At 42.5% G+C, this 137,776-nt stretch overlaps 15 protein-coding genes across 25 annotated transcripts in view; 10 read left to right on the top strand and 5 right to left on the bottom strand.

The window, feature by feature from the left end:
- The window catches only part of slc43a3b (solute carrier family 43 member 3b), an 18,266-nt gene extending 8,813 nt beyond the window's left edge, over nt 1–9,453 (bottom strand). The window contains exons 1-3 of one of the 2 annotated variants that reach the window (XM_075481481.1): nt 9,329–9,453; nt 3,192–3,433; nt 2,878–3,007 (exon numbers count right to left, since the gene is read on the bottom strand). In XM_075481481.1, the coding sequence (XP_075337596.1) occupies nt 2,878–3,007; nt 3,192–3,378 (317 nt within the window). In that variant the 5' untranslated portion in view covers nt 3,379–3,433; nt 9,329–9,453. Of the gene's footprint in view, nt 1–2,877; nt 3,008–3,191; nt 3,434–3,853; nt 3,907–9,328 lie in introns of those variants that run through there. The other variant, XM_075481482.1, reaches the window with a different exon arrangement.
- Nucleotides 9,454–26,152: 16,699 nt separating this feature from the next.
- On the top strand, nt 26,153–30,049 carry smtnl1 (smoothelin-like 1). Its single transcript, XM_075480659.1, has 5 exons — nt 26,153–26,461; nt 27,619–28,247; nt 28,346–28,460; nt 28,860–29,011; nt 29,423–30,049. The coding sequence occupies exons 1-5, from the start codon at nt 26,393–26,395 to the stop codon at nt 29,781–29,783; spliced, it is 1,326 nt and encodes a 441-aa protein (XP_075336774.1). The 5' UTR covers nt 26,153–26,392; the 3' UTR covers nt 29,784–30,049.
- Nucleotides 30,050–30,981: 932 nt separating this feature from the next.
- LOC142397777 (uncharacterized) lies at nt 30,982–34,508 on the top strand. 2 transcript variants are annotated; one of them, XM_075481473.1, is made up of 4 exons: nt 30,982–31,367; nt 32,414–32,508; nt 32,580–32,655; nt 33,102–34,508. In XM_075481473.1, the coding sequence occupies exons 1-4, from the start codon at nt 31,073–31,075 to the stop codon at nt 33,902–33,904; spliced, it is 1,269 nt and encodes a 422-aa protein (XP_075337588.1). In that variant the 5' UTR covers nt 30,982–31,072; the 3' UTR covers nt 33,905–34,508. The 2 variants fall into 2 exon arrangements, with proteins under 2 accessions (XP_075337588.1, XP_075337587.1); XM_075481472.1 differs by having other exon boundaries at nt 32,580–32,712.
- Nucleotides 34,509–35,845: 1,337 nt separating this feature from the next.
- On the top strand, nt 35,846–54,690 carry LOC142397772 (catenin delta-1-like). 6 transcript variants are annotated; one of them, XM_075481458.1, is made up of 22 exons: nt 35,846–36,138; nt 40,930–41,047; nt 42,451–42,614; nt 45,609–45,677; nt 45,766–45,885; nt 45,992–46,242; nt 46,798–47,079; nt 47,174–47,414; nt 47,518–47,740; nt 47,831–48,026; nt 48,129–48,246; nt 48,367–48,520; nt 48,766–48,783; nt 49,120–49,188; nt 49,649–49,776; nt 49,959–50,109; nt 50,202–50,394; nt 50,565–50,764; nt 50,879–50,920; nt 51,045–51,112; nt 51,303–51,405; nt 52,860–54,690. In XM_075481458.1, exons 3-21 carry the CDS (start codon nt 42,456–42,458, stop codon nt 51,360–51,362), a joined length of 2,742 nt encoding a protein of 913 aa, XP_075337573.1. In that variant the 5' UTR covers nt 35,846–36,138; nt 40,930–41,047; nt 42,451–42,455; the 3' UTR covers nt 51,363–51,405; nt 52,860–54,690. The 6 variants fall into 6 exon arrangements, with proteins under 6 accessions (XP_075337573.1, XP_075337574.1, XP_075337575.1 ...); XM_075481459.1 differs by lacking the exon at nt 48,766–48,783; XM_075481460.1 differs by lacking the exon at nt 51,303–51,405 and having other exon boundaries at nt 35,847–36,138.
- Nucleotides 54,691–61,098: 6,408 nt separating this feature from the next.
- Nucleotides 61,099–66,145, top strand: LOC142397157 (uncharacterized). Its single transcript, XM_075480501.1, has 4 exons — nt 61,099–61,890; nt 62,653–63,618; nt 64,215–64,349; nt 64,705–66,145. Exons 1-4 carry the CDS (start codon nt 61,099–61,101, stop codon nt 65,452–65,454), a joined length of 2,643 nt encoding a protein of 880 aa, XP_075336616.1. The 3' UTR covers nt 65,455–66,145.
- Nucleotides 66,146–67,591: 1,446 nt separating this feature from the next.
- LOC142397781 (beta-crystallin A1-like) lies at nt 67,592–68,839 on the bottom strand. The gene is made up of 5 exons (XM_075481478.1): nt 68,765–68,839; nt 68,516–68,634; nt 68,109–68,250; nt 67,878–68,020; nt 67,592–67,739 (listed from the first exon to the last, which is right to left on the bottom strand). The coding sequence occupies exons 1-5, from the start codon at nt 68,837–68,839 to the stop codon at nt 67,592–67,594; spliced, it is 627 nt and encodes a 208-aa protein (XP_075337593.1).
- Nucleotides 68,840–70,625: 1,786 nt separating this feature from the next.
- Nucleotides 70,626–71,968, top strand: crybb1l1 (crystallin, beta B1, like 1). The gene is made up of 5 exons (XM_075481477.1): nt 70,626–70,718; nt 70,830–70,948; nt 71,037–71,169; nt 71,272–71,414; nt 71,497–71,968. The coding sequence occupies exons 1-5, from the start codon at nt 70,626–70,628 to the stop codon at nt 71,666–71,668; spliced, it is 660 nt and encodes a 219-aa protein (XP_075337592.1). The 3' UTR covers nt 71,669–71,968.
- A 1,031-nt stretch (nt 71,969–72,999) lies between these two features.
- Nucleotides 73,000–90,294, bottom strand: cabp2b (calcium binding protein 2b). 2 transcript variants are annotated; one of them, XM_075481475.1, is made up of 7 exons: nt 90,211–90,294; nt 89,318–89,611; nt 75,467–75,497; nt 75,234–75,368; nt 74,930–75,039; nt 73,515–73,662; nt 73,000–73,432 (listed from the first exon to the last, which is right to left on the bottom strand). In XM_075481475.1, exons 1-7 carry the CDS (start codon nt 90,292–90,294, stop codon nt 73,407–73,409), a joined length of 828 nt encoding a protein of 275 aa, XP_075337590.1. In that variant the 3' UTR covers nt 73,000–73,406. The 2 variants fall into 2 exon arrangements, with proteins under 2 accessions (XP_075337590.1, XP_075337591.1); XM_075481476.1 differs by lacking the exons at nt 89,318–89,611; nt 90,211–90,294 and adding an exon at nt 79,117–79,329.
- A 2,504-nt stretch (nt 90,295–92,798) lies between these two features.
- LOC142397776 (zinc-binding protein A33-like) lies at nt 92,799–102,839 on the bottom strand. 2 transcript variants are annotated; one of them, XM_075481469.1, is made up of 6 exons: nt 102,202–102,839; nt 101,444–101,539; nt 97,397–97,630; nt 97,166–97,188; nt 96,499–96,614; nt 92,799–95,982 (listed from the first exon to the last, which is right to left on the bottom strand). In XM_075481469.1, exons 1-6 carry the CDS (start codon nt 102,718–102,720, stop codon nt 95,417–95,419), a joined length of 1,554 nt encoding a protein of 517 aa, XP_075337584.1. In that variant the 5' UTR covers nt 102,721–102,839; the 3' UTR covers nt 92,799–95,416. The 2 variants fall into 2 exon arrangements, with proteins under 2 accessions (XP_075337584.1, XP_075337585.1); XM_075481470.1 differs by having other exon boundaries at nt 92,799–95,979.
- A 2,441-nt stretch (nt 102,840–105,280) lies between these two features.
- Nucleotides 105,281–107,266, top strand: LOC142397778 (endonuclease domain-containing 1 protein-like). The gene is made up of 2 exons (XM_075481474.1): nt 105,281–105,696; nt 106,466–107,266. Exons 1-2 carry the CDS (start codon nt 105,391–105,393, stop codon nt 107,072–107,074), a joined length of 915 nt encoding a protein of 304 aa, XP_075337589.1. The 5' UTR covers nt 105,281–105,390; the 3' UTR covers nt 107,075–107,266.
- Nucleotides 107,267–111,815: 4,549 nt separating this feature from the next.
- Nucleotides 111,816–113,211, top strand: LOC142397156 (endonuclease domain-containing 1 protein-like). The gene is made up of 3 exons (XM_075480500.1): nt 111,816–111,897; nt 112,004–112,300; nt 112,666–113,211. Exons 2-3 carry the CDS (start codon nt 112,010–112,012, stop codon nt 113,209–113,211), a joined length of 837 nt encoding a protein of 278 aa, XP_075336615.1. The 5' UTR covers nt 111,816–111,897; nt 112,004–112,009.
- Nucleotides 113,212–113,340: 129 nt separating this feature from the next.
- Nucleotides 113,341–118,878, bottom strand: LOC142397774 (uncharacterized). Of its 2 annotated transcripts, none has more exons than XM_075481467.1 (5): nt 118,694–118,878; nt 117,938–118,253; nt 116,726–116,997; nt 115,167–115,278; nt 113,341–115,040 (listed from the first exon to the last, which is right to left on the bottom strand). In XM_075481467.1, the coding sequence occupies exons 2-5, from the start codon at nt 118,230–118,232 to the stop codon at nt 114,004–114,006; spliced, it is 1,716 nt and encodes a 571-aa protein (XP_075337582.1). In that variant the 5' UTR covers nt 118,233–118,253; nt 118,694–118,878; the 3' UTR covers nt 113,341–114,003. The 2 variants fall into 2 exon arrangements, with proteins under 2 accessions (XP_075337582.1, XP_075337581.1); XM_075481466.1 differs by having other exon boundaries at nt 113,343–115,043.
- Nucleotides 118,879–120,011: 1,133 nt separating this feature from the next.
- mif (macrophage migration inhibitory factor) lies at nt 120,012–121,386 on the top strand. Its single transcript, XM_075481480.1, has 3 exons — nt 120,012–120,222; nt 120,839–121,011; nt 121,109–121,386. The coding sequence occupies exons 1-3, from the start codon at nt 120,115–120,117 to the stop codon at nt 121,173–121,175; spliced, it is 348 nt and encodes a 115-aa protein (XP_075337595.1). The 5' UTR covers nt 120,012–120,114; the 3' UTR covers nt 121,176–121,386.
- Nucleotides 121,387–124,553: 3,167 nt separating this feature from the next.
- Nucleotides 124,554–130,158, top strand: LOC142397773 (uncharacterized). The gene is made up of 5 exons (XM_075481465.1): nt 124,554–125,136; nt 126,202–126,589; nt 126,688–126,815; nt 128,489–128,546; nt 128,809–130,158. The coding sequence occupies exons 2-5, from the start codon at nt 126,277–126,279 to the stop codon at nt 130,029–130,031; spliced, it is 1,722 nt and encodes a 573-aa protein (XP_075337580.1). The 5' UTR covers nt 124,554–125,136; nt 126,202–126,276; the 3' UTR covers nt 130,032–130,158.
- A 1,431-nt stretch (nt 130,159–131,589) lies between these two features.
- Nucleotides 131,590–134,927, top strand: LOC142397775 (uncharacterized). Its single transcript, XM_075481468.1, has 4 exons — nt 131,590–132,551; nt 132,744–132,826; nt 132,999–133,116; nt 133,270–134,927. The coding sequence occupies exons 1-4, from the start codon at nt 132,152–132,154 to the stop codon at nt 134,253–134,255; spliced, it is 1,587 nt and encodes a 528-aa protein (XP_075337583.1). The 5' UTR covers nt 131,590–132,151; the 3' UTR covers nt 134,256–134,927.
- Nucleotides 134,928–137,776: the final 2,849 nt, after the last annotated feature.

Here is a 137,776-nt window from a genome sequence, read left to right as displayed (position 1 = left end):
CAGCTAATTTGGAGACTTTTCTTTCCTCATGTGCTCCTTCCTTTCTCACTCTGCCAGCTGTTTAGTCCATTCTTTCACAGGAGCATGAGCTGTATATTAATCCACACTCACAACAACAGTTCACATGAATAGAAACCTTAACATTACAATTCCCTCGCCTATCTGTAACCACTTCTGTATCTTCTCTGACTCCACCCTTTGAGAAAAACAGCCATTATTTGAAGCAAACAGATTTGGGAATCCCTCAGAGGAAAATACTAGAGACACACAATGAAATCAGAGCAAAGTGTGAGCATTAGCTCAGCCGCCACAGGCACACAGAATCATAATAATGCAAGAACGTTTGAGGTGCACAAAAGGCTGTGTAGCTACAGTGGAAATATTTTAGATTCCTAAAATATTAGGGCTCTTTGATTGTAGATTTATTGCGGCACAACTGTAGCCTCAGCATCATGTTACATAACCAAATTCAAGTTCAAGAGTTACGCAACCCCACCTATTTTTTTTTGTATTAAAACATCCAGATGGAAAAAATACGAGGTAAGCACAGTTTAAGTGTGTAAAATACAACATTCCATATTCAAAGTGAACTCACAGGCTGTTCATGTTCATGTACCCACCGTGACTTCTACCAATCATGGACTATCATCTTGCGCTTTGGATTTGGAATTTGGCTGTTACCCTTTTGTTTTTTTGGAGTCAGAAGTTACCATATTTCTACATGGGAGTAGTATTCTGTCAAAGGAGCAGAGAAGGGTTTTATAGGACAAGACTGTCCTAGAGCTGACGTTGTGTAAAAGCAGGTTTGGCCACACACATTCCAGTCGCTGGTTCTCTGACGCACCCATTCAGCCTCCACTGATCATCTGAAAAGATGTCTGACAAGTCACTGCTTTACAAATGACTGTGGTATTGCACTCCTTGTGGCGATGTAACGTGGCTGTTGGTGTTGAATTTACAGCATTTGCATAAGCAGCTATAACCTCACAGTCTGTGAGTCAGCTATACCAACTGGTAAAGTACAAATCAACTAAATATATGGAATTTGTGTTTAAGTGCTTTTTGTCCTTGAACCAATAAATCCTGACCACTATTTGAACTGTGTAAGGATCCTGGCTGAACTTCTTTGCACAGCTAAATGAGTAAAAAGTGTCTAGGAAAAATAAATGCTATACCTCAATCTAATTATTAATGAATCTGAGCGATATCTGAATGTAAGTAAAGTAAGTAAGTAGAATTGTATTCATATGGCACCTTTCAAGATAAAAATCCCAAAGTGCTTCACAATGAAATACATGAAATATGAAAAAATATAAAAACATAACAAAAGCTAATCAAAAGCAAGTTTAAAAAGATGGGTTTTCAGGTGCTTTTTAAAAGAGATCACAGAGTGTACAGATCTCAGGCTCAGAGGAAGGGAGTTCCAGAGAGTGGGAGTCACTGTTAAAACCAAAATTTTGAAATGTACTCCATTGTGCATGGGTAGCCAGTGCAGCTGACTTAGCAACAGAGTGACATGAGAATATTTGGCCTAGCAGCAGCATTCTGTACAACCTTAAGACGTTCCACTGATTTTTTTACTCAAACAAGAATACAAAAATCTAGACGTGATGAAATAAAAGCATGTATGATCATTTCCATCTCAGAGCGTGACACAATGGGACTTAACTTGACAGTATTTTTTAAATGATAAAAACAAGAGTGAACCAGTGAATTAACATGAGTATCCAGACACCAGGAAAGAGTAAAGTAGTGAGCACACACACACACGTAGTGAGCACACACACACACCAATGAACTGAAATACATCTTTGAACAAGGATGTAGGTAAAATATCAAGAGAACAGAATGATGCTTTCATTGAGCCAAACTAATCTGACCAGCTCACAAAAAGGAACAGGTAAAACACTGGACTGAATGGGAAGATCAAGAAGATGCATCTAGCCATCACATCTACAGTCCCTGCACATAAACTGCATTCACAGTGGAAAACTAGTGGTTGCACCTTGCACTTGATGTTCAAAAGCCAAACTAACTGAACAACCTTTTTTGGTTGTTCTTTACAAGTCAATGTTTATCGTCTCATTTCTCTTAACACAATGACTGGTGGGATTTTTAAGGAGCCCCCTGGTGACATCGATGGGAAAGTTGTGGCCTTGAGTCAGCAAAATATGGGAACGTGGTATCTGTTGTTGACTGACAACAACATGAAATTTCCATAATGCTATAAAATAGCATTAATCATAAAGAAAGTAGAAATCATTAAAGATGAAACCCAATGCCGACACTGGGCAAAATGTACAATCAAGCGAAACATCGAAAGTTTGACATATCAAAACATTATTCAACAAAAACATCTGGTCCTGAAACAAGCTCAGATGAACAACAACACAACAGATTACATTGTGTCATTATTCATTGAACAAAAACTAAGCCAGTTGTACTTATTGTACTGCCACGGGCATTAAAGATGCTAACTGAGGCCTGTAGAGTCTGAGGTGTAGCTGTTGGGTTTTGTGCAGTTTCCTTGAGCAATGCACCGTGTGTCATTCATAATGATAAGGACCAAATGATTTTCTATCATGTCCTGATATGTGACACTTTAGAATTGAACAAAGGTGTATTTTCTTTTTCACATGACCCTTTGAGAGTGCAAGCCTACAGTTGAATGCATTTTAAACTCCTAAGCCATGTCAACATTCTTTGCCATTTCCAACTAAATGGACAGCCTACTCATGCCTATGCTGTCTGAGCTTATGATAAAAGACACAGTAATAATGAATGAAGCTCTGATGAATAACATTTTCTATGAGAAGCGACATAAAACAAATTGATGATTTATGAGTTATTGAGCATGAACTAGGGTGTTGTACTCACATTCCAAAGAGCCGAGTGACTGTAGTACCAAAGTGGTCAAAGAGGAAACCGTTGGGGAGCGTGAGGAAATTGTTCATGAAGGAGGCGATGGTGAAAATAAGTGAGAACTGTTCATCCTGTGCACCGCAATCTGTAGGCACACGCATAAAAAAACATAAAGAAAGAGAGCCGAAGAAAAGAATGAGCAGATAAGCAAATGAACAGGTGACAGCTAAGGTCAGAGAGGATCAATTAAAACACATCTCAACATAAATCAATATTTGCATATTTCCATTTGGAATTCCAAGTAGTAAACATGAAGACATCAAACTTACCTAAAGTCTGTGTGCCGTTGACTCCTGTGGCATTGACACAAAGAGAGCTGAAGTATCCGTCCTCCTTAAGGACAAAGACCAGGGAAGCCCATCCAAACACAGCTCCAGCAAAACACAGACACTCCACCAGGCCGGTTGCAAAGGTGAGGCAGCGTCTCCCAGAAAACTTGTTCTCAGACCCTGACATGGTCGCTCAACACATCCCCTCACGAGCAGAAAATTCACAAACACTGCGTCTTCACCTGCATGAAAGTACACACAAGCTCATTCACACAAGCTGCTTTTTGGAAAATTAAGACATTTTTGGTTTGCTTATGTTTTTAGAGAGGTCTAAGTCTTGAACAAGTCAATAAAACTGTTACTCTAACCCTCTTGCATCTGACACATCAGATGGAAAATCTTCCCGCTGCATTAGCGATGTCTAAAAACATCTGAACACGGAAAATCCTCCATCATTCCAAAACATTAAGTTCCTCCTCCTCCAAAAAGAGACGGAGGTTGGATAAATTCCCATTTTACCCAACAAATGGAAACAATTCAAACACAAAATATGGACTGAAGTAACCTGTTTCTGCAATCAAAGCATGAAAATATCTTGCAAATACAAAATGCACTCTGGTTACGCTGCAATACTCAGTTGCTTTCTGCTGTGTAGTACTCACAGCTCAGTCTCTGCTGGTCTTCCCAAAAGCTCTCAGAAACTATTTTGTTCCAGCCCCACTGTCTTGCTTTATATAGACTGGCTCTTGCTCACTCTGCAGCCTAACCCTCCCTTCCTTCCCTCCCCAGTGTTTCTCTCTGTCTCAATCCCTATCTGCTCTGCAGAAGAGAAAACCGTTGACCTCAAGATACCAGTGGCTGCAGAAAATAAACACTCCTGCATTCCCAGCAAGTTCCACAACATATCCCCAGAGGATATGAGACATGATCCAGATGTGGATGCTGTGGGGGCTGGCAAGGCTGGTTAAGCCAAGAGATCACGTGACTCAAGAAAAGAACTCAGTGAGTGCTGCTAATAGTCCTCCGTGTCTTACAACTGGGTCCATATGAATGAAACGTTGATGGGCTGCAACCGCCGACAAAGCAAAATGAAGCATAAACGTCTCGAGCCATTAACGCAAGTGCAAGACGCAAGCGCAAGGGCAGTTAAAAGAGGTATAAATCAGCCTTTACTGTCCCTTGACAGGCTGCAAAAAGGATGCTGCAGTAATGAATGACTACCCACAATGCTACAGGCTTCACTATAGAAGAAATTTACAATTAGCTATTATCTTCTGAGACCTGAACCATCGTTTTAAGGTTAAGAAAGTTGGAAACATATGACTTCTCAGTTATGTTTGAATCTACTGTAAGCCTGCATATACAATTAGTTCTTATTTTGTGTGCTTACCAAAATTAATTCAAGTTACAGTTATATAATAAACTCTATTATATCTTTATTGAAAAGAGGATTTAAGAATTACAGCTCTTTAACAGGCAGAACAAAGAGGTTAAAAAATTGTTGACTCAAAAGCTCTTCCATAGACAGGTATGGGGAATCTCTTCCATACTTCTTCATCCATTAGGCAGGTGAAACATCTGGAGTTGATTCCAGTTGTGCCATTTGGATTTGCATGATTTAAAAAAGCTGAAACAGGTAAAAAAGGAGGCTGTAAAAGCATGACAAATCAATCAGAGAGATAGCAGAAACTTCCGCGGGCCAAATGAGTGATTCGTTTTAGAGAAAAAAAACTAACTGGGGAGCTCTGTAACATAAAAAAAAGGCCTGCAGTCTTATAAAAGACAACATTGGTTGACGATGGTAAGATGCTTTCCACAGTAGAAAGAAAATCACCATCACAACATGTGAGGAACATTCTCAAAGAGGTGGACATTTAATCAAACTTAATGAGGAGACTTCACCTTCTTCCAACAACATCACCTGTAAAACAATGTGTAGGCAGTGTGTAGGCAGCTTCCAATGACAATGTCACTGGGGATAGGAACATATATTCAATTCTGATTATTCTTATCAGTTCCAGCCCTAATTGATTCCTCATTTTGAGCTCAAAACGGCATAGAAACAAAAAGTCTAAAGAAGATTAGGGTTATTCTTAACATTCAAGCTCAAAATGTTAGTTTTTGCATCAACAGGAAACCCCCTCATATAAGTTATTAACTATTTACATTCATGCACAGCCTCAACACACAAGCAGGTCCAATGCAATCATGTGCAGAGGTTCTGACAGAGAGGCATTGAGTGAGAGATTCCCAAACCTACATAACTGTCTTCCAGGACCTGTCCATGGATGTGCTCAGGCAATGATAAGAAGGCACCTGTAGGTACCTGGTACAAGGTATATCTAACTGATTCCTATTATGATTAGAGTTTTGATTCTCAACCAAATGGGTCACTATTGTTTATTGAAAATGTGATAGAAGACAGAAGGAGTCTGATGGATTCTGAAACACAGAAGGATATTATGTCAGCTCAGTTTGAGCCAAGTAACGAAAAGTTCATTTGCTGGTGTTTCACAGAACTGGAGGAGAATAATCTGAAACATACTGGGAAAGGAACAGCAGGTTTTGATGGTAGAGAAGGGGGAATATTTTGCATTGGCTCCTGATCTCCATCTGATCTAGCTGCACTTCACTTGATGAAGACAAAACTAAAACCAGGGTAAAAACTAATGTCAGAAAGACTCGTGAGGCTCAAGAAGGAGGAAACTCCTTCTCAGCACGACAACCGCGTTGCTTATAGCTACTATATACAGAATTCAGGTTATTGTGAAAGCCTGTGGAAACAAATTAGGGGAAATGAAGTCATCACAGTGCAATCACCATGTGATATGATGTTCTTACTGTGAGTAAGAATATGTTAAAGTCTGTACATGAGCCTGACACACAGCAATAAAAGCATTATAACAAGCAAATAACATTGAGTATTTGTTAGGGGTTGTAAGGAAGCCAAGCGCCGATTTGAATTTTTGTGGGTTGTTGGTATGTCTCTGTTTCTATGGCAGTTTAGCGATCGGGACGCTCAGATGCTTTGCTTAAAGTTCCTGTTCATTGACTTTGCTGTTGTTTTTTTTCTGTCAAAGGATTATGGAAGTTGAGGAGGAGCTTGAATGTGGCTGAGGGCAGAGGGCTATACAATTACTTATACAACTGCAGATTGCATGGTCAACCCCTATGATCACCTTATCACAAGACACAACTTCCCTGGCATGCAAACAAGATTGGGCCACACTTCCTGAAACCAAGTGTTGACACTATCAACACACTCCCTGCATGTCCTCGAGTGTGCATGCGTAGTTGTAGCCTCAAGATACAAAACCAAAGAGGAGTTAAGGCCTTAAAACACATGACTTTTCTCCAGCCACAATCCAGAGCAACTATAGGTTCAATAATAACAGCAGCTATGCTTCTATTTTTGAAGGAAGCCACTGTCCCATAAAGCTTTTTTCCTCTTTGGGACAGACCACAGATTCTTAATGAAATAACAGGTACAATCTCATTTTGTTGCGCAGGGTTGCCCTGTTGCACATAATGTTGAACAAAACCATCAAGAACAACAAGTCCCAGCAATGCCCAGAATAATCTGGAGCGTTCTGGTGTCTCACCCAACAGCGTTTTGTCATAATCTGAACCAGCAATTATCGAATAAAGTTATCAATATTGCTCTATCTCATCAAAAATATGCTGTGCATCCCGACATACACACAGATTGGGTATTTTTAGTTCAAGGTCTGAGCTAACCCCCCTTACTTAAGACACATCCCATCTAATCTGTCTCTACAGTAAAAAGGTTAAATACCTGAAATGTCACCTTGCTTCTTGTCAGTTAATATCCTGCTATACACAAGTGAAGCTGAGGCTTTTAGGTGCTGAAAGGGGGGGATTCAGATAGTTTGGTAAGTGATTCTGCTGTAGACAGAAGCCCCTTTTCATGTTGCAATGACAACAAACAGGAGGAGGGACTGGGTAATGTATTATGTCAGATGTGTTGACTATTGTTGGGAAATAAATCTGATCCGTACAGGATAACTGTGGTATTCTAACTTATAAATTTAGTGATGACTGGGTTTGAGTTTAGGTTGAAGATTCATTTTCTGCTTAATCTAAATCCATACTATGTTCCCTGAAGTGATGGAATCACATGATTCTCTGAGTTTGCGTAACCAGTGGTTAAAGACCGTCCAATGTGCCAACATGAAAAGTGCCATGATCAGCAGCTTCTTGAACAGCAAATGGCCTGATGTTGACATCTTTACGCGTAAAATGAAGCCAGAATAGAGCCATACCATGGGACTCTCACTCTCCATGACACCCATGAGTTCTGCTTTCTAAAAAAAAAAATGCTGGGGTGAAAGAGAAATTTAAAGATGAAGCACTGCATATGACTCGTGATATTATTTGGTAACAACTTTTTTTTTTAGAACTCAACAATGGCAAGCATTTTGGGAAGGTTGAATCAACACTGTACGATTATGATCTTTGGACTGTGTTGACGTTTGTTTGGTTGATCCGTTTGTTTTTCCCTAATATGAAAAGTTTTAAGCCAAAGTGGACTGAACCAGGCTGGACTTCCTTTGACTGGAGTGAACTGAATGTGGAAGTGCAAAACATGAGGAAACATGTTGACATTAGGCAGGGTTAAACACACAGCTGCTTAATGTTTAAAAGTTCCCAAGCAGTACGTAAAAACCTACTAAAGCCTTTTCTGTGAGTGGCATTTCAATGATAACACAGGCCATACACTATCCAAAACAAGAGTAGTAATCCCAATATACAGTATAATGGGTGTTTTGACTGTAAAGTTAAAGTGCTTGTTAACAGTTTTCCATTATTTGAAGGTGTACATCTTTCTTGATGAAATGGGATGTAAACTCTAAGGTTGTGTAACAAACCAGAGGGACAGCAATTCTGAACACAAAGAATAATGGCTGAATGTAGGCTGATCAACTTCAACTGAGAGGCTTTAAAATGGAAGCCTAGACATAATAACTGTTACCCTGCAAAGCACTGATGTATAGGAAGAGCATTAATAGGTAAAAAGTGCTGCTAGTGCTTTGATAGATGACAACCAGTGTGCTGCAGTCATATTTATAGAGTGATGATCAAACGCATCTTTCTCACCGTATTAAGATCTAGAAGGGGTGTGAAGGTCAGACACCTTCTGTTGTGACTTTGGAAATCAGTTTTAAACTTTTCAACTTTGGAGGTTATTGACTTGATGTGCCTATCACTGAGCACTGATACCTCTCATTATTTTCAGATGAACATTGGAATGAACCGATAAACACAGAGCTAGGGCTCTGGATTCAGACCCCAATCACTGATATGAGGCCTGATTGGGCTAGAGATGCCAAGGGGCAGTACAGATCAATAAAAAAAAAAGGTCATGCTAGCAAACAAACCATGGACTTTTTACTGATTATTAGTAAGACTTAAAAGAGTATATCTTTTAAAGACATGCTAACCATGTTTCAAGTATAGTTGAGAAGTTTTCTAAAAGTGGAAAGACAGCTTAAACCTGTAATTTGTTCATTTGTTTAAATCTTTATTTAACAGTCACGTGTGCAACGGAAATTTTATTCAGTGTGTTCACCAACCTACTTAGTTGAAGTTGAAAATTCAAACGAATCTAGAATTTCATGCCATCATACAAGTAGTATGTTTAAAATCAGCATATCAATTGGTTTTAGATGAGGGTGAGACGATTTGGTATAAAACTAGCATCCATCAAACGCTTAGAGTTACTTACGCAGAGGTATCCATCTGTGTCGCTCTCAGCTCCATCAGAAGAATTTACTTTGCACTTGTTTCTTTTATTCAAATGTTCAAACACATGAACAAATTGCAGATATAAGTTTTTGTTGCGTTTTAGAGAGCATCTAAACTCTTCTGGAAATTGTATCTCAATAAATAACTGTATAAAAGTATACTGTATGATGATCAACGGTCAGACTTATTAGTGTCAGGGCTCTGCTGTTACAGACAGCAATATCCTATGTAGCTGGTAGGCCTGAGTTGATGCTCTGTGGTGCAGTGACAACCGCAGACACATCACTGAGTCGCCTTTAACAGATGGGTGATTTTATTTCCTATTTCCAGTCTATAGCTTCGTGGTGTCGTTGCAGGGGAGGAACACTTACGTGATGTTGTGATCTCCTACCGCGAACCCATTGTCCATCAAATCCGCGTATTGTTCGTCTTTAGATGAAAGGTAGAAGACCAACAGGACCCGCTGACAGCAGGCGGGGCACAGACCCTTTCCTGCCCAAATACAAGAGTGCTCGACTGCTCCAACATCCGATCTCCTGCTGTGCTTCCTCCAGGTCCAAAAGCCCTTCGTAAAAAAACAAACAAAAAAACTAAACAAAAAAAAAAAAAAAGAAAAGAAAAAGGTACAATTTCTGTCGCTTCCAAACAAATAAAAAAACTAAATCAAATTCCGTTAATATCTTTGATGGATTCAATAACGGGGGAAAATAGCTTTTCCTATTATTATCTGACCATTTTTTGTGTAGAAACAAGTAATATCTTATCACAAGCACATTTAGGGGAAATTACAATAGAACATCTTAATATTATTTATTTATTTGCTTTTTTATCAATTCATTATTCATTCATTTCGTCTTTTAGGGTTATTATCCATGAATTTAGGATTAAAAAACAGAAACCATTGAGAAGATCTTTAGTCTAATGGCGCCACCTAGTGACGATAACATAGATTACATGTTGCAATGCACACGGCCCAGCAGCTGTGAAAATAGTCATCCATCTATTTTCTATATTAATCCAATTTAGGGTCGCAGGAGCTTTTCCCAGCTGTCATTGGCTGAGAGGCATTGTACACCCTGGACAGGTTGGCAGTCCAGCACTCACACTTACTCCAAAGGACAGTTTAGAGTCACCAATTAACCTAACATGCATGTTTTTGGACAGTAGGAGGAAGCCGGAGTACCCGGGGAGAACCCACGCATAGGCCTACACAGGGAGAACATGCAAACTCCACACAGAAAGGCCCTGGCTGGCATTTGAACCTAGAACCCTCTTGTTATGAGGTGATGGCTCTAACCAGCACACCAACGTACAGCCAACGTTCCCTTTTTATTTATTGGGGGTCCTAGCAGCGAAGCTGCAGGAACCCATTGTGTTAGTAGCTTTTCCTATTATTATTGATCAATTTCTGCTGCAATGTAAGTCTATGGCAGCCCCATGAACGCTATGGTAAAAAGTTGTGAAATTTGGCACAAGTAATCAGCCAAGTGCCAAATTAAAACTCAAGAATTTTCATGCCCCAAAAACCTTAAAAAAACATTTCAGGTCACGATTGTCCAATTTTCACGAAACTTGGCACATAGACTCTTAAGACCAAGCCGCACAAAAGTTATCGTGTGGAATTTTTAATTAGGCTTTCGACTTTCCATAAAAGCCAATCAAACTCGAGGTTAACGCCAAACCGGAAGTGAGGCCATATCTTGGCAACCATTTGATGATATGACGTCAGACTTCTAACACAGACTGAGGACCATGGCGGAAAGAGGCCAACCAAGATGTTTGGCCAATAGGTGGCGCTATATGTAGCAAAAATGCATTTTTGCTCATATCTTTGGACCCCTTGGTCCAAATTTCACAAATAAGGTACCGTTGCAGCTATATTTGAATTATAAAACTACCCATTCGTTCACTTAATGCCTGCAGCTGTAAATACTATAAGCATCTGTTTGGTACATAAATGGAAAAAGTCCAGACTTCTTTGATTTCTTGGACAAAAGAAAGAAGTTATATATCTGAACTCTAAAGTTTGAAATTGCTGTCTGTTTAAAAATTCTTGACCACTCTGGTTGAGTGCTTCAGATAGCTACATATGGATATCCAGTGCCTCTTAAGATCCACTTTCTTTTTAGACTGCCTGATGCTTTCTTACATAAAACCGAGATAATATCTGTTTAGAGGATCTTCCAAGGCCAACCTGATGGAACAAACTGTCCAGCAGACACTGTAGAAGGCTGCACTCCATGGACTCCTCGTCACAAAAGCACTTTGGCAATTTATTCATACAATCTGTGCGGAGTGCATGAAAATAGCAAATCCAGATTATATTGTTCTACTACCCCCTTCCTCGCTGAAAGGGGGTAGTAGAAGTATCTGGGGCTATCTCCCCAAAGGTGAAAATATCAACAACCATAAGTAATGCACTGCTTGTAATCTGCTTCTCAGGCAGTTTAGACCAAGGTCAAATTTAAACTAACTACTTAGCGGTTATGCTCTGCTAGTTTATGACATTAGGACATATCAAAACCAACTTGACTCCACTGTAAAACTGCATTCTTAGATGTATTAAATTTAGCTTCATTTTCATTTAATATGTGAAAATTAGCCCACACTTTATCTCATCATCAATGACTGATGATAAGAGAATGTAAATGTGCGGTTTCACGGCTCAAATGTAATCACTATGCCAACATCCTCAACTGGATGAGGAATTTGAGTTTAAAAATGACACATAAATATCCGTAGTGGCACCATTTATCTTGGAACTTCTTGTTTTCTTGTGCTTTTTTTTTTTCTTTTTGTGCTTTTAGTGGTCTGGAACCAGTAACAGTTTAGCACTGGTTCTCAATTTCCAGCCGTGTACACACAGCCAATCTGGGACACAACTGAAGGAGAAGCCTCAAAGTCGCCTGATGTCTGTTTCCTTCCACAAATAAGTCAATTCAACTGTGAAAATTATAGTTTAATCAGTAAAGAAAATTGTTGAGTTTTGTAAAAGCTTTGCTCGAGACTTATTTGCATTAACATACATGTGCAGCCAGCCCAGCTGTATTACACAAAAAGAAATACCAATAAAACATACGAAAGCCTGCGTGCTCTGAGTCAAAGGCCCCTGATATCTGTTGCCCCAGGGGTCAGGACTGTAATAGACTAAGAGTCGAAAACACAATGACCAAAAAAGTGAGTAAAGGAAACCTATAAAAAGCAATAGCGAAACCAAGGCAAATTATATAAGGAGAGCTGAATGTCTAATTTGTCCCTTTGTTTCAATCAATGGTTGTCTTGTCTTGGTTGATACTCAACAGCAGCTGCCTGTTGTTAGCCCATCAAGCTCTGATTGGTCAGAGCTGGTGTCTGTTAACATTATTAACCTGTTTCTTTCTCACTTTCTTTGCTCCAAGCTTTCAATATGATGACTGTACAGGTCTTTCTTAGGTATGTTCTGGGCTTGTTTTTAAAATGCGCTATCAGGCTATTAGTAGAAATGTGTGTTGACATATGTATATATATTTTTTAATGTCTCAGGGTTTCCCTCTTTGCTTTGCTGATTGTGGATACATGTGGCTTTCCCTCGAAAGGTAGGTGCTGATCTACTCTTGCAAAAGAAATATTTCAGTCTGCATCTATTGAACTCCTGCTCTTTTTTCCCCCAGTCACAAAATCCAAAGACCAGACCAGTAGTCCTTCAAAAGCTGCTGTTGACTTTGCCTCTGACCAAGGAGCAGCTATCAGAGGCTTCACAGCTGTGCCATACAGAGCTCAAAGTGATTCCTCAATACTTGTGCAAGCTCCCAGTCTCAACCAGGCAGGTCCAGGAATCGGCAGTTCTGGTTCTTATGTGCTGTCCCCGGTTGGTCAATCTTCTGGTGTCGCTCCATTTGTCCAAATGGATCCAGCATCTGGCAGTTTAAGTTCTACTGTACCTTTGGCAGGATATTCTGTTGCCTCTGGTTATATGCCCGCTCAGGCAGGGTATGATGCTATATCTACACAACCTGAGGATGCTCCATCTGGTGTACAAGGTAATGCTTTGGATGCATATTTTAGTTGGCTCACATGTCACACTGAAAGCCAATGGGCATCTAATGACCACTATCAAATCTTGCCGTGAGCTAAGAGTTGCGCTAAAACCTTGGGTCTCAAGACTAAATGCTCTTGGTGCAGGGCAGCTGAACAGGTGTATAGTGGACTACCTTCCACTTGGAGGGAAGGTCCTGCTCTTGAGCATACTGGTTTATTGGTGCAATGAAATAACTTTGTCAATGAGCCATTACATTTACGGTCTTGCGCTGTCAAATCAAAATTTCTGCTGTGAAGACGTTTGACTATGAAATTTCTCCTACCAGAAACGGAGTGGGTTATTCCGCCTATGCTCTTCTCTGAAGATGACTTGACCAACACCCAGGCCCTCAGCCTTGCTGATGTCCTGCCTCCAGCCCCTCTACCCCCACCTGAACCTGTCCTCCAATCAGGAGAGACTTCCAGTGTCATGAAGGAAGCTGAACTTGGGAATTACCAGCAGCTGACAGAAGAATTTGGCTACCCGGCTGACCCTGTAGTGCCTGGACAAAGATTCACAAGTGTACCTGCATCACCCTTTGGGGTGGGTGTCTTCAAAGGTTACCCTTATCCTAACTTTGACTACAGGCTCCTGTATGGCATGTACCCTCCTGGAACCTACAGCACCTTCAGCCAGCAGCATGAGAAGGGCAAAGACCACTTTCAGGACGTACACTACTTGACGGAGCATATTACTGATGGCCATGATACTGGGCAGCAGAAAAAGTTCTTCCCAAGTGTCCCCCAGAGCTCAGTATTTGCCACAAGTCCTTGAATAAAATCTTGTCAAATAATCTTGACTCAGGGTTTTCTTGATTCCAGACTTGTAATGTCTGAATTAAAACTTGTTTGCCTCTTTGCAATTAAAATGTGGCGCAAACATTGGTGTCTTGACTTCAACATCTTATTGCTGTGGCTTTTTTTTCTCATGCATCTATAATTGATCTGAAAGGATCCTTGATCTTTATTTCCAGTGGAAATGACCTGAAGAGGAAATTAACTTTAAACAATTGCTGTACTTCAGCATTATTGAACATTTGCAACCCACAAATGCCTTTTTGTTTATTAGAAATTTCAAAAGGAGGAACTTCATCTCTTGGGTGAAAGACTTATCACTCTGCTCTTCCCTCCAGATTGCTTGAACTTTTATAGCTGAACTCTAACGTTTGAAATTCTTGGTTGTGTGCTTCAGATCACTACATGGATGTCAGTGCCTCAGTTTTTGTAAGATTTGCCTAATGCTTTGTTACATGAAACAAATTTAAGAGGATCTTCCAAGGCCAACCTGTAGAAGGCTACATTCTATGGACTTGTCGACGCAGGCAAACTGGTCAAATTGTGATAACATGCATCATTTAGATCAAGTGAAAACTGTTTGCAAAAGGCAAAGCCCAAGAGTCCTCTACTCAAATTAACCCACAAAAGTCCAATTCTTGAATGGATTTGCTTTCCCAGCCTAGTTTTGCGCTTATATTGGGATGAATGTGACTGAGCAGTGCATGTACTCCCATCTGGGGTGGCTGACTGCATGTCAAGGAACATCTTGTCAATTTTTAATCACTGGTTTTGTGAGAAGATCCAATCCACTTTATAAAGCAGTTTAAAGGTTTCCAAAGTGATGTACAATGAGACTGCCCACCCCAAATAAAGTATATAAATCAACAGCCTACGTGGTATTAAAAGCCAAGGAAAAGAGGTGCATTTTAAAATTAGACAGTGAGGAGGCCTGTCTAATGTGCAGTGGCAGTTCATAATTTGGAACTGAATCTGCAACCGAAAATGCTCAGACCCCTCCGAGCTTCACCCTAGTTTTGGGAACCCTCAGGAGCAGCTGACCTGAGGGATTGGCCTGGTGTGTAGGGGTGCATAAGTTCAGAGAGGTACACTGGGGTAGGACCATTTAGGGATTTAAAAGCAAATAAAATTCTAAAATGGACAGGTAGCCAGTTGAGTGAAGCTTAAAAAAAAAAAAAAAAAAAAAGAGAGAAATGTGCTCAAAATATGCTCATTTCTCTTCAGATTTATTTTTTTTTTTTTTTAAACATCCCAAATGTGGTTTATTGGGATCAAGGCAGAGAAAGGTTAGGTTGTACAAATGTACAAAGACAGAGTTCCCCCCAAATGATCCTTTCCAATGTGAAAATTTGGATAAGCTGCCTTGAAAGACATGCGCAAGAAATTGTTAGGCTATGATATTCCCAGATGCTGTTCAAAGTCATGCCGACAATCTTTCCTGTAGATTTAGTCAAACTGGAAATATGCCCAAGGTAGGTTGAACAGAGCAAATTCAGGATGTGATGCACAAGATTAATGTTTTCACTGTTGACTGAGGCTCCCTTATGACTGACATAATTTACTGGTGATATGGATTGCATTTCCACCACTCAAAAGATGGGAAGAGTCCATCTGTGGTCAGCTGCCATTACTGAAACCCAGTCAAGATATGACCCTTACTCTGCCACCAATGGGAACAATTCAGCAATAAGATTTCTTCTCATATCAGGTAACAGGTCAAGGATTTGTCATTACTTTAGGTTATGACCCATTGCTTAAATACCTACAGGATAGGAGCAGTTATTTCAATGGTTTAAAAAAAACAAGCATATTAAATTGTTGCCGTTGAGCTGCAATTGGTGTAGTTTGCATTTAAGTCCAGATATTGTAGGCTACAATAATGAATCTGAAGCAAGATTAGCTTTCAATATTTTATTCAAAGACCAAAAACCTGCCATAATCATCCATAAATCCTGAAAGAGAAAACCTCATTAGCATAAGCTTCCAAGCTTTGAAGTCACTTGCATACAATTACTTCAACCTACCCTTTGCACATTACGAGCTCTGGGGGGCACTTGGGAAGAACTTTTTCTGCTGCCCAGTATCATGGCCATCAGTAATGTGCTCCGTCAAGTAGTGGACGTCCTGAAAGTGGTCTTTGCCTTTCTCATGCTGCTGGCTGAAGGTGCTGTAGGTTCCAGGAGGGTACATGCCATACAGGAGCCTGTAGTCAAAGTTAGGATAAGGGTAACCTTTGAAGACACCCACCCAAAGGGTAGCATAGGTACACTTGTGAATCCTTGTCCAGGTACTACAGGGTCAGCTGGGTAGCCAAATTCTTCTGTCAGCTTCTGGTAATTCCCAAGTTCAGCTTCCTTCATGACACTGGAAGTCTCTCCTGATTGGAGGACAGGTTCAGGTGGGGGTAGAGGGGCTGGAGGTAGGACATCAGCAAGGCTGAGGGCCTGGGTGTTGGTCAAGTCATCTTCAGAAAAGAGCATAGGCGGAATAACCCACTCCGTTTCTGGTGGGAGAAATGTCATAGTCAAAAGCAATAGTGGGACCAAGGGAAATTATATAAGGAGAGCTGAATGATTAATATGTCCCTTTGTTTCAATCAATGGTTGAAGCTGTTTGTACTTGTCTTGGTTGATACTCAATAGCAGCTGCCTGTTGTTAGCCCATCAAGCTCTGATTGGTCAGAGCTGGTGTCTGTTAACATTATTAACCCGTTTCTTTCTCACTTTCTTTGCTCCAAGCTTTCAATATGATGACTGTACAAGTCTTTCTTAGGTATGTTCTGGGCTTGTTTTTAAAATGCACTATCAGGCTATTAGTAGAAATGTGTGTTGACATATGTATATATATATTTTTTAATGTCTCAGGGTTTCCCTCTTTGCTTTGCTGATTGTGGATACATGTGGCTTTCCCTCGAAAGGTAGGTGCTGATCTACTCTTGCAAAAGAAATACTTCAGTCTACATCTATTGAACTCCTGCTCTTTTTTCCCCCAGTCACAAAATCCAAAGACCAGACCAGTAGTCCTTCAAAAGCTGCTGTTGACTTTGCCTCTGACCAAGGAGCAGCTATCAGAGGCTTCACAGCTGTGCCATACAGAGCTCAAAGTGATTCCTCAATACTTGTGCAAGCTCCCAGTCTCAACCAGGCAGGTCCAGGAATCGGCAGTTCTGGTTCTTATGTGCTGTCCCCGGTTGGTCAATCTTCTGGTGTCGCTCCATTTGTCCAAATGGATCCAGCATCTGGCAGTTTAAGTTCTACTGTACCTTTGGCAGGATATTCTGTTGCCTCTGGTTATATGCCCGCTCAGGCAGGGTATGATGCTATATCTACACAACCTGAGGATGCTCCATCTGGTGTACAAGGTAATGCTTTGGATGCATATTTTAGTTGGCTCACATGTCACACTGAAAGCCAATGGGCATCTAATGACCACTATCAAATCTTGCCGTGAGCTAAGAGTTGCGCTAAAACATTGGGTCTCAAGACTAAACGCTCTTGGTGCAGGGCAGCTGAACAGGTGTATAGTGGACTACCTTCCACTTGGAGGGAAGGTCCTGCTCTTGAGCATACTGGTTTATTGGCGCAATTAAATAACTTTGTCAATGAGCCATTACATTTACGGTCTTGCACTGTCAAATCAAAATTTCTGCTGTGAAGACGTTTGACTATGACATTTCTCCCACCAGAAACGGAGTGGGTTATTCCGCCTATGCTCTTCTCTGAAGATGACTTGACCAACACCCAGGCCCTCAGCCTTGCTGATGTCCTGCCTCCAGCCCCTCTACCCCCACCTGAACCTGTCCTCCAATCAGGAGAGACTTCCAGTGTCATGAAGGAAGCTGAACTTGGGAATTACCAGCAGCTGACAGAAGAATTTGGCTACCCGGCTGACCCTGTAGTACCTGGACAAAGATTCACAAGTTTACATATGCTACCCTTTGACGTGGGTGTCTTCAAAGGTTACCCTTATCCTAACTTTGACTACAGGCTCCTGTATGGCATGTACCCTCCTGGAACCTACAGCACCTTCAGCCAGCAGCATGAGAAGGGCAAAGACTACTTTCAGGACGTCCACTACTTGACGGAGCATATTACTGATGGCCATGATGCTGGGCAGGAGAAAAAGTTCTTCCCAAGTGCCCCCCAGAGCTTGTAATGTGCAAAGGGTAGGTTGAAGTAATTGTATGCAAGTGACTTCAAAGCTTGGAAGCTTATGCTAATGAGGTTTTCTCTTTCAGGATTTATGGATGATTATGGCAGGTTTTTGGTCTTTGAATAAAATATTGAAAGCTAATCTTGCTTCAGATTCATTATTGTAGCCTACAATATCTGGACTTAAATGCAAACTACACCAATTGCAGCTCAACTGCAACAATTTAATATGCTTGTTTTTTTTTAAACCATTGAAATAACTGCTCCTATCCTGTAGGTATTTAAGCAATGGGTCATAACCTAAAGTAATGACAAATCCTTGACCTGTTACCTGATATGAGGAGAAATCTTATTGCTGAATTGTTCCCATTGGGGCAGAGTAAGGGTCATATCTTGACTGGGTTTCAGTAATGGCAGCTGACCACAGATGGACTCTTCCCATCTTTTGAGTGGTGGAAATGCAATCCATATCACCAGTAAATTATGTCAGTCATAAGGGAGCCTCAGTCAACAGTGAAAACATTAATCTTGTGCATCACATCCTGAATTTGCTCTGTTCAACCTACCTTGGGCATATTTCCAGTTTGACTAAATCTACAGGAAAGATTGTCGGCATGACTTTGAACAGCATCTGGGAATATCATAGCCTAACAATTTCTTGCGCATGTCTTTCAAGGCAGCTTATCCAAATTTTCACATTGGAAAGGATCATTTGGGGGGAACTCTGTCTTTGTACATTTGTACAACCTAACCTTTCTCTGCCTTGATCCCAATAAAATCACATTTGGGATGTTTAAAAAAAAAAAAAAATCTGAGAAATTAGCATATTTTGAGCACATTTCTCTTTTTTTTTTTTTTTTTTAAGCTTCACTCAACTGGCTACCTGTCCATTTTAGAATTTTATTTGCTTTTAAATCCCTAAATGGTCTTACCCCAGTGTACCTCTCTGAACTTATGCACCCCTACACACCAGGCCAATCCCTCAGGTCAGCTGCTCCTGAGGGTTCCCAAAACTAGGGTGAAGCTCGGAGGGGTCTGAGCATTTTCGGTTGCAGATTCGGTTCCAAATTATGAACTGCCACTGCACATTACAGGCCTCCTCACTGTCTAATTTTAAAATGCACCTCTTTTCCTTGGCTTTTAATACCACGTAGGCTGTTGATTTATATACTTTATTTGGGGTGGGCAGTCTCATTGTACATCACTTTGGAAACCTTTAAACTGCTTTATAAAGTGGATTGGATCTTCTCACAAAACCAGTGATTAAAAATTGACAAGATGTTCCTTGACATGCAGTCAGCCACCCCAGATGGGAGTACATGCACTGCTCAGTCACATTCATCCCAATATAAGCGCAAAACTAGGCTGGGAAAGCAAATCCATTCAAGAATTGGACTTTTGTGGGTTAATTTGAGTAGAGGACTCTTGGGCTTTGCCTTTTGCAAACAGTTTTCACTTGATCTAAATGATGCATGTTATCACAATTTGACCAGTTTGCCTGCGTCGACAAGTCCATAGAATGTAGCCTTCTACAGGTTGGCCTTGGAAGATCCTCTTAAATTTGTTTCATGTAACAAAGCATTAGGCAAATCTTACAAAAACTGAGGCACTGACATCCATGTAGTGATCTGAAGCACACAACCAAGAATTTCAAACGTTAGAGTTCAGCTATAAAAGTTCAAGCAATCTGGAGGGAAGAGCAGAGTGATAAGTCTTTCACCCAAGAGATGAAGTTCCTCCTTTTGAAATTTCTAATAAACAAAAAGGCATTTGTGGGTTGCAAATGTTCAATAATGCTGAAGTACAGCAATTGTTTAAAGTTAATTTCCTCTTCAGGTCATTTCCACTGGAAATAAAGATCAAGGATCCTTTCAGATCAATTATAGATGCATGAGAAAAAAAAAGCCACAGCAAAAAGATGAAGTCAAGACACCAATGTTTGCACCACATTTTAATTGCAAAGATGCAAACAAGTTTTAATTCAGACATTACAAGTCTGGAATCAAGAAAACCCTGAGTCAAGATTATTTGACAAGATTTTATTCAAGGACTTGTGGCAAATACTGAGCTCTGGGGGGCACTTGGGAAGAACTTTTTCTGCTGCCCAGTATCATGGCCATCAGTAATATGCTCCGTCAAGTAGTGGACGTCCTGAAAGTGGTCTTTGCCCTTCTCATGCTGCTGGCTGAAGGTGCTGTAGGTTCCAGGAGGGTACATGCCATACAGGAGCCTGTAGTCAAAGTTAGGATAAGGGTAACCTTTGAAGACACCCACCCCAAAGGGTGATGCAGGTACACTTGTGAATCTTTGTCCAGGCACTACAGGGTCAGCCGGGTAGCCAAATTCTTCTGTCAGCTGCTGGTAATTCCCAAGTTCAGCTTCCTTCATGACACTGGAAGTCTCTCCTGATTGGAGGACAGGTTCAGGTGGGGGTAGAGGGGCTGGAGGCAGGACATCAGCAAGGCTGAGGGCCTGGGTGTTGGTCAAGTCATCTTCAGAGAAGAGCATAGGCGGAATAACCCACTCCGTTTCTGGTGGGAGAAATTTCATAGTCAAACGTCTTCACAGCAGAAATTTTGATTTGACAGCTAAAGACCGTAAATGTAATGGCTCATTGACAAAGTTATTTCATTGCACCAATAAACCAGTATGCTCAAGAGCAGGACCTTCCCTCCAAGTGGAAGGTAGTCCACTATACACCTGTTCAGCTGCCCTGCACCAAGAGCATTTAGTCTTGAGACCCAATGTTTTAGCACAACTCTTAGCTCACGGCAAGATTTGATAGTGGTCATTAGATGCCCATTGGCTTTCAGTGTGACATGTGAGCCAACTAAAATATGCATCCAAAGCATTACCTTGTACACCAGATGGAGCATCCTCAGGTTGTGTAGATATAGCATCATACCCTGCCTGAGCGGGCATATAACCAGAGGCAACAGAATATCCTGCCAAAGGTACAGTAGAACTTAAACTGCCAGATGCTGGATCCATTTGGACAAATGGCACGACACCAGAAGATTGACCAACCGGGGACAGCACATAAGAACCAGAACTGCCGATTCCTGGACCTGCCTGGTTGAGACTGGGAGCTTGCACAAGTATTGAGGAATCACTTTGAGCTCTGTATGGCACAGCTGTGAAGCCTCTGATAGCTGCTCCTTGGTCAGAGGCAAAGTCAACAGCAGCTTTTGAAGGACTACTGGTCTGGTCTTTGGATTTTGTGACTGGGGGCAAAAAGAGCAGGAGTTCAATAGATGCAGACTGAAATATTTCTTTTGCAAGAGTAGATCAGCACCTACCTTTCGAGGGAAAGCCACATGTATCCACAATCAGCAAAGCAAAGAGGGAAACCCTGAGACATTAAAAAATATATATATACATATGTCAACACACATTTCTACTAATAGCCTGATAGTGCATTTAAAAAAAAAAAAAACAAGCACAGAACATACCTAAGAAAGACCTGTACAGTCATCATATTGAAAGCTTGGAGCAAAGAAAGTGAGAAAGAAACGGGTTAATAATGTTAACAGACACCAGCTCTGACCAATCAGAGCTTGATGGGCTAACAACAGGCAGCTGCTGTTGAGTATCAACCAAGACAAGACAAACAGCCTCAACCATTGATTGAAACAAAGGGACATATTAATCATTCAGCTCTCCTTATATAATTTCCCTTGGTCCCACTATTGCTTTTTATAGGTTTCCTTTACTCACTTTTTTGGTCATTGTGTTTTCGACTCTCAGTCTATTACAGTCCTGACCTCTGTGGCAACGGATATCAGGGGCCTTTGTCTTCTTTGCCAATCATTTGTCTTTGTGGAAGATCCTTTAGCTTTCTCTCAGCCCTCCTGTGCATGTAGGGTGTGGTATTGACAACCAGTGTTACAACTGTTACTGGTTCCAGAACAAATGATGCCACCATTGTTTTTAATGAATTTTTATGAAACAAAAAATGTCTCATTCCATATTGATGACAAAACTGTCGACAAAATGGCAGTTAATGCACCTGAGCTGCATAATAGCACAATTACACTCCTTTCTCATCAGTCCTGACTGTTGGCATAAAGCACTCTAAAGTTGGGGCTTAGTTTCTTATATGAAAATATTTTTGATTTAACAAAGAATACAGTTGCATGCAAAGGCATTGACAAGAGCAACTTCACGAGAGAGAAATACAACATTTGATAAACGTGACTGTGTGCAACTGTTTCAGCAAGTCAGACATGTTATCACAGCCTCCTGGTTCTTTTGATGATGGGATCTGCGAAACTAAAAAAGCAACCGTTTCAGCCTTGTCACTTGAAGTTGACACTATGTATTATTGAATACATAATAATAATAATAATAATAATAATAATAATAATAATAATAATAATAATAATAATAATAATAAGTGGGAAGGTGTTAACTCAGTCAAAACATCGTAGACTACCATGCTGATGTTTATCCTGAAATAATCCCACAGATGTCAGTTAGTTTGACTACAGAGCTTCACCAGCAGATATTAGGAGTCAAACACTGTGAAAATTCACAACAGAGTGTTTGCTTGAACTGCTTTGAAACCTTTTTTGTTACGAGTTGTTCTGGATGGTGAAAAACACAAGTTTCCAGGAGGCACACAGGAGCACATTGACGGCTGTCCACAACAGATAAAGTACTGACTATTCTTAAGTACTTCATCACCTGGGCGTATATTTATCAATACTTTCTGCTGGTCATAGAGAAGTAAATACTTTTGATATATAAAACATAATAGCATTCACATTATTCTCAAATAGTGAATGGCCAAATATGTTTCAGAGAGCCGCTTTTATTTATTTTCAGCATGAAAATATTTCAACGGGTATGGAGACTACAACCAGTTTTTCTGCTCAAGCCATTTTTGCTTTTTCAATCAGTGCACAGGCCACCTGAGGGACATTCAATTAAAGACTTCTATCATAATGATAACAGTGACATCAAGGAGGATTTTTATTATAAAATGCTTCTTATTTCAAATGATCAGAAATACTTATAGATGAACACAACAATATAATATAACTGGTAAGATGGTGCCCTGTTCTTGTCAATCAGCTTATTTCCTATTTAGGATATGATGGAAAATGACTCATAGGTCAAACTCCAGGAGGAATAATTTACACTTATCAAGAAACTCCTCAAATTACTATGCAGAGTTGGCAACTTACCTCAAGTCCCATGTCTCTTTTATTTATGCCCCGCACATGGACTACCTCAGGTTCATAAAGAATTTATATTGTTTTCAAACTACTACTCAGAAGCAGTGTTGTATAGTAACAAAGTAAAAATACTTCACTACTGTACTTAAGTATATTTTGGAATACTTTGTACTTTCCACGAGTTTAAAATTTTTTGACAACTTTCACTTTTACTTCACTATATTTCCGAACTTAATTGCATACTTTTACTTCAATACAATTTCATTGTTCGGTTTAGTTAATCGTTACAAAAAAAAGAGAGAGAGAGAAAGACAAACATTTTCTGTACTGAGTTATTTTATTTATTTTTTAGAAAGGTTTTCAAAAGGGGTTTCAAACTGGACTCTCTCTTCAGATGCCAGATAAGCTTCAGTTTTCTCCTATTTTTTTCTTTAAATTTTGTTTATAATGATGGCAATAACAGTAGCAGCCTATTTTGTTTAATTTTTTTCTTAATGGTGTAATGTACGCCTCATTTTCAGTACTGACCTTACTTGAAGAAGAAAAACTTAAAGGTTCACAAAGTTTGTATTTTCTGTCTAAACCTGATCTAAATTTTGCTTGCACTTGATTGTGTGTAGATTTTAAGTGTATTTGACCTTCAAAGTTTACCAAAATATAACAAATGTCATTCAAACTGCATTTGCCTTGTTTACTTTTTACTTATACTTTTCATTACATTACTTAAGTACATCTATTTTTACAGTAATTCTCATACTTAAGTACAAGACGTTTCGGATACTTTAAGACTTTAACTCAAGTAACATTTCAGTCAGTGACCTGGACTTTTACCAAAGTCATATTTTGGAGGGGTACCTATACTTTTACTTGAGTGTGAGATTTCAGTACTTTATACAACACTGCTCAGAAGGTCCTATCTTAAAACAGACTGACATATTCAACATATATATTAGAATACTTTGTGATATTACATTTGCAATGGAGTTGGAGCAGAAAAGATTTTACCACACGTTCAGGCTCCATCATTTTTGATAATCAAGAATTAAAGCCCCTCTTGAAGATAAGTGCACCTAACTACAATTCTTGGTGTGCCGTACTGTTTATACAATTTCAGTTTCCCCCCCAATACCTATTAAATTTGAATCATCAGCTTATTTGATCTATAAGTCTAACCACATCTCCCGATTCAGAATAGGTCCGATTAGCTCTCAGCACACAGAGGGCAAATATGTTATATTGGCAAATCATGGTGCATTCTTGAAAAAACTTGTTTGGGCACATTAATACATGTTTTCCCATCAGCTACATGTTGTTGGCCATTACCTTGGTCATGAAAATATGCTTGAGACATTTCAAAAGGATGTTTTCCAGATTTGCATCACTCTTAGGTGTCCATGGTGGGGAAATTATACCAAGCAGGAGGTGGTAGAGAGTTAGGCAGATACACAACAATGCAAAGAAATATTTATAGCTCCCAAGACATACTGTATATAAGAGGGGAGGAGGGAAAGCGGATTCAGATGGCAATGACAGAGAGAGTGAGAATATATATAGACTTGTTTATAAAACCATATGTTTTGTGTTGATTGATTAGATGCAGAGTTTTGCTGTGATAGCAAAGCTAAATTAGTGTTAAATCATGTGCCGACTTTATAGTGTGTGCAGGTTCTGTTCTCTTTTTAGACTGGGAAGTGAAAAGATTAGATGAAATGCAATTACTGTACCTCCGATGATAGGAGCTAGCTCACGCTCAAAAGTTCCTCTGAAAATCAAGCTTTTAACCTTGTTGAAATATACATAGTATAGTGTAAGGCCAGTTCAGATAGCCCTTATGTTCCATATAGTATCTAGGAGGAACCAGTTCTGACTGTTTGCAGAGAGGGGCCGTTCAGCTGTTTTGCATGCTCAGTGAGAAGCTAGCACAAGCTATGAGGCAAAGTCAACACAAGATAGGTGGAGAAGACAGCAGAAGCAAGGAAGAGAAGCTGCATGGCATGTTTGGCTCCTTTTGCCAAGATGGCAGACATGATATGTTCTGTTTATTAATGTAAGCCACAGTTCAGATTCTGTAAAACATCATGTCTTACAGAAACATGTTAAACTATGAGAAGGGGATTCATTCTATCTGGTGACAACAAAGAAGTATCCCAATGAAAACATGAGACAGGACATTTGTCTTCAGTGTTCATTTTTCAGGTAGCTGCTTTGCAAATTTGACCCAAAAAAGCTGGATTGTGCCACTAAAATAGTTATAGAGTCTGATGCAGTTCTGATCATTTATCTGGGTGGCACCTCTTGTGCAAGAAGGCATCTCCATTAACTTTTACAAGTTTAGCCTTGTAAATGGGTTTTCTTTCTGTCCCACTCACATTTTCAATTTCGGTACTCAAATGGTGTCTCTCAGTACATGGAGCTGCAACGTGTCCAAAAAGACCCGACCAGCTTTCAGTGTGAGAAACCTAAGCTGGGCGCTTCTAATATACTGAACGATAGAAATTGACAGGAAGTGAATACGTTATCCTTCAGATTTTCTTCGCTTGCATGCGGCCTTGTATGATGGTACTTCCTCTCCTCGAGGATCGCTCTCTGAATCATAGTTTACGGCTGAATTATCCGAGTATGAATACCTTTCATCATGTCCGCGAATGTTGGACTCCTCCTTTAAATTTCATGCAACTAATTCAAATATAAAATAAAAAATAACACTACAGTACTTCATCTAAATCAACACTTGACTGTAAGCGCCAAGGAAACATTCAAATTGTGGTCATGCTGTTTCTGTACTTGTAAGAGCTCTAGTATGTTGAATGGATACGTGCACCCTCATGTGCATATGTGTGTGTACAGCCGTGGTTTCCACAGCAGACGCAGCTGTCAGACCAGTGGGACAGGGCCTGTGTCACAGCGGCTCTATTTTGGGAACCTGTGTTGTTCAAAAGGTCAGATAAAGAAGCATAGGAATCCTCACAAAGCAGGGGGAGGGGGTGTCGGGTGAAAGGGGGTGAGGGGGATATCCACAAACCAACGCACACATCCCAAACACAGAGAGGGAGAAAGGGTGACGGGGAAAAGTTTTAGACGTGACAAGCAGAGATCAAGACATCAAGTAAGTTCTCTGCAAAGACCTTTCCTTTTACTGTAGGGACACTTTTCAGAGTAAGGCAGAAGTGATCGTTTGACTCCTGTGGTGTCGGTTTAACGAAGCCTAATCTAACTGTTGGTCCAGTCAACAAATTGGCATTATCTGGACATCATGGATGCGAATTCCCCCAGCCTGGAAACAGGAACAACCAGTGAGACAGACACCAATAACAACAACCAGGTCTGTTTTTTTTTCACTTTTGTGTTGATGTGAAATTGCACAATGACAGTTTTCACATTTGTGAAACCCCACATTGTCTGGCATCATACTCCACATAAGGAAAAGGTAACTGGTGTATAATTGTCAATAGCAGGTGCTGTGTTTGGACATCAAGATGGGAGAGGAGATTTTAGCTATCTTTACTGTACTACACCTGTTCTTACTCTTGGCTGAGAAGTGGCACACACTCTCATGCTGACAAGTTATGCAAAGTGATGCACATGGAGCACACACACTCAGTGGAGTTTCCTATTCTCGCTGATGAGTCACTGCTGTGAGGCCCGACCTGGTGTGACTGTCCCTGCAAGAGGTCATTAAAAAACAGAACGCAAGAACTTGTTTGAATGAAGCTGCAGTAAAATGCAATCTGTGCCAAAGGATCTCTGGTTCTGAAGTGCTCCTTTTGATATTTATATATTCTTAAATTACTGTAGCATGAGGATGATATTAGTTTAAATGGCTGACATATTACATAATGTTATTTTTCAAACAAAGACAGTTCATTTCTCAAATAAGATTGCTGCAATATTAAGAAAATCTTGTTTGTATTTGAATTCAGTTAAAATAAAAGTCAAATCTATATTTTTTGACAGTGAATCTGGAGCAAGACAGAATGTAAACTCTGCCTATTAATTTCCTTAATTATTCTGTGAGTTCCTTAAAAAAATTGCAAATATATTCAGCAGAAAGAAATGGAAGAATATATTTTTACACTGTTAATGAATGAATGACAGTGAATAGAATTATCAGCATCAAACAGATGCAGGGCGTAAACAAGAACACATACTGAGAACATTCAATGGCTAAATTACCCACAATGTCATATTCTTAAGCGCAGTACCATCTATTTTGAGTGAAATTCAATTTCCAATCACAGGACACAGGAAAAAGAAACTCAGAAAACAAAAAAATTAGTCTGATGGATCTATTTTCAAGTTTTCTATTGATATCACCATAGTATAATTTAAGTGAATGCTTTTGGCCACAATAATCGCGTACCGAAAATCAGATATTATGACAACTCTAATTCACCCACTGGAAAAAGATGTGCTTTATGCAGTGCCACCCACATGTACAAAAGGGCTAAATTCTATACTGTTGTTTCTTTTGGTATCCAGGCAGATGAGCCAGAGCTGATGAAGAGTAAAGACCCAGGGGAGACAGCAGAAGGTCAGGGTGTAATGGATGTGGGGGAAAGGGGTGAGGCAGATAAAGTACAAGAACAGGCAGCAGAAGAAGAGGCCAGTTCTGGAGAGGCAAATAAGCCCCAGACTGTGTCAAAGGCTGGCGATGGTGACACTGAAGAGGCTGGACATGATAAAGACAAAAATACGGTTGCTGATGGCCCGAAGGAACCTGAAGTGACAGGAGGAGAAAAAGAAAGGGAGGGTGAGTCGGAGGAAAATAAGAAGGGGCAGACGGAAGAGGTCCAGAGCTGTGACAAAGAGAGAGACGGAGAGGCAAGAAAGGTCAAAGAAGGGAGTGAATGTGCAAGAAAAGCAAAGGATGAAGATGAAAATGTGACTGAAAAGGAGGTAAAAGGAGTGGAGAAGAAGAAAAAAGTAGAAAAGGCAGATGCAGAGACGACAGACAAAGGAAAGATGAAGGAGACAGAAAAACAAGGGAAGCCCAAAAGAAAAAGTGGCCCTTCCATCTCGTCCGTCTCCCGACCAAGACTCTCTGCACGCTCTAATAGAGCATCCACAAAAAATGACATTATCGCCAAATTCCAACAAGGTGCACCAGAGTGAGTCACTTGAATGACAACCAGTACCTCAGATAAGTTTTACATTAAAGCATTAACTATGAAGATCTAAGAAACTGTAATATTGTGACATTTTTTAGGACACCAATACCTCGCAACTTCAAAATTCAGAGGTCATCTGCATCTGTGGCCACAGGAGGGTCAATCAAGCAGAAGATACTTCAGTGGTGTCGTAACAAGACACGTAACTACGAGGTGAGTTCAGCACTGAAGCTTTGGCCCAATCCCAATGATTCTTTCTCTCCTTGGCCCTTCCCCTACCACTGAATTTTTCATTCATGGGGTAGGGTTAGTGCACCTTTTCTTTGGGAGATCAAGGAGTAATGTGCATTCCTACCCCAGTTCCCACTGTCCCAGATTAGAGCCTAGATGACCAATAACACTTAATTACAACAAAAAAAATTGCCATCTGACCTATGCAAAATGGATGAGTTGGGTTAAAGGTAGGAGTTGGGATTTGCCCATTTTATTAGGTGTTAAATCCAATTAAAAATCCCAGATTTGTCTTTCAGCTTCACAAGATATACAATAGATGTTTCAGATGATGTGATGTTCTCTGCATCAAGTCAAGATGCTGTCCTTTGATCTTTGTAGGGTGTCAACATAGAAAACTTCTCATCGTCCTGGTGTGATGGCATGGCGTTCTGTGCTTTGATCCATCGTTTCTTTCCTGACGTTTTTGACTTCAGCTCCCTGAATCCGAAGGAGAGGGAGAAAAACTTCACTTTGGCCTTCCAAACTGCAGAGTATGAACCTTTTATTCCGTCTACCTCATTTCTCCCACCAAGTTCAGTTCTTTATTGTCCCGCTAGAGGAAACTTATCTTCCACAAGACAACATAAAGAGACAATGGCATCATAGCAAGAAAATTAAAGATATTCAAAGTGCTGGCACTGTGCACACATCATCGAACACATGAGGGTCTCTGTGATAAAGGCAAACTGTGATAAGAACACATATAAGATAGTCTGACCGAGATGGGATATAAGGCATTTATTAGGAGCGAAAGGGTTGTTAGAAATGTTTTTTTTTTTTTTTTTAAACAAAACACTGAATTACAATGTCTAAGGGCTAAACCTCCAGAGTTATCATCCAAATCTGGAGCCCTGAACAGCAATCATTCACCATTCTTTCTTCTTCACCTGCATTTCTGGCAGGTCCCTAGCTGACTGCTGCCCTCTGCTGGAGGTGGCTGACATGATCATGATGGGTAACCACCCCGACCCCATGTGCGTCTTCACATACGTCCAGTCACTCTGCCACAGCCTCTCTAAAATCGAGAAAGAGAGGAAGGACAAAGAGAAGGAGGAGAAAGGGAAGACTGGAAATGAAGAAGAAGAGGAAGAGAAAGGAGACGATGTAGCAAGAGAGGTGTCGACTGCTGAGAGTGAGACCACTGGCAGCCAAGGGGAAAAACAAGAAGATGATGCAGAGCCACAAGCAACTGGAGAGGAAGATGCTGCAAAGAGTTGTGAGATGCAGGAGGGCGAGGGAGCGTTAGTCGATGTACAGTCCTAGAACAAAGCTGACAGTAGATAAAGACTGAGAAGACCAAAAAGATTGTTGAGTAAGTCTTAGTTGACTGTTACAATAATGAAGTACAAAGGACGACTCCCAACTCATATGCTGATAATGTAATGTTCTAAGAAGATGGAGTTTTTTTTTTAATTCACCAGTGTGTTGTTGTCTGTTTGTTTAGAGCATGTGACAATAAAATGTTCAGCTCCATCTGATGTGTGTGTTTATGAAAGAAATAAGAATGCTTGATAAAAATGTTTGCACAACAAGAGATTCTTTGTGTAGAAAGTTTGATTTGTTTTGCACCTCTTTGCACTTTTCTGTATCTAGTTGACCGCTCAAAGCTATTGTACACTACTAGCCACTTTCATAACAAGAAAATATACACAGTGTCACAGGCTACACAGGGCTTATTTACCCTAACAAACACATCCACACTCTGATGGACGCACCAGGGGCAATGTGATGTTCAGCGTACCACACATGTGGTCTGGGAAAGCTGAGGATCTAATCAATGACTAGCAGACAACTGCTCTTCCTCCTGAGCTACTGATGCTCATACATCATACTTCATAGATGAGTATAAAGTATAGTGATGAAAGACTTTTGTACATGGAAAACAAACTTAAGAAAATACATTTGTTTTAAAACACCATATAAATGGGAAGAAAACAGGTTCACTCATTGAATAGATTGCACCAGTACATGTAAATAAATAGAAACTCAAATAATCCCTACTCCCAAATGACATGTAACGGGAGGAGTCACTCAAACCTTGTCATGACAGGGCTGGAACCTATCCCAACTGTCATTAGGCGAGAAGCAGCATGTACCCTGGACAGGTCGCCACTCCATCTCAGGGCCACACAGAGAAAAACGAGGCAAACAACCATGCACGCTCACGCTCACTCCTAAGGTCAACTTGAGTCGCCAATAAACCTAACATGCATGTTTTGGGGCGGTGTGAGGAAGCCGGAGTACACAGGGAGAACTCCACACAGAAAGGCCCCAGCCGGGCTTCGAACCTGCAACCCTCTTGCCGTGAGGCACATGCATACACGACAACAAGTTTTATCTCCGCAAACCTGCGAATATTCATCATTTGCACTCGTCACACGGAGATGCTGTGAACTGGGAAAACTTCACCCGAAGTTGCCCCTGTTTTGGAGGAATTACGGTACTCAGCCTCATGCCACCAGGAAGGCCATTGTGTTGTGCCTGTGTAAGCTAACACATAAACCGTGCGGCGTTACTTTTCAGCACATTTCTCCGCGGCATCGGCGTGAATCATGTCCACAGACATGCCGGTCAGCAGCGTGAACCTGGAGTCACAGCTCGTGTCCGTAATGAACGTGCTGGCGAAAGCAGCGGTGGCGGAAATCATTCAGCTGTTCTCGGAAAACTCGGAGTCTCTCCGCCTGCATTTAACCCAGAGCCTGAAGGAAAACGAAACCCTGAGGATGAGGATGAAGGTGATGAGGAGTGAGCTGTTCTCCCTCCGGCTGCAAACCAGGTCGAACCGGCCGGCCAGCCGCTTTTCTACGTTCAGGGTAAACGTTTCCAAACCACGGGCTAAACCACAAGGTAACACTTTAGAACCACTTTTACTCAAGTAACAAGTAACACATCTGCAGATCAACACGCGATTAAACCCACTGTTTTTGTTCAATTCCCATACGTCAATACAAACGGGGTATAATAGTGGAGGTACAAAGACGCAGGTTTGTTGTCGACCACAGCTGGTTGTCATGTGATCAGATGCTTTAATTCATCGAAATGGAAATGAATCCATACACAATCCAAGTCTAAGTAATTTTAGTGCCAGTCGATGCCAACAGATGATAGAGATCATGAAGGGTATTACTTTTATGAATCATTAATGAATTTGCCTACCTGAAATCCCTCCAACTTCTAATCTGACCAGATGAAATGCAATTTTTTAAAACTGAAACTGTCAAATTTTTACCATAAAACATTTGATTGATTGCGTAGAAGTGTGGCGCAGTGCCATAGAAATGTCGGTGATCATCATTATCGATATTACAAAGAAGGATCATCCACAGTACCAGTGACAGAGAGCATACAAAACCACTATTTTTAACATCAAAAATGCTTAAATTCACAGATCCATCTCTGTTTGTGGGGTGAAACTACGGCACAGACTGCCTGAACTCAAACAATGTTCCGCACCTTCTATATTCTTGTATCTATCCCTTGCATCGATGTATGTATGTATCTATTTATGTGTCTATGTATGTATATATGCAAATATAGAAGAGAAGTATAGGACATCAACAGGAAGAAATATAAAACGAAGCTCCTTTGTTATTTATTGTGGAGAAGGGGTGAGATTTAATAAGCTTATCCTTTTTCTTACTCCCTTCTATTACTTATCGGTAATTGTATGGCCGTACGCATCGGGTTGATTGAAACCGACCTGCTCTTGCTGACTTGTGCTCTTCAGAGTCTTGCCATGCTCAATACAGTTAATGTATACTGGTGTTGAATAAGACTTGCCTAACTTACCTTTGCAGGGGTACCTTTAGTCTCCCACACACAGCTGTTGCTCGCTGATCTGCAGATGTGCTACTGATAATGAATTCTAATTCTGTTGTTCTTTCCTCCTTCAGTCCTCATAAAACCACCCGAAAAAGCAGTTGGAAAAGCTGCCTCCATCACCCTTCAATCAGAGAACAAGACTCCGTCCTCTTCCCCCCCAGCGCAGGTAGGTAGTTTGTGTGCGCTGATTATTTAGTTTGAATTCACTTGGCTCATGCGTATCTGCTACTGTGTTAGAGCGCAGATGTGGAGAGTCCAGATGTCATCCTGATCAAAGACGAAGATGATATCGGAGGGTGTGGATCGGTTGTCGGTGAGTTGGCTTTCCCAGCCGCGTTTGCCAGTAAGATCGCTCGAAATGACCAAAGGGGTGAGTTTGAGCGTGGGCAGAGGGGGAAATCCCGTCAATTTGAAGTCGGTTTTTAATTAATTTAATGTCAAGATGTTGGAATAAAATCTGGTGAACATTGGGCAAAGCACGTGTGCCTATAAATTGTTGATCATGTCATTTTCTCTTATTATTTTGGAAACAAATCATTCTTAGTTATGAGGATAGCAGTGTGCAGCACCCCCCTCTTCTTTTAACAGCTGTCCCTAAACATCTGGAAGCTGAGACCAGTTGCTGGGATATCTCGGCCGTTCTTTGTTGTATTTCACCACTGATTCGATGTCAATCTGTTTTTTCTTTTTCCAAAATACATTCACCATTTCATAGATGCCAACCCTCCCAAACCTTTTGTATTTTTTTTTCCTTTTAAGGTCAGGATAACTTTGAAGATGACCGTATGCAGTGTGGCGTTGCCACAAGGACTCAGAAGTTCGACTCAGCAGGCTCCTCTCGCTTGGAAGATGATAATCAGGAACTGAGAATTGTAAGTGTCCATGGTGGAGGTGAAGGGCCTCTGCAGGTGGAGAGCGAGACCCTCTTCTCTGCCTCTGAACTTCAGGCTTTAAGCTCTCTGTCTGACCACAATGCCCCCCCTGGCAGTCTCCTGAATTTCACTCCTGGTGCTAATGACAGGGCGCCAATGATGGACATGCAGGATAACTGCGTTGAAGTGCTGAGAAGCGGCCAACTCGAAAGACATCTTTCCGCACAAATTCATGCAACAATACTGAATCCTACATCAAAGCCACCTATAGTGGGAGCTAATGGTCAAGTCGGGCACCCCAGTCACATGGGCCAGTTCTCCCAGCAGCAGACTGCCTTCCCTCACGCCCTCAGCAAATCCCTCGACTGCAGCTTCTGCGGCAAGCGCTTCCTCAGCCGCGAGGAGCTGATTGTGCACCGTGCGAGTCACACCGGGGAGTCGCCCGTCTCTTGCTCCTATTGCGGAAAGTCATTTGTCAACAAGACCACTCTGAGCATCCACATGCGCATTCACACGGGGGAGAAGCCGTACGCCTGTGTGCAGTGTGGAAAACGCTTCACGCAGAACGGCAGCCTGAAGATCCACCTGAGGACTCACTCTGGGGAGAAGCCGTACGCGTGCAGCCAGTGCACAGCCAGCTTCAACAACCCCAGCAACCTGCGCAGACACATGATCACACACAACACCTGAGCGGGCGCTCTGACTGGGACTGATTTTAAAAAGCTTGAAGGGTCGAAATGTGTTTTTAAGATTCCAGCTTTGCTTTGACTGATATTTTTGCCAGCGACGTCCCTTTTTTTTTCTTCTTTGTTGGTGTTTTTATTGACAACGCGCTGAAAGCACAGACGCAAGCATAGTATCTGCTCAGTCCGATGATGTGGCTTGCGTTCCCTCTCATTCGAACATATGTGCAGCCTTTAAGTAACTACTTTTGGTTCATCTCGACACAGAAAACTCAGCATTATGTGGCTGCAGCTCAGAAGTGTTGTCGATGGAGGAAACTCGCTCATCATCTGGGCGCGCCATTGCCGCCGTTATTGCAGTGTGTGTGTGCAACAGGCGCCGATGATATGGTTACTCAAATAACGAGCGAGTCTTGCATACGAGTGAAGAAACGGGTTAGCGATGAGCAGTATGGTTAGAATTCATTCCTGTTTATTTGCTATTTATTTGTTATTTGTTTTTTTTGCATTTATCACCTTGCCTTAACCGTTTTAAAAAATTATTATTTTTTTTTTTTACAAGATCAATGATTGGTGTATGGGACTCTTGCATTAAACCCTTTCTACTGCAACAGTTTTATATTTGTGTTTTAAGGTCGGCTTGCAAAACCTCCCATTTCACGTCACGGGTTTTTCTTTTTTAAGGCCTTACAAAATCCTGCGGCTCTCCTCCAAACACTTCCCGTGTTCTGTTTTCCAAAGTCTGGCGCATTCAGCCAGCCCGCATATTTTGACTTATCTGAGTGGAATTTTGTGCTGAGCATCCACCAAAACTTAAGAGGATGATTTGCAAACTGAACTGCACGTAGAGAACCTCTAATTTTCTACTTCTTGCGAGTAATCCTGATCTTTTATACATTCACTTTGTCCTGAGGGCAGGGCTTCAACACTTTAGATGTGTTTTTATTTGTTTAGTCGAGCCTGTGATTGAAAGTGTGAGGTTTGGTCGGGTGAATGTGGGTCCTGAAGTGGGTCTAGGGGAATTAAAACGGATCTAAAATCTGCAGCTTGGTTTCCACACCCTGCACCGAAAGAGAAAGAAGTTAATAAAGCACACCCTCTATCATTTTCACTTTTTGTGTGTTTTTTACATTCAGGAATTAACTACCTCAACATATTATTTACATTATCTTTTTGGATTTCCCAGATGGTTTCAGACCGTGCAAAAATGAAGAGAATGGGTTTTGTAGTGTGGGTATTCTGTTATGAATAAACATGCAGTGGAAGAAAAGGTCTTTCAGTCTCATTGTGCACCTCTAGAGAGCAGCATTATTTTTCCTCCCAAAATGTATTGTATCTCAGCTTTTCTCATTCTCAGGGACTCTCAAGGAAACGGGGGGGGGGGGGGGGATTCCTTGCATTGTTCCTCTTTACACACTGCCCACATTGATATGTTGTTTTACACGTTTCAGCTTGTGTAGCCTTGATTTTTACCCAGATATCTTCAAAATAAGATGTCTCTTACTACTTAGAGACTGGACTGAAAGTGTCATAAGCACCGTAAAGTAAGCAGTCACACCTAAAAACAGTACTGAAGACTAAATAGTGATGTACAGTGCACTCGGTTGCAATCAAGCATTATTCATGTAAGAATTTGTCCCTGTTACTTAGTCAACAGTCTACTGATCAGGCACTTGCGGGGGATTGGATGAGCACTACTATCACAGTGCTGGTAGTGGTTTTATGTGCCAATAGTTTTCTCGTCTTGGTGTGGAATGCTCTTGTTGTACTTCCCCACGAAATCCAGCCTCCTCCCTCAGCATTGTTCTTGGGCAATCAATGAAATGACATCAGTGTGTGTACATGAGAGCCAGGGGGAGCGACAAGCGGAAATAAATGGGAGGAGATAGGAGGAGGCTGCGCTGTAACTGAATTTAAATCCCCTAATTCCTATATATATTTTTTTTTACAAACGGGTTCACATCCGTCGACGTGGGTTTTACACGGGCACGAACGACTTACCCGCAGTTTGCCGAGTGACTTATTAACACCAAACGAACACCTGTAAGAGGAGAGGAATTCCAAGTGCGCCGTGTTTACGGTAAAGCCGCTTGTTGATCCCGCCCTCCCTTTGATAGAAAACTCGGTGATGTCGCCTCGTCTTTAACGAACCTGACCCAGAAGACAGGGAAGGAGGGGGATAGAGGGCAGAAAACACGAAAAACGGAGCAGAAGGGTTCGGGGCAGGATTACCCTGAGCAGGTGAGTGAACTAATTAATTTTACCAGCTTTTTGGCACATGAGGGTTCTTCTATCATTTTTTTTTCATTGATTGTGGACGTATTGCAGCGTTGGCAAGGAGTGGTCACATATTCGACAGATCAGCACGACTCTCCGTGGCTAACGTTAGCCAACGATGCTAACGTAAAAGTTAAACTGACGCCCTGTTAATTACTGTGCACGGTGCGACTCGGATTAACTTTTGACATTAACAAATATAGCAAGAGAAAAAAAATGTACGAGTTATCTGTAAAAGCTGCTTGACTGAACACTCCGCCTCTTGCGGCTAATCTGTGTTTGCCATGCTAGCGCTAGCCCTGCTGTTGGCAGCGTTCTCGCTCGGCTATGTGGGTTATTGTGATGCTAACATTGCAAGACAGCCAAACCAGGTCATGTGGTTGCGGAGCGAGCATTCAACCCAACTCAGCTTATTTTTGATCTAATTTAGCGGAACTGTGACGTTAGCCCAACCACCGAGTAACTCAGATGCTCGAATCTTTTGTTCATTTCGATGGCTTATTGTGTGCGCCCGTCTGTCTGTCTGTATGTATGTATGTATGTATGTGTGTGTGTGTGTGTGTGGGTCTGAGAGAGGGAGAGAATTGGCTTTTGCTGCCTGCTCTGCTCTTCGCCACTGACCCATATTGGTTTCATACGTTGGCAGGTCATTCACGACAATATGTGGACAGTATGTAGGATTTCACTTGATCAGGGCAATGCTAACTGCTAGCGGCTACTGATGGTTCACAGCGAGGGCTGCAATGGAAGAAAGGAGTGAGATCCACTGGCTGCGTAGACATGTATACATTTTCTATGATTTGACCCAGTTAACGCTGCAGTTGGCGGCTCATTTCGCTGCATACCGTCGGTAGCAGACAGCTCGAGCAGATTTAGTAGATTTCGTTACCTCGACGGTTTCCCGTTGGTAGAAAACCTCCACGGGGCTGAGCGGACCTGGAGGTAATTGGAAACATTTCGACGTGTTGGACTAAGCGCGTTATTGTGTGTATTCTATCTAAAGCCCCTTTAGTGTAATTCCACTGTAAAGGCGGTGGTCTTCCACAGAGCCTGGGATAATCAGTTTGTGAACCCGTTGGGTGGGTCATGTGTGAACTTGTTTTGTTGGGAAAATGCTTTGGGTGGGGACAACTGTCAGCCGCCGTGTGAACAGGTAAACTAGCTTTTCCATTGTAAGCACAGGTTTCATGCAGGCGCACACTCTGCTTTGAGATTTAGAGCCTTCCCTTTGGGCTTTAGGCCTGTCCGGGTGTATGTTTGAACACTGTGCGTTTGTGCTGCAGGTGTAATTGACTCAGGTCTGTGGCTGGTTTGATGTGCTGCTTCAGGAGCCACCACTAATAAGCTTTTCCCGGGACTTGTCTCCAAGTCGTTGTTTGATTGTTGACACATGCTCCCAACACAGACTGTGGTTGTGTCTGCTGTTTTTAAGTTGTGCGGGTTAATCCATAAAGAGTGTGTGTGTCTACGTATGTGCATACCTGTTAACATCACATGTGTATGTGTTAGCAGGTAAGTGGATTAGCGTGGTAAAGCTTCAATCTCATTACAAGCCTTGGCATCACACAGACTTAACATCAAATTGCAGTGTCACTTAGCAGAAACGAGTGCACAGATGTGCGTTTCTACAGTGAATGTGCTGTTTCAGTGGGAGGTTTTGCTGCCGATGGCAGGTGTAGGCGCTTGTTGGTCTAACCAGGGTTGAATGTAGTTGACAAAGGCTTCATTGTTTGTTTGAATGTGCTCGTAGATGTCCTCTGACAGGGTTAAGTGAGTCATGCTGACTGATGGCTTCAGAATCAGAAGGAGGTATCTGACTCGTGGTGTGTCAGAGTGCAATCAGATGTTATTGACCTCGAGGCGCGGTGCTTGCCATTTTGAACTTTTCTTCCTGTCCTGTTTTGACCGGCGGAGCATGACCCGTCCTCTTTGCACTTTTGTTCCATTACCTCTGAAGTACACGCAATCCCAAAGCGATAGGAGTCTGCAAAATGGTTACATTTATTTGGCCGAGTGCAATGTCGTGTTACTTATTTTCGCCAACGGTCCCAAATCAAACACCATCAGCTTATTTTTAGTTTACTGTAGCTCCACTGATCTGTTATTTGAACTGCAGCCTTTTGATGTTTATGCTCAAATAATAATTAGAAATGATTAACAAAGGAAATAAAATGATTCAGTGGTTTGAATGTGTGAAGTCTGCCTTAAATTAATAAAAAATAGTATAAAATATATAATATATTGGCTATATATCAAAGTGCGCTGCAAAGCAGAACTGAAAATGCTAGATGGGGAACTGCTTTTGCTAAATGGGAAGTGATTTGTGGTCGCATGATCATCATTTGGGTAATTAGGGGTTTTCGCCGCAAAAAAGACACGCTGTTGTTGGAGGAGCGCAACCAACGTTGGATGGTTTATGAAAGTGTACGACCCAAAGACTTGCACTGTTTGTGTACAAGTAGTTCTGTTGTGGAAAATGGTTAATCAGGAGCCAAACACGCCATTGTGTCCCTTTACTCATCTCTGATGTTGAATCCATAACATCCTGTTTCTCAGGAAGTGGGAAAGAGGGGAAAGGGGAGGGGAATGGCAATGGGACGACATTGATTGTTTTCATTGTTCAACAAAACTCAGTGCTGACTTTCAAGGCCAAAACTAACAGCTGTGAGAGGGGGAGATGGGTGGAAAGCAGAACTCATTAGTATGCGAACAGCAACATAATTTAACCCCCTCAGACTCTCATACATGTGTCCAGTGTATAGTGATGTTCTCCAGCTATTTTCATGGTTGCGTCTGTACTCTCTGTTGCACAAACTCCACATTGTTCCACCAACCTCCCAGACTGACAGCTGCAAACTCCCTGCTGCCTGTGGTTAAACCTCAGTCACTCACATAACCACACTTTCAGCTACACCGGTCAAGAAATAACAATCATAGTTTGTAATTCATCTGGTAAGAAACTTCAGTTGACCTCGTTTGTGAAAGGCGATTAAGTTTTTGTTGACAGAGAGTTTGTTTTGGCTAAAATAATCGGGAGATGGTAGCAGAGGAGATATAAAGTCGACACTCAATGTTTGTGCCACAGTGACGTGACGGCTTGCCTTGAAATGCCACAACAGCACAGTAAACGCTGATATCTGAATGATGATTAGCCAGTGTCCTGCTACGGTCTTTGTGTGGGTGAGTGGGTGGGCTGCTAAGCTGAATTGGCCCAAGACAATGCTAGGAATGCAAGATTAGCTTTTATCTTTCATTCAACAATCCTGACCTTATCTCTGCCCCCCTTTTATCCTCATGTTTACCCTCACATTCTCCCCGTCTCCCTGCCCATCCATTTATTTTATGTTGGCTTTTACACTGTGTCCATCTCGGCCTGAAGTGGATAATATCTCCCCTGTCCAGGCTGTGCCCATATATAGACATGTGTGATGCAGGACAGCAGTTTGTCATTGGTTCAGGTAGGAGGTTACGACTCTGGGAGAGTGCATGTGTCATCGTGCCTTCCTGTAAATCGGTCTCATCCCGCATGTAAATCCTGGTTGTGGTTGTTGCTGATTTTTATTTCTTTTCTTTTTTTTCCCATTGGCCACTCCTTGTTTTGTCATTAGGCCGCCTCACCTTCTTCCCCTTTCCCACACGAGCTATTTAAAAAAAAAAAAAAAAAAAGTTTATTATTAAACATTTATAACATGTAAAGGCATACAGATGCAGTAAGACGTGCAACATTTAGAGGCTTTACCAGTAAAAATTAAACCGGTAAAGTTATTGTGTTGTAATAGTCTGTCTGCGGTGATGTCATAACGTCTGGCTCTCTTCTTTTGCACAGTCTAGTGCTGGTGAAACCGTGAGTCACTCATCACCATCTCCTGGACTCATTCTGCCTTTGCTCGTCTCTCTGTTTGCACTTATTAATGCTCTCCCTGTCAAATCCACAAACACCTGCTGCTTGAAGTGTAAATGCAGGTCACTGTTTGTTGCCCAAACCCCCCAACTCTCACAAGTGTGCCTGTGTGTGTTGCTCATACAGAGAGAGGGAGGAACTGAGAAACTGAACTCCAGTTGCCCCTCCCCTACCTTGGCAAACCGGTCGTGCAGGTGTGTGTTGCAATGCCTGTGTTTTTTTTCACCTTTAACGTCAGAGCTGATGACAAAATGCAGGTTGCTGCAGCAGAGTGCGTATCAGCAGATGGGAGCATGCGAGTCTCTAGGGTCCACTTGTTTGGCTCTGATATAGCCCTGTCTTTCTCCGAGCCAAGATAACACGGGATGACGGCGCGGATAAACGGCAGTTGAGGGAACGAGATCAGCGAACCAACAGAGTTGGGGGGGGGCTGTAAGAAAAACAAAAGGCAAGGTTAAGCAGGAGATAGGAAAACAGAAGTTTGTAGAACATTTGGTTCTTGGAGGCTGTTTTGCTTATTTATTTAATTTATTTTCTTTATGCTGACAGTAGATGTTCTGAGACCCACAAATGGCTGCAGCTTGGTCAGCTTCCCATCACTTGCTGCCTTACACAGCCAAATGTTGAGTAAATACAGGGTGTGTCTAAAGGCCAGAGCTACTGTAGATCTGTCTCTTGCTGTGCTTTTTGGGTTCATAGTGCAAACACAGCCCCTGTTGACACACATGTATGGTATTCTTTTTTTTTTTTTTTTTGTATGTTTTTTTTTTTTTAACTGAGATGCCTGTGCTGAAATAATTCTCCCTCACTATCCTTGTTCTTCTCCCCCTCCCACCCTCTTTCCTCCTTTGCAGTCCATTCCCCTTGTTTCTGGGCTTGGTGGTTCAGTGGCATTCTACACATGAACAATTAGAGCACCGTCTCTGACCTCGGCGTGATCTCTCACCTCTTCAACCAAAACCAGGCCCACAGGTGAAGTGTGTGTGTGTGTTTTCTAATTTTCTGCAAACAGAGCTTTTGGAAAAAAAAAAAAGATTTTAGGCCTTTTCACATCTGACTTTTCGTGCCGAGACTGTTGCGCCTTGGTGTCTTGTTTGAGAGTAAAGAGGCGGCATGAGTGGCTGAAAGTTGACCTGCCACTGATACGCCTCTGGACTGGCAAGGGAGGTAGTAACAGAGGTGAAACGGACTATGTGTGTTAGGGCGAACCGTCTCTCCAGAATGCAACAATGTCGTCCCTCGGCTGATTCTGCGATGCCGACTTGATGCGTGTAAGTACACACTGATGCAGGGCTGCGCCGCCTTGGTTTTGCATGTGTGATTTGCAAAAAGAGTGGTGCGTGAATGAGTTTTTTTTTTTTTTTTCTTGTGTCAGTTAGGTGCCACTAATATGTGAAGAGGGCTATTGTCTTTTCAGGTGTTTGTTGTGCTCAAACCATAATGAGAAGTGTGCAGTTCTCCTCGGCTTATGTGATTCATTTAGTTCATCTTCCTGTTTAGATTAAAAGAAAAAAGGGAAAAAAAGCTGCCTCTGTATGTGTAACAGTTTAATCCCTGTAGATAATTCTGCTGATGCATAGATAAAGAGCACGATGACACAGTCCAGGATAAAGTTTTGATGATTAGATGGTCCTATCAGAAATGCATACAGAAAGATGAATGCAAGGCACCACTCACCACTCTGTGCTGCGTTTCCTGTAGAAGCAGGTTCACGCGTTGCGCTGCTTTCTCATGTATCATCTTCCGAAGCTCCAAGGACACTTTCATGCGTGCGTCAAGTCACTGTTTATTGATCTGAATGTGGAGGAAAATGTGATGTTGACAAATCAACATGCGGTTGCATTTCTGACCAGTGTGCCGTCATCACACGCCACCATCCCCACCATCCCCCCCGCATTTGTCTCATTATTTACTCCGTTTGAGTGTCAATGCATAACGGGTCCAGCTGTATTTTCCTTCTTTACGTAGTGAAACTCTGGATTTTGATGACGCCTACAGTTGTAAGCGATGCATGTGGACGGAAAAAAACGGGAATGATTGAATCGAGCGTGGCAGGCCTTCCAAAGGCTGAGCGGCAACTGGAGACATGTCTTTACAATGATGACTATCGAGCTCTGAGCTTGAGCAATACCAAGATCAACTCTTGTGAAATCCAGATGCCACTTGCATTCCGAGATGGCGTCTTAGCCTAAGTCACAGAACGTTATCTCTCAGGCGATGACTCAGACAGGGTGTAATAACCCTTTGTTTTTAGAATCGGCCCAAAAAAATCTTGACCCACCAGATCCTGCTCTACTTCGGAGTGACTGTTTTTGTTCGACACCCTCCCTGTGCTGATGTGTAACGCCCCCCTCTTTCCCCTTGGGGCCGTGTAGTGTGTATGGAGCAGTGTGAGAGCGCAGCGGCTCTGCTGGAGTCGGTCAGGGAGCAGGAGGCGCAGTTTGAACAGCTGACCCGGGCGCTGGAGGAGGAGAGGAGGAGAGTGGGCCTCCCTGCCACCAGCCCCTCGGCCTTGGGGCGCCCCCTCCCTCACACACAGGTAACACGCCCCAAAAACCCCAAACTTCCCCATCGCAAGTCTTTCATAGCCATTTTTCACCTTCACACCCCATACATGATGGATCCTCGTTCCCCTCATCCAGCCCCTCCAGTGAATTAATGCATCATTTTCCCCCTCTGACATCCATCCATCCATCAGTCACTCATCCCCTCTCTCCTCAGTCGCGCCTCTTCTCCACCAGCGCTCGGCAACTTTGCGTCTGTGTATGTTTGCAAGCTGAATCATTGAAACTTTGTTCACCAGCTCTGCACCTTCAGAGTACGTCTCTTCTTGTGTTCTTGTCTACATGCCTTTCACTACTGTTAACATGCCTGATACGATCGCTGCACGCGTCCAGCATGCATTCAGTCACTCGTCGGACGCCCTCTGACAAATGCGTATACGCCCTTTGTTGTCGAATGTTGTGGAATTTCAGCTACGCTCCTCTCTGCTCCAGCATGTCGTGCATGTGTGACATAGTCCTGCATCCAAAGAAGTATATGTTAATGTTTTAGGAACTTTAATATATTTGTTGTACTAATAATCCATTTGCATATGAGTATTGTTTGTGAAGTGAACATTCATTTATGTAATCATAAAGCAAAATATTGTCTTTCTTGTTGCATTTCTCTTTGTCTTGTTTATGATGAGACGGTTAAGTTGAACTATGTACAGATTTCACTCTTGTGTTTTGTTCTCTAAAGCTGAGAAATTCCTCCATCATAATTTCTGGGAACCCATGCTGATTTATTCAAATAGCTTGTTTATTTATGACAGAGCACAAAAACAGAAATGGTCAAGTTAATGCCAAAGTGAAGCAAGAAATCAGGCAAATAGTTGAACCCTCAAACATTGCGCTATAAATCCAAATGTTTCAGCTGTAAGACTGCGTTTGACCATATATGTATTTGGCAATGTTTTGATTTTTAGTTTTGTTCCCCAGTTGCTTTTGTGAACTAAAGGATTCAGATTTAAATTTTTCCCATTCAAATTTGTTTGTATAGCACATTTCATGTACAAACAGTTCAAAGTGCTTTACATCAAATAAAAGCATTGCAGCAGGGAGTGCAAGAAGCATTAAAAATACATAAAATAATATAAAGAGAAACAAATAAAATCATTTAAATGAATTTAAAATCAGGAAACAGTCTAGATGAGTTAAAAGATATTTCATGCATAGACACATGAGAAAAGAAATGTCTTTAACCTGGATTTAAAAATGTCTACATTTGGTGAAAGTTTAATCTCCTCTGGCAGTTTGTTCCACTTGTTGGCAGCATAACAGCTAAATGCTGCTTCTCCATGTTTAGTCTGGACTCTGGACTGGACCAGCTGACCTGAGTCCTTGGATCTAAGAGCTCTGCTGGGTTTATATTCTCTGAACATATCACAGATGTATTTTGGGCCTAAGTCGTTCTGGGATTTGTAAACCATCAGCAGGCTTTTAAAATCTATTCTGTGACTGACTGGAAGCCAGAGTAAAGATTTTAAAACTGGTGTGATGTGTTCAGATCTCTTAGTCCGGGTTAAAACTCCAGCAGCAGCGTTCTGGATGAGCTGCAGATGTTTAATGCTCTTTTTGGGAAGTCCAGTTAAAAGAGCATTACAGTAATCGAGTCTACTGGAGATGAATGTATGGATGAGTTTCTCCTGGTCTTTTTGGGAGAGGAAACCTTTAATTGTGTTGATGTTTCTGAGATGGTAAAAAGCTGCCTTGGTGACAGCTTTGATGTGGCTGCTGAAAGTCAGATCTGAGTCTATCAACACTCCGAGGTTACCAACTTGGTCAGTGATTGTAAGGTCCCGAGTCTCAAGATATTTACCAACGCTGAGCCTCTTCTCTTTGTTCCCAAACAGAATGATCTCAGTTTTGTCTTCATCATTATTATTATTATTTTTTTTTTTTTTAATTCCTATTTCGTAGTCTCAACCGCTTTCTGGTTTTGAAGTAGGCCTATTTTAGGAAACTTTATTTCGGTAACAAAACAAAAAAAAGACATTGGAGCTTATATTTTCTACTCTTTGAGATAATATTCACTCAGGGACTGAGAATTCAAATATGCTTTTCAGTATCTTTTTTTGGATGACTTTTTTCTTTTAAATTTTCAGAACTTACTGACATTGGTTTTGCTTCTTCTTCATCTCCAAAAGATGAAGGCAAAAAAAAGGGATGCATTTGTCTTGTTTCCAGAAGTATAATCACTGGTGGAGATGTGCTATATGTGCTCCACCGTCAAAGCTCCAAAAACGAGTCAAAGTTTGCCGGTAAATGACAGGCGAATGAATATATTTATATATACATATAGCTGTAGAGGAAGTGTTCCCCTCTGGCTATAAATGCCCTGCCTGCACTTCCCGTTACTTTTTAATAATAGTTGTTCCACCTTGTGGATGTACAATGAAGTGCAGTAAATGTTGCGCAAACAAGGTTTAAGGAGGTGTTTGATGATTTTGAAATTCTTTCTCTTCTTAGTCACCTTAACGGTAACGCCGTAACTTATACTAACTGTGGGTGGACGGGTGTTGGCTGCAAGAAGTTACCAAAGCGGTCCAGTGATGCTGTGTACACATGATGTGACTGCAGATATTTCTGGCAGTTATTTTGTGTCATAATGACTGTTAAACTAAGTAAAAACTTGTACTGTGCGACAGTCACTCGATTACATAAGAGTTTAGCGATGGAGGAAGCAGGTTGAGAGGATGACTGACAGCTTTCCAAGATGTGATCCTCTGTGTCTGGCACTGATTCGCAGATCATAAACAAGCAAGGATGGTTTGGCCTGCACTGAATGTGCCTCAGTAGCAGTACTTCTGTCTGCTTCCTGAGTGGTTGTAAGACGTAGGCATCCCTGGCTACTGGGAGACGTGCCTTTTAATCATAGCTGGTGTTCTGTTGCTTCAGCAAAATGATATGAAACATTTTTGTTGTGTTTTTTTTTTTTTTTTTTTTTTTTTTTTTTTTTCTCTTAATCTCGTCTTGTCCTTTTATCACAGAACGGGCGTTTAGGGGATGCAGACATAGAGCGTCTGAAACTAACCGACTCGTACATAAACGGCACACAGGTAAGTGCCTGTGTATATATTGTTTATCAGAGTTGGTTATTTGCTTTTTATTACTGATGTTTGCACGCGTGTGGTGTCTATGTTACAGTACAGGATGGTTGACCCTGCACACAGCGCTCTAGATGAGAGCTATACACCAGAGGATGACTCTCATGAAGCACACTCGGTCTTCTCTGAGGAAGGAACCACACGGCGGGCAGATAATGGGGTAGCGTGAGAGTTTATATTTCCAAGTGTCTTATCCGTATCATCAGACTCTACAATTAAAAAGAAAAAAAAGATGATACATTTGTCCTGATCTCACTTTCCGTCAGATGAAGAAACCAATTTCACGCACAGTTATGCCCACTGAGTCGCTGTCCACCGATGGGGGCTTTTCAGTGCCTGGTATGGGCGTCTACAGCGCCACACTGGACCGTCCTTACAGGCCGCCTGGTGTAGGTGACTACCCCACTGCTACAGTACCCAGAAATTATCACTATGCGTATGATGACTACCGGGGAGGTCCACCGTCGGAGGCGTACACTAGTCTGAGCAGGGGCTCGCACATGGATGAGCGCTACAGGTACAATAGCACAGAAGCTGCGGGAAACTGCTCACTCTTCATGTAATTGTCTTTAAGGACAGCTCATCTTAACACGCATAGTAAATAAAGTTTTTGGTGGCAGTCCAAAGGCATAAGTCATTCCTGAATTTTTTTTAAATTTTTTTTAATCCTTGGTAGCCACTAATAATAACAAGGCCGCTGATGTTGTTGTTAGTGTATTTATTTATTTATTCATTTATCTATTTATTTTTAAACCCCCGTCCTTTTTATATTGCATATTATAAATAACATGCATCTGAGATTAACACATGCTGTGTTTGGTGTCGAGTGCTAGAAAATAGCACCATAATGCCATGTCAGAAGCCTATTTGTAATGCATGGGCATCTGCTCTTTATTCATCCAAGGAGTGAGATGCACACTTGATCCTGATCCAAAAAAAGCTGCGTGGTGAAACCAGATAACACGCATCTGTGCCTGTAAACGGCACTCATTCTGCAGCACTGACATTCTGAAATGTAATGTAAGGAAAAGATTGTGCCTGACTGACTTCCATCATTCCTGCTTTTCTTCAGGCCGGTTGATGGCTACCGAACTCTGGATTCTGGTTACCGGGCACCGAGCCGCCAACAGCTTGACCCGTACGCTGCGCAGCCTCAGGTGGGCCGAGGAATGAGGGGCATGGGCTCAGCAATGGAGATGAGGTATGGCCACGGCCACTATGGTATGGAGGATGATCAGCGCAGCGTGGGATACGATGAATACGGCATGGGACCTCCACCTATGCATCCTGGGGGCTATGGTACCATGCCACGCCTGGGGCCAGGCCCCGGGGGCATGGACAGACGCAGACTCAGGTAAAACATAAATCTACTGTTCTGGACTTGAGGCAGAATCTGTTATCTTTGATGTGCTCCTAACAGGTTTTCTATCTCCTTCTGTGACTTGCAGGAGCTGTGAGGATACTTTAGATGGTGACATGGGAGGAGTTGACCCTTATGCATGGGGCGTTCCCATGACGATGGATAGGGGTAGCATGGCCTCTCTGGACAGCACATTGAGAAAGGCCCCTCCCGCTTCATGGAGACAGCCAGAACTACCAGAGGTGATCGCCATGTTGAACTACCGTCTAGACCCTGTCAAGACTAACGCCGCTGCCTTCCTTCAGCATCTCACATTCAAAAATGACAAGGTGAAACCATCCCAACATTTACATTCAAACTATTAGCATTTCATGCTTTACTATTTCTCTCTCCGTATTTCAGTTTATCTGAGCATGCTAATTGCGTTTTCAGGTAAAGTCAGAAGTGCGTCGGCTGAAGGGTATCCCAGCCTTAGTGTCACTGTTGGACCACCCCAGCAAGGAGGTTCACCACTCAGCCTGTGGAGCACTGAAGAACATTTCGTACGGACGAGATGCAGACAACAAGATTGCAATTAAAAACTGCGATGGAGTACCTGCTCTGGTCAGGTTGCTGAGGAAAACTCCCGACCAGGACCTCACCGACACCATCACGGGTACCACCTCTCACACAGTCTCTTGTTTTATTATAAAAGCTTGAACGGTCTCTTGTCGCATTGTGAGTGACATTTCTTCTATAATTCCAGGGACCCTGTGGAACCTTTCCTCCCATGATTCGGTAAAGATGGAGATTGTGGACCACGCTCTGCATGCCCTGGCTGACGAGGTGATCGTTCCTCACTCCGGCTGGGAGAGAGGGACCAACGGAGGAGGAGAAGAGAGTTGCAAACCACGACATCTGGAGTGGGAGACTGCCTTGACCAACACTGCTGGCTGTCTTAGGTATGTGAGAGTTCAGAGGATGGAATTGAGACTGGACACAGCCAGGCTTATTTTAAGAAGAAAACCTGCAATTATGTGCTTAACTTTCCGCCTCTTCAACAGGAATGTGAGTTCAGAACGCAGCGAGGCCAGGCGAAAACTGAGAGAATGCACAGGGCTGGTGGATTCACTCATGTACATTGTCCAGTCGCAGATCAACCGCAAAGACGTGGATAATAAAGTAACTGTTCGCAGGAGACATTGATCTCTTTTTTTTTTTTTTTTTTTTTTTTTGGCCTTTGTGCGAATATGTGTCTCTATGACTGATCATGTTGTCCCTTTTCGTTCCTTTTTTCTGCAGCTGGTGGAGAATAGCGTGTGCCTCCTGAGGAACCTGTCGTATCAGGTTCACCGCGAAATCCCGGGTTGTGAACGCTACGCAGAGGCCGCACCCATCAACCAGGGCCCACCCCCAACTAGCAAAGGAGGCTGCTTTGGCTCTCGAAAGGGTAAAGGTCAGTATCGGACAGTTATCAAAGCCAAGAGCTCCACTGTGTCTGACAGATTAGCTGCTCAAAGACAGGCAGTTGCTGGTTTGTTTGAGCTTGCTGGTGGCGGAAGCACCTGTCGCTGTTTTTCACACTCTGCCACTGTTTCCCCCCCCTCTTTTTTTTATTTTATTTTAATTTTCCCCTCCTCTTCCTCCCTCTTCTGTCTTCCCACCCTCCTTCATGTCTTCCTGTCTCTCTGCTGTGTTTAGATGAGTGGTTTTCCAAAGGTAAGATTTTCCTCTTGGTGTTCTCACGAACATTTAAAGCTACCGTGCACTGTCACAACTAATTTACTAACGCAAAACAAAACCGTCAGAGAAACAAGACTGTCCACTGTTGAAGTCACATGCAGCAGACTGGCATGATCATTTGATGTCACTGAATCGACACTGCATGCATACGATGCTCATCTCACTGGTTGCATGTTCATCTTTTAAAAAAAAAAAAAAATAAATAAATAAATATTTGAATTCATCCAGAACGGCACATTTACTTTATCTGCTAAGTCTTTTTATTTATTTATTTATTTATATATATTTTTTAATTTTTGTTTTTTATTACAGGAAAGAAGGATGGAGATGATGGAAGTGGAGATCACATTGATATTCCAAAGAGGACAACACCTGCCAAAGGTGATTTATTTATTTATCTTTTGCCCAACTGACATTTATAACTGAGAGGCTCCAATTCCTCGTGTCTTTAGTATTGCTTTCTTATTTAGTTCTATTGCTTGACGAGGCCACTGGTGTTTAGCTGGCCTGACGTCTCTAGACAAACGCATCATTTTTGAGTTGATCTTGATACGGTCCGTGTCCAATGGCTCTTAATCAAAGAAGGCAAACTAAAATTCCTCTAGACACAGTAGGAACAGCCCATCAGAGCATCTAAACCACAGTATTAACCCCATCCCTTATTGGATAACAGTTGTGATTGGCTTCTCTTAGCACAGTGCTACAGGTGGAGGGTCAGCTGATGCACTTTGACTTGCTCTGACAGGCAGAACAACTGAAACTTTAAGCCAAGACCGCAGCCCACAGATTTATCAAACTCTGTAAACCTAAACTAACACCCCCCTCTTTTTGTTGACATCAGGTTATGAGATGTTGTTCCAGCCAGAGGTGGTTCGCATTTACACATCACTGCTCAGAGAGAGCAAGAACCCTTCTGTGCTTGAGGCTGCCGCCGGTGCCATCCAGAACCTGTGTGCCGGCCGATGGACCGTTAGTAACATTTCCCATGTTGTTATAAGGAGCATCCTCAGCATTGATCCAAATTTAAATGTTCCTGTATTCTTAACCATAAACCCACCATGTTGTTTATTTAGCTGTCTTTCTGTTGCCAGTACACTGCTGTTATTTGACCAACTAATGCTTCTTACTGCATCTGTATGTCTGTGGTTCAGTTTGGTCGGTATATCAGGGCTACTGTCCGTCTGGAGAAAGGTCTCCCCATGATGGCAGAACTGCTGGCTCACGGTAACGACCGTGTGGTTCGAGCGATGTCTGGAGCTTTGAGGAACCTTGCTATCGACAACCGCAACTTTGAACTATTAGGCAAGACGGAAGTTCTCTATTTTAAGTTTAACATCAGCTCTGAGTTGTTGTGCAAGATGAGCACATGTTGACTTGCTGTGTTCCTCCTGAAGGTTTGCATGCTGTGCCTCACCTTGTGGCCAACCTGCCTGGAGGCCAGAAACAGTCTGGACGCACTTTATCAGAGGAAACGATTGTGTCAGTACTGAGCACGCTTTCTGAGGTGGTGGGCAACAGTCTGGAGGCAGCAAAGACCATCCGAGCGTCGCAAGGGATCGAAAGGCTGGTGCTTATCAATAAGGATGGGTAAGCGTTTCCTCAATGCAGACATAAAAATAGTCCTTTCATCAAGTTTTCCGGTGCTCACACTTGCGCTAAAGTTCAGTAGCTCTGAAATGTCGGCAGAATGAAGCGTTTCTCTGCGGGACGTGCAGAACATGCAGTAATGCATGAACATATTTCTCGGTGTCCTACAGAAAACGCTCTGACCGTGAGGTGCGAGGGGCGGGGCAGGTGCTGCAGCTTGTTTGGGCTCACAAAGAGCTGCGCAAGCCTCTTGAGAAAGATGGCTGGAAGAAGACAGACTTCATGGTCAACCTCAACCCCACCACCAATGGCCCGAGCACCCGAGCTAACGGCACCTACGAGGAGAGCACCACACCACTACTGGACAGAGGTAATTATTCATGCCTCAAAATACTTTTGAAGTCCTTAGATCAAACATTTTACAGACCAAAATGTTTTTGTTTTTTTTCCTAATCTTAACTTTTGACTGTATTTTTTTTCTCAGGGGAAAAGAGGGACATGATTCCTATGAATGACCTTGGCCCTGGTTAGTACATTTATTTCTGCTGCTCCTTTTTTATTTTCTTATCAGGAAGAGAACTGCAAAGATTGTGTCTTTGGAAATCAGATCTGTACTGATATACATACTGTTTTGTGTGTGTGTCCCTCAGAGGCCTACTCTACACTGGACCAGAGGGAGAGGAGACACACTCTGGATGAGACCACAGACACTTTACCGGTACTTCGGCTAACTCTCGCGCACATTCCCACGATTGCTGGCTTCACTCGCACTAATTCCTAACTCCCTGCACAATATTGAATATTTCCTCACTGTAGCCTTTAAACCTCACAATAACTGACACTTTTCTGTCTTACCTTCACTTCCTGTCCACCTTCTTTGTTTCTCTCTTTCTGTGGTTCTCTCTCAGCGAGGGGTGTATGGGGGCAGAAAGGGCTCCCTGCCTCTGTTGGACTCCTACGATGGTTAGCCCTACCCCCTCCCCTCTACTCCCCTCTGCATGTAACAGCATGGTATGTCCAACTGACCTCTAATCCTGCATGGACTCTATGAGCTGTGTTCCTTACGTCTTGTATAAATTTAAACCCTCGGAGAAACCGTTCAGTGGTGTACTGAAACTCTGGCAGAGGACTATCGTGCTGATGCCTAACTATGTGATTCCCTGGTCTTCTGTGCTGTACATGCTGGTGTAGTATGCTGCAAGGTGTTCCTTGTGCATTGTGGTCCATTCAGTCTGTCAGTTTAGATTTGAGTCCCAGTCGATGATGGTGGTGAAGATTGAAATCCTGGGAATAATAACTTTAGTCCGTGCAGTGGTGGCGTCACAAAACCAGAACTTTGACTCGAGCACTCCCGAAAACATAATTCTTATTGTGAGATGATGAAAAAAATGCTCGATGCTTCTCAAAGCAGCATTGGAGTGGATGTTAAAGCAATTCACATATAGTTAGTTGTACCATAATTTGTAGTTCACCCGGAATGCACACAGAGGGATGAGCCTGGATGGCGTCGGTCGTGCCCATCCGCTTACAGCAGTTTGGAGGGTGCACGTGTGTCCGCTGGAGGCTGCGCCATCACCCACCGATTTGTTAAAATGACAGCACTCCTACTCTGATGAGCCGCGTCTGCTTTGTTGCTCGGTCCCTGCGCTGTTGTATTTGAGGGCACTCTCCCGTGGTTGTGCACAGAACTACAACAATGCAAGCCCCAGAATATGAGAAGTTTCAACCTTGTTATAATTCTTGGGCGTGGCGAGCATCAAGGGCAAGAACCTGTTTTCAGGTCATTTACTAAACTTGCAGCAAACTTTTAAAGGTACAGGTACACTTCGCTTAAAAAAAAAAAATATATATATAGATTAAAAAAAAATAATAATAATAATAATACACCCCCATCCTGTTTCCCAGTTTGCACACACTCGTTTCCTGTCCTCTCTTCTTAATTCCTCCCTCCAGAGATGCGAGGAGGCGACGAGCATTGAAAATCGTCGATGGTTAGATATGACACTGAAACCCGTATTTCATTACTTCTGTCAGATGAAGTGTTTTGGGGTGCGTCTAAGGTACGCATTTCCTTTTAATTCACCACCAGATGTTGTGGATCCACAAATGATTCGGCAGCATATGCTCTCGCTCACAGCTCCTACCGAAGCCTCCTGGCTCCTCTCCTCTGGCTGTATTTCACAGACACGAGGATGGAGGAGACTGCGCCTGAGTCTACGCCTGCCTGATCGACCAAACTAGTCACTATACTCTCCCCCCCCATTTCATTACTAGCCCCTCTGGCTGAGGGTTTTATTTCCGCGTGAATTGAACCTCGGATGTTATAGGAAGTCTGCAATTGTGACGGCACCAGTGTACAGCACGCTGTACTTGTACCACTCAAGTCTTTTGTTGCCTTGTATGTGTTGGTTAGCCACAAAGTGGTAACTCTCCGCTCATGTTTCGTGTCTGTTTCTAATCTCCAGAAAAACTGATAGTGTGCATCACCCAGTTGGGGCCGTCCCTGCCCTACCACTGCTACTGAGGAGAGAAGACCCAGACACGCAGGCTGTCTCCTCGTCCCTCCTTAACTTCCTCTCTTCCTCTCTATCACCACACAGATGGGATCTAAAGATGAGGGTTGGCATCCAAAGAAAGCGGTTATGTTGTAGACAAAAAGTTTCATGCAGCACAAACACACACACACACACACACCATTTCATTCAATTGTAGCAGCAGCAGAATATATTCAGTTGATAAATTATAATTCTCTTCTGTAAAGGCAATCACCTTTGTTGACAATCATTTAATTCCGGTGTTTTCATCCTGCTTGTTTTTTTTTTTTCTTTTTTTTACTTCCTTCCGTCAAAAGTAGAATTATTTAGTTTTTTCTTCTCATGGCCGACTTGTTGCCAACACCCGCATCCTGACGCCGAACTTGTATTTAGACTTCGATGTAGGGTATATACTGTATATAAAAAGAAAAAACGGGAGGACTGCGTTAGTTTTGGCTCATTAATTTAAATTGTCCCTTCACTGGGAATGTTGGGAGTTTGGACGCACCGACAGGCCGCCCTGTAGATGCAGAATGTTTATATAGGAGTTATTTTTCTGTCTAGATTTATTTTCTCTGTTGGGATGAGCGCAGACCTGAAAGGCCAGGTGTGTGTATATTTGTCAAACGCTAAACCTGTGGCTGTGTGTGTTGAAAATGACTGTGGACCTTTTTTATTTTATTTTATTTTATCTTTTTTTTTAAAATTTTTTTCCTTTTTTGGAGTGCGTCTTTGCGTGCACGGACCAGACACAGGAGGCAGGCGCCGCATGTTGATTGTCTCATCGGTCACAATGTCTTGTTTTTCTTGTGTTCCCTTCATCCAGTGACTTTTTTTGTTCTTTTTTTTTTTTTCTCCCTTCTCTTTTATGTTCCTGCTGCCTCTTGTTGTGTTTTTATAATTTTAAAGTTTTTTTGTTTTTTTTTTAACTCCCCAAGCGGGAAAAAGGTTTTCAGCCACTTTGTTCTGACTTTGTGGATTTAGCTGACCTGTCCAGTCAAACCTGTCAGACCCTGGTACTGGGATGTGAAGCTGTGGGTGAACACTACTACAATCTAAACCACTATCGTCTAACCATTCCTAACTCTTCTGTCGAAGTTCCCGGCTCAGTTTTAAGTTTCAAAGGAAGAGGAGAATAATTTGCTGCGATGAGCTCTGCAAGTCTGACTCATTCATAAGCAAATGTATACAATAATGCTTTGTCGGCATTCAGACCCGCATCTGTTCTACAATGCTGCAAATAAAAATACAAATTTGAGAGGGTTGTTCTTCCAGAGGATACCTGAGATTTAGCAAATATGGGAGAGATGACTGATGTTTAATATAAATTGGGAGGTGGACACAAAAAAAGCAGTTTTGTGTCTGTGACCCATTTGTTTTGACCATTTAAGTGTTGTATTTTGTTTCCTTTTGTGTCTGGTTTGTATTTTATTTTGGGGTTTGTATGTGGGTGAGAGCATTATGCAATTTGTTCTACTTTTTAATCCAACTTTTACAGCTCTGGCTTTTAAATGCAAAAAAAAAACAAACAACAAAACAAAAAAACTAAAGGCCAATCTTTTTCTTTTCTTTTTGTTTCTAAACTTGTCACATACATAGTATATTTGTACTGTTGCCTAACCATGTAAAATGATAATGTACCATTCATACCTGCCTTGGCTCTGAGAACTTGCTTTTTCAGTTAAATATGTAACTGGTAATACTGTCGTTTTTTTGTTTTTGTTTTGTTTTTTTATATAAATAAAGATCTTTTCTTGGACAAGTTTTGGTGACATGTGCAGTGGTTGTGAGGAAAGACTTCTGTTGCTGAATGTGTCTAATTAAAGAGAGACGGTCTGTGTAATTTCATCCCCTGGCACGTGCTAGGGCAGATGGCAAATGCTTAGGCTCGACACTGTTTGCTCTTCACTCCCTAACATCAGTTTTGGGTTGGTTAATTATCCAGGAGACATTTTTAAAACTCCATGCGAACACATTCTTCTGCCAACTTAACTCTGAACTGTGTTCACGCCTACGTTGATCTTCTTTTGAGCTTTTAAACACCATATCCGTCACAGCACTGCTGAGTGTTGGCATTTTTTTTTTCCTTTTTTTTTTTTTTTTTTTTTTTTTTTTTCTTTAAGCTTTGCTGTTGTCTCTGGTTACACATCGACGCTGAATGGTGCTGTTTGTCGGAGGAACATGAGGATTTCTAGAGGTCATAAAGGTGTCGTGGCGTCTCCAGTATGCAGCACATCCCAAACGACTTTGAAGCAGCTGCTGGATCATGAGGGCTTTAACACTCTTATGTGTGAATGTTTGACGTTAGTCAGGCTAAGATGTGTTGTGAGTCAGCCAATGAGCCAAAATAACCCATCGGTTTCACTATGTGTGATTCACAGCCAAAGTTCGGTTACAGTAGGTGATGTCCTGACATGGCAGTTTATTCTTCAGTTTAAAATCTTACACTTGTTTTATGATGGTGATCTTGCTGTGAGGACATGTTTTATCTTCACAATTAGTTCCATTTCCTCACCTTTCACTTTCACATGGTGGCAAACGAGTCCTCATATCGAGGAAATCGATTTCTCTTTGTGACGAAATGCAAAAAATAGTTGCCAATGTGGTTGAGGGGCAACAATGTAGTACACTTTGAGGAATGTAAACAAAGTTTCACCTATTTACTAGATGCAATGAATCTGACGCTGAATAAAAATCCATTTGCCATCTGTTAAGTCTAACATCTACCCTTGCTGAGCTGCAGCAGAGGAATAATAAAACAAGTTGGTTTTCTATCGCATTACTCATAATACTCATGACAGCTTGAACTACTTTCACTCAGCATGAAGACTAGGTTCTTGTATCGCAGCCAGTACTGAAAGAATTAACAATAATTGGCGACCTGTAGCTACTCGCCCTCGTGAGTGTTGATTCTTCTGTCTCATTTTAACAAATGTTACACACTTATGAATAAGATCTAAACGAATGGCTCTATTTAGAAAAAAAACATCTAAAATCTCAAGTATACGATCGTCATACACCCTTGATGAGATGGAAAATCTAAAGTTTATGGAGACTATAAAACCTTATTGCTGCACCTGTCTGTATGTAAAACCTGCTTCATCAGAACTGTATTATTAGAACAGTCGTGAACTACAGAGAAACTTAAATGTCCTCGAGCTGCTGCAGCACATATCTCACTTGTGTGTTCCTGTTTGCGTTAGTCACTCTGTGTGTGTGTGTGTGTGTGTGTTTCTCATAGTTGTATCCTTTGCAGCTGGTAGAAACGCACACCCTCCTTAAACCTGAGATCCCAAAAGCAGCAGACTCCCCCCGCCCATCCTCACCCCTCCCATCCTCACCCCTCCCTGGTGTCCTGTCATTGGGTGTCATATCTATTTAGGGCTTCAACGCTGTTCTTCATTTTTGCACCGTCTCTTGTACAAGCTGCAACATTTATTTCCATGTCTGAGTGGAAAAACTGCTGGAAGGATCACATAATCGGAGGGGAATGACTGGTTTAATGAGGGATTCAGTGGATTCATCACAGCAGGACAGAGTGCGCAATTAGGGGCACCACTATTCATGGTACGGTAGGAAGACCACATCACTGGGAGTTTATGTTTGGCCTCAACCGTCCCCTCTTGTAATCCTTCAGTGTAATTTGTGGAGTCCAAACAGATCAGTTTAAGAGCTAAGGAACGATCTTGTTCTGGAGTGTAACTAATGGATTCACTGGAGGGCCCTTCCTCTTCATACTCAGGTGGAGAGTCTTCAGATTGCGCTCCAGTTCCAGATTCTTCCCGCCACACTTCCCACACTGGCAACGAGGGCAGGCTCAGCAACCTGGGCTACATGTTTGGGGTGGCCTGGGACCACCTGAGGCCCTTCCTCCCCTTCATCCTCATCAGCTTGATGGTCGTGGCCCTCATTTACCTGATGCAGGCCATCATTTTTGGGGGGCCCTTCAAAGACCCACTCTTCTTTGTCAAGTTTAACGAGCGCTGGCCCCGGCCAACTCCTCATCAACAGGACTCTAGATCCCCTACCGAGGTTTTCAGTCCGGCCCCCTCTCCGTCATTTGAACAAGTCCTCGCTGACCTGGATGGAGTCAATGAGACAGTATGAACTGGAGGAACAGTTTATTTTCTATTTAAATACAAAAAAACTCAAACTACATACACCCAAAGAGCACAGACTTTTTCATCAGCACTTAAAACGTTTGAGAAGCTTTTAGAATTTGCTATATTTTGGCATCAACATCACAAAAAGAAAACAAGTGACACCCAAACAAATGAGATGAGAGCAGAATGATCTCTGTAAGTACATGTAACTCATGGATTATAGTGAAATCACAGTCGTGGGGTGGGGTATGATCCTCATTACTCATGTTTGTCTGAAGTGAGTCAAGGTACACAAAAAGGGGATTTCTGATAGCAGGGCTGCAGGGTGAAAGACACTGATCTCCAAAAGTAACTGCGCTGCCTGTCTGCAGTTAGCTTAAGATCCTGTGGACAAGATGGTGAGATTGAAATGGGTTTAGAAGTTATGTTATGTTTAGAAAAGGGAAAACAGTGCATTCCGGCATAAGAACCTTATCCTACTGGCTGGTGGAATTGTGGGTTTGGGCAAAATAACATGTAAGACTGGATCACTATGAACTTTCTTATTGTGTCTATTTCTGTCCGTCACAGATGATATTACCACTCTTCTTAGGTGTTCTATGTTGGACATTGCAACAATACTACTGTTGTTTTAGTGCCAAATTCCTGTTTTGTGTTGCTAACTCAACTTCACGATGGCTCAACAAGCAAACACTGTACTTTTAAGTATTTAACTTTGGAGGATACCAGCTGAACCTTTTCTATCTCAGACTGTTAAGGTCTCATATAAACTTTTCTTATGTCCTTGCTTCTCTCAGTGTATACATGTGTGCATGTGAGCATTGTGTGAATTTTAAAAGCCTGCCTCTCATCACGTTTCCAGTGAGAAGCAATTATTTGCTGCACTGTGACGCAGTGTATGTAATGTAACCATTCACCAGCCCTCGAGAGTAGACAAGTATGGAAGTTTTTCTGTGCCATCAGAGTTTTAATACGAATTTCTAATGTTGAAATTTTACAGCATCAAAATCAGACTTTGAATTTGAAAAACCAACAGTGTAAAAAAAAACAAAAAACAATTTCTAAAAACAAAAATTCAGTGGAAAAAAATTCAACTTAAAAAAATTCAGTGGAAAAAGAACCAGACTCAAACAGGGAGAAGCAATCGATCCCTGTCTCAATTCATCCAACAGCAGCCAATCAAGTTACGCTCCATTGGACAGATCAGCCATGTCCACCAGTGGGTGATGGTGCTTCGGTGAGTGAGTTTACTTTATTTGCCATTTGTGTTAGTAAAGTTGAGTAATATATATTACTAATATCTATTGGACATTGCAACAATACTACTGTTGTTTTAGTGCCAAATTCCTGTTTTGTGTTGCTCTTAAAACATTTGAGAAGCTTTTAGAATTTGCTATATTTTGGCATTAACATCACAAAAAGAAAATAAGTGACACCCAAACAAATGAGATGAGAGCAGAATGATCTCTGTAGATATTACTAATACCTATTGAGCTGATCTGTCCAATGGAGCGTAACTTTATTGGCTGCCGTTGGATGAATTGAGACAGGGATCAATTGCTTCTCCCTGTTTACCCGGATGTCGAGTCTGGTTCTTTTTCCATTGAATTTTTTTTTAGATGTTGAATTTTTTTACACTGATTTTTTTTTTTACATTGTTGGTTTTTCAAATTCAAAGTCTGATTTTGATGCTGTAAAAATTCAATATTAGAAATTCGTATTCAAACTCTGATGGCACAGAAAAAACTTCCATAGACAAGCACCAAAATATAAAACCGGTTAAGATGCTGGAAAGCACTGGCTTTCTTTAATAGTTTCACCACTGGTTTTCACCATCTCTACAGTCTAACACAAAGACACTTTGGTGTGTTCATTATCATCACTAATGTGATAATCATCCCTTCAACAATATATTTTTACACTTGTGCAAAAATCACTGTCTTCGGGAGGATGAAAAATAACACCCTTCTCATTCCTCCATTCATAGAATTCAATGACAGGATATCAAAGGTTGATTATTGAGATGATAAATTGAGCGTAACTCGACTGTAAGAGTGTCTTTTGACAACAGACATGTGTTTTCTAGAATATCATTGCACCTCGGATCTCAGCCCTCTAAAAGATCACAAACTGTGGCGGACAGCCGGGACACGCCGGTGGTGCCTCTGTGGCGTTTCTGCCGCCCCCTGGTGGCAAAGCGGAAACCTACACTGCGCCGCTCCCACCACGCTGACCTGAGGTTGACCTCACTGAATCGGACAGGAAAAACCAAAGAAGAGCAAAACAAAATGCTGCCCCTCAGATTGCTATGAAAAAACTCACTCAGTTCTAAAACGTACCGGTTTTTATTTTTTCTTTTGACGTGGGAACGGATAAATAGAGCGCTTTGGGACTCGCCGATGGTGAGTGGAGGCGGTGTCCGACACCTGCCCGCGTGCGACTGCAACCTAATTAGCCAGCGGGGAGAGTAGGTTTTAAGCAAGCTCGTGAAAGCGTCGTTAAACGAGTTGTTGAGTCGTTCGTGACATGTTAACTAACATTTGGTTTGTCATGGCAATCTTAGACCTGCTAATTCTGTAATTGTATTCGGCCCAGAGGTTAGCTAGTAGTCAATGTGATGCTAACCTGCAGGTGTGCTTTTATCTCAGAGAAGTCTCAGAGCATTGTTTAAATGTACGTAGTTTACCCACACTAAAGTTTTTCAATTCAGTTGGTTTAAGAGAATATGGGAAATCTTAATGAGAGTTTTAAATGTGATAGAAATCACAATCGAACGTGTTCTGTTAGTTGATTTGTAGCCTAATGGTCAGATCAACTGTTTCATATCTGTGAATGGGTTGGTTTGTTATTGCTGAAATGAATTTGCAAACACATAAGCCACTGAAGCCAAAATGGAAACGACACTTAAATGATTTATAAAGATAAAAGATTTGTGTAAATAAGTCCTCTTACTGCATAATTTCTTTTCATAGGTAAGTGTAGAGCATCTCAGCGGTGCAGTCATAGCATGCCAGTCACTCATGAAAGGGAATTCATTTACTTTTTAGTTTAAGGATGAATAAATGTTGCTTGAAGCTATAATGCTGCAGCCTGGCAGGAAAAAAAAAACACGTGTAAAACCCTACTGATCAGCTCAGGTAATTCAGCTTCTCTCTCTGTCTCTCTGCTCCTCTTTCGAGGTGGATGGAGAAATGTGGTGCTACCAAAAACCGGGCTTTGAAGCCCTTCTCCTCACTGAGCTGCAGAGACAGCAACGGTGCAGCCAGTTCTGTGACACTCTGCTCAAAGCAGGAGGTATAAACACTCACGAAATGGTGAAATTACTCAGCGATTGCTGCCTAAGAAATGTAGCTCTTAATTATTACTATACATTAAGTATCGGAGGCATTTATGTTGACAGTGTGTAAAGTGTGACATGTTTTCACATCCTGACATGTTACAAACTGCTGTTACAATGTTGTGGAAGCCCCTGTTTCATTGTTTACACCCTTTACACCTGTCCCGCAGACGTATCAGTGCCCGCACACAGTTGTATTCTGTCAGCCATCAGCCCCCACATGTCCTCGGCTCTGTCCTCCAATCCGGCTCCCCCTGCAGGACAGAGCCGTCTGCTGGAGTTCCGGGCTCTGGGCGCCTGCACGCTGCTCCACATGGTCAGACTTCTTTACTCCGGAGAGATGGTGGGAGAGGGGGAAAGCGAGAAGCAAGAGGCCATTTCTGCTGCAGCCAAACTGGGCATCAATGGGCTGGTGGAGGTGATGAAAAGTAAAACCACAGGGGTGGGAGGAGGAGGAGGAGGAGGAGGAGGAGGAGGAGGAGGAGGAGGAGGAGGAGGGGGGGGAGGGGTGGGGCAGCACACAGAGATAGGAGTGCAAACGGAGCCTGAGAGAATGGAGGAGACTGAGGGGAGACAGGGCAGGTGGAGAACACACCAGAGGGATGGGAGCACTTTTCTCTGGAAAGAGACATTGTCAGACGTGGGGAAAGACATGTGGACTCAAACGGAGGAGCTGCACGTAAACACAGCCGCCCCTGCTCACCCAGCGGCCTTCTATGAAACAGTCGATATGGATGCCTTCCAGAGTATACGACAGACAGATTGCCATCAGTTTGTCCCCGTAACACTCATTTACCAACCAAATGAAAATCAAACACCACAACCTTTACCTGCTGCCTCAGCCCCTTTGCAAGAATCCACAGCAGCTGGAAGCACATCTGTTGACGTGGTGGCGCCTCCGTTCACAATTGTCCATCCTCCCCCCTCTCATCTTTCCAACCACAACCCCTCGTTTGCTGCTAACCATCAGAGCTGCTTGGCTGGTTCGCAAGGAGCAGGCAGAGACGTCACAGCAGCTGAGGAGTGGGAGGAAGAGCGCTTGGAGCAGTTTCAGGATAACATCCCAGGATTCATCAGCTACTTCCTGAACCCGGAAAACACAGACGGCACCCGGAGGAGGAGGAGGGCAGGGACGAGGCAAAGGGCAGGGGTAAGAGGTGGCAGGAGATCCGGGACAGAAGAGCAGAGAGACAGGAAACCACGAGGAAGAACAGGAGGGAGGGGGCGCGGAGGGTTCACTCAGAAGGTTGATGTGCAGGAGGTGGGGGTGAGCAAGCTGCAGAAGCTGTTCCTGCATAGGTGGGAGATGAGGACACCAAGGACGGGTCAGGGAGGAGGAGCCGTTGGCAGGAAGTTGTTCCTGAAGAGCAGAGAGGTCCTGAAACCAACCAGGACATATCAGAGGAGGAGAGGACGGGGCAAAGAGTGGGAGGTCAGCCAGAGCGGGGATTTGTTGCTGTGCACTGGGGGAAGAGGAGGTAACGCTCAATGTGAACGGAAAAACACGCTGCACTTGAGCCAGGTGAGTTAGTGTGTCATAAGCGATGTTAAATGTGCCAGAATTACCAGCAGAAATGATTCCAGCTTCCAAACCTGCAAAATGATCCTTTTAAAAAAAAATCTTAATGTCTTTAGAAGAATATTGCACAGTTTAACGATTGTCCCTAAGATGGATCTCCTGTGAGTCTCTGCTTTTCCTCTGCAGTTCGGCAGAAAGGACTAGGGCGTCTGCAGTCAGACGAGCAAAGACATTTTCTAATTTTCATATGAACAAGTCTCAGCACGTCACATCATACACAAAAACAGATTTCAGATTTGATTTCTGTCCTCGTTCAAACTCAATGAATCAATAAACTCCAAAGCTGCTGCCCCTCTGCTCCGCTCCACCTGGCTGTAGTTAGTTACTCGAATGAATTCAGTTGTTACAGATTAAAAAGACTGGTGCGATGGGTTGCATTTATTTACAGTTGATTCCGTCTTTCACTCATTTATTCATTCATTCATTGTCAGACCTATACAGCGAAGCTTAATGACGGGGATAGTTTTGACAATATAAAATGACAGCAGTTCTATAACTGTGGCTTAACCCTCCAGGAGAATCTCAGAGGTTTGTTTTCCTGTAACGGATCCCTTGTTGGAGGAAATTTTGGGTCTCTGCTGTGTTACGTTAAGCTTCTGATTATCACTGAAGTGTCAGCGTGTAATGAGCGTTTTTTTAAATTCCATGAGAGTGCTGCTTTTTTCTTTAGTATCGTAATCAGTGTGCTTCTCTCTCTGATTACAGGACAGTCTGCCTGTTAGCAGGACTCAAAAGGGCTCGGACAACTCGGCGCCAGTTCCCTTCTCTGGCCCACTCAGACAGTTCCACAATATTCATATTTTCTCTTCCTCCAGCCCGACCCTCCAGCCGTCTCCTTCTCACAGCCTGCTGTCACCCGCTGCCTCCCACCTACCCCCAGCCCTCCTCCACACCAACCCCCTCCCTCCTGCGGCCCCTCCCCCCCAGGAGGACCATCCTGAGCGCATTGACCGTCTTCTGGAGGAGGTCATGATGGGGCTCGATATCTTAACAAACAGCGACGGTGCCACACATTTACAGTGTTCTCCACCAACAGGCGGCAGTACTGTAGTCCTAAACAAACAGCAGGAGCATAGTGCCGTCACTGAGGCGCCGGTTCTGCAGCAGCCGCGTGAGGGCGAGCTGAACGAGATGCTGGACCACTTCCTTCAGTCATTTGAGCAGCATGTTGAAGACTGTAGTGCCAGGGAGGAAAATGAGATGGGGGGTGAGAGTTCCTCTAAGGTCAGCCAGGCTTACACTGTCACAAACCGCTCTAAAAGAACAAAGACTAAAAGTAGAGCCCCTCACACGACTGATCTGCAGTCGAAACATACTCCGCACCGAGCCGGTCTCTCCCAAACATCTGAACAGCACAGAGGTGGCTCTGGATTGCCACAGAGCCAGTCCCAGTCCCACAAAGCCCCGGCCCAGCGTGCCACATCTTCCGAAGAAACAGAGTACACACAGGAGAAAGCCAGAAGATCGAACAAGAGAAGACCCAGAGCGTATCCGTTCTCATTAGAGAAAAAGAGGGCGAAAAGGAGGAAACGGTCGTCATCAAACAACAGGAGAGTTCCCGACCAGAGAAGCAAGCAGCTACTGACTCCGCTGGTGAATCTGGACAGGAAGAGCATGCTGTCGGCCACGGTCACACTGCAGGAACACAGCTGTCAAAGTCTGCAAGACCAGGTGAAAAAACTTCTCTAAACCCTTTCTGCCCATGATTCTGTTGTTTTCTGCTGTCATCAGGTGAGCAAAATAGCTCATAAAGTGGAGCAAAGGCGGCAGTTCCGACAGTGTTGGGATGCTTTGTGAATTACGAATGAAAACAGAGTGCAGAGCGGCTTTCGAATATTATGCACCCATATTTTATTCACATTAAAACAACATTGTTCCCTTCTTGTCTGATATATTGGATTCTAGCTGCTCACTTCTTTGTCATGCTTTGCATTACACGATCTATCAACTGTTTTGTTTTGTTTATCAACTGCCATCAGAGTGATGTCTTTTTATTGGGAAGAACTCGCTAACGTCAACAACTTAATGTCAACGTGTCTATTGAAAAAACTGGTGTAGCCGTAGTGCAGACCTGTCACTGAAAACATTTAGCATATTTGTCTGTAGAAAATATAGTTTTGTACAATTAAATGTTGGTTTAAACCGATTCTCTCATCACTGCGTCAGTTTTTTTTGTGTTTTTTTTACATGCATTCAATCAGGATGGCATTGGGATCGTGATGGCTAAGCACTCGGCTAAGCACCCTCTGATTGTTTGCCTTTTTCAGAGTCCTGCAAAAGCAACGACGGGTCTGCCATCGGGGATATCGTCCAATGGCGGCATTTCTGGCAAGAAACAGGAAGCTTTTGTGAGCACAAAGACCTACCCGATCAGGAGCAGGTTCAAAGGAGAATTTATCATGGTTTGTATTAGCTTAGATGGTATGAGCAAAGAGCTGGTTTGTAATACAACTTAAGGAGAGACACCACACTGGAACTGAGGCTCAAATGAGCAGAATAACTTTGGCCTTTGTCATTGAGTTTTACCCAGATCGGATTCATTTAACCTTGCGCCACATTCATCTTCAAATGCGATCTCTCTTATATCTGAAAGGTTGATGGTGATCCGTTATATTTAGTGTTTTCTGTTGATCACCATGCTAACACACTGAGGTGAAAGTTAGCAGTGTAATTGTAAACGTAGCTGCACAATGCTGCCAGCATTTGGCTCAAGGCACCATTGAGCTTTGAGTGATTTGTGAGTGATTTGTCTTGCAGGAGAGTCTGCCCATTCTCCCACACAAACGGCCACCTGACCCGTACGTTCCGACTGGTCGGAAGCGAGGCAGGCCCAGGAAAATAAGGGGACCGGAGAGGGGAGCAGAATCTCACGAGCAACCCAGCGTTGACGCTACTGTGACCAAAAGGATTTGTTTAGCCCAAACGGCCGAGCCAAGCCGTGAAACGTCCGCTCCAGCTCCTGAATCTGCAGAATTGGTACCCGCACCAGCGACCGTGGAGCTAGAGGAGGTGGTCGATGTACAGATCGATATAGAGACTGTTTCGCCGACCAGTTTAAGAGAGTATACACGAGGAGCCGAACAAAAAGGAGAAGCCGCGCTGAGTGAGATTATACTCAAAGGAAGTCTGACAGACGACGAGACGGAGAGCGGTGCTGATGACATCATTGACGTGGAGGACCACGAAGGCCCTGAGGCTCAGACTCTTTCCCACCTAAATGATTGGAAATGCTCTGTTTCACCTGCCGAACAGCTCAGCCTGGAGTGTACAGGTAAATGGGAAGAAGACAAGGACGACGACGTCGATGTGATCGGAGCTTCGAGTCCGGTCCCCGATCCGGTGATCATCAGCTGGACAGAGTTCTCAGGAGGGGAGGAAGAGGAAGGAGACGAGGATATTGATGTTGTCGGAGAGAAGGCCGACTGCGCTTCATCAGCAATCTTCTATACTTTGAGTCAAGGTGAGCTTGTTAGTAGAAAATGCCAGACTGAGCTTCTCTCACATTAGCACCTGCCCTGTTCTGTTCTTTTTTCACTTCTCCTCAGTTTGTGGGACTCCTCCAACTACCAAGAAAAGATGTCAGGATCAGTCTCATTTAGCTGAGTCACAGGGCAGGTTGAACAAGTCACAATAAGGATAACGGTCGGCACAAACCTCTACACGGGGATGCCATCAATTGCCTTTTTTTTTTTCGGTCGTTTGCTTTGCTTTCGACGACTCGAGGGGTTTTACGTTTTCCACTCCCATCCGTCTAATGCTCGGGAGAAGAGCCACAGTGTGCTGGCGGTTTGTTTTGGACGTTTTTCACCGAGCGTTAAGGCACACAGTGAGTTTAATCAGCACCAAAACAAGTGGACGTGTGCGCGCAGATGTTTGGTTTCAGCTCTTCAGCTGAGTAGACACACCTCACTGCAGGGATTGTTCATAGTTTATTCATCTCAGGTATTTAGGTAATGATTTTATGTGAAGAGTTAGGATGTTAGAACTGCTCATTTGTGACTGTTAAGCAGATATGTTTGAAGTTTGTTTTAACTGTGAGCCAGAATGTTTGGAGTTTTAATGCCCCCAAAGTTGAGTGGGGGTGTGATCAGGTTTTGGAGTATTCAAAGAGATCAGGAATGTTTTATTAGTTGCTCATACGATGACTGTATTAGTTGTAAGTATAACCATTGATGTCAGCCTGTGTTCCGCTGAAGTTTGTACATGTTCCAGGGAAATGTTTGTCTTCCTTGTTTTACTGTGTTTGGCAGTGTTCCCCGGGCCACTTTTCTATCTGATTTCGCAAATAAAGATTTCTCTGTTTTCCTTGTGCTGAAGAAGTTTTCCACAGTGCACGAATAGTTCTTTTGTCGCGGCTCCTCTTCTCATGTACACCACCAGCATTTCAGCTTAGTTTTTCTTTCTTCTTCACACGACTAACGGCTCATGTTGACTGCTGTCGACCTCACAAAGTCAAGTCAAATCAATTGAATCCCAAATTTGCCTCAATCTGTACAGTGCATATGGTCTTCCGTCCCCCAGTCCCTTGATTGGGGGACAGACAGCTGCCATTACTGTTGGGGAAATCTGAATAAAGAAATGTGAACTGAAACCTTTCTGCTTCGCAGACTCAAACAAAAGCTGGAATTCCTTTATTTAATCAAACAGAATGAGTTTATGAGGTGACTGGAAAAACCCCGACAGAAGTGAGGATTGAGAATGTCAGTTTTAGCAAATCGTGACATTCCTCCTGTGCTGATTTGACCTTTGTTATTTGCATTTATATAGGCCTTGCTTAAGCTGCTTGTGGTCAAAACAAAATATGAGCTTGTTTGCATCCTTTTCCCTAAAGCTTTTTTTTTACAGATAATCATCATCTAGTCGCATCTGCTCACTCCCGCTGCTTCTCTTGTGTCCCGTCCTTTCTTCATTAGTTCAACCCCTCTTAAAGTAAAGTAAATTCTAGAAATAGTAACGGTTTAACTGTCGTCTTTGAAAGGTATCTAAACACAAGAAACTTGAGCTTTATAGGCTTTCAGAAGGAGAAGGAAAGAAGTGGACAACCCGCTTAATTCATGCTTTTTTAAACAAACCGTTCATGCACAAACTTAGAAACAAAAAAACAAGAATACGTGAAGTGAAAATGAGTTTATTAGTTATCAACCTGTGAATAAACCTCCTGCACACAACTACACAACGCATCTGAGCTGCACCGCAGCACCGTCTGCGGCACTGAGGAGAAAGAGCGCAGCTGGGGAGGATTCCCTGGACACGGAGCCGTGTTGGAGCTTCATCCCCCTCTGTTTGATTTCCTCGACTCATCGCCACGGTCAGGTGAGAGTACAGCGCAGGTGTGTGTCTGTGTGTGTCAGGGCGTAGGGACCTCTAAACCAAATAAAAAGACACAGCGTGTCAGCGTGGGTGTATGTGTGTCTGTGCGTGTTTCCCTGTGCTTTTAACAGTGCGATATAGTCTCATCACATCTGGCAGCGGCTGTAAATCAGTAGTTGTGTAGTCAGGTTGGGGCGGCTGTTGCGGCTCAAGTCAAGAGGAAGGAGAGGATTGAAGAGAGGGAGAGAGAAGGAGAGAAGGGGGTTGTGGGTAGGGGGAGCAGGGATAGAGGGGAGCTGCTGTCCGTGGGCCGTGCCCGCAGTCTGTCGTCCTCTCAGTGCTGGATGCGCCTGATGGACTGGATCTGGGGGGTCTGACAGTGAGAGCCCCAGTTCCTCCAGTGCTGGTAGTCTCCACTGTGTCTCTCACACTCCATGATGTACTGCTGGCCTCTGTAGCCAGGGTACTGGTAGCACACAAAGCTGCAGGGAAACGAGAAGAGTTGGGGTTATTCTAGAAGCTGCTGTGAGGCAAACAGCAGATTGACACACATGGTGTTTAATTGACCGAAGATTTGGAGAAAGTTGGCAGCTTTCTCGTGTAAAAGTTGTAAAACTTACGCGCCACACTGCACGTGCATGGAGCCAACCTCAGGCATCATCCAGCCCATGGCCTGCAGAGATGGGTAGTCGTCACAGATCTCCGAGTTGCGGCCCATGAAGTTCTCCCTCTCGAAGATGATCATGCGGCTGCTCTGGTGGGACTGAGCGGGACACAGAGGCGGGGTTTATGTCTCAGTGTGTTGTCTATGAGCGGCACAGTGTAGAAGGTGGGTGGGTGGATGTACTCACGGCGCAGTAGATGGGGCGCAGAGACATGAGACGCTCCACATGGTAGGAGAGGGAACCGCTGTAAGCGTCCCAGTGGGGGTACTCTCCTCTCTCCAGGATGAACTGCTGGCCCTGGAAGTCGTGGTGCTCGAAACCCACCCAGCTTCACAGAGAGAAGCACAAAGAAGCCCGTTCACATGATGCATCCTTTGTTGCGTGTTTGAAGATTACTGCTGTAACTTAGGGTAAACTTCTCTACGTTTGAGCTACAGAAGGAGAGCATGCGTGCACACCACAAATGATAGGATTTTAATGTTGAGGTGCGGCTTTGTATTATTCAGGATGGATCCATTTAGCGGCGATATTTGTGCCCAATGAATGTGTCTTATATGCGTCTCGTTACTAGAGAGAAATCTTGTGAGACTTACGCTCCGCTCTCCACCCTGATGGAGCGGATGTTGTCCAGTCCGCACTCCTGAATGTTGCAGCACTCAGAGGTGAACTCCATAAACTTTCCCTGGAAATGCTCCTGCTCGAACACGGTCACCTGAGGAGACAAAGCAAGTGTTAAATGTTCTGCCTTCCTTTACATTTAGCAGAGATGCACAGATCACCACAAAGAAAAGGAAAAAAATTGGAAAATGATGTATTTTATGAACAAATGAATGCATGTTTACCTTGAAGAAAGGAGCCATGCCCATTCCTGAGTTGACCAGTGGTGTCATCATTGGGGACCTTGTAGTTCTGTACATTTTGACTCCTGAGGTGGCAAATGAAGACAGAGGAGACAACATGAAGAAAAGGGCCAAAACGTTTGGGAGAAACAGTATCAGAGAGGAAAGGCTCCTGATTCCACCAGTTAGCTTTAGACTACTAGTTTTTGGTGAAAAACATGATGGTGCTCACTTTCCACTTACAGGAAAAAGCTAGATCATGTGGAGGGGGTCTGGCAGAAACAGTTTACAAAGTTGTGCCTGATAGCGACAAAAGTGTCATACAGGTGTCAGAAAGTGCTTTTGGATTTCAGTCTCTGTGTGAAAGCCATCTGAGCTGAGTTGAAAGCAGAGATGCAGCCTTACCTAGATTGTCACTTTATTGGAAGAGCTCGAGAGTGATACGCGCCTACCGCCTGCCTCGCGTAGAGCTTTGGGAGAACCTGGCGCTTCAGTTTTATACCGACTGTCGAGGGGGGCGCGCTTATCAACGCGCACCCGCGCACCCAGCTCTGCCCGTGTAAACTGCCCATTTAACGCAGCACGAATAGCCGTGCGCGTTCCCGGCGCCCCTGCGTGGCCGCTGGATGCTGTTGTCCAGCTGCAGCGACCAGCTCAGCAGATCCTATAGTGCTGCTGAGGCTGGGAAACAAAGGCGCTCCGGTATGTTCGGGCCGCGGTCAGCAGTCCAGCGCGTGCCCCGGCACAAAGGGTCGGGATCGGGGTGGAGAATGTGGGGATTAACGGCGTAGCAGAGAGGCACGCAGAAGGAGATATCTGGGTGGGTCAAAACTAATGTATAGAAATGTTACAGAGACGGTGAAAGCGACATTTTCCTCTTCTTTTGCCGTAAAAAGAGCTATCTGTCACCGCAAGGTGCGGGGCCCGCGCCTGTAAGGGTGCAGGTACACCTGTGCAGGTGTATGATTCAGCTGAATGAGTGCCATAAGTAGAGTATCAGTGGGTTGACAAAGAGAAATTAGATTTGGATTTTCGCTCATTAGAGACAAATAAAACACAAGCCTCCCCTCAAATGGCATCAACATTTCCATTTTACAGTTATATAAACTCATATATAAACATATATAAACTCAGCTATTATAAATCAGCTCTCCTTTTTGTCATTCACAGTATCATTGGAAGATGTGGCTCATAGCACCATGTCTGGGGATCACAGGCATGACAAAGTTTGGCACTTCTGAACCTGTTCACTTTGTGCTCATGTATCAGGCCTGAATGAAAGCTTGACGACAAAGATCTGCATAAAAACACCACAGAGACACATCTCACTCTTGATATTGTTTTAAGGCCTGCCTGTTTGAGGCTGTTCAGTCGCGGCCATAATAAGGGTTGCATATGTTGTAAATGGGGATGGTTGGAAATAGAGATGGGGGAATATTTGAAATTTGAAATATGGAAGTTAAATGTTTTAGGTGACATTAACTACTTTTAATTGGTCATTCTGTTCTGTTGCCTCTGTCAGTCGTCCTCTGCCTCCGCCCATCCCCTCTACCCGTCCCCCTCTGATGATGTGGGGTTTCTTTTGTCTCCTGCCTCTGACCTCAGCAGGTTTGATTCTCTCCCCGTAATCCCTCTCCTGTGAGCGCCAGCGTATAAAAGCCAGGGGCACACTCCGAGCCGCACACACTCTGAGTGAGTCTCGGCGCAGGCATCGCACACACAGACAGGTAAGGTGCTCTGTACACCTGCAGGTGAAGAGCCAGTTCGGTTCAGCATTTTTAAATCATTGATATCATGTCAGAAGAATTTGGCTAAAATTGTCACATGAACACAACCTGTCTCATTACTTGTCCACTCAGTAATCATGTCCAGTGGAGATAAGTCCAAGACCTCTTCCCAGACTGATGGGAAGGCTACTCAAGGCAAGAAGTCTGAGATGGGAATGATGTCCTACAAGGTGGGTTACTTGGATGCAGATTACAGGGGACACTCTGGGATTTATCATAGCATGGCACAGTTATTATACGCTGGATCATTCCTGACTTGTTTTGCTTGTTTTTCCCACTAGATGTACGTGTTCGACCAGGAGAACTTCCAGGGTCACATGATTGAGATCTGCAACGAGTGCATGAATGTGTGTGATATGGGCATGGACCGCGTCCGCTCCCTGCGTGTTGAGTGTGGACCGTAAGTCTGAAGGCATATGCTCTTTTTCACTGCATGTCAAATGGCCGGCTTTGCGTTGGTGCTTCATAACTCTCGTCTTCCTTGGCAGCTTCGTGGGCTTTGAGCAGATGAACTTCTGCGGTGAGATGTACATCCTGGAGAAGGGAGAGTATCCCCGCTGGGACTCCTGGAGCAACTGCCAGAGGAACGACTACCTGCTGTCTTTCAGGCCCGTCAAGATGGTAAAAACTTCATTCCGTTCATATTCAAAGTTGTCATTTATGTTTAGCTTTCGACTCTTCTTCAACTGGGGGGGGGGTTCTCCTTGTTTTTCGGTCCTCTAGGACCCTGAGAAGCACAAGATCTGCCTGTACGAGGTGGGAGAGTTCAAGGGCCGCAAGATGGAGATCATGGACGACGACGTCCCCAGCATGTACTCCTACGGCTTCACCGACAGAGTGGGCAGCATCAGCGTCAGCTGTGGAACGTGAGTTTCAAGCACCAAAGAGGAGATTCAAAAGACTCATAAAACCATCTCTGTACTGACACGTTTCCTCTTTTGCTCCCAGCTTTGTGGGATACCAGTTCCCTGGATACCGTGGCAGCCAGTACCTGCTGGAGAAGGGTGACTACAGGCACTTCAACGAGTATGGCGCCCGCTACCCTCAGTTCCAGTCTGTGAGGCGTATCCGTGACATGCAGTGGCACCAGATGGGCTGCTACACCATGGCCACCAAGTGAGGCTCAGGGAAGGAGAGAAAGAGAAAGAGCGGAAGTGAGGGTGAGGGGCGGAGGAAGAGGGAAAGGGGGAGAGATGCCTGAGGCCTTTAACTGAGTACCTTCAGAGGGTCTATGATCTAACACAGTGAGGGGACAGGCGAGGATCTATTTCTGCCTCCGAGTCAACACCTTTGTGGAAGGGAAACCATCGAACCACCCTCCATCCCTCTCTGTCTCTACTTTTCTCTTTCTCCCCTATGGGCTGAGCTTTGCTTTCCCCCTTTTCTCCTTTTTTATTTTATTTTAGTCCCTCATTTCCCTTCCGCAGTCCTCTGGTACACCAAAGAGCTGTTTTACACACACAATTCTCGGCTCAGGGTTTGATGCACCATGGGAAACGGAGTCCCCAGAGCCCCCCTGCCCCCCTGCCCTTCTTGCCTTCTTGCCCCTGTGCATTGCACACCCTCTCTGCTGTACAGAATCCTGGCCAAGTTTTCAATAAAAAGGAAAATCTTGAATTTCAAACTTGATGTCGTTGTTACTTTTTGATGAAAACTCACCTGAAAGAGAAATGATTAATGTACAGACAAACGGACAAAAATTACAATACAACTGATTAAAAAAAAAAAAAAAAAGGTGTGAACCAGGATCACATTTGTTCCATACCTGTGTTTTGTTTGTAGTTTATCAGTAAACGTACAGTTGCTAGATTTAACGACTGATAGACATGCTGATGGGGTTTGTTTAAGTCACCTCTGACAGAGTCCGACTAGTGGTTTTCCTTCTATGTAGCTCAATGTTAGCTTTGATGTTAGCTGTAATGACTGTCTTATCCTCGTTTGTAAGCTTTGGATAAAAGCGTCTGCCAAATGCATAAACATAACATAAACATAAACTAAAGGCACAAAATAGAATAAAACAAATAAAGAATCAATATAAGTTATGTGTACAGAAAAAAAATCACCTAAATGAGTAAATATAAGAAAATGAATATATGCTAAAATCTTTTTAGAGAAAAAAACGTTCACACGATTATTATGTATTTCTGCTTTTTTAATGCATTCTTCTATATTTACGACTTAATTCTCTCTTTATTCAATGGTTGACACTTACAAATTCTTGTATGATTTAAAAGCAGTTTTTATAAAGATGTGGTAATCTACTGGATGAAATCAAAATATAAATGGATTTTTTGGTTCTATGACAAACAAGAATATTTTAATTATATTGAATATTGATATTAGAAATGTTTTTTTTTTTTTTAAATAACACACTGAATAGAAGGTGCATTGAAAGCTCAATGTATCATGCTTCCTCTCTGCTCAAGAAGCATGCCCTCTGTCTCTCTCGTACAACATGAATACTTTTACACACACACAATGTTTGCCTTTTTAAATTCCAATGTAAGCTACGAGGGCCTCTCTAATATGCTGACATGGCTCAACAAACCATGTGACCATGAAAAGAGTAGCTGTTTTTGTGTTCTTTATTTGAATAAAAAACATTTTACAAACAAGATTTTACACTCGGGGAACAAGCAGTAGTATATAAAAATACATTAAAAAACAGAGAGTCGTACATTTGTTCTGCAAAGCTGTTGATATGTTTTACAGATGTTCATATGCTTTAAACATTTATCCTCGGTTAACTATTTTACTTTCAATTAATTGATACAAAAATAGAATTTTAAATGAGGAAAAAAGGAAGTTCACTGCAGCTTGTTGTGTTTCAGCCTCATGTCTGCCTGTACGTGGGCCGCTCAGCGGGACATCATCCGCACAAACTCTGAAAAGACAAAAACAAAGATGTGAGCAGGAATAAGAGGAAGAAGAATCTCTGAACAGATCCCTTTCGACTTCATGTTTACCCTCAAAGTCCACCAGTCCGTCTCCGTTGAGGTCAACATCTCTGAGGATCTCGTTGATCTCTCTGTTGGTCACCTGCTCTCCCATCAGCTTCTTCATGGCCTCGCGCAGCTCAGTCAAACTGATCTGACCGTCGCCATTGGAGTCAAACTGGACACACAGAGATAAAAGAATCACATCAAAATGAGCAAACAGGGACACTTTAGGGCAGCAGTAAAGTAAGAAATTCTGACATCCTTCTGGGGGAGTTTCTTTTCTGTCGTGCTGACTTTATTTGGGAACTAAAATGAATTCAAACATCATGGGACCTCTGCTCCCTATATCATTATAACCTTATCACAATCAGAGAGCCGTTTCTCTGAATTCTTAAACAACACGTTTGTTAATTATATCTTTATAACAGGGGATGGTTTTTATTGTCTCCCATCTATTGCCCCTAGAGACTTCGTTCACAGCAGATGTTTTGCATCGTTATAGCAGAAAAATGCAGATGTAATCAACAGGATGAATTATGTGGCTCAGTAAGCTGTTTTCTGTCAGCATGTACACACGCCGGAAAAAAAAAAAAAGTGTCCCTTTACTGGAGAATGTTGCCACTGTCATTGTTTAAAATATTGGCACCTTTGATCTCCCTGCTATATCTGCTGTGAGCAGAGTCTGAGTGAGTTTACAAACCCTTCGATCACACCTAAAAACCACGTTGCAGTAAAATGACAACAAATGATATATTTTTGACACAGCTGAGAGCACTTAGAGATCACAGCTACTTGTCTTGAGGGTGATGAGCGGAGTGACAAATGTCGAATATTACACAAATCTTGGCCTGCAGAATAATATGACACCGCTGTGACCAGGTCAGTCACAGCTGACCGACTCTTGTCACTATCAATGAAATCCACCAGTATCACCGACCGTGTTTGTATTAGCGCTGTTCTGCACGCTGACCTTCAACACAATGTGGGGAATCTTGTTTTTTTTTTTTTAAAGTTGTGAGAAATGCTCATGATTAGTCACTGTCTTACCTGCAGTACACAGTGACCAGAGTGCTCTCAGTTTGGACAATCAGCAATGGATTCTTACAGGGGAGCTTAGTTAACGTCCATGAATGTTGTACGAATATGAATTCGTTTTTATGCACTAAATCTACTCTAAAAAAATACTCTGTGGCTAAAATTTCTGTGGCTCCTGTTAGAGTTCGTATCTTTTGCACATTTGAAATCTTCAAAGGTGTTACTTCAAGAGCTGAAGAGTTTTTTTTTATGTGGGTGCTTGTCTTTATTAATGTATCATTCCCCTATAAACAGGTCTCTAAGCTCAATCCCGGTAACAGAAGCACATGCGGTGCCTCTGCAGTCAGAAGTTAGTGGTAAAGATTGCTCTGCGTCTTTCTACTTTAAGCAACAATGTGTATCCTGACCTCTTTGAAAGCATCTCGTAGTTCTTTGACTCCAATCATGTCTGCGGTCTCTTCCAGCATCTTGGGTCCCATCAGCTCCACAAAGTCCTCAAAGTCCACTTTACCTCCGCCTAAAACACACAAAGTCATATTTAAAAATCTACCAAGAAGCAAGACCTCAGTCAGTCTACAGATTTTTCTACTGAAAATCCACAATGTAACTGTGTGAACAATAGATTATTCTTGTTCTGATCTTTTCAATAACTTCATCTCCTGTTCATTTCAGTCCAAACTGGCCCGTGTTTCAGGCTGTCGCTCCACTCACAGATCTGCTGGCTCAGTTCGATGAGCTCCATCTCTGTGGGCATGTATCCCATGGTCCTCATGCACTCTCCCAGGTCCTTATGGCTGATGTAGCCTTTTTTGTTCTTATCAAACTCCACGAACGCCACTCGAAGCTCTGATTTAAAATAAAAACATGTTTGTAAGTAAGGTGTTGCAGTTAGACGCCTTTAAAGTGCAACTGTCTTCTGGATTGGTGGATTATTGTCATCTCACCTTCGATCTCCTCTGGTCTCAGCTCTCTGTCCTGTCAGAAAGAGACGTTTCACACGTTAACCTCTCATTTCATGCAGTGAAATAGTGCAAAGTAGTACAAAGATGTAAACACAGGCATACTAAAGCAACATCCCGCTGCACGCACATCAGTTGATGAGGATAAACTGAGCAGGGGAGAAATTAAATTACTTTAAAAAAAAAAAAAAAGCATGAAATGACTCAAAAAAATGAATAATGAGTGGAAACTATTGTTTATATAAATATTTTTGTTATGTGTGATCACAGTTATGTCTGGCCAACATTTGATTAATGAGTTCGCCTTCATATGAACTGGGCTGAAAAATGTGAGCTATGGGAGCCATTTACTCCGTATTTTTAGCTTTTCTGAAAGCTTAAGTTAAACAGGCAAAACCAGGGTAGATTGAGATATATATATATATAAAAAAAAAATAGCGTCTAAATATCTCATATATCTCAATCTAGTGTACATATATGACAATGGGTATATCACAGATTTCAAGAGGAAGCGCAAACACGTATCACCTCGTATTCATATCCTGAAAGCATGAAGAAGTCCTGCTGTCATAGCACAAAATCACACACAAGGCAAGATTTGATTAAGTATACTGAATGTTGGGCTATGAACCTTGTAAAAACTCCGCTTGGGACATATCCCAATTTTAAATACCTTTGCCTCACTGATAAAATCTTTTACACTAAACTACTGCAGGTGCTGCAAAGATGTTTCGAGCTCAAACCACGTCTCGGCATGTTAATCAATCCCCCCCCAAAAAAATCCCACCGTTCAAAGGTGCCGTTTTCTCCATTAACTTGAGATTCTGCACTGTAGGCTTGTTATTTCTTCCTGATTTATTTTGGCAGGTTGGAGCAAAGTGCAGAAAAGCTCCAGAGAGTTTCCTCCATCAGATGAGATAAAGGCACTGACTTGTCTGCGTGCTATTTTCAGGAGTGAAGTAATGACCTGTAACCACAGCACTTAATGCGAAATCAATTCCCTCTAGATTTAACAAGAGATGTCTACCAGCACCATGACAGTACTAGCCAAGAATCTTAATGTGGCTCACTTTTCCAAAGCCTGGACCCCACTTCAGCCTGTGCCTGTGAGGGTTTGTGAATTTTCTTAGTTTGGATTTGTTTTATCTTGTCTTGGTTTTTCTGTAGTTTCTACTCTGTTTTCTTGCTTGTGTTTGTGAGTCATTGGATTCATTCAGTTTTTAATTTGTCTGGTCTTGCACACCTGTCTCCACTCAGTCAGCCACAGCTGCAATCACTTCCTCGTTAAGTGGCTCTAGTGAATTTCCAGCTCTGCTGCACCTTTGGTTGCTGTGTTTTCAAATGACTCTCCTGTTAAGTTTTCATCAGCCCCCCAGTCCACATTTGGGTTCTCTTCTATCGACCACCACAAACTCAAACAGTGCCACACATTATAGAAGCAGCTCCATAAAGTCAATGATTTTTTTCATTAAACTCAGTAATCAATCCCATTGTTGAGAATATGTAGTGCCGGGGGATTTGATTCTCTGACGCAGGCCAGTCTGCAGTGATGGTGGGGAGGGGCACAACACTGCTGGTGTGGTGGAGGTGCCATGATGTGGGGCTGAAAATGACCTGACACAAGTGGAAAAAAGTTGAAGGTTGTATGAGGACACAACGTGTGCGGTTGTCTGTTACACACGAGTGTTTAAGGAAGATGCAGGCCGGGCCCACAATGTTTTGGAGCACGTTGCAGTTCTTCACCAGCACACCGTGAGAATCCTTCTACGGCTTCTCCTGCACATCCCGATCCCCCTCTTCCTCCAGCTGCTATATCCTGCTGGCCCTTCGTGTTACCCCAGAGGGCCTCGTGTATTGCCCCCTTCAGAGGCAAACCAGGCTGTTGAACCACTGCTCTTCAAGCGTTTTTGTCTTTCTAAAGGAACAAGGTGAAGACCTCCCATTTTCTGGTCATACCGACATTGGATCAGACATGGCTGTAAGCCAGAACCATATAAGCTGCTTATTATTCCAAAGCAGTCCACTCATTCCAAAACTTCATTCTGACCGAGGAGAGGTCTTTCTGTTTTCTTTGCGTCTCTGCTGCAGTCTTACTCTGAGCTGACTGTTTATCTTCAGATCTGATGACCGACATGTTCTGTGTGTGTAACACTGCGAAAGTCGCAGTGACATGAAAAAGTTGGGGTGCCTCCAGTCATAATGTTCTGTTCGTCTATAAAAAATAGAAAAACCTTTTCAAAAGGTTTCAAGTTAAAGGAGATGAGAAACTTTGTTTTGTTTTGTGCAAAATTCAAGAGAAAATAGGAAGGAAGTCCAGTGCAGAAGGGTTGACCACTCAGAGAAATTTGACCTGTCCGACGATAATTAACTTAAAGGTGGGGTAGGGGATCTTTTTCTGGAACATTTTTTTACATATTGCTTGAAATACTCTTCACACCCCCATTGCAACCAATTAATTAAAAGTTTTGACACAAATATGAAAAGCTTTAGTGGCCTCTAGAACGTACAATCTAGGAAAAACAGTATCCAATCATTGTGAAAGGACCGTTCACAATGATTGGATACTGATGCCGTCTATCAAACTGCAATCTGCTCCTCCCTCCCCCTCCTTCCCCCTGTGCGCGTACCCTGCTCCGTGAACGAATTACGCGTCCAGAAGCTTGGCAGGAAGCTAAACTAGAGCCAGCTTGGCTAGCACCTAGCATTATTAAACGTATAGTTAGCATATACTAAATACTAAATACGGCAACGATCGATGCTTGCTGTCAGAACAGCTTACTTGACTATAAAAGATCTTCGGGAAGATTTAGCAGACTTTGTGGGAATGCACTGTTCTGCTACACAAACATCAGTGTCAGGAAGGCATTATCCTGCACCCTCACAACAAACATAAACATGATAAATTGTAACCAAGTCCTGTGAAGTGATGGAATTGAAATAGAATCTCTTTGATCCCAAAGAGAAAAGATGTGAGGTCTATTAATTCAATTAGATCTGCATGTAAAAAAGCTGGAAACAAAAGGAAAATTCTTATACAAACCAAATACTTACCTTAAACGCATTTTTAAATCTATTATTAACAATCTGAAGTAGGACAAATTGAAAGGTTTTGCCATTGCCCTCGCAGTCTACTGACCTGAACATAACTGAAAATCTGTAGACCTTCAAAACAGCTCAATAATTTCACTGAGCTTGCAAACCTTTGCAAGAGAATAAATGAAAATCCCCTCGAATAAGAACTGACAGGCTCCGAGCTGCTACAAAAACTGTTAACAAACTTTGCAAAGGAGTTTCTGTTTATGTTTGATCGAGCACAGTGTGTACATTTAGCCTCAGACTTCCTCTAGTTTAGAAATGTAAATGTAATGAGTTGAATTTTCTCTTAATAATCACTGAATCCAGCATTATCTAGGTTGTTTTAAACAGCCGATGCTGCAGCATAATGAAAAAAATCTTCGTACGAAGTGTTTTCTGTATTTAAAAAGATGTTACTTAATGAAACAGTTTTGATAATGACGAAAAGTTGCAAACAAGATAATAGGTTGACATGGATGCAAAACAAAAGCTTCTTTTAGCAAGTGCCAGCAAGAACATCAAGTTCCAATTAGTCTGAATCCAAAATAGACTGCTCCTACCTTCTTCAGGTCATCTTTAGATGGTTTGGTGCAGTTCCCCATCACCAAACCCCCTCAGGTCTCAGTGTCTACTTCCTCTCCTCCTTTCTCTCTTCTTATGTCTCTGCTCAGCTCAAATCCATGCACGAGCAGTCCTGACTGACAAAAACCAAACTAACCCAGTCAAACTGGCTCACACACTGACTGCAACTGTATCTCTCTGCAGATGAAGCATCACCCTCTTCTCCTCACACAGAGTTTTTAATCCCCCATCTATCTCTCTCCCCTCCTCTTTTCTCCTCACTTGACCTCGATCTCCCTCCCTCCCTTGTTCACATGTTGCGCCAGCATTCAAATGACTTCATCTACAGCAAAAAGAGTGTAAGAGCGAGAGTAAAGAGGACATAAACGCAGGGGTTAATCCCCACTATTTTAGATTAAAGAGGAGGGGGTGATGGTGAGGGAAAAAAGAAAAAAAGATGGAACGAGAGCACAAAAAAAGATGCAGAAAACTCTTCACCTGGATTGTTGTATATTCAGATTTAATCAACCTGAAGTAGACACACTATGGACTTTCCTTCATACAATCTGATACTCGATTTTGCACGTAAACAGAGAAGAAATCTGCAGCACAAGTGGAAACTAAAGAAAAATAAACATTGTGTAAGATATGATGATGGCAGACCTTTAAAGATAAGAAGTTCACTTTTGTATTTGTTTGGAAAATACATTTCTGAAGGTTTCCAAACATGGCACATTCCCCCAAGAGCCCATTTGACATCGCTCTCTTTTTAGTCTTTAGTGGATGTAGGCGTTTTTTTTCTCATTTTTTGCTTCTTGTTGCAACAGTTTGGTACAGTACCTGCAACATTTTCAATATTAGCCTGTCTCACAGGAAAATGTGAAATAGTCACGAAAAAAACAAAACATTGTTTTCGTGTTGATGGACATGAACACACGAAGACAATGTCCGCGTGTGTTTAGCCGAGGCGACAGAATTCAGCAGACAGTGACTCGGGAAAAGGAAAAGTTATTTCAGTTTCCTAACTTTTACCGTATAGTGTTTTCCACTTAACCTGAAACACGTATTCTAATTCACGACTGCAACCAAGTATTTTCTAATGTGTAAAAGAGTGACTGAAGTTTAGATAAAAAGCAACGACTGAATGCCGAAATGGTATTTCAAATTCTCTCAATTTCATCCGCGGTTGGGAAGGGACACACACTCAGTTCTTTTGCTCAACATTTGCCAGTTTATCTCCACCAGCCCTTCAAACCCCAATCAATGCATAACGGTTACATTAAATGTGGTGACAATGTGTTCCTCTGTGTGTTTATTGTCACATTTTGCTGTGAGATTGGGCTGTAATAGCACCATTATCATACACTCATCATTATTAGGCTGTTATTTCCCCCCGTTTTTTTTGTTTTGATTCAGCTGGTGCAAAAATCTAATCTATTGCTGTAGTTTTCAATCAGTTTGGCCTGACTGGCGATAAAGAGAAACAGAATCACTGTCGTGGTCTTGGGTTGTGGATTTTAATTTTTTTTCAGTCCAGACTTCATCGGGTTTTTTTGTTTTCGGTTTATCATGTTGCAAGCTGTTTTGCAAAAATTGTTAAAACGTACGTGAAGGCTGTTTTGTGTGGAGGAGCATCCCGTGAGATATTAATGTAATCTCTCAATCCCGAGGGTCTCGTGTATGAAGTTCAGAAGAGCAACAATATTATTATTATTGATGTAGTCATGTTTAGCTGCTGAATGTCAGCGTGTAGCGAGTTCAGACTCTGAACCTCTACATCGTCACTAAGATGAGTTGACAAAAAGAAATCAGAATGAAGAAAAACGTCTTGGCTCAGGGATTAAGGATTTGATTGTGAAGAGGTGTGAATGGACAGTTTGGGGTTTTGTGAAAAAGTATCCGCTGAAGTGAGAAATAATTAACAATGTAAATACATGTATCTGTCTCTATGTGAGTGGTTGCCTTTCCCTTTAGCTTCTCGTGTTCCTTCTTCTTGATGTTGCTGACTCCTGGGATTTCCACATCTATCTCTTTCATGACCACCTGTAGAGGTATTGGAATCCATATCCAGTGCAGATTTCTCTTTACAATATTCAAGCCCTTTGGTTTGGGCATTTTCATGTACATCCCACCTGCCTGCATCTCACACCCCGCTGTCATGTGCTTACCTGTCTCGTTGTTGTTTTTCAGACCACCTTCTTCTTGCCACTATTTGGAGTTGGATGGAAATCTTGTTGACTGGCTGACGTAGTGGTAATGCTGCCACCCTTGGCATAAATGTTCTGTGGTTTGAAACCTAGTCAAGGCAAACCTCCAGTCACCTACCTCCAAATATCCACAAGCCAAGACACAAAACTGAAGCCATCCTGGCCCGTACGTCATCAAGACAAGGTGGGATGTTGGGGTAAGCATTGAAACTACACACTCATGGATGAGAGCAGAGAATTTACATTTGTCTACATATTCATTGGTCACTTTTGGATTTTCATTGATGGCTCTCACGGAAGAAGCAATTTACTTCTAAAATTCGCAGGTTAGCCAACAGAAGAAAAGGCAGTGTTGAAAAAAGTATAAATAAATAGTTAACTTTCCAGTAATTCTTAATTGTGTCATGTCTGAGAGTTAAAAATGTATTTAATGAAAAAAAAAAAAAACTGGCCTGCAATGATTCACAAAATTGTAACTAACAAATACCCAGGAGCGTAATGCTAAGAGTGAGCATCTGCACTATAACAAAGCATCTGCTAACATATCTGATCAAAAGCAATGTGCTTACTATGCAGCATCCAGAGGGCACAGCTCATGGGTGAGTGTTGGCGTGACTGAGCGTGAGTGCATATGACTCATGTTGCAGCGACATAAATTTGACAACAATAAGATTGTGGGGACCTGAACTGAGTGTCTGAGTCTGTGTGACACAAACACTTAAATTTGAAGAAAACTTGCTTTAAGACCACACAGACTAGATTCAGGTTTTTGAATAAATCCTCTATCAATGAGAGAGGCATAATAATAGCAAACTATGACTGATGTTAAAGAATTATCAAAGTTTTAGGCTGGTTTCAAAGTGTAGTTTTGCACATAGAAAAATACTAGAGATCAGTTGCACCTGGAATTTATTGGCTTTAGCTCAACTAAAGAGTGTTGTTTATCCTGCCATTTAATAAAATGTGTGTTTGCATCCAATTATTAGGTAGCAAGGTCAGCTGAAATGACTTAAATGCCAAGTCAATACAGTGTTCCTTGTAATAGTAAAGGCAGTTTAATTAAGTCTTGAGATAAAAAGGAGTGAAGTTCATATGAAGATGTTTCATACTGGCATCATCAGGAAAAGTCAACACGGAACACAGAGCTGGGCTTATAGAGACTGTTATCAGGTATGGAGCCCTTTCCATTTAGGATTTAAAACGCAAAGACAGCATCCTTGCTGTTGCACTAATTCATGTATTTGGCAGTGAGTATTGAAAACAGCTTACGTCTATTCTAAGAGAAACACTGATCAGATTTGATGAAATAGGTGTGAGGATCAGAGTCAGGAAGAAAACCTGAGACTTCAAATGGCAGAACGGCACAGAGGAGAGGAGCGAGTCAAATAATCCTCTCAACATTTGCTCTTAAAAAAATGGAATCTCTGATATAGAATCACTGCATAGAGTGAATTATATCTATGAAAACTTTCAGAAACAATTCAAAATGACGATACTGAGTCGTTCAGCTTCGATTCATTTGCAGCAACTAAATGAAAAAGAAGTAGAAACGCTCTGAGGAGTTTGCCACGGAGACGAGCCGCCATAAAGACTCTTGGCCTCTGACGGAGCAGAGAAAATGCAGACAGTGCAACAGCGTGTTGATAGAGCTACACTTTCCACCAGAGTGTAACAAATTCAAACACTGGAGGATATTTCAAGAAAATTCAGTTAATACGCCTCCAGCTCTCCCTTCTGCTTATCACTGACAAAGTGCCCATTCTGTAGGAGAAATAGAGGAGACAGCAGGACAGCAGGTATATAATTTGCCTGCTGAAATCTGAGAGACGGTGAGAAACCCACGCAAACACACACACTGTGCTATCACCCACATGTCCCATTTAAAAAAAAAAAAAATGCTTTCATGTTCCAATTTTTTACACCGACTGTGCCACAAATAATAATGGTAATAATTACAGGTCTTGTATTTACTTTAATGCCCTTGCAAAACTTCTGAGTTTTATGGGTCAAATTACCGTAAAGCTTGTTAAACTGAAATTATATTGGTTTAATGTTACTAAATAAGGGTGAATGGTGATGAATCCCATCTTCACCTAAAAAGAACTGTGATCACAGTAATGAGTAAGAGTCAGGGTTTTTCAGACGTGGTGACGGCTTGTTGAAAAAGTCTAACAAATGCTTTCATGTAACCGTTTGCACTGAAAACATCTGCCTGGAAATGATTGTGTGAGATCAAGTTGTGTGCTGGTCAACCGAATAAAGACTGCCAAATAAAAAATGTAAAGGAATAAAACATCCTACCTTAAATGATGTCACAACACAGGCTTCAACACATTGAAGCCTGATGAGAATGTGTGTGTGAGTGACTATACAACTCAAGACAAAGCCAAACAGCAGCGTCTTTCGTCAAGATCCAACGTCTGTTGCAATAAACAGCTGTCACCACCAGAGGTCCCTTTAATACACATGCAATGAATTTATTTGACAGCCACTGCAGTGAATGTCTAAAACAGTAATGACTCTACTTTTAAATTAACTTCCACGCAGATTGAGCCTTTGGGTGCAGCTTAAAACTACCACTACAAAATGAACCAAACTTCACCCAGAGAAACTTCTTCTCCCTTATTCTAAGCCGTCCAACCAGCATGCAGACAGAAATTAGTGCTGACGCTGCAACTAACAAGATTTTGATATCTTTAAAATCATCTAGAACTTGTGTACAAGATCCAAATCACATTAGCCGCCCAGGGCTTCACTGGCAGAAAACCGTCTCAGGGTATGTCTGTGTTGTTAGCGGCACATTTCAGTATCGTCTCCAAAAAGCTGTGTAAAATATGTAAATACAAACTTATTTGACTTTCTAAAAAATAAACAGAGAATCAAAAGAAAACTATGTACCCAAAGGAAAACAACCAGCATTAAAAGCAGACATGTTTCTATGGTGAAATCACTGCTTTGTCTCAGCTCCAGCGTGCAAAATAAAAGCACACACCAGCACACACCAGCACACACAATATTCAAACCACTTACAAGTCATGTGGATAATCTTGTTAAATTTTTGATGATCTGCATGGAAACTTCTGTTACTGGCCTCCATGTGGATGTAACTCATTGGAATACGCCAAATTCACAGAGATCCCACTCCACCACCCACAGGGCACAAAGATACGCTGCCAGCATCTTGTTGCCAGACACAAAGTCAGACAAGTCAGACGCTTTCTTGCAAGATGAGAAGTCCCCTACACAGTGTTAGGCAGGTGGCTTTAATGTTCTGGCTAATTGATGTACGTGGATAACGGGTCCTTTGAGACTAACCGAGGTGAAATGGGAAACTGTACAGTGGTCTGACCAAATAAATTTGTCTGGGAAATTGTGGACACTACTTCCTAATGAGGACAGGGTTCGTTTGACTTGTCATCACACAGTTCAAAGGCCTGCGTCTCTGATAGTATGGACGTACGTTACCTTTTTTAAAAAAAGAAAAGAAATGCTTTTAACCCAGTTAAAGCCCTACCTATGTACCAGAGATTAAGAAAAAAGTTAGTCGTGCCTTTATTTTCAACTTGGCTTGATTGTTGTAATCCCTTGTGTGTTGGTACAGATCAGTGATCTCGCCATCATGTGCTGCTGCTGGTACAAAATGCAGCTGCTATTCTTTTTAAGAGCAGGATCATAGAGCACCATTGTTGGCCTCACTCCGTTGGCTTCCTGTTTGTTAGGATTTCATTTCTGGTTTTTAAGGGATTTAAATCTCACCGGACAAAACTCGATCTGAGGTACAGAGGCAGCCACAGGACCACTTCAATCTGGCCAAGGGCCTCCTCAAATAAAAACAACTGCTCCAAAAATCTATGAAACCAGAGCCTCGTTAATGAATCCTAAAGTCGAATGAAAAATCTCTACTACCATTTCACTTGATTCCAGCAAGAGGTGCTGTCTACACTGGACCTGAATAGGCCTCAAGTAGCAGCTGATGACAAACAGTCTGAAGAGAAACAGACATCTAAATATTTTTTTGGCTCAAAAGCAAAACGTTTGATATAGAGAGACTATTTCTGTGTTCAAGAGGCTCCTTTTACATAAGTGTGCTGAATCTGCTAAAAAACCTGTCAGCATAGTGGCAAAAAAAGCTCTGAAACCGTCTTCCATTATTTCTTACAAAGCAACCAAGAGTCCGAAAATCGTCACCGAGAGCCTCATGTACATGTTTGTCAAACAGAGCAATTTCTCCCATGCCTCTTTGAGTACTTTTATCATTTCAACTCTGTATTTTTTATTTTTTTACTCAACGTATTGTTTCAAACGTGCTATTTTAGTGACACTGTCACCGTGGACGTGGGAGAGGCACTTCAGTGAAATGGGGCTGAACATTTCATTCAGGTTTTAGAGGAACATTTGCTGTCATCCAGAAATCTTACTTTTTTTCTGCAGAATGATGCTACATCAAATTCTGGACTTATGTCCACAGCATGAAATCAAAGAGTCTGTTAGCTAAACAGCGCTGCCTGCAGTCAAGATCCATTACCCACAGTGCATTATGAAACATGCGGTGGCTTCAAATTCAAAATAAGCACACATTTTTTTCAAAACTGTTATTTTTGTGATATTCAAATGTGTCTACATGTAAATACAGTCATTATCCACCAGTCAATCCAGCTGTTTACATCGGTGACAGAAAATACCACCTGACAAAACCACAAAAGGTCCCTTTGCTGTTCATTTCTGTGAGCTGCCGCTGTGTTCCCTTGTGATTCAGTGTAATGCAAAACTGGCACCAAATACTGCAACCAAAGAAACATCAACACCACCACTAAAACAGATTAATTACCAGGCTGATTCTCTCTTACTGGTGGTTTCAATTAATCATGCAAAAGAGAGGATCCTGGTAGACACAGGCAGGCTTATTTATGTTACTGGGTTCCTGGTTTGATTACATTTTAAGTGCTTGTCTCAGATAATCACACACAAGTAGCTAGGGGTTAAGTCTATCACTCACACACACACTCTCACACACACACACACAAGTACACACATACATAGGTATTGAGTGTTTAAAATGAGAGATTGGGCAGCTCTCAGGTAACGTGACACTCTCTTTTGTTTTAGCCTCAGTATACTTTTGTGCTTATCATGTGCTGATCTGGTGTCAGATCCACATGAGCTGGTTTCAAGTAAAGACAGCTAAAAAGCAGGGAAACACTAGATGAGACGGTATAGATCAAGTGTAGATGAAGGAAGGAGGGAAGGAAGGAAAGAAAGAAGAAGGCAGATATGTAACATGAGCAAAAGTATCTACATCTAACTGAAGCAAAGGTATAAATACAAAAATGCATACAAATACCCATTTCTAAAATCACCACTGGTATAAATGGGACATATTTCTCCATTTTTTATTTATTCAGGTTAAATTTGGACATAATTCTGAGTTATCGTTGGTGTATCTTTATATTCAATGAGCCAAATGTTTGCAATGGGTGACAGACCTGAACTGAAGACACGCCAGTGTAATTCATTATTGTCGTGATGAGATAAGCAAAACATTCTCCAAATTTTTTTTTCAAATTTTATAGGCTCCCGAAGTTAAACGTAAAGCTGCATGCATTACTCAGCATTAAAGTTCTCTTTGCACATGTGTAAGATGCACCGGGATGCCTTTCGCTTATGCTGTCTTTTGAACTGTATGCTACAGACAAGCCAGTTGTTCCTTTATTTCTCTCTTCAGGAAAACATGTCAATAATTTCTAAAAAATATTGTTAATTTTACATGGTCACTTGGCCTCAATCTATCTTAACTGCTCAAGTGAGCATCTTCTTCCTTTAGTTTTATCTTGCATTTGTTCCTGAGCTCATGCAGTGATTTCCACTTCAAAATAATGTTCATTTTCCACGCAGTGCTGCCTGGGGACCTGAGCATCACCGCCTTTTAATGTTTGTTTTTGATCTTGCACTGAAATGATGGCATGAACTTCAGAACACTGAGGAACATTGTTCTTAAAATATCAAAGTGTGAGCTCCATCCCATCTTTACTTTCGCTGCCTATGTCACGCTGCCTCTTACTGACCTGTTTTTAGTTGGACTACTTAGTTGTAACACCAGGTGTATCTTTTTTAACATTATAAATCTTTTCTAATCTTTTCTTCCTCTTTCTATGTGTCCAAACCCTGTGCTAATTAAATTCATCGTGCTGTGGGCAACATGTTTGTAATTAGAATTTCTTTTCTGTTTTTTTCATAGCCTAATATTGAGTAAAAGAAAAAATGCTGACATCCTTAGTATCAAATATATATATATATAGAGAGAGGGAGAGAGAGAGAGAGAGAGAGAGAGAGAGAGAGAGAGAGAGAGAGAGAGCTGGTAAGATGGACATGCAAGGTTTCTTCTCTCCAGTAAGCAGGCAGCTCAGCATGTATGGATGGTGACATATGAAATACTAAATAAATAATAGATTAAAGAGCCATGGGATTTAAACTAAGCTGTTGTCATCAGGAAATTTCATCAGGAAATCAGCCGCTACTTATACTTTACATTTAGAAAAAATCTGAATGTTTGGTATTCCTTCAATACAATATCGCAATATAGTTTTGAATTGAAATGACTTGAGCTGAGTTGGGTTAAGGATTTGCTGCATTTCTTTCACGTTGCAGGACAGACGGGGTAATGATATCGTAAATCAAGCATTTCAATAAACACATACTGTAATAACGAAACTAGGCCAAACTGCCCAACTAAAACATACCCAATACAACAGATAGTTTCGAAATGGATCCACAATTTAGGACTAAAATGTCGCTTCCAAAGTCCCCAAACTGAGTCTGTCCGATTCTTTCTTACAGCTCCTCCGAACAAGCACTCCTCTAAAAACAGAGAGTTGCTGCTACAGAGATTCTCCTTTTAAGAATTTCAGGAGTTTTTTTGAATCCAACATTAATGAACCCATCAAAGTTTCCCCACTTTAGTTGTGATGTAATGTGGGATTTGTTGTTGTGAAAGATCACTTCAAGGAGATGGTGAGTTTGCACAGGCCATCTGTTTGTTTTAATTTCGTTATGTGGGGGCTGAGGGTCTTTAGGAGTACTCGCGGTCTGACTTGTACTCAAGCTTCATGTAAGACTTCTTTCCTCTTCTCTTCTCTTCTGCTGACTGCTCTCTCCCACTCACTTAGCAGATTTTTCTTATTTTGGATCACTTGCATCACCACTGACATCACATTTTTCTTTCTCTTTATATTGATTTCCTGTTGCTAACCCCAGACATGCTCTTCATCACCCTCCTCAGAGTTTTGCTGACGTGATTAGGTGGACGTGAATCGGGAGTGACTCACAAGCCATGCTGAGGTCAGCCAGAGGAAGCGAAGTGTGGCTTTAACTTTAGTTTTGATCTTCTTTGATTTGATTTTCACACACGAGCTCGACACTTTCTCACACTAGGATTGTGTGACTCAGGGTGACAGACACCTGCCGTATGTGGCATCGTCTCGTGTATCGTTTCTGACCATGTGAGTGATGGGATGTGATGTGATACAGAGCTGATAGAGTGACAGCAGATACAGGCTGATCATCAGATCTCTTGACTAAGGCAGTATCTATTACGGATTACACTTTCATAAGGTTTCCTAAAGTAAAGGAGCTGAAGTCTCTCTCAAACACATGCTATCATCATCCTTAGTTTCAGTCTCTTTTTCTGCAGATCCCACCATTTCCAAAAGTATTAGGGGTATTGAATGACAAGGTGTAATATTTAATGTGTTTTATACCGTAGCTTTAAGACCTTCTGCCCTCTTAGGATCAAATAGGACAGGAGGAGACTGCTACTGATACAAACTGGGGCAGAGCTCGGTTTTAAATTTGAACTCGAGGCGTAGGGTTACAGTCAAGCCACTCGCGAGACATTTAATCAGCCAGAGAACTTGATGCAGGAGTAACCCAATAAAACACACTCTCACACAGTCAAACAAACAACAATGCAGAGACACACACGCATCTCCAGTCCTACCTGTCCAAACACAGAGTCCACTATGGGCAGCAGGTCCACGGACTCCGCATCCTTCTCTTTCTCCCTGTCTCTCCTTTGTGGCCCATCCATCATCTCCCCCAGTTTCTCCTCCAGCGCCTCGCTGTCCTCAGCTGCTTCAGCTGCCTCTGCTGTCACCCTCTGTGGTAATTGTCTAGACTTCTGACGGACTTGAGGTTGAGGGGTCACACTTTGAGCATCTTCAACACCCCCTCCCTGCAACCCCACGCTGCTACGCCTCCGCTTCTCCATGTTCTTCTTGATGGCAGCCTGCACCTGAGGGGTCACAGAGGTTAACGAGAAAATACATGTAATTCAACCGGTATTAAAATGCAATCAGTATTTCAGATGTTAAGTTACTACTCTTTATATATATATATATATGTAAAAATAATCACCATTGGAATGCCTCAAACACGACAAGTGTCGCCAAGTTAGAAGGAATTATGAGACATTTTTAGACTCATTATTTTTAGACACCGTCTTTCAAGGGGTTTTCCAGTCTTATACCCAAACGTTTCCTCAACTCATATAGGAACATTTGCAATAGCTCAGCTGAAGTCAAAACTCAACACTTTATCAAACATTTCTTCTGGTCGAAAGCAGGCATTTCATCAAAAAGACTTTAGCACTGTTTTAAGATCATCTTTACGTTGCATTTTGGGCTGGATTGTCTTCGGCAACACGATTAAAGCATGCAAAACGTGACCGTTACAAGTGCATTCACTACAGGGAATGTTTGTATAAAACATGATATAACCACACAGTGACACATGAGAAAATCTTCATACGAGGCAGACAAAGATGACGTGAGAGAGACAAAAACACATGCATACGTTTCAATACATATATAACTATGCAAGCCCTACACACACCTGCTTTGCACTTCTCTCCTGCGGCACGCTCATCACTCCAGCACCGCCTCCTCCGGCGGACGACTCGCGAATGATCATGAACATCTCGGTGTGACAGGCTCACACACACACAGACACAGACACACACACACTCTCCGTTCCTCCCCCTCCCTCACCCTCTCTTCCCTTCACTTCTCTCTTCTGCTATCCGCTCTTTGATTTTACTTCAGTGTGCTAAAAATCCTCGTAAATCATTTGCTGATTTCTCAAAAATGTGTTAAAAATGATGTAGTGATCTCTTAGTTTTAGGTAGAGAAAAAATGAGAGGATGAATGAACTAATTCCGGGAGAAAATAAGGCCCAGCTCTTCCTCCTTCTTCCTCTCTGTCCTTGTTGCTCCTCAGAGTTTCACCATGCTTCTGTCCACATCTGTCTCTTGGTGTGTTCAGGTGAGGAGGTTTTTATCACCATCAGTTGTCTTGGCGCTGGGATTAAGTTCCTGTATCTCTGCCCCCACTGGCTACCTCCTGATCCTTTAGGTGACACTCTATACCTCCTGAACTTTACCTCTCCCGTGTTATCTACCTGTAACACATCGACCTGTATCTCTCCTTCATTTCCTGTTTTTCGCAGGTAAACACTCCTCTTGTTGCCTCTGTGCTCTCCTTTTGATAACTCCTCTTACCATCAGAGTGTATGCAGCTATTATGAAATGTGCTTGTGTTATTCTGTCATCTTTTCTGGCTGCTTACACTCATCCTTTGCATTTTTATTTTCGTCCCACAGTTGCTCTCCTCCCCTCCTTTCTTGCATATTTCTTTTCACCGTCAGTTTCCTCTGACAGTAATCCTCGCCCCTTTCAACGCTTCTTCTCACAATCCTTCCACCCTCAATCCTCTGTCGCACTTGAAGCCTTTGGTGTAACACAATTTTTTTTTTTAAATACAAAGATCAGCTATTCATTTGGTAAAGGATGGATGAGGGCTGGAGGGATGCAACAACCTCAGCTGCTGTGCGGAGATGAAAAGCTTTTGTTTAGTACATCACTTTTATGATGTCCCGCATTCATAATCTCATCCAGCAAGCATGGCTGCGTGCAAACACATGCACACACAGGTGGACATGTCACCACTGATCTCTATTTTTAGATACGAGTGTTCATGCAAGCTTGTAAACATATTACTGTGCTTTTTGGCTCTCTGAAAGAGCTGTACATAGCTTTGTAGTGTTTGTCTAAAGCGACCAATTCCACTAAAAGCATCAGCTCTCTATTAATAAAATGCCCTATTAATTTGTTTGTCCTCCTCTCTCTCTTCATACAGCAGAAACTGGTACGCTGGCAGGTGTTTGACTGCTTTAAGCTGATGAAGTGTCTCACTCTTTGGCCCCATCACATCACTGCATCCTCTGTTAACCCACATTAAAGATTTTCTCTGTCAGACTGAAAGCCCTGACTCACTGATAATGTATGGCTTGCCGTCTCTCCAGTTCCTAATGAAGTTTCCATTGATCACTTCGACCCCATCTTTCAGTTGCCTCCCGGGCCATTCCTGGCCCCTTTCCTCATAGATAATTGAGGGGAGGTCAGAGACAAATTCTTGAGAGGAGGCAGGAATGAGATCCATTACAGAAAAGCTAAGTTAAGAAACAGATCTGTCATCTGAAAGCGAGAGGACAAATGAACGGAACAAGAGGTCTTGGAGAAAATTACCAAAACTTTTTCCATTTTTAGCCTCTTTCATCCCAGACAGCGTCACCTTAATTGAAACAGCTCAGAGACGGGATGAATGAATGAAGAGTGGCTGCTGAGCAGTAATGTAGAGGTGAAGGCTTGTATTACTGCATGGTGATCAACCTGCAATGATATCTAATTACAGATCAGCCGTTTCTGGTTAATGTATAGGCAGATGACGCAGACAGATTAACCACAGCAGTTTTACTTGCGTCAGACTCATTCTCCTTTGTTCCCACAGCCATAAGGCTTTTTAACAGTGACTGCTGAGTTCTTCTCAAATTGATTGATTGATTTTTATTTATTTGTTTATTTTGCCATTTATTATTATTTAGTTAGTAGTAGTATTATTATTGTTGTTTTATTGTTGTTAATTCAATCATTGTAAATATTTAAAAAAAAATGTTGAGCTACTTGACGAATTTGAATTTCCCCCATTGGGGGATAAATAAAGTATTTTTCTATTCTATTCTATTCTATTCTATTCTATTCTATTCTATTCTATTCTATTCTATTCTATTGTATTCTATTCTATTCTATTCTATTCTCATTTTTTATTTGCTTGTAACCGTAGTCACAGTTTACTTAATTACTCAGCTGTCACAAACACGCTCATTAACCTTGCTCAACTGGACAAAAAAACAGAACATCCGTGGGTATCTGTAACAGGTAAATGCCAAACTCAGACACAGCCGAGACACAGGTAATCAAATGATTATCTTAAGTAATTGATGTTGACAGCACCAGCATTCAATGCCATGAATGACACGCTCGGTCTTTACTGAGCTTGTGCCAAGCATGAGGTTCCCGGTTCTGTGTGTTGTGTTGCTGAATCAACTTTTCTGAAACGTTATAAATGACAGAGAAATAAACATGATGAGCTTCATGAGGGCATATTTTTTATTGAAAAGCTTTTTAATTGCATCACATGAAATATTGGGAGTGCATGCCTGTAATCTTTTTTAGACTTCATCTGTAGGCTACACCAAGGTGAGTTGATGCATCTGGATGCTCGGACTGCTCCCGGCCCTGACTGTGAGATGTTTACACCAGATTTTTGGGGTTGGGATCTTTGGCCTCCGTAACCCTAACCCATATCTTTTTCTTGTTGCTGTGTCTGCAAGATTGAAGCCCCAGTCCTGTCTGCTGATCAAATTATATATATTTGCTTTAAAATTGCTCAACCATATAGAAGTTTTTCATATTTCTGCTTAAATATGACCCAAGACATCATATGTTTCAAGTTATGAAACTAGATAAAAAAAATTCCATTTAAACCAAAATGTAATTTCGTCACATGTGTAACTTACATGATATATATGTAAGAAGAATAAGTACAAGATTTTAGAGAAGCCTTGGGCCAGCCCTCTTTATGTTTTGCCTCCATTGAGCCAGCATTTCTTAAAATCTTTTAAAAGTGGTCTTGAGCAATAGTTCGACAGGCTTTCTGATGGTCTTTTTTAGCCTTTCCTTTTGACATTAGCTGCTTTTTCACTAATTTTCAGTCCACTCTTTGGGCTTGACCATTGTAAGAAGCCCCTTAACATTGATTATGAATCATTCAAGCATAAAAAAAGCATCTAACTTAAGGGATGAACCAGTGTTGTGTGTACTCATAACAGAAAACATATCTGTTCCCACTTCTTTAGCTACAAAAATGAAAAAGTTCAAGTAAGGCTAGAGGTTTTGACAAATTCTTTGCACTTTGGCTTCCCCCTACATTTGTGGGGTGCAAAACTACTGTCGTAAAAACAAATATCTGTGTGAGCCCTGCACATGAATCAATACACATGAATCTGTTGTCATTTTGAAGAGGCCACAAAGATGCACTAATAGCCCACAAAAATGTCAAGCAATAATAAAGCAAAACGGTGTGGTTCCAGGTTTGAAACCAATGTTGTGAACTGCTGTATCTTTTGAAGAAGGGCAGTTTCAGGCCTGGAAATTTGCAGAACAAAGGTCAGTGTAATTCAAAGTGAGTCTGAAGCCCATAGTTTCAAGGTTAATGAACTTCTCTATTAATGCTTAAACACAGTTTGACATGAATAAAACAGTGTTTTTTTTTCACAAACAAGGTAATAGAGCTATTAGTCGGAAACTTGGCATCCAATTAAAACAGGACAAGCGGAGGAGGAAAGAAGAAGAGTCAGGCCTAAAAAACATCAGATAAGCAGTATCTGATGGTGATGCTCTCAGAAACTGGAAAAAATCCAACAAAGACCTGACACAGGACCTGACAAATGCATCTAACCCTTAATTTGATCCATCTACTGTTCACTGGAGTCTCATCAGAAATGGTATCCATGGAAGGGTGGCTGCCAAGTAGCCATTGTTAAGGAAACCTGGGGAAAATGCTGAGGTATGCTACACTAGAGCTGGCCTGAAAATCTGTGTGTTACGAAGTGATGGATCCTCCCCAGAGTCTTGACCTCAACATTAGCAAAGCAGTGTGCGATCATCTTACAGTGAATGGACTATTCACACCTGGGTGTCAACCTGTTGATTAATGCCTGACTACTTTTACCTTTAAATTGGTCATTTCTAATCATCAAAGTTGTCGTACTTTGCTACTCACAGGTGTACTTTATGAATTTATCTTATAAATAAAAGGATAACATTTTCTTTTAACTTGAGAGTTGAACGTTTCTCCTCTAATTTAGCAGATGGTGGGGGATTTCTGCTACGTTCATAAATAGGTCTTGATTGACCTAATGACTGGTGAAAAAAAAAATCTTCAGTTCAGGACATGAACTCTGATCCAAAAGCTTCATTATACATTTCATGAACAGAGTGATGCGGCATTCAGAGCTGTTTTTTGTTGCCCTCTGGTGGAATCAGCTGCCCCAACCACAACCTCAGCAGGAAATCTAATCATTATATCATAACCCTGTGCCAAATAAACTGATTGAGGCCAAAAACAGAGCATAAAATCTACTTAGGAAGACTAGTGTTGGGCAAATGTGATGGTGGTGAGCAGTACACGCTGTAAAGGCTTATCAAAAATACACACATTAGGGCTTGAGATTATCATACAATAAAAGAACCGGCTTCACACAAACGTTTAACTACATCATGTTATGTTGTTAGATGATACAAAATTCAGTAAGTTAGACATCCAAAATTACTCACATTTAAATCTTACAGCCGAAACACAACCAGTTAAGTTGTCAACCAACCTACCGTTGCTAAATTATTCGTCATTATAAAATCTCAAAGGATGATATTTGTCCACGTTTCTTGTAAGTAAATCCTATAAATGCAAAGACTGTTGTTAATAGAAAAATATAAAAAAAGGTTGTAACTTTTAGTAAATGTTACTCAGACAAAGAGGATGCAGTGCATTTGTTTTGGAACTATTTCCCGATGCAGATTAATAGACATTCATCGTACTGATCGATCATGTTGTGTGTTTGTTTGGATGCTCGTGAGTCCATCAAAGTTCGGTAGCTTGAGTCTCTTTTCGCAGTTCGATCTGTGTCAGTTATCTGATGACATCTATCCCCAGTGTGGTGTCACGATGGTTAGCGGCTCCCGGTTTTGTCCATTGATGATTGGCCAGGGATTGAAGTAGGGGAAAACAGGCTCTTGGAATTTTGCATCGTAGAAAGTGAAGAGGTGGCTCATGTCTCGAGCATCGTAGAAAGCCACTTCACCACCTCCATAGTCTAGATAGACCCCCACCCTCGTTGGGGGTTTTAGGGGATATATCAAGTTCTCGTCCGAGTCAGTGCACGCTTCGTACTCGCTGGTGCCGTTGCCTCTATCGCTCAGCACTATGGTCCAAAAACCATCATCCGGGCAGAGGCTGATCTCCTCCTTTCTGTTGACGGAGGCTCTGGCTACACCCAGACCCCACGCTGTCTTGCAGCCCACCTCCACCTCCCAGTAGTGTCTGCCCGTGGAGAAGGCTTCAGAGCCTAGGACGATGTTGTAGCGTGTGAAGCGTTCGGGGTTGTTGGGCAGGTTCGTCTGGATTCTTCCCACCTGGACGCTGGTGCGACAGGGAGACACCCACAGACGGGGGTAGGCTGTATCTGGGTCAAGAGTCACCGCAGTGACTGCTGGGAGGACACAAAAGAGTCAGAGTTTACAGAAGATGAACTGCTTGGTGGTGATCCTCAGCAAAATACTGAATGTCTGCAGGTATCATCAATATAAGATAAGCTGGATAAGAGCATCAGATACATGGATGCAAATGAAAAAAATATAAAAAATATTGGCAACTCATTTTAAAGGGATACTCTGCTATATTCTAATGTTAAAATGATCAATGAGCCTGTGAGAACGGTTGTACAACATCTTCTTTTGCTCTTATCTTGCTCATCTTATGCTAAGCTAAGAGAAATGAAATATCACATGACCACTCAAACACATGTGCTGATGTAAGTTTCCAAAAGTCTCTGGATTTAAGGGGTCTGAACTGTGCAGACATTAGTTTTGTTGTTCAAATACAAATCATATTTCCGCAGACGCATTCTCAAAAATAAGTATAGATATCTTCGCTTGCAGTGACTCGATCTGACCAGATCATCACATTTCTTTTGTATATGTGTCCAAGTGGTGTTCAGCCTCCATACCTGGCTGAAAAATTGAGCTCATTTTCCTCCAGGTTCTGTACTGCAGAGGTCCCAGGAACTCTCCTGACTGCAGATCCACACCCACCTCTGGGGGGCGCTCAAACATGCTCTCAGCCCTGAAAAAAAGAAAGGAAAAAAAAAATCTATTTACTGTTAGAAAATGACTGCAAATTTTTAATAATTGTATTACAGACTAGAAAAGGTTACCGTTACTCTTTTGCTTGTTACTAGGTAAAAAAAAAAACGATTCAAGCCATGTACAAAGCTTTCAGGGTGTGGCCTTTAAGTTATACTCTCAACTGTGCCAGCAAGGAAAGCGATCATATAAGCAAGGAAGCTACCAAAACCTATAAAATCCATGTTTAACAGCAATTCAAAATGGATCAAATGTCATATCTACTAAGACACTTTGTAGTTAATCGTTTTGCTTCTTGGTGCTGGCAGGTTGGCCCGATGATGGTGTGACAATGATGAGTCAATAAAGCACAAACATGCCCTCACATCCTGTTTCAGTAAGACTAACAACAGATTGCAAAACAATGCACCGTCTTCTTGTGACATTTGATTAGGACAGCAGTCATGTGGACATAATACACGGATATGACCTACAAATCTGAAAGGAAATACTGATGTAGAAATATCCCGATTAGATCAATATGAAACTCACCCTCCAATGAAATCTTTGATTCCCTGAAACAAGACAGATCAAATGATTACAAAGCGCTTCACCCTGAATCATGCACACTGACACCACCTCTGAAAATGCACTAAATCGCATTCTTTCAATATTCTCAAGTATCTGCTTGGCTGATTTTATTCAAGCAACTGATACTTGTTTTTTTTATTATAAAAGTTTGGAAAAAAGATGTCACACAGTGGAAGCCCACTCTGTCCTCACCTTGAGTTGCTCTGGATTTTCTTCCTCCCTCAGTTTGAGGTGAAGTTTTTCAGCAGTACTTTCCAGTTGGCTAATTTGCTCTGTGGCCTGGGTGAGCCCCTCCTCCAGCTGGTTGAGCTTCTCTTCTTTCTCCTTCTGCAGTTTCTCTTTTATGCGCTCCTCTTCCTCAATCAGGAACTCCCTCAGACGGCCGAACTCTGCAGTGACCAACTCCTCCAGATCTCCTGCTCGCCCCTGAAAAACACCAAAAACTTTCGGTCATTTTTTGGGTTATATCAACTGTAATCAAAATGCCTTTTTACTATATGTAGTTTGTTATGAATCAAGGTATGTCAAATAATGTAAGAGCAAAAAAAAAATAGATTTACTTCGCCCTTATCCCACGTACAAAGACTAAGCAATAACTACTTAATTAATAATAGCATGAATAAGCATAATAAAAAAAACTAATCTCATCTCTGTTGACCATGAAGGGAAATTAAATGCCGAGACATCAGGATGAACATTTCAAGCAGAAACAAATATTTTTCTTTCTGGTTATTTTGTCTGAGAGGCTTTTAGAAACATGACTTTGTGCATGTTTTTGGACTTTGTTCAATTAACCAGCAAACAAGACAAATAACCAAAAACCTGACAAAAACAGCCAATAACACGATCAACAAGTCTTGTATATTATGTTGCCTCATGAAGCAGCTTAATGTGCTAATACACCGTTGTTTTTAACATGACCGTATGCACATTTGCATTTATCAAAATTGCGTTTGTGTTCATTTGACGAACATTTTAAACCGTAAAAACCTGCATTCGCTCCACCATCTGCGAGAAATATTTGGCTTTTCAGCTACAAAGTTGCTGTGTCAATCTACTTCTATTGACTTTTGGTGTTTACATCTCTGACGAGATAAAACAGCAATGTTGTGAGCTAGACGACTCTTTTTAGTGTTCACATATAAACATTAACTAGTGCAGCTGAAAAATTGAAAAGAAATGCACACCGCTTTCATCTAATAGCCAGAGCTCTTTCATAAAACTAATACTGATGACGCTATTGTGTAAACAGCACGTGGAGAAATCCACTTGGTGTTAAACTGAAACTACTAAAGCTAAAAGAGAATCGGTTCGGTTCTTTTTATTGAGCCAGTTATGTTTTCTGAACCACAGACAAAGTCTCATTGTGGTGTGACTCAGTGCAGTTCAGCAGCAGAATAAATAGGTTCAAACAGACTCTTCAAGCATCTGTGCTTTGATGACCAGGCAGCACACTTCTTCTCCACAGTGCTTGTTCTGGAGCATCAAGTACTCGTAAACTCATAATACAACTGTGGACATGATTCTTGTTCAAATCGGACTTAAAATCAAGTTCACCCTGGGGGCAAATTGGGCTGAAGACCAGCCTGTTTTAGGTTGAAACACTGAATCTTTGTCATGCAAACATGAACCAAACAAGCTCTCATTTGGTCAAAAAGCACAGAAAGAGTTCACCATCCTCTCCAACACTGCAAGGCAAATCTACACTGAATCAAAGCACCACATTCAGCTCAGTCACTGTTCTGTCTAACGAACACCATGGAGGAATACTATGATGGTAAAGGCCTTGAAAACAGAATGCAGGAAAGCAGAGTGTAAATGGCGAAAAACTAAACTTCAAATTCACCATGACCTCTACAAACAAAGTCTTTGTAATTTTAACCACGTGTTACTCCGGGCTAGACAGCAACACTTATCTTAAATGATTAATAAGAACATCAACAACACTCGTGCTCTGTTTGCTATGGTTGATAAGCTTACAACCCCCCCAAAACAGATAGTTTCAGAACTCTGTTCAACAGAAAAATGCAATGAATTTGCTTGTTTTTTCAATGAAAAAAATCAAATCTATGAGCTAAATATCAACATAAATCAGCAAAATAATAAAATGACGCAATCCTTAAAACCACCTAGGAATCAATCAACTATGATGTCAGAATTCAATACAGTTGACCAAAAAAACATTCTGACTGGACTCCCCCAAAAGAGTCTCAAACAGCTGCAGCTCATTCAGAACGCTGCAGCCCGAGTTTTAACCAGAACAAAGAGATCACATCACATCACCCCAGTTCTCAAGTCTTTACATTGGCTCCCGGTCAGATACAGAATAGATTTTAAAGTTCTGCTACTCGTCTACAAATCACGGAATGGTTTAGGTCCAGAATACATGAATGACATGCTAGCAGAGTATAAACCCAGTAGAGCTCTGAGATCTGCTGACTCAGGTCAGATAGTGGAGCCCAGAGTTCAAACTAGACACGGTGAAGCAGCTTTTAGCTGTTATGCTGCACACAACTGGAACAAACTACCAGCAGAACTGAAATCAGCCCCAACTGTAAGCACTTTTAAATCCAGGTTAAAAACATTTCTCTTTCGGTGTGCTTATGGTTGAGTTTATATCTTTCTTTTTCCCCTCTTCTTTGATTGCTTTTAACTGTGTTTTAATTTTTATTCTATTTTTTTCTCTCTTTAAATTGCTTGTTTTTATGCTGTTTTATGCTGTTCTTTTAAATGCCTTGTCTTTATGTAAAGCACATTGAGTTGCCTGTGGTATGAAATGGGCTATATAAATTAAGATGCCTTGCCTTGCCTTGCCTAATGGAGCGCGTTGAATAAGAGCAAATGGTACGTACACCAGACTGTGAGAAAGGGACTCTAACCCAGGAATCCCATGAATGTGTTCCAGGCGTCTAAGCCTCCTTTCTTCTTCGCTTTGAACGTGGTGAAGAATTGAATTGCATTCTGGGTCTGTTGCTTCACTTTTGAAAACATAGATTGTGATGAAAAAATTGCAATAGTTCAACTTTTAAAGCAAATTGCCCGAGTGAGCATGTCTGATCTTGTGAATGATTCTCGCTACACTTTCAAATGTCAGGCCCCCCCCACCGCCAAGCATTAAATCACTGCGCCTGTGTGAATCGTGCCTAAAAGGGAATGTTAACGGGCAAGGTTTCGGTTCTTTTGTTCTGCTGTTGTTACTGTATAATTAGCATTGCTTTGCCACCCCACCTAAATGTATATAATGCTGAAAATATGTGTCACATTATATCTTCCTATTGTTGCATCTTTAATCTAATATTTTTCTTGTATTGTCCCTACATTTATGTACCAGTCAGAACAACCAAGTTTTATCGTAGTGATTTATACGAAAACAGTTCTACTGAAAGTGGTTCATGTTAGAAAAAAGCAGCCAGCTGTCAAAGCAAACACCAATTAAACCCCATGAAAAGAAAACAGTAGATAAAGTATTCACTATTCCTGTGGATTTTGTTGATAAGACAGATGTGTCAGCTGTTTATCTGACTTTCCACACAGACACACAAAGAGAGAAATTTTGCAGGAAAAGACAAATAGACAAACTTCCCCTCTACCCTGCTCACCCACATCCGGTCGCTCTGACATGCAAACGGAGAAGTGAAAATCTGTGAACCTGCACACGAAGTGGGCCAAACAGACACAAACGTACCAGCTGACACACTGAAACAGACAGACAGGAAGGAAACTGGCAGGTTGTAGTAGCTTCGGCGCAGATACGTGAAGTTATCTGCTGCTGCACAAATGATCCCACGCAGTAAACGCGCTGCCCTCGTATCTTAGATGAACACAGGCACCCAGCAACCTCCGCTTTAAGGTGAACGCTGCTGTGTGTCAGCCTAAACGCTGCCAGCTGTTATCTCTTTCTGTGTATTTTGTACATTCTGTACATACATGCGGGCATGTGAGCAGTGTGTGCCTGGCGGTGAATGAAGTGGGTGTGACAGAGACAAATGGAAGTTGACGTGTTTCAGTGTTTATCAACCACCTGTGTCATTTCAGGTACATGACTATCATCACGTCCAAACAACACTGAGTAACAACTTTGGTCTGTCATCACCAGTCATAGATGGGGTGAGTCATCCCTCAGTCCTGTCTGTCAGACAGGTAAAGGCGAAGGAATGCAGGTGATTGTCGCCCGGATACCAAGGGGTTCTGTCTTTCAGAACACCCCGCACACATATACACAAACAAACATCTGGATACCTTGATGAGGAGGATCTTTTCATTGGTCTGTCTCTGGAAGAGCGTGGCGTCCTCTGTCTGCAGCTGAACCCTCTCCAGAGCAACGGTCAGCTTGTCCTGTTTGTCAGCAGCAGAGAAATACAATCACATGCAAAATGCTGGTGGGAAGTGGAGTTGGTAAACAAGATTAATCCTAAACTAATGGTTAATTTGATTGGTGCGCCTCTCTGAAGGACAACATTCAAGCTTTAAAGGGAGTCATATGACGGCCACCCATCCTCCACACTCTGACCCACAAAAATGTGGATTTAGAGGCAGTAAAACATGTCAAAACACACACAAAGGACTCTTCAAACCAGCTGATGATAGTTAGCTGTGAGGTCCAAAGAGTTGGGGAGTTAGAGGAGCTCACACATTCCTGCTGAATTCCCGTAAAAACACAAAGTACCAAAAGGCTGGCAGGGTGAGCAGGGAGTGTGCTTTTAAAATGGCCATGCCGTGTCTGCTATGAGAAAACCCTGTTTGCTAAACTAAAGTCAGAGCACTTCCTGACTCTTACTTCTTATAGTTTGAGCTGTCTTTGTCCAGCAAACCCACCCAGCAACAAAATAATTACATGGTGGTAAAACTAAGGTTTGACAGCTGCTTCTAATAAGTTGTGTTGCTCAAATGGAAAAAGAGTAACATAAGGTCTGTAGAAGCCTGATTTAGCACACAACTCAAGGAAACTTGAGTAGTCTGAGGACAGCTTCAAAGAGAAAGGTTTTGGAGAGGAGTACCCTGTAGTTCTCAAAGGCCTCTGTAATAGGGATGACATTGTGGGTCTTGTGGTCCCGGGACATGCCGCACACCAAACAGATGGGAAGCTGGTCGTCCTCACAGTACAGCTTCAGCTTCTCCTCATGCTCCTCACACATGTCCATACCAACGGGCGGCCAGTGCCCAATAGACGATGCCAAGCTGCCCATGCTGGACCCGGGCTCGCGCTCCTCCGGCATCTCCTGAGCAGCAACATGGTCCCACCCGGACGTCCCTGCGGCTGCGTCCATGGTGCGGACTCTGCGCACACTGTCCACGACGTTGCACAGGAGCGAGTTGGGTCTTAGTTTGCGGGCGCACGACTTTCTACACTTTGGGCAACTCGAAAGCTCGTCCGCCTTGGCTTCCCAGCACTGGATGATGCAGACCTGGCAGAAGTGGTGTCCGCACTCGAGGATCACCGGATCGCGGAACAGCTCCAAACACACCGGGCAGGTGAGCTCCGACTGTAGCTCCTCAAGCGCGTTGGCCTCCGCCATTCCCTGCCGCGCACATAGTCCAAAAAAGAAACGCCTGGTGGCCGTTGAGACGTGGGAAGTAAAGACTACACAGCTCTTCCGTTCATATTCAGAAAGGGAGTGGCCTGAGGCTCACAGCAGCGCAAACGCTTTCACAGAACGGACGGAAGACGTGCAGAAACAGGCTCGGTGCAGCTGCGCAATGGAGCTGATCCATCACGGGTCGCACGAGTTTAACCCGAGGCATAATAAGATTTCTCAAAAGGAGTGAACCATACGAAGGCACAGACAGAGAAGGAGAGAAAAAATAGATAGCCTGTAAATTCTATTACGGAATTCAGTTATTTTGTTAACCTAACAAGGATATCTAAGCACGTTTATTTCAAGGTTTTGGAAGTTGTCACTATTCACTCTATTGGTTTATTAGTTAATAGATTGTTTATATGACAATTAAGCAATAAAGATAACAAGTTTTGTGTTACAGGTCATATGTTATCGTCATTAACTAATATAAAAGTCAAACACCTCAGGAAAGAGACAGTTGAATATGAGAACAGCTACTTGAGGCTTTCTCTTACTGGGTTTGTAGGATACAAATGAACTGAAATGTGTTTAAACACACACACACACACACACACACACACACACACACACACACACACACATCTTACAACCACTGAAGACACACAACATAAGCATGAAAGTTTGAAAAGAACTGAGAAAGATTTGAATAAATGCCTTTTTAATTTTTAGCCATTTACACCTTCCCTCTCATCACTTGTGACTGGAAATAAAAAACTATTTACTCAAAGTTTGACTAGTTTTTCTGGCTTGATTATTACAGGTCCAAATTCCAAGTGTCGTACCTCTGGATCTTCACTAGATGGCCATGATGTACAGTCAACCAACTGCTCTTCTCATCCACTGTTTCCTCCTTTTTGTCCTGGAGTTTTTCTAGTAAATGTTCAGACACTGCTCTTACACATGTATGTTTTTAGCAGATTGTGGGAAAAAAAACGACATAATATCCATTTAATATCCATCCCCAAGAAAACTGATCAGCATTCACAAATCCCACATGGATTTATGTCCAAAGATTCTCGAACAGAAGGATGACCAAACATCTTTTCTTGGTTCTTGAATATGTTTGTCCTCTCATCCAAAAGCCTGCTTCAGTTCTAACCTACCTGGTTGAGCGTTTCAGCCTTCTAAGCTGTTTATAAGCTGAAGGACTGAGAAGTCAAAGAAGTCCAGTTACCCTCTATTCAATAACCCTAAAAGGACATTGACCTAGATGACTGGGAATCTACGCTAACACATCAATTCATCTTTATCTTTTCAGGGACAGAAAGGAAAGATGTCACGGTAAGTCTTCCATCCACTTTTCGATGAAGATGACCCTCTGTGAGGTCCCTTTTATTGTATGTGACCTCATATTCTCTGCAAGACAGCATAAGGTCACTCTTAGAGATGAGGTTTAGTCTGAATTTGACAACTCCAACAGAAACACAGACAAATTACACATTAGTGTGGAGGTGAGAGCATGATATTTGGTTCCTTTACAATCCCATATATTATTGGAGTGCCTTGAGATGACATTTGTTATGATTTGGCACTACATGAATAAAGTGAATTGAATATATTGTCCAGTGACCAATAGCATACAGATGGATCGATGGAAATTGTCAAAAGTATTTTGGTCAGTTTAATAAACCAGTAACATGCTTCCAAATTAATTTGGATTTTAGCACTGATATTGAAACAAGCTTAAGATCAGTATCAACATCAAGCTCCTAAATGTACCTTGTGAAGTTTATCTTTAGTGCGCATTACTTCGACTTCCCCTGTTTTTTCCGCAGCCCTCAATTTACAGTAAAAAGCCTGTCACTGAGTACTTTCCTGCAAACAAATTCAGCACCCAACAAATTAAAGGGGCCACACACACTTGTGGTAAATTAATGATTGAGAAATAATGGAAGCAGCGTTTGAATAAGAGGCAGTTTCGATGACAGAAGGAGTATGGTTAAACAGAAACCAGTGAGAAACAAAGAGAAACAGAGACAGTTGACTCACTCAAACGTGTGTGACTGAGGAATTATATCAATTGTTTTTTATCAACTGATTGCCAATAAACACCTGTGCAGGCATGAAACAGCTTCTGAAGACAGTTTAAGTAGTTAAAAGGAGGGTTTGCAGTCCATGCACAGTTCTCACGTTTTTGACTCACCTCTAAGTTTCTAATCATATACCATTTTTCTGGACACAATGTTACACAACTGTGGACATACACACTGGAGAGAAAGGCTGCTTCTGGTTTTTGTTTCCCAGCCATGAAAATGTGGTCCTGTGGACATGTACAATGACACCGACAGCTATGACAGTAAGCAAGAAACTGCACAGTCAGTTCCTGCTGCATTTAACATGGTCTTAGTTGTTGTCAAGCGGGCTGACATGAACAGCAGGGGAAGTTTGACGGTAAATGGGTGTGATGGGGTTGTTTGAGCCGTCACCCACAAGGTTTCTGCTCTCACTATATATACAAGAAGAAAACTCAGTGATAGCTCACACTTAGAGGAGAAGGGATATTTACCTCTGCAGCTTTGTTTTAGAGGAAAACTGTCAAAATTCTCTGTCTGCTTGTGTCTCCCTGCTTCAGGCTTGTCTCCTGCTGACCTGCATCTGTAACATAGGATGTTTCGAAGGAGCTCCCTGCAATGCTCCATCAGAGCTCTGTTGCTCCTCATACCCTGGTTTAGTTGCCTGGTTGTTGGAGAGGTCAGCCATAACTTCTCCCAGTGCCAGGAATTCTTCTACAACAGAACTCCACCGAGAGGAATAACTGCAGCAGGATACCAGCCCATATGCCAGCGCTACAAAAACCAGTACCACTTTGCCAGCCTGTATCACCGTCAGCATCGTGCTCCTCTGTTTTCTGCGTATTTACTAAGTCCTCCAGATGGGAAACGACCCAAAACCCCTTGGATGTGTGAACCACAGGTGGGGAAAAGAGGTTGTAATTTTAATATGCCTCATGTAGTGATTGGAGTAAATCAAGTTAGTGCCTGCTTCAGTCAATGCATATTCGCATTTACATCAAGGCTTTAGTGTAAAGGCACGGAGTTATGAGAGAAAAAATAAAGTTTAATCAATTATGACACAGAAATACTGAAACACTCTAAAGCGATTAAGAAAGAACTGACCCTAAAGTCTTGAATTTCTTTTTAACTGAAAACTGTCACTGTGTTACTTCTGCAATCACATTCAATTTGAGCAATTTGATGAAACAAAATCAGGTAAATTTCTATATTGACTTAAAGCACAGACTCTCCGCCTCATTTTAGGGTATTATTACCGCTTAATGGTGACATTTACAGTTTAAAGTTCTTCAATTATAATATGAAGAAATATTTTTAAAAGAGCTCAAATATAATTGCAGATTTATTCAGAAATCCTTCCTCCGATTTGGATGTGAATTCTGTAAAACTTAAGCTGAGAGTACACACCTTATTTCCACATTCAAGACATATTTGTTACATATTTGTAAATGTATTCTGGCAGTCAGATAAGAAAATGATAACTGCATCAGGGTCCATACTTACCCTGGCCTGACGGTACACGTCTGGTCACACATGTTTGCACAGTGTAAGTGCAAAGACTTTCACAAGTACAACTATTCTACAGGAACAGATTGTACTGACACAGAATATGGCATTATTAAGCAGTAAGAGAGCCTCTTTTGTACCATTTAATCATCTTTTTCTTTCAGTTGGCATTTTCCCATGCCAGCCCAGAGATGAGACAGTTCAACACACCTCCTGACCAGAATGTGATGGAAAGCCAGGCGGTAACTCAGGACTACAGCAACTCCAGCTTCACCAAAGGCCATCTTAATCCCAGTATGCACCAGAAGACAATCGAGGGCCGAAAAGCCACGTTCACCCTGACAAACATTGTTCCGCAGCGGGCTGGTTCCAACTCTGGCCCCTGGAGCATTCTGGAGAATGCGATGTTGAGAAAATTCAAGGCCTTCTGCAATGGGTCCATGTATCTGATCACAGGGGTCATGCCTTACCAGTCTGAGGCGCGCTGGATCAATAACAGGGTGTCTGTTCCTGAGTACATGTGGTCTGCGTACTGCTGCCCATTATTCAGGTCTGACCTCCCAGAGTCCGAGAGGCTGTTTTTCCCCACGTTTGCTGCGGTGGGAAGAAATGACCGCAACAGCGGAGAGGAGATTGTGCCTGTTAATGTCAAGGCGAGGGCAGCGACACGGGGCTATGATGTGAGGCGGATGCCTTTAGAGACCTTGGAGGGTATCCTGGCACAAAGGCTGGCCATGCCCATCAGTCTGTTTGATGGAAACTGCCGTAAATGAAAGGTTTTAGCTTCACAAAGCTCCCTGCTGCTTTCATCACTGAAGCCCTTCAGATCATCCAGTATGTGACTGCATTGAGATTATTTCAAATGTTCATTTCTGTATATTTTGGAAATGTACAAATTCTCTCTTTGAAACATAGTCTCGTAACAAGTTAACAATTTATTTTCAATGAGCCAAAAATAAAAAAAAGAGGAAGTGGAGATTGCTTCTGAATTTTCTTTCTTTTTTACATGTGTGTGCATGTCGACATTGCAGTCCCATCAGTAAATACTTGCTTTGTATAGCTTCAGCGTGAAATGGAACAACAACAAATCGAAAGGTTTACCTTGCTCATTTACAGTGTTACCTACACAATGGCTTCTTTTTCTTCTAATCTATTTAATCTATCTAATCTATCTATTTTCAAATCAATTATTCCTATGAGTAGAACATTGCCCAAACAAGTCTGTTTGAACAAATATTAAATTGTCTGCTTTGAGTTTATTTATTTTTTATTTTATTTTTTTCCTGGAAATCATCTACGAGCTACAATTTTTGTGTATTCGAGTGTTTTCGTAATAGCAAGATTCCTGGAAAAGCTCATGAGTTGAAACGCAGGCCACTGCGTGTGCACGGAAATATACGAAGGGATTTTTCTAGAAGTGGACAAAAGTTTCTCTACCTATTGAAATGGGGCAGATGCTGCTTTTTGGTGGTGTAATATGTCTGTAGTTTGAACTTTGAGGCAAGAGAGGGCAAACTATCCAATTTAAAGCATTACGAATGAAAGAATCTGTTTTTGTGTGAGGTGCTGCTTTCAGACTGACAATGGTGTCAAACCCTTTATATAAACAATAACTATAATAAAATTAACATCTTACGTCAAAATGGATTAAATTCTATGAATTGCGGATTTTCCACCGACAGACAGAGGACATAATAAAGTGAAGAAGCCAAAGGGACGGAGTGTTGAGAAATACAGAAAGTGCTATGAAGTCAGATCTTTCTTATTCTTCCCTTGCAAATACAGAAGCAATGGTGTCATGGCTGTGCCTGTTTCACGTGTTTTCTCTCTCCGGTTAGCCTTCCCTGTTTTACTTCTGATATCATTTCAGACTTCCAGAGCAGCCCCCTACCATTTGCACTGCCTCCCCACTGGGCAACTTTTTTTTTTTTTTATCAGTTACTTCTGCTCTGCTTGCCTGGTTTTCTGCCTTTGCAAGATAAGTCTTTTCAGAAGAGAGTTAACCAGTATTTCTACCCACATACTCACTCTCTTTCATTCTTTTAAGTTTTCTAATGCCACCAGCATCTTGGAATGAATTAATGACAAGTGATTTAACGAGAAAGATGTGGTTGTTTTAGCAGCGTTATTAATAGCACCGCTTGCTCGGCCCTGCTCCCTGCACGTGTGACTGCACAAGCTGAAGACACCTCTAGAAGGCTCAATAACATGATTATATGTATAACATTATTGTTATTCATATTAAAAGGGAACAGCAAAACTTGTGACCCGTGACCAGTCTGCTGCTCAGAGCTGTTACTTTGACGCAAAGACAGACAGTATGCTTCCACTTCCAGCTTATCCTTTTCTTCTTGCTGGTATCGTTATCAGCCATTATCAAAAATTCATTCACCAACATTAAAGAACTTGGACCAGAAGGCGGTGATGCGAGTTTGCACTTGACAACTGGTATCAAGCTGTCCCACTAACTAACTCAACCACATGGACTAGCTGAGCTCCCCTCTTGTCCTCATGCAAGCAATGTGGAAGTTATTCACGCACCGAAGCCCGATGGATGGTGACAAATATTTATCTTACAAAAATATAAACTCTGTATGACATTGTTAGGTAAATTAATAAGAATACTCAGGACTACTGTCTGATATCCAAAAGCATCGGATATTTCATTATCTTGTAGCAAGGGAACATTTACATATGGGCTGTGATGCAAATGTTCAAAGATAGGGGAGACCGGGTCTGGTTGTGACACTTTTAGCTTCAGACCTGTAACTCACCAATTTTTTTTAACTATAATTCTCAAACTTTTATCTAAAATAGCCACATTTATTTACTACAAATAATATTTAAGACACTGCACAAATATCACGGACCTTGTATTTTAATGTCAGATACATGGTGTTCCTTTGTTACAACCTACCGCACAACTGAGGTGGATAGTAACACATGCAGGGAAGAGTTGTAACAATTAGAGAAATTAAGCAAAAATAGAGGCCACACCATAGAATATGCTTTAAAAAAATAGCTGTATTAGAATAAAAGAACAATCCAGAACAGTGTATGTCTCTGTGGCTGACCATAGCTCAAACACACTATGGTTTTCACAGGAGTGTGTGTGTGTGTGTATAAACAGTCTACAAGAACAAACTTTGGTAACAATATGAGTGTTTAAAGATGCTCCTGTAACCTACATGGGGAACATCACTGGATCCCTGGTCTCCCAACTTCTGCATTGATTTGCAGTATCTGGTTATCGTAACATGGCAGATGCAATGTTCCTTCGCCACTGATCTCACTGACTTGCCCTTCTTTGAAACCTCATCAGATGCTTTTTTTAAAAAAACATTAGCAGACACACCTCTCTCAGTCTTTCTTTTCCATAGCTCAGGCATACTTAAAAATGAATAAACCCAAGAAATATTGTTAGTTTTCTGTAAGGGGGTGGTTGTAACACCTTTAAGATACATGTAACCCACACCAACCCTGTCAGCCATTGTTTAGCTAACTGTATTTGCATAGCAGTTTGAAATTAGCAGGGGACAAATACATCATGTTCTGCCTAACCAACTACAGTTTAAATTACTGTAAGTTATATGATTTTATTTGCAAATGTAGAAGTACTTAACTACTGGTAGAATTACTGGTGTTACAACTCTCCCCCGGTTTACAACCACACCCGGTCTTCCCTTCGGAGTTCACAGACATTTCTATCACATGCAAGATGATAATGTATCTAGGGAAAGAGATTAGACCACAGCTCCACCGGCCCTCATTTTCTTAATGAATATATACTGTATTTTTTGCATTTACAAAAGTGATTAGAGCAACTCTGTCCCATGCAAGATGATAATGTATCATCATATTACAGCGAGACTAGACCACAGCTCCACCGGCCTTCATTTTTTAATGAATAGATACTATAATTTTGCATGAACAGATGCGGGACATCTTCAACACTCATTTTCACTGAGTGAGTTTTTGCATAAAATGCTTTCTTGTCTTAGGGTGAAATGGCTTTGACATTTCCATTAACTGTGTACTTTTTCTTTTTTAAAAATGGATACTTTTTGATTCTAAATTTATTGATTGAAAGGCAAAAAAATCCAATAGAAAATAATTCTGTTGAAGTAAATAACTAATTCTAGACATAAAAAATCTTAAATATGTAAAACTTCTACCACAGTTCGATATGAACTTGAAGATGTATTTTATAAACGGACTACAATGAATGTATGGTACTGCTTTAAAATGGATTGGCTCCATCTCTTTCAACAGGCCATATCAACAGCCACACCCCTGTTGGTGCCAAAAACAACCCAAGGCCACTTTGTCAGCCTGTCTCTCAGTGAACATTTGTTCTCTGTGCACGTACATGTGTGTCATTTAGTCCTTCAGACTGGTCCTCAACCATTTGTAAACCTAGGGCAAATAAAATTATAGTGTGCTGTATAAATTGAGCTGTGAATTTCTTTTGTGTATATTTGGATCATTACACATAAAACACAAACTATCAATATACTGCTATTCTGCTTTATACGAATAATTACATTAAACCTTACTGGTCTATATTTGCCAGATTGTTGGCTTTGCAAATAAAGTAAGATTAAGTGGGAAAGACTGAAGTCTGACCAGCAGGCCTGAAGCCGACTCTTTTTTTTATGCTTATTGCAACTTAATAAAGAATAAAGGTTTTCAGTCAAAGATTCACTATTTAGAGACATAAAATTGGAAATTCTCTAATGTAGACTACTTTTTAATGTCTCAACGACCAGTTGAGAATTCATGTTCAAAATACATGTATTATCATAAATATACATGAAAATATATATCCATCCATCCATCCATCAGATTTCTATACCCACTACATCCATATCAGGTGAATATGAATAGAACTATAGTAGTCAAAGTCATTTGAATGTTACTCCTGATGTGCAATAGGCAGATAGTTTATTCTTAACTCTGCAGATGGTCTAAGGAAAATGAACAAATCCATTGCCTTTAAGTTTAAATATACTGAATGCAATATATAAGCCCACATCTTATGTTCAAACACCAATCAGCCGGCTCAAGACCCCGTTTCATATGAACAGCATCGTGACAGTTAGACACTAAAGAGTTTGTTCACCCAGGGCAACGTGAAAGCAAGAGCTTCCCCTTCCTGCATCGCACAGCGCCAGCAAGACATTATATTATCGGGACAGCAGGAAATATTGCTTTTAAATGAACAAATTAGTCATACAAAATACAAAAACTTACATACTAAAACACATATTAATGAATAATTAGTCATTTCTCACCAATTTTATAACTGCTATACAATTAAAGATGAATTCTTATAATGACTTAAGCGAATAGATATTCTATGACTGGCTAAACAGTTGTTGTTTTTTTACCCCACTTTTTTAACAGATGAGCCACAAACACTTTGCTCTAGTGGCACTTACAAAATTATCAGCAAAGCACCGCCCCTTCCTCCAAGTGTTTAAAACAGAGCACCCTGTTGAACGGTGAGACTGGTTACATATACAGTTGAAAACTCTACTTGGGTAGACTATCCAGCAAGAAGGAAGACATTTTTCTAAGACTGGAAAAGTACTCGGTAAGTTATATGTTCACTTTCTAAAGCCATCTCTACTCTCCTCTCCTCTCTCCACTCAGCTTATTCTGTTCTGTGTGAAGGTATAATGTCTGTTCTATGTTTTCAGAGGGAGATGCTTCAGTTCTGCACTGCAGCTCTGCTGCTTCTTCTATCAGGGTTTGGTAACCTGGTCATGGGAGAGATCAGTGACAACAACTTCTCTAAATGCAAGCAATTCTTCTACAAGAATACACCACCAGAAGGCATCACTGGAAAAGAGTATGTGCCCATATGCCAGTTCTACAAAAGAGAATACCATTTTGCCACCCTTTACAATAAGCAGCACTATGTGCCACTATACTCTGCTTACAAAGTCAGCGCTGGTAGAGGTAGGCGCTTGGACTATTGGATGTATGAACCGCAGGTATGTGAGAAAACTTGAATGTACTATTTTGCCCAGTTTCAACAACTTACCATTAAAAAAAAAAGAAGATAAATCAGAAATAACAATATGCTGGTGATTTTCATCTTTTGCTCGTATGTTGTAAATATTTGTTATCATGGTTTGTTATGGCCAATTTGTTATTTTGCAAATAAATCAGGTATGCATGAACATAAGGGAATCTACATTTAGTCAACATTTTTTTGAAAAGTATTCTTTGAAGTCTACTAACCTCTTTTCATTTTTCTTACAATTTGACTTTAAGAAACGTGAGGTGAACTCATTTCAGCTCAGCTGCTTTGTAATAAAAATGCACTCATTTGTTTCTCTTTCCCATTGCCGAAAAGTTGGAGGACAAAGACGGCCAACCGGATATGGAAGAAATTACAAAAAAATTGAACAATCAGGCAGATAATGAAGACTACAAAAACTCCGGCTACACGAAGGGTCATCTCAACCCTAAAATGCACCAAGGATCACAGAAACAAATAGATGCCACCTTCACTTTAACAAATGCTGTTCCACAGCATTTTGACTCCAATACTAAAACCTGGGTGCAATATGAGAGGAAAGTGTTGGATATATATAATAAAAACTGCAAACCAGAGATGTATGTGATCACCGGAGCCATTAATTATTTTGAGAAAATCAACAAGGTGTCTGTACCCGAGTATATGTGGTCTGCTTACTGCTGCCCATCCTTTACACCCTCTGATGATAACGAATTTGCCACATACGCTGTAATGGGAAGAAATAATGCAAACAGTGGACCTGACGTGGTGAATAAAGAAGGTTATGATGTCGAGGAGATGACTTTAGAAAAACTAGAAAATAACTTGCAAAAGTTCCTGAACACCAAAGTCACTCTGTTTTCTCAGCAGTGTAAAGGGTAAACTGTTTTTCTTACACGTGCGCACACGCAAAGAACTGCACAAGCTTTTATTCCAATATTACGTGTTTAATGAAAATATTGTCTCATCTTTTGAAAGGAAATGACTCAAATGTTCCCGATTAACATGTGACAAAAATCCAGCCTTTTTCCGATCGTTACTGTATCATTAAGCTTGAGATTCTACAATAAAAGCTGAGAACGAGAAGTGTTCTGATGTGTTTATTCCTTTTTTTTCCCAACAATGAGACCACAACACAAACATACAGAGTAACAAACTGTCCATTATATTCCCAAAAAGCAAAGCCATTTAACAAAAATACTTGAAAAATGATGAAAAATGTACAATGTATTCATGACCATAAAAAGTCCAGGTTTTGCACATACATCTAAAATAGCTTGAAGTGATGATTTAGATTCCTCTTTACAGAAACATGTACATTTGACTTCCTGTCAACTTTTTGATATGCCTTCTTTATTCAATTGACAAAATAAAAAAAATAAAAAATCCATCCATCCATTTTCTATAATCACTTATTCCAATTCAGGGTCACGGGAGCCCATCCCAGCTGCCATGGGCAGAAGGCAGGGTACACCCCGGACTAGTCGTCAGCCCATCACAGGACCAACAAAGAAACAAGCAACCGTGCACGCTCACACTCACTCCTGGGGTCAACTGAGGGGCCAGGATTCGAGCACCCGGAGAGAACATGCCAGCAACACAGAAAGGCCCCAGCTGGGATTCATCAGCTAAACCCTGCGTTAACCAGCCCTCTCAGGCTCTATCAGAGGCCCTTTAAAAGCACTGGTGGTCCTTCAGCTCCTCCACGTCGCTGAAGCCCCGCCCACAGCTGGCGCACTGGAGTGTTGCCTTTTCAGTGTTGTGTATCAGCTGGTGTCTCTTTAAGTACTCCACACGACTGAAGCGTTTCCCACACGCTTCGCACCCGTATGGACGTTCGCCCGTGTGAATCCGCAGGTGCCGTTCCAAGTTGCCAAGGCGACTGAAGCTGCGTCCACACTGCGGGCAGCGGTGCGGCTTCTCGCCCGTGTGCACCAGATGATGGCGCTCCAGCGACCGCGAGTGCGTGAAGCGCTTCCCGCAGATCTCGCAGCAGTGCGGCCGCTCGGCAGCGCAGGCACACTCGTGGTTCTTCAGAGCCCAGGCGTGACTGAACGTGTTGCCGCAGTGGGCACAGGGATAGACGCTGTCCTCTGCTCCGCTGCTCGGTAGGTGGGCGCCACCTAGTGGGCAGGGGTGCTCCTCCAGCTCGGCTTCTGAAGTGAAGCCTCCTCCACACTGAGGGCAGAAGTGGAGCAGATCCCCACTGCTCTCCTCTTCCCCTCCGCTCTCCCCAACACTCCCTGGAGCTGACAGGTGGGGCAGCTGCTCTGACTCCGCCTGCTCCACTGCATCCTCTCCAGGCGTGACCGCAGCCGTGTCGCCCTCTCTCAGCTTCTTCGACCAGCCTAACTTCAGCTCCACTGCTCCAAGCCCTCCAGCCCTGACCGCGTCCTTCACCCTGCTTTTCACTATCTGGTCCTCTCTCTGCAGAGTGGGTGGCTGAGGCTCCAGCTCTCCTTCCTGCTCCATTCCATCAAGACCGATGTACTTCGGGGCCGGGCTGCTCTCGCTCCCTTGCACCACCTCTGAGTGACACTGTGAAGCCGTAATGGCTGCCTGCTCACGGCCTCTCTCGGCTCTCAGCGCAGACTCCAGACCCCGCAGCTCATCCATGGTCATCCCCCCATCTGTTGGTTCTGCAGAGCCCACCTCCCAGTCTTCCTCTTCTCTCTGCCCGGGATGAAGAGTCGGGGGCCGATCTGACAGGTCTGCTGAGTAGACACAGAGGGAGGATAGGAAAGTTTGTGCGAGCAGTCATTTCTGCTTCATTTTAGTTGTGCCTGAACATTTCACTAACTTGCCCTCCTTCAGTCAGTGAGTCCTGGGCTCATTACCTTCACTGTGTGCTCTGGAGACAGTGTGGAGGTTCTGGTTGGGCGGATCCATCTTCAAAGCCTCCTTGATTAGCCGCAGAGAGGCAGGCTGATAGCCCTCTGTTTGAGCAAACTGCACGGAGAAGCACAGAGAGTCAGAGAGCAAAGGAAGAAGGTGATACATCTATAAATACATCTATCATAGGAATATCTCATCGACCTACAGTCTGAGCACCTGCGGTCAAATTTTCTGTTACCGTGAAAAGCTTCTTTCTCCTTTTTCATAGGACTGCTTTTCAAAATCTTTCATTTTCACAATTTTAAACGAAAGGGCAGCTGTGGTCCGGAAGAAAACTAAACTTAGTGTGAGAGCTGATCAAAGCTTTCAAGGAAAAGCAAATGCTTCCGTTCGGCTGCAAAACAATCGTGAGGAAGATTTAGCTGACTCTGGAGTGGTTGTGCACACACACGCGCGACCAACATGCAGGACGTAAGAACCTTGACGAACGGGTCTGCAGGCTCAAATCTAAGGAAGCGCCACTCATTTTGGAAACAAGTGCCAAGGATTGAACCAGAATTAAAGCAGAACTTTTTAGGCACAAAGAGCAACAGTACGTTTGGAGAAAAGGCAATTGTCACTCCATCAGTGACACAAAAATAATAATAAGATGCTTTCATGACAGAATGATGACAACTAGCTCAAGAAGCGTAGGCTGATGGCGTCATGGCCTCTTAAAAGTTCATGACCTAAACCAGTCGAATCGTGCGGAAAGACTTCGCAAGAGCCGAACATGTAAGAATCACTTAAAACTGGAAGCCTTCTTGCAGGAAAACCAGTGAAACACCCCCAAAAAGCACAGAAAGCTTCTTAGCTGTTACAAAAAGGGCTTACGAGTTGCTCTCTTTACAAACGTATCAAAGCATTGTGGTGGCGCCACGACTTTTGCTTTAGAGGCCCATTTTTTGTGTGTGTGTGTCTGTGTCATCATGGATTTGATCTCTTTGGGAAGTCAGGGCATCTTTTCATCACTTTTCATCAAGGGAACAGAAATTTTGACCAATGTTTTGCGGGCCTCTGTGCGTGTTTAGACCTTTGCAGTTTTATGAAATAAAGCTATCAAAACTACACTAAGGACTAGTGGACAATTCAAACTTCTAAACTCTATCTATTTCCTCAAAGCCACTATATAAACCACTTTGAGAGGCTTACAACAAGCTTTACAACACAATCTGCAGGAGTGTGGATCTCTCTCCTGCCACTTGGTCATGTGCTGAAAATGGCAAAAAGATTTTCGCCCCCACCCGAAGTATTTCAGTCTCTAAAGCTTAAGCAACTTGAGATGTGAAGATCTCCACTCGACAGGCTCCTCTGAAAGCTAAATATCATATCAGTCGCCTTCCCCTCATCCACTACACATCTGCAGTGATTTGGTGGCTGAAAAACACAAGCCAAACCCTCACTGTCTCTCTGTGTTGCTGTCTGCATTCCTTCTCAGTCTATATGAAGCTGCTGAGCAACGCAGCGATGCTGTGCCACTTTCTCCTCCTACTCCTCCTCTGAGAAAGCCTCTCTCCCTCACCTCCTCTTTGATGTTGGCGATCTCCTCCCCCTCACCGCCGAGGATGCCCTCCCCTTCCTCGTCCTCCACCATCTCTCCCTCTTCATCCCGAGGGAGCTGGACGACGTACATCTCTCTTGCCTCCTTCTCCCCTCGTCCTCCCGCTCCTGCTACCAAGCCCAGAGCTCCTCCATTTCCTCCTCCCCCCCCACCTCCTCCTCCTCCTTCCTCCCACACACCTCCAGGCCAGCCTTTACGGTGGGCTGCTGCCGGGCCCTTTTTCGATTTGCCTCCTGTAGAGAAGGCAGGGTGAGAAGGAGGTGGGGACACAGAGGGCATAGGGAGACAGCAGATGAAATATGAGGGGGAGAACGATGAGTGGGAGGAGATGATTGGAAGGCAAGGAGTGAAAGATGAAGGAGAGAAGTGGGTGGAGAGATGGAAGATGAGGAGGAGGAAGATGGGGGGATTGGAGAGGCATATGGGAACAGGAGCAGAACGGAGGTTGGGGAGAAGAAGAGAGGAAAATAAGCAAGGAGAGGAGGGAGGAGGGAGCATGATGAACGAGTGAGGAGAGGGGGCGTAGAAGGACACGCAAGTAAGCGGGAAGGAGAGAAAAACGTGACAGAAATGAGAGAGGAGAGGAAGAAGTAGAGTTTGAGGGGAAGAGGGAGATGGGGATTGGATGAAGAGATTGGAGAGACGGAGAGAAGTGGAAGTGAAGAGGGAGAGTAATTATGGAGTGGTGAGGAAAGGAGGCGGGGGAGGATGTGTGTGTGCAACGTGATGAAGGAGCCAGCAGAGCAGGAGGAGGTGGGGGCAGGGAGAAGAGGAAAGGAGGAGAGGGCGTGAAGGAGAGAGGAGCAGGAAGGGGAGGAGGGAGACAGACGGACGTGGGGGGAGGGCAAGGAGCAAGGAAGGGAGGGAGGGAGCAAAGAACAGAGGAGTGGGAGGGACAGAATGCAGAGGAAAGAGAGGAGAGGGGGAGGTGGAGGACAGAGGGAGCAATCATGAAGAGGAGGCGGAGGAGGAAAGGAGGAGGAGGGAGGGAGAGATCAGCTCTTGCCAGATGGTTTCCAACAAAACAAGTGTCTTCACATAAGCCACGACTGAATGGCGTTTCTCTTAGTCAACACTCCTATATGGACATGTATGTGTTGATAAGGTGGTATTTAAGTGATATGGCTGCTCTGGAAAAGCTACCTTTGAGTCATCAACCAACCAAACACTTACGGGCCGTGTCAACTTTTCGTTTCTGCCTCCCTCCAGTCTCCCCCTCCAATCCGGCGCTGCGGCGGTTGGCCGCCCAGCCCATCCCGTACTTGCGCTCGGTCCGCAGCTTGCCCTCAGTGAGCTTCAGCCGCAGTTTCAGAGCGTCGTTCTCCTTCCTGTTCAGGGACAGCTCCACCAGGTAGTCGTTCACCGTCTCCTGGAAGAGTTTGGTGATCTCACAGACCGAGGCTCGGATCAGGCTGTCCATGACGGCCGTCAGATGCGTCTCAAACGTGGTCACCGATTCCTCCATCATCTTGCCCACAGGTCCGGACAGCTGTGGATCGGACACGCGTTTTGTGTTAGAGAGCCAGCGCGGTCACGGTGACATTTAACACAGCTTTTCAACGGGGATCCCAAAACTTTGCCTCTAATCAATCTGACACCCACGACGCGTTTCAACAATTCACATTGCAAGTGTTCATCACTTTCCTTGTTAGCTTGCTGCTGCTGCTTCATTTTAACAACACTGACACTTTGATGTGGCAGGACTCCGTAAATACACAGTTATTTCACTATTTGATCACACTTTAAATTCCCGGCTCAGTTAAATGACACAACAGCTAAAATGCAAGTGAATAAATACCAAACACCTAACCTAAGTCAGGTTAAATTGCAGTAAACTTAGCAATAATGTTTAAGTAAAAGGGAAGCAGTAGCCTCTCTGTAACGTTGCAAAGTGCTAGCAGCCTGGCTAATTCAGCTCTGTAGACGCACCTTTTGCAAGATGAAATCCCGAGTAGTAACTTATTAGACGTAAAATGAAGAGAGAAGGGATTATTTCACAAATGACGAAGGGCCATGGCTGTTTATAAGCACAGAGAACCGGCGACAAAAGGGAGCCGCGTCCAACTTCTGCCCCCTCTTCCTCTCCACCTCTTGCTGCCACTGTTTTCCTTCTCGCCTCCTTCAGCGCTGCTTATGATGCTTGAGAACACTGCGCATGCCCAGTACCGTAATTATCCTACTATAAGGCGCCCTCTAAAAACAAATATCCCAGGCGACTACGAGCCAAAAAGAAAGGGGGGAAAACACAGAAAACAGAAGGGACAATTAGTTTTTTTCCCCCAGAATCGTAACATATGTATTCTTTAAAAAGGACACAAGAAAATCACTCACAATAGAAGGGCGAATTTAAAAGATTCAAATGGACCCAAATAGAATTTTAACTAAGAAGAAAGATAAAACAAATATAGAAACCACCACAAAAAAAGCCTAAATGATCAGCGTGGGACAAGAATCACCAAAATAAGAGACAGCACAGTCATTTATAGATGGAAAAGTCTGTCAGAGAACATGTGTCACGTGATGTGTTCTGTTTGGCCTGGTGTTGCCCAAATGTCAGAATCTGTTTTCATTTAACCTTTATTTGCCCAGAAAATAAAAACTCTTGTCATTTACAGTCTCCTTTCCAAGAGTGTCCTGGCCAAGATAGGCAACCTCTCAGGTCAGCAGGAATAACACAACAAAGCACACACTCTCCAGAAAGTAACCCCATTTTAATCTCAGTTGGAGTTGTGCTGGACGGTAGTACAAGTTTGCCGTAGCTGACAAAGCCTGATTAGGTGTAGATGCAGAGCAATGCATCACTGTACTGTCAGTGTGAAAACGGAATTTGACACATGATTCCAGTGATTCGGTTCCAGTGAAGTAGCTTCATTTAACTCGTCCACACTGAGATCTGACTGATAGATCATTTTCAAACCATCCCACATTATATTCAGCATGACAGTCCTACACTGATTGTTCTTTGCTTTAGGACTCGCAACCCCAGAGATTGACATGTGGCTGAGCATTGGCATCCACACTCCCAACACCATCAGTCAAGGCCAAACTGGGCCAAAGAAATCGGAGAGACACAACACAACCACAATGTGTTGCAAAATAAAACGTAACGTGCAAAATAATGTGTTAAAAAATAAAAGAGAGATGACAACTGGTTGATTATCCTGAATAAATCAAGACGCAGGAAAACGTCTCCATTGTCCTCCAGGACGGATGGGGGCGCTGTGTTCAATTTGTCACCCTGCTGCGAGCGCCACAAAGGAGGAAGAGGAGTATTTTGTCTTCGTATCGTCCGCCTGTGAACAGAATAGACACCTCTGCATCTTGAGCAGGAGAGAAAAACAAGAGCAATCATGCCGATGTTTGTGGTGAACACCAACGTGGCCAAAAGCGACGTGCCGGCGGCTCTGCTGTCCGAGGCCTCAGACGAGTTGGCCAAAGCAATGGGCAAACCTGCGCAGGTGGGTCATTGGTCATTTATGCTCTGCACAATCCAACCGAGGGGGCCACCCGCCCTCAATCCTTCCCTCATTGAGCAAATTTACAGATGTAACGTGCTGGGGGGTACGAGGCAGGAGTTGCATGAATATATGTTAAATGTACACTGCGTAATGGACATGTTATTTTGCACAGTCATGCGAACAGTCATCGCTGGTTAATGATAAATCAGAGGTTTTCGTTTCCTTAAGACGAATTATGAGTAAAACAGAAAAGAGAGAAATACCTAGTTTAGCTTTGCCTCCTTAGATTGTCCTCAAAAGAATTATTTGTAAGCATGAATTATCTAAATATTTCTTCATTATAACAGTTAACCTGGGTTTAATTCATTATCGAAGGACCTCTGGCACAGGCCAGCTGGCACGTCAGTTGGCCCCTGATCTTATTCCAGTGATACGTTTTAAACCTCTACATCCCAGAAAGAGCCACCTGAATTGGACATGAACATTCCATTTGATAACAACACAGACAAAATGCCAATAACTATCATTTTGTGCACTTGCAGTATGGAAATGTGGCTGTATTAATACACCTTCATATGTTGTTGAGACTGAAATGCCTCCGTCTTTTATATATTAGTACATTGCTGTGCATATCAACCCTGACCAAATGATGATGTTTGGAGGAAAGGGAGACCCCTGCGCACTCTGCTCCCTCCACAGCATCGGCAAGATCAGCGGCGCTCACAACAAGCAATACGCAAAACTCCTGTGTGGACTGCTCAACAAACACCTGGGCATCTCTCCTGACAGGTAGCAAATGCACAGACCCCCGCTTCCCGCATGTTGCATAACTACTCACAGCTAATGTGAACGCTCATTGACCTATTTCTGTTGGTGTCTATTTCAGGATTTATGTTAACTTTGTAGACATGGATGCAGCCAATGTGGCCTGGAACAACACTACGTTTGGCTGAGATGGAGGTGAACTAGCAGAGAGAAATTAGAGATCATTCCAGTATTTTCCTGCATGTGTGAGCTTATTCAAAGTTGAAGAAATGAAGAGCAAAGACACTTTGTTATTTGGTCGAAATACGGTATGACTATCTCAAAAGCACTTGGACTCTTTAGCTTTGCACTGATCTGCTCCCACTTAAATGCAATAAAGCGAACCCTGCAGACCATGAACGAATTTCTGTCTACTTTGTTCGTCTCGTTTCGCAAAGAGAAAAATACATTCTTCATACAATCATCCATGAATGTTTTTTTTCCGGCCTTACCTCAGTCTGTTCTCTGTGTGTTATCGTATTATCTTGTATTTGGACATTCTCACTTGACTGCTGCTTCACTTCAGGCTGTTGTCATGCTCGAAAATGTAGCGTGTTTAACAAAGAATTTCCTTTATTTACGATTGTAAAGTTCACGAGTCACAAATCCCCCTTGACAAGCCTCCAGGAATTTCACCAATCAGAAGACCCTTCTCCCAAATCCTCTCAGTCTCAGGTGCCCTATAAGAGAAAACTCCTGTTTTCAAAAAAATTACAAACTAGAGTTATGATGGGTGCAAAGCTAATCTAGAGGCACCCACGTTTAAGAAATAAATGAAATGTGAAAATATTCATGTTGTGTCCCCCTTAAGACTTGGAAAATCTCATTAAAACGCTTCTGCGTTTTCACCTCTTGGCCAGAAGGGAGAGCAAATACACAATGGGCCTCATGCAAGAACATTTTCGTATTTTTATTCTAAATTTCTCTTACTTTTTTCGTAAGAGGGTCTCGTACGAACACGCCACGTCAGATTCAACAAGCGCTCTTAACTTCGGAAAAAGTGTGTAAACGACCTGCGTAAATGATGAATCACACCTGTGCGTATCTTAAGTTCACGTGCACGAGGATAGTAGATTTGCATACTCCACGCCCTAAATGATACCATATAAGGCTGTGCTTCCTCTCTCCTGTGCCAGGAAGTGTTGAGTGCTGAGAATACAGGCTCTGAGATTAAAGTTCTGCTTTCAGAGATCCAAAAAGGAAAATCTGTCATTTTTAGCAGTGTCAGCAGTGGACGGGACCTGCTAAAGTGAAGAAATTGGAAGCAATTACGAGTGCTGTTAATACCATGTCAGCGAAATAAAAAAATAAATGGTTTGATATGAAAATGGCTTAAAAAAAAACGTCTCGCCATGGGCAGGCGATCGATGACTGCAACTAAAGCCGTGCAATCAGTTGTTGCCTCATCATGATGGCACTTTGATGGGGTGGTCCATGAGGGGGGTCTTCTGGCACCACAGCTTCTTGTCTGCCTGGGCTGGTTCAGGTTGTAGGAGACCCTCGTTCATGGCAATATTGCGCAAATCTGGCATGCCTCCTCTGGGCTATTTTGCCCCCCAGCTGTATCGAGACACACCCACCTGGCCTTCAGCAGTGCGCTCCACAACGGCACGGATGTTTTGATGCGTATATGTCTCGTGCTCCAATTATGATTGGCAGTCCAGCCACGGCATGAAAGTCCCTCTTAATTTGCACTTGTTGGACAGCGGCGTATGGGAATTTGATGTACCATGGTTGATAAACTGATGAGAGCTTTGATGACCAAGGGGAGCGCACGACTCACAGAGGACTGGGACACCCCCGACCTGTCTCCAATCTCCCTCTGAAAGGTTCCCGTGGCCAAAAATCCAAGGGTGGTGAGGTCCTGGACGTGTGGTGGAATTGGGTTTGATCGGCGTGTTTCTCTCTGGAGTTGTGGCTCTAGCAATTAAGCTGCATATTTGCAGCAGCACAGTCCTTGGCAATCTGAATCGCGATCTCAGCCATTCGTCTGTCTCCACACGCTCTCTTCCAAGAGCCTGACGCGCTGAGGCATCCAAAAGTCGCAAGTCAGCCGCTGGTTACGCTTCCCGTTATATACAGATTCAAATTAACCTTCGATTAGTGCATATTTGAAGTCAAACAGAATAATGTCAGCATCATTGTTGGGTATAATGTATATATTTATTTATGTTTTCTTCAAAGTAATTAAATATACAATCCATTAGTCAAGCAAACGTGATTTGAATAACAGCGGACTATTTTACGAAACTCCTACGACAGCTCTGGATCACTCGTAAATTCTGTTCGTACCTGAAAGAAAACGTAAAATACGAAAAGATTGGTGAATGCGCAAATTCTCTTAAATCACTCGTACGGACGATTTAAGAACAAATCTGTGCGTACGAACGCTTCTTGCATGAGGCCCAATGTTTTGGAGAAGGCTTATTTATCATGCTGCATTGGATGGATACTGGGAAGGGCGAAATGTTGATATCCGACTTGAAAAGCTAAAAGATATAAAAGAAAACGCCTTTCAAATGATAAATGCATTCTCGTTCATTTAGATTAGATTTCAAATCATCAACTCCAATTAATGAATATCACGACAACCGCCAAAGAACAAGGATATCACTCCCTCCAGGAAATAAGCAACACCGGCCCTTTATACTGATGGATTTATTTCTCTCCCTCTCGTCAACTTCACCTCCTGATTATCAATCCACCGTCGAATTGTATTATACAATAATACAAATAAACACGTAATCATTAAATACAAAATTGACACGTTAAAACCAAACAGCTTGACGAGAAACAAAACACACATACCTCGCTGGCTGCACATAAACCAGGGAGAATGAGTCTTCTTATCAAAACCAAAAAATATCTTCCAAAAATCAAATATGGAAAATACTTTGCTCATATCTTTATAACTTAGCGTGAACATAGATATGTATAGAATGGCTAGCTGTGTTACGTCTGAGTTTAGAACGTCCGCACAAGTCGGCCATCTTACCACAGGCAAGCTGCCTGGCGGGAGACAGTCAAACATGACGTAAACTGAGTTACGGTAAGTGATCTGCTCTGACGCTATTACTCTTATATACATTGTTATTTAATTACTGACTCAGTTTCAGGATTTGTTGTGCGACGGGCTATGACAAAAAATAAATTGCGTCCCCTGCGCAACAGGTAACTAACATTGGTTCCCACCCAGTACACAACACAAATAACTCTTTACAAAAAATAAACCACATATGTAAAATATATAAACAAACACAAATAACATACACAGCAGTTATAAAGCCTGTTTTAAAAATATATATATATTTATATATATATATACATATTTTTTTTACTGCTGAGTAGTAAAACATTGAGCGCTAATGCTCGGTTGTCTAAATTTCAAAGTTTCTAACTTTTAAGGTAAATGAATTCGGCCTTAGAGACGAGCGGACTGTGGTTGCCCAACAACATAACAACAAATCACAGCAGAGCGTCGCTCGTCCATATCCGCTATAGACGTCATTGCAATGCGCGGCGGGAAAAGTACTGTGAGTGTGTTGAAGTTCTCTTCCCTTCATTTCCACTCCAGTTGAACATTTATCCTCCTTTTACAGCACTATTATAATGCCTGACCTAATCATAAACCAGCATGCGTCCATGTAGTGCATTCAAAGAAGTATGTGTGCTGCCTTATTTTATACAGTAGATTGTACTATTGCTGTTTGGATGATCGTGAAGAAGATGTCGCTCAGGAGAAATATCTGCCGTAGCAGCCTTTACCGTAAACGTCTGCACACTTTATGTTTTAATTGTTTTCACCTGTAAATCCTAAGCGATACAAATTATTGAATGTATGTGGTTGGAAACAGACGTATTTATGTATAGGGTTGGAAAAGTTACTGGTCGACGAAAGATGACGGAAGAAATGACGTGAACGTTCCCTCAGTCGGGGCACTTGAGTGAAAATGGCGAATGTGTATATTGTATATTACAGTATGTTGGACAGCTAAATATAAATAACTGCTGTGGGAATTAGACGACTACCGCTGGTGCTATAAACGTGTGGGTCCAAGGCGAAGCTCGGGCTTCTGAGGCTGAGCACAAGAGTCCCACTTCTTCCGAACGGTCAGTGTTTTGTGTATGCGGTCGTTTGCCCGCCATGTATAGCTTCAAATGTAGGTGTTTAAGTTTAGTCGGTAAAGCCCGTTAGGATGTCGAAAATAACGCCGGTGTACGCAAGTGTACCTGAGTCTTTCGCGCACTGTTCTTTCATTGAAAGTGGAGTTTGTTTACGTGGTTGTTATCAATGCTGTCAGCCAACAAGAGACACGTGATTAATTACTGCATTTAAAATTTAACTTTAACTGGGACTTCTTTGGGCAGTGGAGTAAAATGATCCAGTACATGTTTTAAAAGCCAAATATATAGTTTTCACATTAGAAGATTACAAGAAGAACGCGAAAACGTAATTGGAAAAGCTCTTTGTCAGATGAACACTTACCTGTGAGACATGGGGGTAGAAGTATAAAGTTGCGCAAAGTGGGAACATCCAAATGAAATGCAAGTACTTTGAATTTGTAGCCTACATGAGTGCTGTGCTCGGTTATATTCCCTCACACTTTAAAGCACGATACAGATGTTGCTTTAAAAGCAATAAACGATGTAGCAAACTCAGTGTGGAATAAAGTAAAACTTAATATCTGGGAGTCCAACTTTCTGATGTTGGATTTGTTGACTCAAAAACCCCCAAGTCTACACAGATGTGGAGTTACTCATCCCAGAGAGAGACAGACACCTCTCTTTATCATAACCTTTGTCCTCTGAGATGATTTAAGGTTCTCCCTGCACCAGACCTTTCTCCTATTTTGCCATAAACCTGTCCTGAGGGCCATCAACACCCTGGCACCTACTAGTACTCCATCAATTTGAATATAAAAGGAACAGTCTGGGAAGAGTTCTTCCCCTTCATTTGGGCCAGCAGACTCATATTCTTGTTGAGACCTGCTAACAGGATTACAGTCACATAGACATGATTGTGATATATGTGCTGTGGCTGATTTAATGCCCTGTTGAGAACATTTTTGTAGACATGGAATTAAAAATGATAAAAGTGATATCTTTTTAGGAATACCAAGTGAACTCTGCTTGTTCATGGCTGAAGATAATCCGATCTTGTATCTTTCTGTTTAGGGGTAGAGACTAACTTCAGCAACGCACGAGACTCTCTCCCTCGGGTCATCTGAAAGCTGTCCACATTCATCTTCCATGATGTCGGACCAAATGATGAGACGTCTCAAGGTCCACCTGACCACAACGATGGACTCAGTCTTAAGGACAGCTGTGTTTGAAGTCATGAAGATATTCCAAAACGCCCTGTGCGATCATCAAATGGAGATGGCAATGAAAGAAGAAGAGGTTGCTCAACTTAAGATAAAGCTTCAGACAGCCGAGCTAAAGCTGAAAGACCTTCCGTCGGAGTGTCCCGGAAGAGTAAAGATAAACCAAACTCAGACAGAGCCTGAAGTTGTTCTGGATGCACCGGGACCGACTTCTGAAGTGTCTGAGATTGAGCATGAAGGTGTAGTGATGAGTGTTGTTTATCGAACCTCTATAAAAATGCTGCTTTCTGCATCTGCAGGTTTACTATGTTATGTGTCTGTGTGTGGGTCTGAACAGTGCCTGAAGACTGGTGCGCTCCACTGGGCTGCGAGCTGGTGACCAACGAGGATGAAGACGTGTGCCCCAGCATAAGACTGCGCGCATTTTCCATTCCTCTGTGGCACACTCCAATTCGTAATCACGAGGTGTGTAGCTCAAGGTGGCGGTGCATGGCTGTACATTAACACAACACAGGTGCTACAGTGCAAGTGTGGGGGTATGCGTTTTTTTTTCCCACCTGTGTACGTTTGCCGCGAAGGGGATTGGGTTTGGTTGCAAAGCAAAACGCAAGAGATGTACTTTCCATAGAAAAAAAAAAAAAGCTGGTCAAACAAGTGATGGGCAGGGTCAGAGGTCCCCCGTGATGGCCTTAGTTTTCCTGAGGCAGCAGGACCTGGACATGTCATCCAGGGAGGGCGGAAGGCACCCAATGATCTTTTTTTTGGGGTGGTGTTAATGACCCTCTGCACTGATCTTCAAGATCCAATAAGAAGTCCAGGTGCCCTTATTGAAGCTCTTATGATTCCTCTGCACAGACCTCATCTGTCCTCATCTGTGGAGCCAGTGTTCCACACACCTAGACAGTTTGTGAGTACACTTTCCACAGAGGAGTGATTGAAAGCCAGCAGAGAGCTTCTTGTCCAGGAGAGGTCGCCAGAGATGTGGGTGCCCAGATACCTGAAGGTGGTGACAGTTTCCACACGCTCTCCGTTTTACGGAGGGCGGGTGTGGTCTTGCCTGTGCCTCCTGAGGTCCATGATAAGTTATTTTGCTTTATGGACTTTCAGAATCAGGTTGTTTGCTGAGCAGCAGAAGGACACTTTCTCTGCCTCAGTCCTGTATGCCGTCTCATCCCCGTCTGAGTTGAGTCCGACCGCGGTGGTATCATCGGCATATTTGATGATGGCGTTTGTTGGGTGGGTTGTATTACAGTCTACTGTATATGGGGTGTACACTAGGGGGCTCAGCATGCAGCCCTGAGGGAAGCCAGTACTGAGTGTGTTTGTGGAAGAAAATTGTGGATATTGGGTTCTTATATCATATACAAACATATGTTGAACCTGATGTAGCCATCTTTAGATCTGCACAGTGGAGTGATGCCAATTGATGCCAAAAAATGTGATCTTTGAACTATTTTTCCATGCAGAGATTTGAGTGTATCGTAAGCAGGAACTACACACTTCTTCTTGTCATGAACAACTTTCTTTGACGTCTTCAGATGTATCGTCAGTTTATTCGCGTCTGTCACTAAAACATATAGAAAGGTAATAAACCAGATTAAATGTAATGAGATAAAGAATCTTTTGTTATCACAACGCATACAAGTTTAAAAAATTTGGTGTTTTTACAAACCTGTCGGATTATATAGTTTCTTATGGCAATAATCTTCTGAATTCATGTACTGATATGGCAGATGGGTCAAATCTCACTGAGTTGGAGTCTAAATTTGTTCACTAACAAGTGTAACATTGTCATTTTGTCAGCTGCCAAGCAAAAACTGCACGTGACAAAGAGGCCAGGGCGACAGCCTGGCCTCCAAATGCCCCACGACCCGAGGATGCAGAGCATCTTCCGCTTTCTCTCCATTACTTTCCTATTTTCTGTACCCAGTAAGAAGCATTTCCACAAAGAATTGTGTAAATACACCCAGAAATATCTTGAATATCCTCTGTGCAGCGATTCTTTAATCGTCATGAACATACGGAGAGTTTATGCCATTATTTGTTGCTGATGCAGACACAGCTCTGTGAATATGGTTATTTTATGTCCTCTCGACTGTAAACCTTTTGAGATTTAACTCGTAACATCTGGATTTCAGGTGCACGATTCTGACAACAACCTCCAGAGTACCAGTCGGGGCAAAAGATCCAGGAGAAGTGAGTTTCCTTCTGCAAATTTTTGTACATTATGCTGTGTCCCAGATGATTCTAGTAAAACTAAGGATGGTTTTCCCTGCACTTCCATAATTTACCCGCATGGCTTTATTGTGGCTTCCAAGGCTGGAAGGTTGTCAACTTTCTGGTCTAAGTTGAATGCATTGTATTCCATCATTCAGAGGAAGATGTGTGTTTTCTTTATAACATGTTTTAAGGTGCAGCCTCCATTTATAGTCTAAATAACAACCATTTTCTTTTACAGTTTCTGCTTTAAATGAGAGGGGGAAATTGCCAGCCAGCGTACAGGAAGGTCCACACGGACCAATAAGGAGTGACGTGAAAGTATTGCTTCAAGGCATAAAACGGCAAAACTCTGACCAAAACGCTTTGGAAGGCTTTGGAAAAAGACAGAAAAGGGTAAATGTAACTGCAAAAGAGCCAGAAAATACAGAAAAGCCCAAAGAAGATCAGATAAAAAGTACAGCAGGCAAGTCCAAATCTCCTGAAGCAAAGAGGGTGGAAAATGCCAAGAAAATGAAATGTAGGGTTTGTAAGAAGGGCTTTTATACAAAATCAGGACGAGAAGAGCACGAACGTTTCCACAAAACATGCCGAGGTTGCAAAGAAGTCTTCCGTTATTATACGCTTTGCAAGTTGCATAAACGGCGTTGCGACAAATACTTACTTAAGATATCCCCCCGCAAAGAAAAAAGTTCACCTGCCCCATGCAAAGACGTAAACGAAGAATCCCTACTTCATTCCCCCGGCAACGACGGCGAAAGAGCCACCATAAAGTACGGCTGCACATACTGCAACCGCAAGTTTGATTTGAGCTCGAAACTCGCAGAGCATGTGAGTCATGCTCACGAAAAGCCGTTAAAACAAGCCTCCATCCTTTCAAAATCCTCCCATGAAGAAGAAAGTGCACCCGCCCCGTGCAAAGACGCAAATGAAGAATCCCTACTTCATTCCCCCGGCAACGACGGCGAAAGAGCCACCATAAAGTACGGCTGCACATACTGCAACCGCAAGTTTGATTTGAGCTCGAAACTCGCAGAGCATGTGAGTCATGCTCACGAAAAGCCGTTAAAACAAGCCTCCATCCTTTCAAAATCCTCCCATGAAGAAGAAAGTGCACCCGCCCCGTGCAAAGACGCAAATGAAGAATCCCTACTTCATTCCCCCGGCAACGACGGCGAAAAAGCCACCATAAAGTACGGCTGCACATACTGCAACCGCAAGTTTGATTTGAGCTCAAACCTCGAAAAGCATATCGTTCGTTTTCACGAAAAGCCGTTCATTTGCAGCATGTGCCCCATGAAATTCCACCTCAGTCGGGCACTCTGCATGCACATGACAAGAAAACACAACACAAAACTCAAGAATTCAGTTGACGTGAATGCGGACCTTGAATGGACCAAGCCCTTAGAGGACATCAACGGAAAGGATTCAGTCTCTCCCAGCAAAGACCCTGCAAAAATTTAGATTTAATGGGGAAGTACGTTTTTTTTTTTTAAACCTGGACCTTATTTCTGGCATAAAATACATTTATCTACTATCTTTGGTGAAAGTCGGCGTCCTTAGAAGACATTTGGATTACTCGAGATCCGCGTATATCCATATAACAGGAGTGAACATGGCATAGACAAAACGGCCTCTAAATAAGGCATTATCTGTCTTTATTTCACCAATAACTTAAGCCGAATGAATGACTGAACGTTAGCTCATAGCCACGTCGTCAAAATCTGATAAATATCCCTCCATGTTGCACAAAACTAGCAGAAGCAAACTGTGTGAAGTTAGCCGACAGTCACAGAGCACGGAGTGAATGAGCTGTGCTGCAGCGGCGCACATCGATGACGTTATCGCATTAGACGGGTGTGTAGAAAGCCCCCGGATAACAACGACATGTCACCTACGTTCAGTCATTCATTCGTCTTAAAGTATTGGTGAAATAAAGACAGATAATGCCTTATTTAGAGGCTGTATTGTCTATGCCCGGTTCACTCCCGTTATATGGATATATGCGGATCTCAAGTAATCTAAATGTCTTCTAAGGACGCCGACTTTCACCAAACTGTTATCGGTGAGTAGATGAAAGTTTTTCATGCCAGAAATAAGGTCCAGGTTTAAAAAAAAAAAAAAAAAAACTTGTCCTTTTAAGATGGCGAACGATGGGTTCACGGTGCCAGGAAGGGTTCGCCCGCTTCCTGTGCCAGAAGATCGTGGAGGAAATAAAAGTTCCGCTGGTCCACACACAGGAGAGAGAGGGCCCTTAGCAGTAAAAACAAAAAAAAAAAAAGGTGCCACACGGTACCAGTCTGATCCAGTGGAGGAAAAGAGATTTCCACAAAAACATCAAATAAAAAGCAGGTGATAAATAGGGAATCCTAAAACGAAATTCCACGCTCAAGGACACCTCAGGTCCAGCCGCTAAATCTGTTTGCTGTTTGCCTTAATCGTGGCTTGTTCTTAGGTTACTGGTGTATCACTGTTTCTCATCATCCCAAATTGACTGTTGGTGTATTTGTTGTTGGAATCAAATGATTGAAACTACATCAGTAATGTTGGCTGTATTTCATGTATTTTGTTCTCCTGTGTTTCTAGAAAGTCTGATATAACATTGCTTCTGCTTAATGCTTCTGTGATTGTTTAAATACTTGGATTTGATGTGTTATTTTCTTTTACTTTTTAAAAAATGTACTTATTTTTATTTTTTTCACTGTTCTAATTCTTAAAGGAGCTAAACGAATGTGACATTTTACAGATTATACATTTTGTATGATATCTGCCCCCATTCACCCAAGTTTGCCTTTTTTTCACCCTTTTTTGTTATGTAATCTTTGTATTGTTGGATTGAATCATTCGCATTAGAATAAATCTATATTTTTTAATTTGTCTTGTATATATTTGAATTATTATTTGGTTAAAAAGTAGATCATAATTTTGGAACATTTGATTGCACATTGAATGTGTATTTACAGTCATCTGCAGTATCTGACGCTTCGGGTTATAATATCGCGAGACTTGGTAGTACGACAACATCACAGGTGCCACACACAGCTAGCTGAAGGATGAGTAGCTGTTTCTCTGAAAGTAAAGCCGTTTCGTTGAGCTAACCAGTGAAAAGAACTTGGCCAGCCAACCGGTATAATTGTATACCAGTGTTATGGTTGTTTCTTTTGCATTAACACAGCGCCCATGCTACCCAGGAAAAGAAAGGAAAGTCTAGTACAGACTGGGCTTCGTCGGCTCCAATGTTTACATTTTAGGTAGAGGTAACATTAGCTAGCACTACGTTACAGCAGAACAATGATAGCTCTGCTTGTTAACAGATCCAGAAACTAGCTAAAAACTGTTTTTGTTAAATGCAAACCGTCTCGCTGTGATACAGAGCATTGTTTGCCATCGCTTTTTTTTTTTTTTTTTTTTTTAGATCAGTAACGTTAGCTTACAAGATATAACCGGTCACAATGCCAATACTTTAAGATAGTTGTAACACAGCACAGGTTGGTCATCAGGAGAGACTGCACCTCAGTGGATTAAAGAGAGCCAATTGCTGCGATAAATGGCGTAATTCAGCAACCGTAGCATGGCATCGCCTCATGGCAGTATTTAGATGTCAGGGCAGAGGAGTCCATCTGCTACCTCTGGAGATCAGGCATCAAAGAAAACACCGGCGTCAGTCAATCGCAGAAATTCAAATTGTGTCATTTAAACAAGGGAACATGGACTCTGTGAGGAGTGCTTTCCACGCTCAGCTGGCCACCGTCATGGACTCGCTACTGGCAGCCGCCGTGTGCGAGATCGCCAAGATTTTTGAGAGCAGCCTTTGCGAACAGCAGGCGGAGCTGGCGCAGAAGACGGAGGAGCTCTCCATCCTCAAGTGTAAGCTGGAGAAAGCCGAGAGGAGGCAGAAAGCGAAAGCTGGAGGGGCCGAAGAAGGGGAGATGTCATCAGGAGACAGAGAGGGCAACGTGAGGCAACAGAGCCTGACAGCATCAGGTATGACGGCAGACATGGCTGCTTTCAAAGTCACCTCATGGTTAACACACTTAGATATCAGAGGTCAAAAATGTTGAAACTGCCAACCCTGTGGTTTATACTAAACTGGAACCTGATACTGCATTGATGCTAAGAAACAATACTTTTCTTGCACAGGACTGAATGTGGGAAATAATGTGTCTTCTCATTCAGAACCAGTGGAGGGACTCAGCCAGGGCCTCAGCAAGCTGAAAGAGGAGGTCCTGGGTCAGAACGGAGCTTCTATCAAACATGAGGTCAGATCCTGTCCCGACTGTCCATGAGAGGTGGAGTGTGATTGTTTAATGATTTCAAGAGATTACATCCTCATGATTTCTGAACAGCCACCACAGTGTGACACGTGTACCATGCTTTGCTGCTACCTTTATCTTCTAAATCTAACTGTCTTGTTTTACCTTTTCTTTACAGTATGCTGCATCACAGTCTACACTGGAGTCTGTCACAGGCCAAGACCAAGAGGGAAGCCTCGCTGCTGGAGACCAGAGGCAGGTTGACGGCATGTCTGCTACCCAAGCAAAACCCAAAAGTAAGAAAGGAACTTCTCTCGTTGATGGTTAGGCCTTTCCAATGATGGAGCAAGCTAACTTTCTAATTTGTTTCGGAATGTGAGGGAGTTTAATTGTAGGGAATGAGACAGATGAGACAAAAGTGTGTGAACTCTTGTTTAATTTCTCTTCAGTGTCTAATTGGGATCAGAGCAGTCGCAGTGCAGACCCCAGACCCCTCGAGGATCAAGCCTCTACCCCTTTTCTATCCATCTCCCAGACTGGACGTTGCTCCCCCAGACCTGATCCCAGCTTAATGCAACCAGGAGAGTGGTTACCAGGGCTGGATACCATCCGAGGTGGGGTGTCGGGTTTGGAGAACCTTCAGGCTGATGGCACCGGCTGCTCAGCTCCCGCTAGCAGCAGCAGCACCGGCACAGAGCCATCCCGCTTCCGACCGGGTTTTGGATCAGACGAGGCCAGCAACGAAGATGACGATACCTCTTTCCCTTTCTTGGACCAGGAGCCTGAGAACCAGAACTCCATGCAGGGTCTGAGTGTGAGACAGAGGGGAGGTCAGCAGGATCATCCCCGGGAGTCCTCTGGCGATTTGTCGTGGCGAACCAGGGACAGCAGAGGTGTCAGAAGCCCCATCAATCACACTCAGCGGGTCACTAATTTTGGCAACAGAAACCCTCTAAGACCACAGTCAAACTCCCATTTGCTCACTCTACGGCACACAAACACTCTTGGCCACCCTCCAGCTCCGAGTGGAGGAAATGTACGACCCTACACCTGCCCATACTGCACCAAGTCTTTCACTTACCCCTCCCATCAGCGCAGGCACCTGTTACGCCACACGGGAGTCAGACTACATCCCTGCCAGTTTTGTGACAAGAGCTTCCTAACTCCGTCTGAGCTCACTGTGCACACTCGGACTCACACAGGGGAGCGGCCTTTTGGCTGCGCTCAGTGCGGTAAACGTTTCGCCCGCAGCGGCAACTTGAGAGCCCACCAACGGGACGTTCACATGGGGAAGAGGCCCTTTGCTTGCACAGAGTGCGGAAAGAGATTTGCCCACAGGGGGAACCTGAGGGTGCATAATCACAGAGTCCATCAAGGAGATCCCTACTTCATGGATGATCAGCCTGAACCGGACGTGGACCAGAATCCCGTTTGAAAAAGAAAAGAAGGTTTTAATTTTGCTCTCAAAATGAATCCCGCAAACTGAACTTATGACCGAGCACTTTAAACAGTTTGGAAGTATTTGAAGTTTTGGTTTTATTCGTTTGTGATCTCGAAATTTGATCCAGTTGTCCAATTTGTTCATGATGTTTATGGCTAAAGTAAATTTGAGTGTCTTGATTTTATTTTACAGTTGATGTGATTCATTATATATATGAATTGTAGGTCACTCTAAAATATAGATTTGTACTCCAGTGTATTGTAACATGGTTCTAATTATGTGTGAATTATCCATAAGTAAAAAAAATACTGGCTGTTGTTATGAATAGAAAAATGTGATGACTTTATCGTCCACTGATCTTTCCTGCCAGCGAAAAGTCACTGAGCTCATTCTAAGTACTTGAAGTGACAGAAGCACGAGGTTTTTGTTTCTGTAGAAAATCGTTGCTATTAGATTTAGACGTGGTATACAGGGGTAGAATTTCCTCCTTCAAAGTTGTGCTTTTGTACTTCCAATCTCAACAACATGTCATTTAAACTGTGTTGTGAAATGGAAAGTGCATGTGTTGTAGCGGCTGCATAACAGTGTTGTTAAAGAGGACTGTGCATTTCTCCATCCTGTTTCTGCTCAGTGAAATTAAAGAATATTGTTGATCTTTGAAAATGATGTTATAGGCCCCTTGCACGCTTCTTTGCCAAACACCAGGGGGCAGTGTTAATCCACAAAAAGATGTTTGGAAATGGCTTAAAAAAAAGCTTGTGTTGCTCTCAGCATGTTTTACCTTGTGACCTATATTTTTCAGATCCCTTTCCCTGATGCATGCACATGTGTCATCGTGTCATCTCTCATGTAAGAGCTGTTCTGGAAGGGTATGCTTATTTGGCTAAACCATAATGGGAGTCCTTTGTTTACTGTGTTTGCACCAATCTGGCCTCCTCTCTTGTCGTTTGGTGTCAGTGTGTGAAAACAATAGTTTGGTTCCATCCATTATCTATACCGCTGAATCCGTCGGTCGGGTCGCGGGGGGGCTGGAGCCTATCTCAGCAGTCAATGGGCGAGAGGCGGGGTACACCCTGGACAGGCCGCCAGTCCATCGCAGGGCCACATAGAGACAAACGAGACAAACAACCATGCACGCTCACACTCACTCCTAAGGACTAGTTTGGTTCCTTTTATCATAATTATCTTTAATTCTGTTGTTATGTTAGATACACTAGCTTTAAGTGATTAATACTGTTCTCGTACTTGTCATCAGTTCACTGGACTGTCTTTCTCCCAAACTACCCCAGGAAACACTAATTATGGGAGCGATGGAAACTGAATCCAGAGTTCTCTTTATGTGTTTTAAAAAGCGCGTGTGGAGGTTGATTGGATGTTTGTCTGTCTTTCACACACAGTCTCTCCTCCGGAGGGAGGCCAGGCCCGGCTCTCTGCATGTATTCCCCAGGCTGGTGAGGCCATGGTTTGCTCATAGAAAGATTACATTTGCTGACCTCCCCTCCCCCCCTAAAGGTCACCTGTGTGTGCCTGTCGCTTTGGGTTTTGTGCTCAGTTATAAAAACGGATTGCACAACCAAAGGCCAACTCTGACCTGACTCGAGCGGGATACAGAGAGGTAAATATTAATGTCTACAAATCTTACTTACATTTTTTTTAAATTTACCGTTTGTATCAACTGCTGGCAATATGAGAGGCTCAAATCCTCACTGGGGGAAAGCTGCAGGTGCTTACACACCTTTCGATTTCATGCACGTGTTTGGATACTGTATTTATGTGCAGATAAAGCGTTAAGTCAAGATAGGAAGATTAAACACAGATCAATAAATACACAGATTTGGTTCTCTAAAAGGTTTCTGCCTATGTGTGTGTATTCAGGCAGCGGTCACTCAGACCATGCAGTGTTCTCTGTTTGTATGTTTAGCCGTGTGTAATCTCCTTTCTGGTCTAAGCAGCTTTTTCCCAGCAGAGAAAATGCAACAAGCAGTTGATCTGGCTGTTAATACGACTGTATGGGTGATCTGAATTAATAGCTTTGTATATGTTTTCAGTATACTTTGCTTTTTGGTATTGGTGTAGTGGCAGTGATTTGATTTGGTAATCTTGTGTAAATCTGCATTTATCACCAGGCCAAAGAATTCCCATTTATATTTCAGCATGGATCAGGCTTCATGGGGCCATTTCCTTTTATGTCACCTTGTATCAGTTTATTTATCTTTCCCTCCGGGCTGCAGCATTCCTGTAACTTACCAGAAAAAAAAAAAAGAAAAGAAGCACATTCCACGTCCTGCCGCTTCCACTCCTTCAGCCAAAGAGTCATTCCATCACCATCCCATAATCCACCAGGAGTCAAATGATCCCCCTGGCACCCAGTTAGCGCATGAAAAATAGACTTTTCAGAAATATTTTTTTTTCATTTTCAGACACGCTTGTGTGTGATTTGTGGGGCTAGTGTTCTTATTTGCATATTAGTTCCTCTGTGTGTGTGTGTGTGTGTGTGTGTGTGTGTGTGTGTGTGTGTGTGTGTGTGTGTGTGTGTGTGTGTTGGGGGGTAATAAGGGATTTAGCATTGCCCAAAGGTTTTTCATAATGTACCCAGTCTCACCACTCCCCAAGGGCTGTGGTTTCATGCAAGTTGCCATTACTGTACTGAAACCCCCCTGTCAGGGATTTACACTGCTGTCTCCCGCTCGGGGCACTGGTTGATCCATCGTCTGCTGACTGTATTTAAGCACTCACTTAATGTGATAATACTGTTAGACTGCAGAGAAGCTGCAGAGCTTTTCACTCTCATCTCCTAAAGCTATTTTCCTGATAGAAATGCTGATTTCATGGCTGCTGGACTTTACAGTTAATTGGTGATCTGTCAAAAAAAACGAGTCTAAATAGCAACATATTTAGGGAGGTTCACTCTCTGCTCAAATCACAAGCCCTATGCTGGCATGTTTTCATTTCTGTGTGAAGGCAGTGGAGGGAAATCTGTTGGCTACTTCCCTAAATCTCCTCCAGACTCTGGGGTTAGATTGTGTTTACACATGTTTTTTTTTTTTTTTTTGGGGGGGGGGGGGGGTCACAGGTTGTGGCAGAGGGGTGAATTAGAAGTACATTACTCCCTCAGATTTTCTAGATGTTCCACTTGTATGTGTGTGTGAGAAAGAGAAACTGCACGTTTGAGTGTGTGTTCTCCAAAGGCTGCTCTTGGGTTGCTAAGCAACCATGTATCTGCACAGTGAAGAGGGGGTGCGACGGGGGAGAAACACCAGGTCAACAGAGGCAGACACGAGCTTTGCCGCGGCTGATTGGACAGATCTTACACCTTGATGAATGATGCTGATCATTATCATGTTGACTGGGTGCAAGGATGAGTGGTGTTGGGGTCTTAAAATGCATTACCCTGCCTTCTACAGAACGCAAAGTCCATTTATCTGTATCAGGAAACACCTGAGATTCTCACTCTCTTACACATAGTAAGTGAGTGCGTTAAAGAAACTGATCAATGTTGGCCTCAGTCCCGAAAG

This window comes from Odontesthes bonariensis, chromosome 13, assembly GCF_027942865.1.
Source record: "Odontesthes bonariensis isolate fOdoBon6 chromosome 13, fOdoBon6.hap1, whole genome shotgun sequence".
In the NCBI taxonomy this organism is placed as follows: Eukaryota; Metazoa; Chordata; class Actinopteri; order Atheriniformes; family Atherinopsidae; genus Odontesthes; species Odontesthes bonariensis.
The sequence above is the reverse complement of the archived record's forward strand: the minus strand, read 5'-3'. Positions and strand labels throughout refer to the sequence as shown.

What these genes read in the sequence shown, in the direction of transcription:
- smtnl1 (XM_075480659.1), top strand. Translation starts at nt 26,393, where the DNA reads ATGGATGCGAATTCCCCCAGCCTGGAAACAGGAACAACCAGTGAGACA. An exon ending in ACACCAATAACAACAACCAG is followed by an intron (nt 26,462 to 27,618) that starts GTCTGTTTTTTT and finishes TTTGGTATCCAG; the next exon opens with GCAGATGAGCCAGAGCTGAT. An exon ending in TTGGCCTTCCAAACTGCAGA is followed by an intron (nt 29,012 to 29,422) that starts GTATGAACCTTT and finishes CATTTCTGGCAG; the next exon opens with GTCCCTAGCTGACTGCTGCC.
- LOC142397777 (XM_075481472.1), top strand. Translation starts at nt 31,073, where the DNA reads ATGTCCACAGACATGCCGGTCAGCAGCGTGAACCTGGAGTCACAGCTC. An exon ending in CCTCTTCCCCCCCAGCGCAG is followed by an intron (nt 32,509 to 32,579) that starts GTAGGTAGTTTG and finishes CTACTGTGTTAG; the next exon opens with AGCGCAGATGTGGAGAGTCC. An exon ending in CGCTCGAAATGACCAAAGGG is followed by an intron (nt 32,713 to 33,101) that starts GTGAGTTTGAGC and finishes TTTCCTTTTAAG; the next exon opens with GTCAGGATAACTTTGAAGAT.
- LOC142397772 (XM_075481458.1), top strand. Translation starts at nt 42,456, where the DNA reads ATGGAGCAGTGTGAGAGCGCAGCGGCTCTGCTGGAGTCGGTCAGGGAG. An exon ending in TCACATTCAAAAATGACAAG is followed by an intron (nt 47,415 to 47,517) that starts GTGAAACCATCC and finishes TTGCGTTTTCAG; the next exon opens with GTAAAGTCAGAAGTGCGTCG. An exon ending in TGTGTGCCGGCCGATGGACC is followed by an intron (nt 49,777 to 49,958) that starts GTTAGTAACATT and finishes TCTGTGGTTCAG; the next exon opens with TTTGGTCGGTATATCAGGGC.
- LOC142397157 (XM_075480501.1), top strand. Translation starts at nt 61,099, where the DNA reads ATGGATGCCTTCCAGAGTATACGACAGACAGATTGCCATCAGTTTGTC. An exon ending in ACACGCTGCACTTGAGCCAG is followed by an intron (nt 61,891 to 62,652) that starts GTGAGTTAGTGT and finishes CTCTGATTACAG; the next exon opens with GACAGTCTGCCTGTTAGCAG. An exon ending in TCAAAGGAGAATTTATCATG is followed by an intron (nt 64,350 to 64,704) that starts GTTTGTATTAGC and finishes TTTGTCTTGCAG; the next exon opens with GAGAGTCTGCCCATTCTCCC.
- LOC142397781 (XM_075481478.1), bottom strand. Translation starts at nt 68,839, where the DNA reads ATGTACAGAACTACAAGGTCCCCAATGATGACACCACTGGTCAACTCA. An exon ending in TGCGCCCCATCTACTGCGCC is followed by an intron (nt 68,021 to 68,108) that starts GTGAGTACATCC and finishes TGTCCCGCTCAG; the next exon opens with TCCCACCAGAGCAGCCGCAT. An exon ending in ATGCACGTGCAGTGTGGCGC is followed by an intron (nt 67,740 to 67,877) that starts GTAAGTTTTACA and finishes GTTTCCCTGCAG; the next exon opens with CTTTGTGTGCTACCAGTACC.
- crybb1l1 (XM_075481477.1), top strand. Translation starts at nt 70,626, where the DNA reads ATGTCCAGTGGAGATAAGTCCAAGACCTCTTCCCAGACTGATGGGAAG. An exon ending in CTGCGTGTTGAGTGTGGACC is followed by an intron (nt 70,949 to 71,036) that starts GTAAGTCTGAAG and finishes CTTCCTTGGCAG; the next exon opens with CTTCGTGGGCTTTGAGCAGA. An exon ending in ATCAGCGTCAGCTGTGGAAC is followed by an intron (nt 71,415 to 71,496) that starts GTGAGTTTCAAG and finishes TTTTGCTCCCAG; the next exon opens with CTTTGTGGGATACCAGTTCC.
- cabp2b (XM_075481475.1), bottom strand. Translation starts at nt 90,294, where the DNA reads ATGTTCATGATCATTCGCGAGTCGTCCGCCGGAGGAGGCGGTGCTGGA. An exon ending in CGAACTGAGCCAGCAGATCT is followed by an intron (nt 75,040 to 75,233) that starts GTGAGTGGAGCG and finishes TGTGTGTTTTAG; the next exon opens with GCGGAGGTAAAGTGGACTTT. An exon ending in TACGAGATGCTTTCAAAGAG is followed by an intron (nt 73,663 to 74,929) that starts GTCAGGATACAC and finishes CTGTGTGTCCAG; the next exon opens with TTTGACTCCAATGGCGACGG.
- LOC142397776 (XM_075481469.1), bottom strand. Translation starts at nt 102,720, where the DNA reads ATGGCGGAGGCCAACGCGCTTGAGGAGCTACAGTCGGAGCTCACCTGC. An exon ending in AGGCCTTTGAGAACTACAGG is followed by an intron (nt 101,540 to 102,201) that starts GTACTCCTCTCC and finishes GCTGACAAACAG; the next exon opens with GACAAGCTGACCGTTGCTCT. An exon ending in AAAATCCAGAGCAACTCAAG is followed by an intron (nt 97,189 to 97,396) that starts GTGAGGACAGAG and finishes GTCTTGTTTCAG; the next exon opens with GGAATCAAAGATTTCATTGG.
- LOC142397778 (XM_075481474.1), top strand. Translation starts at nt 105,391, where the DNA reads ATGTTTCGAAGGAGCTCCCTGCAATGCTCCATCAGAGCTCTGTTGCTC. An exon ending in CTTGGATGTGTGAACCACAG is followed by an intron (nt 105,697 to 106,465) that starts GTGGGGAAAAGA and finishes TTTTTCTTTCAG; the next exon opens with TTGGCATTTTCCCATGCCAG.
- LOC142397156 (XM_075480500.1), top strand. Translation starts at nt 112,010, where the DNA reads ATGCTTCAGTTCTGCACTGCAGCTCTGCTGCTTCTTCTATCAGGGTTT. An exon ending in ATTGGATGTATGAACCGCAG is followed by an intron (nt 112,301 to 112,665) that starts GTATGTGAGAAA and finishes ATTGCCGAAAAG; the next exon opens with TTGGAGGACAAAGACGGCCA.
- LOC142397774 (XM_075481466.1), bottom strand. Translation starts at nt 118,232, where the DNA reads ATGATGGAGGAATCGGTGACCACGTTTGAGACGCATCTGACGGCCGTC. An exon ending in ACGAAAAGTTGACACGGCCC is followed by an intron (nt 116,998 to 117,937) that starts GTAAGTGTTTGG and finishes CCTTCTCTACAG; the next exon opens with GAGGCAAATCGAAAAAGGGC. An exon ending in CTCCAGAGCACACAGTGAAG is followed by an intron (nt 115,044 to 115,166) that starts GTAATGAGCCCA and finishes GTGTCTACTCAG; the next exon opens with CAGACCTGTCAGATCGGCCC.
- mif (XM_075481480.1), top strand. Translation starts at nt 120,115, where the DNA reads ATGCCGATGTTTGTGGTGAACACCAACGTGGCCAAAAGCGACGTGCCG. An exon ending in CAATGGGCAAACCTGCGCAG is followed by an intron (nt 120,223 to 120,838) that starts GTGGGTCATTGG and finishes TTTATATATTAG; the next exon opens with TACATTGCTGTGCATATCAA. An exon ending in CTGGGCATCTCTCCTGACAG is followed by an intron (nt 121,012 to 121,108) that starts GTAGCAAATGCA and finishes TGTCTATTTCAG; the next exon opens with GATTTATGTTAACTTTGTAG.
- LOC142397773 (XM_075481465.1), top strand. Translation starts at nt 126,277, where the DNA reads ATGATGTCGGACCAAATGATGAGACGTCTCAAGGTCCACCTGACCACA. An exon ending in GTCTGAGATTGAGCATGAAG is followed by an intron (nt 126,590 to 126,687) that starts GTGTAGTGATGA and finishes GGGTCTGAACAG; the next exon opens with TGCCTGAAGACTGGTGCGCT. An exon ending in CTCCAATTCGTAATCACGAG is followed by an intron (nt 126,816 to 128,488) that starts GTGTGTAGCTCA and finishes TCTGGATTTCAG; the next exon opens with GTGCACGATTCTGACAACAA.
- LOC142397775 (XM_075481468.1), top strand. Translation starts at nt 132,152, where the DNA reads ATGGCAGTATTTAGATGTCAGGGCAGAGGAGTCCATCTGCTACCTCTG. An exon ending in ACAGAGCCTGACAGCATCAG is followed by an intron (nt 132,552 to 132,743) that starts GTATGACGGCAG and finishes CTTCTCATTCAG; the next exon opens with AACCAGTGGAGGGACTCAGC. An exon ending in TACCCAAGCAAAACCCAAAA is followed by an intron (nt 133,117 to 133,269) that starts GTAAGAAAGGAA and finishes ATTTCTCTTCAG; the next exon opens with TGTCTAATTGGGATCAGAGC.